The sequence below is a fragment of the Podarcis vaucheri genome, assembly GCF_965113315.1.
Source record: "Podarcis vaucheri genome assembly, chromosome: 15".
Taxonomy (NCBI): domain Eukaryota; kingdom Metazoa; phylum Chordata; class Lepidosauria; order Squamata; family Lacertidae; genus Podarcis; species Podarcis vaucheri.
In genome coordinates this window covers 35,911,813-36,033,708 of record NC_138753.1, presented here as the reverse complement: position 1 = coordinate 36,033,708, position 121,896 = coordinate 35,911,813, and the positions used below count along the sequence as shown (strand labels likewise).

General features: G+C 45.2%; 3 protein-coding genes and 1 long non-coding RNA gene across 20 annotated transcripts in view; 3 read left to right on the top strand and 1 right to left on the bottom strand.

The window, feature by feature from the left end:
* The first annotated feature begins 8,988 nt into the window (after positions 1-8,988).
* LOC309519514 (melanin-concentrating hormone receptor 1-like) lies at positions 8,989-18,687 on the top strand. Its single transcript, XM_082200589.1, has 5 exons — positions 8,989-9,506; positions 10,982-11,067; positions 11,495-12,287; positions 13,200-13,742; positions 18,196-18,687. Exons 3-5 carry the CDS (start codon positions 11,827-11,829, stop codon positions 18,413-18,415), a joined length of 1,224 nt encoding a protein of 407 aa, XP_082056715.1. The 5' UTR covers positions 8,989-9,506; positions 10,982-11,067; positions 11,495-11,826; the 3' UTR covers positions 18,416-18,687.
* Positions 18,688-22,049: 3,362 nt separating this feature from the next.
* On the top strand, positions 22,050-74,530 carry NUDCD3 (NudC domain containing 3). The gene is made up of 6 exons (XM_082200630.1): positions 22,050-22,436; positions 26,514-26,830; positions 49,253-49,385; positions 55,900-56,043; positions 66,803-66,991; positions 73,972-74,530. Exons 1-6 carry the CDS (start codon positions 22,239-22,241, stop codon positions 74,080-74,082), a joined length of 1,092 nt encoding a protein of 363 aa, XP_082056756.1. The 5' UTR covers positions 22,050-22,238; the 3' UTR covers positions 74,083-74,530.
* A 14,452-nt stretch (positions 74,531-88,982) lies between these two features.
* The window catches only part of CAMK2B (calcium/calmodulin dependent protein kinase II beta), a 201,372-nt gene continuing 168,458 nt past the window's right edge, over positions 88,983-121,896 (top strand). For all 17 annotated transcript variants that reach the window (XM_082200335.1, XM_082200334.1, XM_082200341.1 and 14 more), the window contains exon 1: positions 88,983-89,197. In XM_082200335.1, the coding sequence (XP_082056461.1) occupies positions 89,133-89,197 (65 nt within the window). In that variant the 5' untranslated portion in view covers positions 88,983-89,132. The remainder of the gene's footprint in view (positions 89,198-121,896) is intronic.
* Positions 96,606-106,431, bottom strand: LOC309519623. The gene is made up of 3 exons (XR_014213899.1): positions 105,473-106,431; positions 102,049-102,218; positions 96,606-97,795 (listed from the first exon to the last, which is right to left on the bottom strand). It is a non-coding gene; the product is annotated as an uncharacterized lncRNA (long non-coding RNA).

Below are 121,896 nucleotides of genomic sequence, written 5' to 3'. Positions count from 1 at the left end.
GTCCTTTTTCTATCCTCCTTGGCAAGCATAAAGTGCAAATTCTTACCACTGGCCACACAATTCTGTCCCTCCCTCCACCTGCTTTGCCTCCTACATCTTTAATGTGGGGAGGGGGGGAGTCAAGTCTGTGGGATCAACTTTATTACCACCCCAAAAAAAAAATTTACTAAGGACCACCAGCAGAAGCCAAGTGCAGAATAATGGCTTAGAAATGGGGCTAGACAAGGAAAGGGGCTCCTCTGAGTGCAGGGATTTGCTTTTAGTATTTATTTTTATTTGTTCAACAAGATGGCTATGCTGTTTCGTTAAAAAAACACCCAACAACTTCTAACATAAAATGGTATAAAACATTGATTGGAAATAATGAAAACAAGCTTCAAGATTATAAAATATAAGTAAAAATTAACAGCTTTTTAAAAACAAATGCACATACTCAAATTGCACATTTGGGTAAAGGTAAAGGTACCCCTGACCATTAGGTCCAGTCGTGGCCGACTGTGGGGTTGCAGCGCTCATCTCGCTTTACTGGCCGAGGGAGCCGGCGTACAGCTTCCGGGTCATGTGGCCAGCATGACTAAGCCGCTTCTGGTGAGCCAGAACAGCGCACGGAAACGCCGTTTACCTTCCTGCCGGAGTGGTACCTATTTATCTACTTGCACTTTGACATGCTTTCAAACTGCTAGGTTGGCAGGAGCAGAGACCGAACAACAGGAGCTCACCCCGTCGCGAGGATTCAAAACGCTGACCTTCTGATCAGCAAGTCCTAGGCTCTGTGGTTTAACCCACAGCGCCACCCGCGTCCCAAGTGACTAACATAAAATGGTATAAAACATTGATTGGAAATAACAATGAAAACAAGCTTCAAAATTATAAAATATAAGTAAAAATGAACAGCTTTTAAAAACAAATGTACATGCTAAAATTGCACATTTGGGTAGGCCTGCCTAAATAAAATAGGGTGGAAGCCAACTAACATTTACTCAAAGCAGACCTACTGAAATTAATGGTCCTAACGAAGACAATGTTTACTCTTTTGAGTGGATTGAGTCTGAGTAAAACTGAGTTGAATGCTATCCTATATCTATCCATTTCAATGGGATAAAACCCATAGTGTTTAGCAGGTGTCAAAAATGACAACAAAGCGGCCTGCCTAATCTCAACAGGCAAGAGTTCTAGAGGAGAAGTGTTGCCACACTGAAAGATCAAGTCCTTTCACATGAAAAGTCCTTTCACACGAAAATCCCAGTCCTTTCACATGAAAATCCATTCCTGTTTTTGATCTCAAGCTTTCTTCATTTCAGCTGCCAAACGGGGTGGGGTGGGGTGAATTGTTGCTGCTGTTAAACAATATGGAGTCAGCAGTTCTTGATAATCTACTGCAAATCCCCAGGGATTTACCAGTAGATCTGGATTGATCTTCTTTCTGGAGGACGGCTTGGTTGCCTACTGGCCAGTACTCTAAAGAAGAGCATAGCTGGTTGGCAGGTAAGGGCATTCTGATGCCTAAAGCAGAGCAGAAAATTCGAACACACATAGTCCAGGTGGTTAGTACCATTGAACATGCACAGAAGTTGCACCATCTTCTTTCGGGGCCACTGAACATAATGCACACTGCTATGCTGCCTGCCTTGTCCTCCCACAGGGGTGAAAAATCCCCCACCCAAAGAACTGAAGCAGATCTGAAAGTGAATATTTGCTATGGAGCATTTTATGCACGAATCCTTCCATGTTGGAAAAAAACTGATGGGAAATGTGGGGGTGGGGGGAGGGCAGGAAGAGAAAGGAGCTGCTGCTGCTGCTGCTGCTGTCATCCCTCAGCATCTGCTGTCTGAGGCAGCCTCCTCACTTCGCCTGATGGTAGGGCCGGCCCAGTATAGGGCAACATGTTTTTGCAGGTCCCACTTTAGTATGTTAGAAAGCTTTGGTTTTTAAAGTGATGGCTTTCCATTTTCTTAACCCAATACAACAGATTAATTATTTCCCATAATGTCCCATACTTTATGTAACCAGTCAGAAATGTGTAGCGTCTTTTTAAAATCCATGGCCCCAGCAAAACACAAAATGCATGTTTTCTGCAGCAATTAATGAAGTAATACCCAACACCTTCACAAGCTTATTCCCTGAAGGAGTTTCCCCCTGCGAGCCACATTTATCTCAGGAGGAAATGTTGCAAATGAAGCTAATTTGCATACCAGTGCTTCTTTTGCTTAATTTATTCTTTTTCTTCAGCTAACTGGAGAGAGATGAATTAGCCCTTGGGAATCCTTCTCAGGTCTTCATATGGTTTATGAGATTTTAACAGGTGTTGCTCCCATATTTTTGAGCAGATGTTTATACCCATGAGGGCTAGGAAGTTGACTGTTTTAAAAAGGAGCCCCTGTGATCTCAGAAGACACAACTTTATACTCAAAACCTGTTTCTGTGCTGCTGCCCAATGGAATATGGGAGGGGGGGCAACAGTATGTGGAGCCCGGATCAACAGTAAGGTAAAGGTAAAGGGACCCCTGACCATTAGGTCCAGTCGTGGCCGACTCTGGGGTTGCGGCACTCATCTTGCTTTATTGGCCGAAGGAGACGGTGTACAACTTCCAGGTCATGTGGCCAGCATGACTAAGTCGCTTCTAGCGAGCCAGAGCAGCACACGGAAACGCTGTTTACCTACCCGCCAGAGTGGTACCTATCTATCTACTTGCATTTTGACGTGCTTTCGAACTGCTAGGTTGGCAGGAGCAGGGACCGAGCAACGGGAGCTCACCCTGTCGTGGGGATTCGAACTGCCAATCTTTTGATCAGCAAGCCCTAGGCTCTGTGGTTTAACCCACAGCGCCACCCGCGTCCCTTGGAATCAACAGTAAGACAGGGTAAAAACCAACGATAGCCAGAGCTAACTAATCCTTTTGTCCCCACCTTCCTCCCTGCTGAATTATACAAACATTGAGACTAAGGTGGAGGAAGAGGCTACCTGAGGACAACATGAACTTGGCTGGGATGTGTACCATTTGCCCTAATGCACCAGCCTCCACTGACTTGTGTGGTCTTCTTGTTTGGTTGGAGCAATTTGTTTTGAATCATTGTCAGGGGTGCCAACTTGAATAAAATATGGGGGGGCAGGTAAGCCCCGCACAATTGATCACACGATGTGGCGCACACACATCATTTGAATTGCATTGTTCACTGACTTGGAGCAGGCATAGGCAAACACCAGATGTTTTGGGACTACAATTCCCATCATCCATGACCACTGGGCCTGTTAGCTAGGGATGATGGGAGTTGTAGTCCCAAAACATCTGGAGGGCTGAGTTAGCCTATGCTTGACTTGGAGAGAGGCCCCCAAATACAGTGGTACCTCGGGTTACATATGCTTCAGGTTACATACGCTTCAGGTTACAGACTCCGCTAACCCAGAAATATTACCTCAGGTTAAGAACTTTGCTTCAGGATGAGAACAGAAATTGTGCTCTGGCAGTGCGGCGACAGCAGGAGGCCCCATTAGCTAAAGTGGTGCTTCAGGTTAAGAACAGTTTCAGGTTAAGAACGGACCTCCAGAATGAATTAAGTACTTAACCCGAGGTACCACTATACTTTATTAGGAGAGGGTGAAGACCCCTAGGTTCCTAGGAGTTGCTTTTTCAGTGCTTCCTACTTCCCTGAGCAGTGAGCTTTCCAGGGAAAGCACTAAACCAATGCCAGTAGTCTCCATAGGCTTTGGACTTCAACTCCCATCATTCCAGCCTATTGACCATGCTAGCTGGGGCTGATAGTTGTTGTAGTCCAAAACACATAAAGTCCACCAGGTTGGTTACCCCGAGATCGAGTTGAGTAGCCTGCGTTCCTTCCACCAGGGAGGTCGAGGCAGATTTACACATGGTTCCCCGACAGTCACTTGTCCAGACTCAGACCTGCTCAGCTCGAGACCACACACAAGCCAAGCAATTTGTGAACAAGCAGACTACCCAGACATATAGCGTAGCCTCCATTATCCCAAAGAGCCACTGAAACCTAAGGCGCTTCATTAGCATTCAGCTCACAGCTCTTCCCCACTCTTTTTTTTTTTTGTCGCACAAATTCCAGCTGTCAAAATCTCCTCATTGCCATCTCTCACCTCCCCCAGCTCCACTGAGTATTAGCATTCCAAAAACTCATTCCAGAGCCGAGGAGAAGCGATTATGTACTATTGTTGTCCTTGCTCGCTTATCAAGTTGTCCAGGCTAAACTGTAGAGATTGAGCCTATTAATGCAGATCAAAGCAACCTTACTCACGTTATAAGAGGGTGTGTGGCATCTTCTGTAGCCTAGAACAGAGCTTCTCAAACTCTCTACCTACAGGGCTGAAATTTATTGAGGCCCACCAATCACAAAATGGATGTTCAGACCTGTCAAAAAAAGATGGCCGGTGGAGGCACAGATTGACATACCGTATTTTTCGCCCCATAAGACGCACCGGCCCATAAGACGCACCTAGATTTTTGGGGGGGAAATAAAGGGAAAAAATTTTATTTCCCCCCCAGGTGCGCTGCGCTACACCAGGAGCTTGGGGCGTGCTGAGCTCAGCGCGCCCCAAGCTTCTAGGTGCGCGCAAGCAGTCCGCTGCCGCCCCAAGCCTCGTGCACCCGGCAGGAGGTCCCACCGGGTGCGCGAGGCTTGCAGACACTCGCCCGAAGCAGGGGGAGCCCTCCCGAGGGCTCCCCGTGCTTCGGGCGACAGGCTGCCGCCCCAAGCCTCGCGCACCCGGTGGGACCTCCTGCCGGGTGTGCGAGGCTTGCAGACACTCGCCCCATAAGACGCACCCCGATTTCCCCTTCATTTTTGGAGGGGGAAAAGTGCGTCTTATGGGGCGAAAAATACGGTAATCAGCCATCAACTACTGACCTGGCTTTCTACTGGTGATATTCCTTGCTGCCATTATTACTGGCTGTTCCTCATCATTGCTACCTGCCACCTTCTTGCCAGGTAGACAGTAAACGAGCAAGAAAGCAGCATCACCCCCACTGTTGTCTGGGCCAGACCAGAGGCAGGTGAAACCAGCAAGCAGGTTGCAGTGGTGAAGAGAGGAAGCAGGTGCAAGAGGCTTTTGCCTGTGGGTCTCCTAATTCGTTGTGGAGCCTCAGCAGATACCCTGCCTCAGTCCTAGGATGCCCTTTGCTCCTCCAATAATAATTTGCCCTGTTACAGTGGTACCTCTAGTTACGAACTTAATTCCTTCTGGAGGTCTGTTCTTAACCTGAAACTGTTCTTAACTAGAGGCGTGCTTCCGCTAATTGGGCCTCTTGCTGCCGCTGCGCCGCCAGCAAACGATTTTCGTTCTCATCCTGGGGCAAAGTTCTCAACTCAAGGTAACTCTTCCAGGTTAGCTGAGTTTGTAACCTGAAGCGTTTGTAACCTGAGGTGTTTGTAACTTGAAGTACCACTGTACTTCCATTCCCCTGCATGCCTTAAAGGTAAAGGGACCCCTGACCATTAGGTCCAATCATGGCCAACTCTGGGTTTGCGGCGTTCATCTCGCTTTATTGGCCAAGGGAGCCGGCAAACAGCTTCTGGGTCATGTGACCAGCATGACTAAGCCACTTCTGGCGAACCAGAGCAGCGCACGAAAACGCTGTTTACCTTCCCGCTGGAGCGGTACCTATTTATCTACTTGCACTTTGACGTGCTTTCGAACTGCTAGGTGGGCAGGAGCAGGGACCGAGCAACAGGAGCTCACCCTGTCGTGGAGATTCGAACCGCCGACCTTCTGATCGGCAAAATTTTCCAGCTGCACCCAGTGAGAATGAACTGTGTACAGTTGCATAAATGTACTGTTGCCTACCATCAAACAGGGGTTTTCCCACCCTGGAACTGGAAACCAGAGAGGTCTGTATTCTTTACTGTACAATACAGGATAGAATTCCTACTGACTTCTAGACCCACTGACTCCTAGACTCCCTGAAATCAATGGACATAAAGTAGCCACATCTATTAATTTAAAGGGTCTCCTCTGAATGTGACTAGCTTTGGATACTACCCATAATGCCACCGAAAAAGCTTTGCAATGTCCCTTTAAGAAAATAAGGAGAGGGGCTTACCATTACTGGCAGACTCATTCCTCACCAGAGCAGCAGGATGGATTCCTTCATGGTCTATGATCTGAAATTTTTGGATACTTTTTACTGGCTCTGAATGTGCAGAGCTGTTGGTGCTCCGTCAAGCACAAATTACTGGCAAAAGCATTCTCTAAAAGTAGCCATTTGGCGCTGCAGGGAAAGGCAGCGGGAGAAGGACTCAGTGATGGGGCTTCATTTATGATGCCTCTGAGTGGGAAGAAGCAGATCCCAGTAGGTGTCATTAAAGCCACATGTTAGCAGCAAATCTGCTAGCATTTAATCTCTGTGCCAGCGGGTCACCTGCTGATGAGAAGGATGGAGGGGAAGGGCAGCTGTGGCATTCAGCAAGGTGGATTTGTACAAGCTGTAGCACTTATTTCCCTCCCTCGTCCTGATGGAGAGTATTATTTAATAGTTCTCGCTCCACCTTCCCTAAGGAGAATATTTGAAAACTGTTCCCTACTACATGTGATCTTGAGGCTCCCCTGCTGTTGGTCAGAATAGACCACACCAGACCAAATCGGACCAACAAGCTGATATGGTACAAGGCATCTTCCAATATCCTTATTACAGTGGTACCTCGGGTTAAGAACTTAATTCGTTCTGGAGGTCCGTTCTTAACCTGTTCTTAACCTGAGGTACCACTTTAGCTAATGGGGCCTCCCGCTGCTGCCGGGCCACCGCAGCACAATTTCTGTTCTCATCCTGAAGCAAAGTTCTTAACCCGAGGTACTATTTCTGGATTAGCGGAGCCTGTAACCTGAAGCATCTGTAACCTGAAGCATCTGTAACCTGAGGTAAAGGTAAAGGGACCCCTGACCATTAGGTCCAGTCGTGGCCAACTCTGGGGTTGCGGCGTGCATATGGCTTTATTGGCCGAGGGAGCTGGCGTACAGCTTCCTCTGGGTTAGCAGAGTCTGTAACCTGAAGTGTCTGTAACATGAAGTGTCTGTAAGCCGAGGTAAGGTAAAAGTAAAGGGACCCCTGACCATTAGGTCCAGTCGTGGCCAACTCTGGGGTTGTGGCGTGCATATCGCTTTAATATATATTTTATTCAGGATTTTCTTGTTTTACAGAAGTGTAGTGCCTCGTATTTTTTTCCCCCATGTAACATTTTTACAAATCCGTTTCATTTGTTGAGGCATTAGGGGGAGAAGAAAAGAAAAAAGAAAAGAGAGAGGGGGGTGGAGGGAGGGAGGATGGATAGGGGTGGGGTCGGGTGGCGGTGTTTCTATTATGTTTAATGTATGTAGAGTTTGGTGTCAGCGTTGCTTGTGTTGTTCACTTGTGTTCCTTTAGTGGTGAGAGAGGTTGGGGTTGGCCTAGGGTGTGATTGTTTGCTTGCGATTGGCTGTGGTGATCTTTGTTTTCATGTGTGGGTGAGGTGGGTGGGTGTTTTGGATCAGGTTAGCCATATTGATTTGTATGCTGTGATAAAGCGGAGCCATACCGGGGTGAAGGCGTCTTCTTCTGTTTGTCCCCGTGTCAGTTTCAGTTTGTTAGTTAATTTTTCTAGTAGGGCTGTTTCCCATACTATTTGGTACCATTGGTCCATGCTTACTCCTGACAGGTCTCTCCAGTGTCTGCTTATGGTGTTTCTGGCTGCTGAAAGTAGGTGGGTTATGAGTTCTTTGTGGTGTAAATGGGCATTGTTGTCTTGGAAGATGTTTAGTAGGGCCAATTCTGGGGTGATGTCTATTACTTGCATAGTTATTTTACATATTTCTTGTATGGTGCATATCGCTTTATTGGCCGAGGGAGCCGGCGTACAGCTTCCAGGTAATGTGACCAGCATGACTAAACCACTTCTGGCGAACCAGAGCAGTGCACAGAAACGCCGTTTACCTTCCCGCCAGAGCAGTACCTATTTATCTACTTGCACTTTGATGTGCTTTCGAACTGCTAGGTTGGCAGGAGCAGGGACTAAGCAACAAGAGCTCACCCCGTCGCGGGGATTCGAACCGCCGACCTTCTGATCGGCAAGCCCCAGGCTCTGTGGTTTAACCCACAGCGCCACCCGCGTCCCTGTAACCCGAGGTACCAATGTACAAATAAATTTTGCTGCTGGAGCTGCTCAGCACACCCTTTTTGTAGCACTGCATTTGGCTCTTCCACCCTCTCACCCACACAGGCAGGGGCTGAACTGTCAAACGTTTCTGACGCCCCCTTCCTACTGCGATGCCAGCAAGGCGCAGGATGAACGGATGACTCAGCCCACGTACCCTCTCTGCAGCTGCTGGGGCTTCCAATTTGCACTTTTGTCTCTGCGGTGCTCCAGCCATACCGTGCAAGTGTCTGACGGCGCCGATGGGAGAGCGAAAGCTGGCTTGTTTGTTCCACAAGCATCTGGACAGCTCTTAAAGGCCCTCTTCTTGCAGAGAAGACCCACACCCCCTGTGGCTCGGCCATCCTGGCACCTGCAGTCAGCTAGCCTGGGCCCTGGCCAAGGGAAGGAGTCCTCACCAGCCCAGCTATGCTGGCTGCCATTCACTGCCCTCCCAGCTAGGCTCCTGGATGTTTTGTTGTTTTTTATTAAGGATTTTCTTGGTGGCAGACCAAGACCCTAGTTAAAGGGGAAGGGGACGGACTGATAGGGGGCAATATGGTGGACAGGCAAAGTGGCCGGCATGTATCCTGGCCCTGAGCTGTGCTCCTTGGAGTAAAAGCTGGCTGGAAAAGTCATTGGCATTTGTTTGGAAAAGTGCATGCCCTGAGCATGTGCAGAGTGCTTTCACCTCACACCATCATCCCTCCATATATGCAGAGCTTCAGATCAGAAGAGAGAAGTTTCAGCCCAATGCGAATCCATGTCTGCTTTTTCTTTCTTCCCCCCTCCGTTTTTTTTTTTTTTTAAGGGAGGGGAATAGGCATTGGAGAGCGAGGGGCGGGTAGAAATGCCGGACGTCTCTGACGCTGGGTGAAACAGAAACCCACACGGTCCTTCCTCCGCTCGTATCTTCTCCTGCAAACTGTTGCGGAACGCAGAGAAAGGCGCGAGCGAGAGGATCCACTGATGGGCGGCGACTGCGCGCGCCAGGGAGAGAGCCGGCTTCGGAGAGAGGCGCGCCGCGCGCATCCACACGAACACGCATCTGCAGCAGCAGCAGCAGCAGCAGGAGGAGGTACACGTGGAGATCTTGACGGAAGGGTAAACGCACGAGGCACAGGGGAGGGGGGCGCGTGGGGTTACTTCTTCACCATGTCCCTCTGCTCCCGAGACAAGCTGGACTGGAACCATCTCGCTCGAAAGGAAAGCGGAGTGACACCGCTTAGGCAAGATTCGGGAGCGGAGGGAGGTAGAGCTGTAAACGGGCAGCCGGCCGCCGCGCCCCCTCCCCGCATCGGGACACCTGCGCCTCGGTTTTTTCTTTAGTGGGGTGTGAGCGTTTATGCCTCTCCCCTCCTCCATCCCATGAAGATGAACGTGTGAGTGCTTCAGTAACACGAATAATTCATTCCAATTGTCTTTTGTGCTACTGGGGACCATAGGAGCCAACGGCTGGGGCCGAGGGGGATCTTGGACCCCCCATAAAATATTTGAGGGGTCCAGCCCCCCACCCCAAAGTTGATGGGCATTGCCATTCGAATGATGTGCATGCACCGTGTCATGTGATTGATTATGGGTGGGTGATGCTTACCTGCCCCCCTCCCAAATATTTTATTCAAGTTGGCACCCCTGCTGGAAACTGAGGTAGCATCTTTTGAGGTGCATGAGAGAGACTCCCCGGGGTTTGTGTGATGTATCCAAACCCACCAGGCGGAGGACATGGAAGGAGTGGCCTTTTAACCGCAGGACCAGCAGCCGAAGTGGGAGCAGCGGTGGAGTCAGGGTCAGTCATCACAACTGGTCACATCCAGTTCCAAGAACGTGCAGGTGATTTCCCCCACTGTCAAGACTTTTTGGGGTTGGGGTAATGTGAATTTGAGGTTGAAGGAGGCCCCCCTAACCCTGTATTAGTTGTAACCTAACCAAGGGGAGACACTCTTCTGCCCACTGAGCCCCGGGCACAAAACCAGGCAGGAAATCTCCAGTTACAGGATTGTGTGTGTGTGTGTGAATGATGTATTTGGGTCCCCAGACCTGTGGTTATACCTGTAAGACAGGAGCCCATAGTAGAAGCAACCACTGAATGGACAAACCAGTCTGTTTGTTAAGCTAATGGTCCTAGCCAGCAGCCTCTTAAGAATCCTATTTACATGTCTAAATAGTTGGTCAAGAATAGATGTGTTGTCATAGAAATACGTAACTAGTGAGTGATGCTTTTTTAGAAGGAGGGGATAAGCCTTCCCCACCAACGTGGTTGGATACCAGGTCATCCTAGGGGTTGGTGATCAATAGACCAGGGGCCTGTGTTGTGTAATCTCACCTAGAGCGGGAAAGACACAGGGGCTGGCCTTGCACTCTGTGCTGAAACCAAAGCTATGGTTTTTGGTGGCGGATTCCTGAAAACCTAGTGGGGCAGCGAGAGCTGATGCTCTGAGCCCTTCCATCTTATGCTCACATTGTGTGTGTGTGTAAATAAAACCATATATCAAAAAGACACCACAGTCTCCTGTGACTTTCATTCCAAGGGAAACTTAACACAAGGTAACTGCTGGCACCCTTGAAGTCTCTCACTGTTTGGATATTGGGCTGCATGGAACACTCCTTTATCTAGAGCCGAGTCTGGTGACAAAAGCCAGCAGTGGCTACTGGCTATTATGTTTATGCCTTAACTCCACTGTTGAAGTCAGTATACCTCTGAATGCCTGTTGTTGAGATTTGCAAGCGGGGAGAATACTGTTATGCTCAGGCCCTGCTTCTGAGCTTCCCATTGGCAACTGGTTGGCCACTGGGAAGACAGAATGCTGGATTAAATGGGCCTTTAGCCTGATACAACAGGGTTCTTCTTATGTTCCAGATGTTGAAGTCCAGCTCCCATCAGCCCCAGCCAAAATGGAAAATGTTCATGGATTATAGGACCTGTGGTTCACTGACATCTGGAGGGTAAGACAGATTTTCCATTCTTGATTGTACTAAGGAACCATAAAATTTTGTTAGCTGAATCTGTGGAATCATGTGGTAATATATCCTACCACCACTACCATCACTACCACCACCAAAACAACCAACAATTTATTATTTATACCACGCCCGTATGGCTGGATTTCCCCATGTTACGTGCTTTTCATTACCTCTAATGAATGGACAGTTTATGGCTGTTGACTTTGGTAGCTGGCTGTTCTTTTAATGTAAGTGGGAAGGACACACATAGCTTGGTGGTAGAGCATCAGCCCTGTTCAGTCCCTGACTTCTCCAGGAAGGGATGGGAATATTCCAGCTGAAACTCTGGAGAGCTGCTGCCCATCAGTGTAAATGAATCATTGGTATATGGCAACTTTCTATGTTCCTAAGTCCTTCATTTGTCTTCCAGGATGTCCAAGAGGCAGCTGGAACATTTCCTCTTTAGAGTGCTCTAGATGGCACCCGAGACAAGACAAGAAGAACCATGTACAATGGAGCCAAGCTGCTGAGTCTCCTGCCAAAAGATGAACAACAGTCTTTCAAGGTTTATCCCTGTACACACCAGCATCAAACCATAGAGCTTCTACTGAGGAAGGAGGCAATTGGCATTGTTTCAGTTTGGGCTTTGAGACACAGAGTTGGCGTTCATCTCCGGCACAGAGGCCTTCTGCTCCTTTGAATGGCCATGTTGGATTTTCCTTGGCTCACCAGGACAGCTCCATCCCTTGCCCAGGGCCCATCATGGCACTTTTGCTGGACAGAGTCCGCGACCTCTCTCCTGGCCTCAACATATCTCCTGGTCTTCTTAATCCATGGATACTAAACCACTCTCAAAGGGATTGTGAGCTAGAACCAGGCTGTGGTGAGCACACGCTGGGTGCTGGCAGCAGCTTCCCGGGGCCAGCTGTCCGCTTTGTGCTGCCCGCCATTTATGCCCTTATTTGTGCTTCCGGTGTTCTGGCCAATGGGATGGTGATTTCGGTCATTCTGGGCTGCAAGCAGAAGGTGGTGTCCGACATCTACATTTTGAACCTGGCAGTAGCTGACTTACTCTTCTTGCTTGGTATGCCATTTGTCATCCACCAACTTCTGCAGGAGCAAGGCTGGGTTTTTGGAGACTTTCTTTGTTGGGCTGCGACCACCATCGACCTCAACAACCAGTTCAGTAGCGTGGGCATTGTCACTCTGCTGTGTGTAGACAGGTAGGAGCCAAGGTAGAAGAGCGGGATGAACATGGTATGCTAATTCAGAAGCAACTCAGAAGGACCATAGGTCTGTGGCAGAGTGCTTGCTTTGCAAGCTGAAAATCCCAGGTTCAGTTCCTGGCATTTCCAGTGAGAAGGATTGGACTTCAACAATCTAGTGCTTTCCAGATATTTTGGACTACAGCTCCCATCAACCCCAGCCAGCATAGTTGTTGGCTGGGGCTGATGGGAGTTGTGGTCCAAAACATCTGGAAAGCACCAGGTTGGCAAAGACTACAGTAGGAGATGGTAAATATGTTTGCCTAAAATCCTGGAAAGTCATTCACTGACACTGGGCAACCAGCTGTTTAGGCCTGATTTATGGGAAAGTTATGGCACAGGCAGTAAAGCGGAATAAATTATTGCTCGTATTAACTGTCATTTGGAGAAATCCTTGATATTTGCGGATGTTCTTGCCCTCTTAAATTATATCCCTGTGGTGTAGAGGCTAACAGATGGATCCTGCAGGGAGAAAACACTTACCACCCTCTACCCAGTAGTGTGAAGTCCTCGCTGCCCTTTCTGCATTTGAACACATGGCTTATTACTGTCAATCTCATTTATTTGTGCGTATTAAGCTATAGGTTTAAGTTAGCTTCGATAGTCTTAATGTCAGCTGGGAAGGTTTGTCTTCCCTTCTGTTAAATTTGCAGAAAAAAGGACAGCTGCTCTATTTCCCATCTGATTCTTCCGTTGCAAATGGCAATCATTTTACACAGCGCATCCCTCCTGCAATAATCACCAACAATGAGTTACCATGGTCAGTGTGCACGTTTATTGTGGATATTTGGACATACGCCTCGTCTCCTTTGTGGAATGTGCCGCCCTCTGTCTCCTGTATCCCTGACGCCAGTTCATTTCTCTTTCCAGGTACGTGGCAGTTGTGTACTCGTCCACCATCGGCCAGAAACGGACCCTGCGGTGCACAACTCTGATCAACGCTGGTGTGTGGGCTGGGAGCTTGATTCTGGCCACGCCTGCGATGCTCTATGCCCGGGTGCACTGGGACAACAAGACTGAGATCTGCCTCCTTGACTTACCAGGTCCCCACAGTGTATATTGGTATACCCTGTACCAGTCATTGCTGGCTTTCCTGCTCCCCTTGGTGGTGATCACTGTACTGTATTCATTGACTCTGCAGCACCTCTTCCGTGCCATGCGCCGGGTGCATAGGAAGCCATCTGCCCGCAGCCGGAAGGTGACCCGCATGGCCCTCACAATCATGGCTGCCTTTTTTGTCTGCTGGACTCCGTACCACGTGCTGCAGTTGGTCAACCTCAATGCCACACCCTCTGCCACCTTTTTCTACCTGTACCAGGCTACTATTTGCCTCAGCTACGCCCACAGCTGTGTCAGTCCCATCCTTGTCATTTTCTGCACCGAGTTCTTCCGCGAGAGGATGGCCCAGTCCAGGTGGGGACGAGGAACAGGAGGGGAGGTGGTGGAGGGAAAGGGCTAATTCAGTAGAGGGTGACTTCCTGTTGTGAGAAGTGATGTAAATATAGGGGTTTAGCTTTTGCTGCCCAACTCCCCATGGGTCTCCGAGTACCCTAAGTAAATGATCGGTCAGAGAAGAATGGTTGGCGGCAGGATCCAGTAGAAAGCAAGGCAGATATTTATTTTTCTGTTGCAAAAGCATTTCCTTCCCTCCTTCCAAGGAGAGAGAGACTCTGAACAGAAGTGTGCAGGAACCTTTAAGGACTTTTGACATTGCCCAACCCCCTAAGCCAAAGATCACCCCAAAATCGTCATACATACATCATAGGAGGTGGTCTACAGCAGAAATCTTGTATGCCAGGATACCTGATAAGGGTCGCTGATTGCATTACCTGGGCAGCATGGCAATTCTTTTGTGATGGCTAATACTTTAGTTCCTGAATCCAGGTCACAGGCTCACCCTATTCATACACAAATACACCTTTAAGTCAGGATTTGTAAGAGAAAAGACAACGGGGAGGCTTTCCCCATTTGCCTCCCTTCCAGCAGGGAGTATTTGAGGGGTCCCTGGGTGAGTCAAAATGGCTTCAGGATTGCACTCCTGTACAGTGGTGCCCTGCAAGACGAATGCCTCGCAAGACGGAAAACCCGCTAGACGAAAGGGTTTTCCGTTTTGGAGGTGCTTCGCAAAACGAATTTCCTATGGGCTTGCTTCGCAAGACGAAAATGTCTTGCGAGTTCCTGCGGGGTTTTTTCCTCCCCCCCTTCCCCCAAGCCGCTAAGCCGCTTATCAGCTGATCCGCTAAGCCGCTTAACAGCTGATCTGCCAAGCCGTTTATCAGCTGATCCGCTAAGCCGCTTATCAGCTGATCCGCTAAGCCGCTTATCAGCTGATCCGCTAAGCCGCTTATCAGCTGATCCGCTAAGCCGCTTATCAGCTGATCCGCTAAGCCGCTTAACAGCTGATCCGCTAAGCCACTAAGCTGCTTATCAGCTAAGCCGCTTAACAGCTGATCCGCTAAGCCGCTAATAGCGCCAATCTGCTAAGACGCTAATGGGCTTGCTTTGCAAGACGAAAAAACCGCAAGACGAAGAGACTCGCGGAACGGATTCTTTTCATCTTGCAAGGCACCACTGTACTATTTCAGACACATAGTTTATATATTTAGAGACGTGTGCATTAATGAATATATATTTGAGACCTTAAAATTCTTCTAACAGAAGGATGCTGCAAGCTTTATTTTAAGGGTGAAGCAGGGAGGGGGAATCTCAGTGCAGCCCTCAGGACTCCCTACAGGCCACTCCACCTCTCCACTTGGCACATCCCTCCCCAGTCCTGCTTTGCACTCCCCTGGAGTGCTTTTGCCCGGGCTGGAATGTATCCTTGAACTCTGACACTGCTTCTTGGCTTGTGGGGAAGGAGGATAAAGAGGGGGGTGTATGAATGGAAATGAGCTCAAGGTAAGAGATCATCATCACCATCGTCATAGTAATAATAATAATAATTTGTATACCGCCCTATCCCTGTACATCTCTTTTTTAAAATAATAATATTTATTCATTTTACAACAATTTAAACACTTACAAAAAAAACAACAAAGAAAAAACAGAACATTACAATACAAAAACACTACATAAAAATTAATAAAACAAAACAAAACAATTTAAAAACACATCAAAAAAGAAAAAACTTCCAATATCTTAGCTTTCTTTCACATATTTCCACGGCCTCCTCACACCTCCCTTTTTGTATTCCACTTCTATTAATTATTTCAGCAATTCCTTTCCATCTTCCCCTGTTTTCTATCCTATAATTATCTTAACACATTTTAACATTTTCCTTTAATACTCTATTAATCTATTTATATTTAATTCCTTATAACATTTCTACTGAAGCCATATAACTTCATTCCAACATTCTTCTAACATTCATTAATTTTACAATATTTCTATAAATAATCTTTAAACTTTTCCCAGTCTTCTTCCACCGACTCTTCTCCCTGGTCTCGGATCTTGCCAGTCTTTCCCGCCAATTCCATCTAGTCCATCAACTTCATCTGCCATTATCCAACACTTCAGTGCTTCCAAGAGACAACCATTCTCTCAGCCAGCAAAAAGCAGATGGTTCACAACAAAGTTTAGGGGTCTGACAGGGCAGGTCCACCTCCTTCTTTGGCATCTGTCAATATCTTAAATTTTATTCGAGGCTTCCTGCCCTGCCAAACAAATCCAGAAACATCCCTCTGCCACCTCCTGAGACAATCCATCCCATCCAAAACTTGCACTGTTTGGAACAAAAGCAACATCCCCGGCAACACAGCAACCCTCATCCCCACCACAACAGCTCGGCCCAACAATAGCAGCTTCAGATTTGTTCATATTTCCCAATCCCCCTTCTCTTCAACCCAACGTCCTTCACAGTTACCCTTAAATAAATTCACATTTTTGGTGGTCATACTGACCCCCAAAAGCCTCTCTTTCTCAACCGATGTTAGTCCTGTCTCCTCCTGAAGCTCTGTCAAACTTTCCTTTCCCAATTCAGGTAGGGTTTCTTTAAGTTCCATCATATCAGATGTCAACTTATGTTCATCGAGTTGCCTTTGAATGGATGTGGCTCTCTCACACTCCAGTTGTATTGTTTTACATTCAGCAGCAGGGGTTTTCTCCCTGACTTCATCCGCAGTTTGCCGTATCAAGGTAAATTCCTGTATCAATCTCTGGATGGTTTCTGTGTTGGTGTTCACCTCTTGTCCCAAATTGTCTGTTTTCCTGTGAAGCTGTTCCAGCGAATCGTTTATTTTCACTAATACGACCACTAAGGCCTCTTCTGTTGACATTTCACCTGTTTTTTCCTTTCCATCTGCCATAACACTTGAAAGATTCAAGGTCAATCCCAGAGTCTCACAATTCTTACCTTGCAGCTGGAAATCCCCCTAGCCCAGCTCTTATAAAGTAACCAATTTCAGAGACTTCCACTAGGGGGAAACAGTTTCTATTTATAATAGTCAACAATGTCCCCTTTAAACGCAACTCATACAATCCAAAGTTAGTTTCAGTTTTCAGTTATTTTTTACTCCTTTTTAGAAGCAGCCGGAGACAATAGAAACAATGTATTTCTCTTACTTTGCTATCTGCCAAGGAACGTTCTAAGTGCTGTCAATGGACATTCCAAAACGTCAGTCCTACTGGCAGCCCGTTTCCAGGGTCAGAGCGGCGGCATCTTAACTCCCCTCACTCTCTCCCGCAGGCACACTCAGTCCACAACTCCCCCCCTCCTCTCCTGCCTCCAAGGGGGGGTTTTATGCTCTTTACCGATGAAAATTTTGTCTTTTACAAAAGGCTTTCCAAGACTTCAGCCTACAGCCTCCTTGCCTCAGTCTGTTTACAAATAGGGAAGGTGGACTTCCTGTTTTGAACCTCCCCGTTTCGATGCCAAATTAGATGTTTAAAATCCGATTCTCCCGTTTCAGCTCTACTCACGGGTAATTACTTTGGAGTCAAATTGTCCACAGGAAAAAGTCAATGCTCTCCGGCAACAGCTATGCGGCTTCGCTCCGTGGAAGAAGCAGACAATTCGAAGCACCGCGCCGCTCACCCCACGTCACTCCGGATCCCCAAAACCGGGTTTCCCCACAAGTAGGGGAGGTGCAAAAGGTGCCCGCCGAATCCCACGTTCACAGGCTTCTCCCACCTGTGATTTTTACGGGTCTCCGCCTTCGCTGTGGCGGCCAGACCCAAATTTCCACGGAGCAGATTCCTCCCGATCAGAGGAAATCCGCCATTGCCGGAGGCACCAATCCGGAAGTCTATACCTGTAGATCTCAAGTTAGTTCATGGCATAAAATTACAATTAAAAAACCCCAAAACGCATCATAAAAATAAGAACAGAAACAAACCAATAATTCCCCCTACCACAACACATTCCAAAGCTCATCAGATGTCAGTCAGCTAAAGGCCGGGCTGAAGAGGAATGTTTTTGCCTGGCACCTGAAGGTGTATAATGAAGATGCCAGCCAAACCTTCCTGAGGACAGCATTCCACAAATGGGGAGCCACTGCAGAGAAGGCCCGTTCTTGTGTTGCCACCCTCCGGACCTCTTGTGGAGAGGAGGCACACAAAGACGAGCCTCAGAGTATGATCTCAGGGTCCAGGTAGGTTCATATGGAATGGGGCAGTCCTTGAGGCATTGCAGCCATTTTGTTGCTCTGCCCATTCTTGACTCTGCCTGTGGCCCTTGGAAAATTGCCCAGCAGGGAATGTGGCCCTCAGGTTGGAAAATGTTCCACACTCCTGCTGTGGAGAGTGACCTGGGCAGAAGGTCCATTGAACACAGCAGAACGTTCTCCTGAGTCAAAACACACAGGATTGCTTTATGCACATCACTTATTAAATAGATAATGCTTGAGAGATTATCTCTTTTTCTTTACAGGTATTGCAGATTGTTTACCAAGTGGAGGGCAATACGAGAAAGCCATTCCTTATCTATACCAGAAATGACGGCTACGATGTACAGTCCAGAAGCAAGCCATGCTGCGTCTCCATGCATCGCCTACCCTCCATTTGCAATAGAGATGCCTTTGTGCTCTGTAACTGAGACCACCAGATTCAGTGTAGTTGTCAATGGACATGAGGAACCTAGTGGGTTTTGAGGACCCGCTTTGATTTGGTTTAGATCTCAGCTTGAAACATTGGCACACCCTGAAGTTCTGGAAGAGGATTAAGGTGGTGATGAGGGAGAGATACAGACTGGAAGACTCCTGGTTCTGGAGGGCTGTTGTAAGACCATGGCAGCAAGCGGAAAAACTGTTAGTGACGACTAATAAGACAAGGGACATTGAACGAATTAGTGAACAATAATTCACTTTGTCTGGAAGTCAATGCGCCTGTTCTGTTTCAGTCTACAAGAACAAATTAATCGTCCTGTAAATATCATTTGTCGTAATATCCGTCCTCTAATCTATTGACTACAGGGACGCGGGTGGCGCTGTGGGCTAAAGCCTCAGCACCTAGGGCTTGCCGATCGAAAGGTCGGCGGTTCGAATCCCCGCGGCGGGGTGCGCTCCCGCTGCTCGGTCCCAGCGCCTGCCAACCTAGCAGTTCGAAAGCACCCCCGGGGGCAAGTAGATAAATAGGTACCGCTTACCAGCGGGAAGGTAAACGGCGTTCCGTGTGCGGCTCTGGCTCGCCAGAGCAGCGTTGTCACGCTGGCCACGTGACCCGGAAGTGTCTCTGGACAGCGCTGGCCCCCGGCCAATAGATGTGAGATGGGCGCACAAACCCCAGAGTCTGTCAAGACTGGCCCGTTCGGGCAGGGGTACCTTTACCTTTACCTTTAATCTATTGACTGCTCTTGCCAGGGTGTTCCCTTGAACAAAAGAGAAATCTATCAAGTTGATGGAACTTCTATACGATGGACACATTAGACCAGAGCACTTAAAAGTGCTTATTTATCAATCTTACCTGTTAGTTGGCCATGCTCAACCAACCTGATCCTAAAATCAAGTTTCTCCTATCACAATTCCTTCTGTTACCTTAGTAGTTCTCGCGTGGTCAGAGTATGAAATGAGGGCGTGCTATCTGAAATGCTTTCTCATTCACTGGTGCTAGGTTTGCAAAAAGGTTCGCAATTTGCAAACAAAATGGTAAACAGATAAGGGGCTTTATTCAATCCATACACAGAGCAGACCTTTTGCAATTAATGGCCATTACTAACTTAGGCTGATTAATTGCAATAGATCTACTCTGAGTAAAACTCAGTTGGATACAACCCAAAGATACCCTGCATCTTACATTCCAGTGACACATTAACAACTAGTGCCTGGGGATGCTTTCCCCCTCCTCTCTCCCCATTCCTTTTCCCTTGTGTGTCATGTCTTTTAAACTGTAAGCCTGCAGAGGTGTCCTAATCTTTTCTCCATCTAAATCCCTCCCCTTAGCTTCTGTTAGGACAAATCTACAATGGTGACTTACAACGTTAAGAATACATTATGAAAATGTGACACCAGAGGACGCTGTAGAGCAGTGATCTGTCGCTGATGGGAAATTGCATTGGGAGGAATATTTTTCTTAAAGTGTTGGGTTGTTTTTTAACAGCGTTAAAAGTGTAGATCCAGCCTCAGTCTCCTTTGGTAAGGAATACACACAACTATCTTTCCCATTACAGGGTTAGTAGCAGCTTGCGGGGAGGTGTTGGGGGGTAGATTGAAAAAGTAATCCAGGGACAAAGAGATAAAAATCCTCCCCTAGGTCTGATGTTCGTTAAAATCAGAGCTGCAGCTTGTCGCTGCTTTAGACAGTACAGTGGTACCTCTGGATGTGAACAGGATCTGTTCTGGACCCCATTCACATCCTGAGTAAAATGTAAGACGTGACAGCGCGTCTGCGCATGCACGGGTCGCATTTTGCCGCTTCTGCGCATGTGCATGACGTCATTTTGAGCGTCTGTGCATATGTGAGCGGTGAAACCCGGAAGTAACATGCTCCGTTACATCAGGGTTGCCGCGGAGCATAACTTGAAAACTCTCAACCTGAAGCACATCTAACCGGAGGTATGACTGTAATCGTATACATATCCACTCTGAAGATACAGGACAAAGGAAAGAAAGTAATTCCTTACAGAGCACATAATTACACTGTGGATTTCAGTCTCAGAAGAAGTAGTAATGTCCACCAACTTGGATGGCTTCAAACGAGGATTAGACAACTTCATGGACGATAAGGGTACTAGCTCCAATGGTAATGTTGTACCTTCTCTATCAGAGGCAGTATGCAGGAAGAGTGCTGGTCCTGCTTTTGTGTTGGGAAAAGCATCTTTGTCTCCAGGCACTACAGTTGTCTGCAAGGGATTTCCACACAGTAGGGTTAATGTGATAATTTTGATGATAGCAGAATGCTAAGAAGGTAGTATGGGCTCTAACACTTCAGCCTACAGGTGGATGATGTCGTTTTTTAATGCTCCCATAAAAGGGGGGGGGACCCACTCCTTGCAAAGAGGAAATTAGCACAACAGGTAAATGTCTGCTAGAAGGCAGTTAGAATATGCAAGTTTTCTATTTGCAGGTGATTAAAAAAGAAAAAGTGTGGGGGTATTAAAAAAACTGTTACAGGTCTATTATACCACCTCAGGGGGAAAGAACAGTCATGTATTCCAAACTGTGCTGGAAATGGTTTGAATGCAAGCCATCACTGATAATGATGATGATGATAACGTTACAAACAGGAAACTGGGACTTATGTTCACATGTGGTGGGGGTGTAAATATGTACAATTTTTTTTTGCGAAAGGTGATTAAGGAGATAACAGAAGTCACTGAGTTAAAGCTGATCAAAAGTCTAGAGGTAGCATTATACCAATTTATGATGGGGTGGAAGATAAACAGTCTAGGAAGGAATGGCTTACAAATTTATTGACAGCTGCACCAGTTATTATAGCTAGGAAGTGGAAGGGGCAAGGTGAATAGAAAATGGAAGAATGGTATAAAGAGGTGTGGGATATAGCTTTTAATGATAAATCAATGTGCTATTAAGGTAAGATGGGGAATATGCAGGAGAAATGATTTTGAGGCGATAAGGAAGGTGTTTGTAGAATTTGTACTGTTAAAATGGAAAGGGGTCAAACTATCGCAAGAGGTGTTGAAATTTTTGGAGGTTGGATAGTTACAATGCAATTGTCTCGGGGATGGGGTGCACGTTTTTATTCTTATTTATTTATTCTTATTACTTTGTCAAAATAAAAATAAACATTTTTTTAAAAAATAAACAACAATAATGCAACCTGACACGTCTGCTCAGAAGCAAGCCACCCAGCGGGGCTTACTCCCAGGCAAATGGGGAATATGCAGGAGAAATTATTTTGAAATCTGGAACGTGTTTGCATAATTTCTACTGTTAAAAAGGAAAGCGGGTCAAACCACCGCAAGAGGGGATGAAATTTTGGGAGGCGGGATAGTTACAATGCAATGATCTCGGGGGTGGGGTGCACTTTTTATTATTTATGATTAATACTTTGTCAAAACAATAATAAAAAAAATATTTTTTTAAAAGAAACAACAATAATTCAACCTCACACGTCTGCTCAGAAGCAAGCCACCCAACGGGGCTTACTCCCAGGTAAATGGGCAGAGCCCAATAAAGTTGCTTCCACCACGCGGAGGGATGTAGTAAATTCCTCGTCGAAGACGCTCGCCCGTTTTAAACGCCCAAGCGGAACCTTGCGGCTCCGCCGCGCCGGGAAGCTGTTCGGGGACGGACCCATTTCCGCGCCGGACCGGAAGTGCCCGCTGCCATCACGTCACCGGGTTGCCCCACCGAGTGAGGGTTGCCGTGACAGCGGCGGACTCTGCAGTCGGAGTTCCTGGGCGCTCCTTGCTTGGAGTGGGAGGCTGGTCGCCCGCTCGCCCGCTCGCTCGGCCGGCCTCGCCGTGTCCCCCGGCGCCTTTCGACTAGGCCTCTCCTCCGGCCTCGGGTGTCTTCCATGGAGCGGGCGGCCGCTATGACGGACATGTACGACCAGGCGCTGCTGGGCATCTTGCAGCATGTGGGGAACGTCCAGGACTTCCTGAACATCCTCTTCGGCTTCTTGTACCGAAAGACCGACTTCTACCGGCTCCTGGTGCAGCCGGCCGACCGGCTCGGCTTCCCTCCGGGGGTGGCCAAGTGCATGGCGCTCCGGGTGAGTCCGAGAGGCTGGGGGCTCCTCGCCCATCTCCCTTGCCCCTCGCTCAAAATGAAGAGTTATTTGTTTTTGTTTCATACGCGTCCTTATTTAGGTAGCCATTTCCGGGAGGTTTAACTCTCTCTGTCAGCAAAACAAACAAACAAAAAAAAAAGCAGCACAGTGCCTGCTGGGCATCTCTGAAGACTCCATAAAGATTTATTCTGGAATAATAATAATAATATATTTATACCCCGCCCATCTGGCTGGGTTTCCCCATCCTCTCTGGGTGGCTCCCAACAGAATACTAAAAACATGATAAAACACCAAACATTAAAAATTTCCCTTTCGATCAGTTTTATGTCTTCTAAAAGTCAGATAGTTGTTTATTTCCGTGGCTTTTGTAGGTGGAAGGGAAGCTTTAGTCCACGAAGCCGTATGCTATGGAGTTTCTTGTGGTGGGTTCTATGGGAGCGGATTGTTTTCTGTCCATATATGGGTAAGGAATTATATGGTGTTTCTTGAACAGTTACAAGGTAGGTTTGCCTTTCGAAACAACAACAAAATGCGTCCAAAGTCGCTTGGAGACAAGTGAGTATGAGGCGTAATAAAGAATAACAAATCAGACCATTTTTTAAAGCTCTGCAGTAGTCAATCTGTTGTTTATACAAATATTTGTTGCACTGTGAGATGTTTCCCCCCTGGCTTCAATGAATTTAGGGTTATCTTTTTCCACCCTCATTTTAATAATCGCAGCATCCCAGTGGGGGTACATTAGGCACAGCGTAAGAGAAGGGTGTGTGTGTGTGAGAGAGAGAGGGAGAGAGAGAAGAGAGACTGACTCAAAGTGAGCTTCATGCCTGAGTTGGGTTTCGAACCTGGAGCCTTCCCAGTCCTAGCCCAATATTAACAACTACACCGCATTCCGCAGGAGTAGCTGCGTCAGTTTGTCACAGCAAACTCAACAAACAGTTTCTAAGGTGCCACAGACACAACTCAGAATTACGCTGCTATGTTATTTTGGGCTAGAACCCACTTTCATGAATAAAGTATAATCCTTAGGTGGCAGATATATGCCTGTTTCAGTTCTATTTTCCCTCTTCACCTGGAGCAATTCCCATGATGGCTTACATAAAGCAAAACAGAATTAATTTCCTTTCTGACACATTGCCCTATGATGGCATTGTCACTCCAGTCCATTCACATTCCAATCCCAATCTTTATTAGATTGATAAGAATTAGATTGTGGTTTTTTTAATCCTCTTTTAGCTCACCTTGCTCACCCACCTTTGGCAGTTGGGTGCTTGGTTCCCTGAATGCAAAATTCTTGCTCTTTATCCGCTGTCTTAAGTGTAGAGTTAAGTGCAACCTTTTACATGCCTACTCCCATATAAGTGGGTATAAGGTTGCAGCCTTAATTAATTAAATTTATAATGTGCCAGAAATGTAAAGTGACTTTCTCTGTCATCTCCATAAACATAAATAAGACTAAAAATAATTGTAGTTTGCACCAGCTGTACTTTTTTTTTGAGGCGTATGGGTGCTCTTCTCCCTTCTCACAGTGTATATTGGTTTAAATATAGGATATCCCACATTCTTAAGGGGCTAAATCAGTGAAACAATGAGACCCAACATTCTCTTGCAAGATCTTAGTGATTCCAAAATATAATTAAGAATCCCTCTCCTTTGTGGTTTATCGGATGGTGGATATACAATGGCTTTGTATACATGACTGGAATTAAGAGGCGTCTGTGGCAAAAGTCCAACCTTTTTCTGTGAAATAAGAGACCGTTTTTAAAAAAGGATCCATTATTAAATTTGAATATATCTTAGTTAAGGTAATGACAATGCATTTGAGCGAATTATTATTTAAAGTTAATGTACCAATAAATTATTTAAGCCCGTTGACTTCATTGGGTCTGTTTTCAGGTATGACTAACATTGAAAATCACCTTTGATTTCTAGAACTGCTTATCTTTTTAGCATTAGAGCTCTAAAGAGTTCTGTAACCAAACTAGAGAAAAGTTAATTCTGAATTTTTTAAAATTTCTTACCAGAAGAGCTTTATTTTTGATAACTAGAAATAAAAGCTGTGTTAGGGCTTCTTTTACTTCCTTGTAGGAGTATGATTAGATAAAGTTTTCTTTTGTACCCAATTCTAAATTGAAAAGGTGCTTTCTTAATTTCATGTCTCTCTCACTCTTGTTACACCCACCCACACACCCCTTTACTTTTAAAAGAGAGGGAGAAGATCCCAATGGCAAGTAGTGGGACAGAAGCATTAATTAGCTGTTTTTCCTGCATTGACCCTTCCTTAGATCCCATTACTGCTGTCATGTAGCTGTTTTTCAGGCTTGTTCTGCTTCCTAGATTCCCAGGTTTTCTTGTATAAAATCTGATGAAAATGCAGCAGGCTTTGGCTTTTTTACTGCACACTACAGGTTGCAGTTTGATACTGGACTATGGTTTTGCCCACATCTTACCCATGTATCTTTTTTAAATTTCATTTGTTAATGCTGTCTCAGACAGAAGTCTGGCCTTCAGATTGATATCCACTTCAGCCTGACCTCTCCAGTCTATTCTTGGAACAGTTGACTGTTCTAGAATGGCTATTGAATTATTTTTGTCAGCTGCTTTATAAAAACTGGGCATCAGAAGCATGACTAGATTAAACACTTAGATCCAAGTGTGTTTGTGAAATAACTGACCCTGTGTGCGTGTGGCTATGAGAAGGGTGGAGATGTTTTTGTTCAATGTGTTGTTCGGATGGGGCTGAGAGTTAACATATGGCAATTAGAGAGGAAGAGGCGCCTGCTACAAGTGGAGTGCTGCATATTTATTCTGCCTCACCCTCATCCCTGTGGCAGTTTAGACGGCCCTTGTTACTCTCTTAAAATCTGCATTTTATCTTCTCTATGAAGGACTTTGCCCAGCTTAGAAATGAGATGGGCTACTAGAGGAGGGACAGAATGCTATGTTCTTTTACCTGTAACCTGCTCACTTAAGTGGACTCAGGTAACTCCTTGTTGTCTATAGTGACCAGGCAGGTGGTTGCATACAAGGCTATGAGAAAAGGTGTTGCAGGTACGTGTCATTACGTTTTAATTTTGTAGGGATAGCTAAACAGGTCTGTTATACCGAACACACACAACAAATGCTGTTGTGGCATTTTAAAGATACTACTTGTATTTTTTATCTATGGCCTTGAGTTTTTGTGGAAACCCTACAGCAGGGTCCACGAGCCTAATTGGTCCCCACCAGGCCTTCTTATTTGGTCTGCAAGGCCATTTTGGCCAAGCTATGCCCACCTCCCCTATGCCTGAGGTAAGGTGTGGGGTAGGTAGCAAGCAAAAGGGGCTTTCCAGGCACTGTTGATGAACCTGCAAAGGGTTCTGCAAGACCCAAGTATCATCTGTTGGGTCTTGTGGAGAGCTTTGCAAGGGGCTTCAGAAGACCTGACAAATATCTGGTTGGTCAATATTTTAAGGCTTTTCACAATATAGTGCTTTGCAAGGCCCTCAGCAAGGCTTTCAGGTCCCTTACAGAGTGCTTGACAAGGTTGTTGGGTATTCCAAAGAAAAGTGTGGGCTCAAAGAAAGGTCACCTGCCATCACTGTGTTGCCAGGTGAGTGCCAATGAAGGGTGAGGCTTTTTTCTTTTTCTATTATGTTTTATTGTAATTCATATTTGGTGTTAGCCGCCCTGAGCCTGGCCCTGGGTAGAGAGGGCGGGGTATAAATAAAAATTGATGATGATGATGATTATCTGGCCTGCTGACTGTGTCCAGTCCCCCACCACTGCCCTACAGCATCTCACTAGAAGTTTATGTTTAGTATAGTTCTTCTTTCTGCATAATTTCCCATTCTTCAATGATAATTAATACTGTGGGCTGATTGTCCTTCCAAAGCTTCAGCACTTGTTTTGTTAGAAATATAAATGGCTTTGTTTCTGTAGGTCATCCACGAAGCAGTCTGTTTCAAGGAGCAGTTCTGTCACTCCTCTGAAAAAAAACAAACCACCCTTTCCATCCGTCCTCTTATTGTTATCTGTAGGTTAATGGTTGGGCTGTTGCTTTGTTTGCTGTATCACTTTCAGGCTTTCAAAAACTTTGAACACCTGGCCCGCCAGGATGATGACAGAAGACAGCAAGAACTTCAGGAAAAAGTGAAGAAAAGAGAGGAGGACATGGCAGCTGCAGGAGAAAGAGTGAAGGTGGTGCCAGCTGTAGCTGAGGAGATTGAGATCAGTGCAGCAGTGGGTGATGACTCTGTATCGGAGGGTGGAAAGGCTACAGAGTCACAGGAGCCTGTGGCAGTGGAGGAGAAAGCAGATGCACAAGCCGCCAATGCAGCCGTGGCGCCACCGGAGGCTGTTGCTGCCCCCTTAGAAAGTCAGCCAGCAGAGCTGCCCAGGTGAGTGACCGCTATGGTGCTTTGACCTCGTCGAACATTTTGCTGCAGAGAAATGAACTGACAATGTATCTACCGTATTTTTTGCTCCATAAGACGCAACTGACCACAAGACACACCTAGTTTTTAGAGGGGGAATGCAAGAAAAAAAAAAATTATTTAAAGGGAGCGCTGAGCAGAACCTGTATGCATCCCAGGCTCTGCTCAGCGCTCCCTTTCACAAGCCGCACGGAGTCATTGACGGGCTGCCCTTCTCCCTCCTCGGGTAAAAGCCCGCAAGAGCCGCACACACGCTCTGTGTTGCTCTTTAAAGGGAGTGCGGCTCTTGGGGGCTTTTCCGGGAGGTGGGGGAAGGGACTGAGGGGCTATCCCAGAAGCTAGAACAGCAAGAGGGAGCACTGCCCTGAGGAGGCTTTGCATGGCTTAGCCGCGCAGCCTGCATTCGCTCCATAAGACGCACACACATTTCCCCTTACTTTTTAGGAGGGAAAAAGTGTGTCTTATAGAGTGAAAAATATGGTATAATATGGCTTAGCCTGTAGGCTTGGAACAGGTTCTATTTTCTCAAGAGGGCCACTAGGGGAACATGTTTATCTGTGAGCAAGGGGCCTCGGTGCTATTTCAATGGATGAATCTATGCAGCAGCCTTTTGGATATATACAGAAATGTGCTAACAGTTAAGCCTTCATGTGGCTGTTTCTCGCATGGTGGCATCAGCCATGGATCTGGCAGCCTCTTGCTTGGAAGAAACAGGAACATTGTCTATGCAACAGAATGCGATGGTAAATGGCAGAGGTGGTGGAATAGATGGCATTGCTCCACTCCTGAGTTGCAGAAGTTCTTCAGTGCCTCAGGTGGAGTTCTTTCCCATTACCTGGTACTTTAATAAAATGGAGAAGCCAAGACTGATCTTGAGACCATCTGCAAGGAAAGCATGTTCTCTACTATTGACCTATGGCCCTTTCTCACTTCTGAATGTAGGTGCAAGAGTCGTGCTTTTGAATGCTCTCCCACAACAAACTCACTACTGTATAGGTAGAAAACCAGCAATGCTTACAAAGGGCTGTGCTGGACTCTCCTTCCTTGATGTATTAGATTTCTTTTATCAAGGCAGGTTTTTTTCTGTATGAGTAAACATCTAAAAGATTTTTCACTGGGAGTTGAAAGTGGTGTGGCCTGTTCTCTTGTATGTGTAGACTAGGCTTAAACGAGAGGCTGCCACACAGTATGTAAATCTTGGTGAGAATACTCTATGGAATTTTTTTGATGTACACTTGCCAAACTAGTTATATCACCACAAGACGTATACTGGCCTGTGGTGGCTTTAGGGAGAAACCTTGCCTAATTTGAAAGTATTGGGGAACCTGCTGTCTATTATGTGCTTGATATTTGCATTTTCTTGCTCTTCTTGTTATATTAATGAATCAGTAGACTAATAACCGAAGATTCCCTAAACGTACAGCTTTTGGTCAATAATGTATTCATCTTGTTTAGCTAATATGCAGGTGTTTGCTGCTGAAAAGTTCAAGAATTGTGTGCAGAGATATTGCACCCAACTTTTCTTGCAGAACTGCTGTAGTTGGTATAAGCTTGCCACTGGGTGGTGTTGGGATCCACTAAATGGATAACATAGACTCCAAAGCATATTGAAGAGTTACGTGAGGTCTCTGAGGTTTCCCTCCAGACAAAATTTGCTGCTGAGAGCCTGGCTAAGCAAGATGCTATGATGTTCATTTCTAGCAACAAATGGATGGAAATTGAAATTCTGCAATAGTATTTCCAACTCTCTTTACATGAAGACAACATAATTTCCCCAAGTCTCATCACCCAGAAGTTGAAACATGTCTCTAATATACCATCTTGCAAACTGTGAATAAGATTAACATTATTAGTCTTCATCTGGTATGTAGATGAGGTGTGCTTATATCTCTGCTTCTTATTTAGTACAAAAAGTCAGTATATTTTCTCTTGTAGTTTCAGGAATATGGTGTTTTCTTTAAATGTAGGATATGTTTAGATGGTAGAAAGAAAATAATACATAGCTGTAAACTTTCCCATTTCGAGGAATCCTATTCAGAATAAGGGAATTTCCCTTTAAAAAAAAGGAAAACATTGACAGCTATGAAATAATAAGTAATAATGTGTTTGAGGGAGCAGTAATATGTGTAGGTGCATCATTTATTCCTACATTGCAGGGAGTTGGCCTAGATGACCCTGGTATAGAACTCTACAATTCTATGATTCTACTATTTATATGTGTACGAGTGGTGGTAGCTCCTGGGCTGAAGGCTGAATGCCCAAATTTCTCTCATTTTTCTAACATTTAACCAAAACAATCCCCATGTACTTTCTAGCCCTTTCTGTACAAATCAGGTTCCAGCACGATAAAATATGCATTCAGTGAAAACTGAATTAGTTTGTTAGTTGAAATGCCTTAATTACTGCCACTTTCAGTACTTGTGATGAATGTCTTTCCAGGCCAAATCAAATATACAGGTAGAGTACAAGAGCAGCTGGCTAAAAGCGTTTGGACCTTTGTTAACACCTTACACAAATGTGCACAGCCCCAGTGCAGGATGGTCATTCTGATCTCCCGAAACGTCCTTGTCTTTTTCGAAAGAGGGTGGGTTTGTAGGTTTTTCTAGAACTTAGAAGCACAGAAGTGGTGGTAAATGTGTGTGTCTCCCACTTGACTGGGAGAAAACCATAGATCACATGTTTTGGATGCAAAAGATCCCATGTTCGATCCCTGGCATCTCGAGATAGGAATGGAAGAGACTTCTGTCTGAAATGCTGAAAATCTGTCAGTCAGTCTAGACAATACTGATCTAGATAGACTTGGTACAAGTAGAATCTAAAATTTAAAACCTTTTGTGTTCACCCGTGTTCTTCCTCCTGGAAGATGGCAAGGATGAAACAAAAATCTAATCTCAAAGTATATTTTTCTCATGCAATATGCCAACAAAGTAATCATAACCTGGCAGCTATATAGAGGCCTCTCATTATCACAAGACACATACAATGTAGTCTTTCCTCCTCCTCCCTTCTGGTCTTACATTTAGATGCAGCACATCACAACTTTGAGTAGTATTGCAACAAATGCTTAATGGAAGGAGATGGGATATCATTTTTCTGATGCTCTTGCCAAAGCCTATATTGGCTTGGCTTCCATCTCTAAACGATCCTATGTAGGACATGTTGCCATCTGATCTTCATGTCTCCAACTTCAGAAAGATCAGAATAAAGAGTGCCTGTTTTATTGCCATCTGGGTAGTGTGAGGCTGTGAATTGCAACACTCTTTGTGCCCAGACATTTCCATCTGCTTTGACAAGCAGCTCTCTCCATCGTTCTCGATGTCTGAGCTCAGCTCCTTTTTTATTTTGAGTGCTGCCTTCTCACTTGGCCCTCTTTTAGATTTTACTCTGCATACATTTGCCTCACAGTATTTAAAATAGTGTCACATGTGCCACAGATCAGTCAGCCTCCTGAGTTCTGTTTACATTGTTTGACTCCTGATTCTCATTTGCGCCTTTGTTTTTAGGTAGAAGGCTGAACTCTCTTGGTTGCCTTATTTTTCTGTTGGCACAGCAGACGCTTTGGAAGTCAGACAGCTTTCTTAGTAATTTGACTTGGTGTGGAGTGGCCTGAGTGGAAGGCTCTTAAACTGAAATTGGCACTTCCATGGCATTGGGGGGGGGGAGAAGTTTTTAAAAAATCAAAAGCACAACAATACAAACTACTGGGTGATAATTGTCTGAGCAAGAGGATCCACGGTGTATTTAGCTGCATAAATTAGTCTTTTCTTCACCCCATTTATGGAACTGGGGTCTAAGTTACATCTCTCTTAAGGCCTAGTATTAGAAGAGTTGCGTCTCGTGAAGTTATTGGAAATGAGGGATGAGAAGCAAGTATAAGCTCTTTTCAGAGAAGTTTGGCACAGCATAAGCGGTTGAGGTTTCTGAAGTAGAACCAGGAGCGATGGTGGCCTTTGTAAGTTGAACCACAAGGGATGGCTTGCAAGTAGACAAGTAGAGAACTGGCTGTCCTCTCCATGGTAGGAGAAAATAGTAGGAGCTGCTATATTAAGCAAAACTGGGTTACGCTGGAACGGCAGAATCAACACACTTGTGAGATCTGTTTGTTCCCTTTCAAAAGTGTTGCTTGCCTGGAAGCTTTCTGTGACCCAGAATTGGAGCTATAAACTTAGAAACGTAAAAGTAAGATGGGCAGGATATCTTTAAAAGGCACCAACTTCTAGCACACATGCCTATTTCAGTATACCACAGGTTTGGTAAAGGCACTAGGCATTATTGCTGGAATGCGTAGTTCAGCGACATGACATTGCAGTAGCTACAGGTAGGTAGCCGTGTTGGTCTGCCATAGTCAAAACAAAATAAAAGAATTCCTTCCAGTACCACCTTAGAGACCAACTATAACAACAGTAACAAACTTAGTTGGTCTCTAAGGTGCTACTGGAAGGACTTTATGACATTGCAGGCCATTGATATGAAGAACAAAGCAAATAGATTAAGTTTGTCATTGTTGGGCTTTGCAGTGAGAGATACTTCTGCTTCAGAAGGACTCCCTTCTACCTCTTTATCATAAGTTTATAGTGGAGGTTCACGCCAGAGTATTTTCAAGCGTCTACCTAATGGCATATATCTATTTAGGTGCATATCAGGGTAGATCTCAGTAAACTATGGGTCCAACCCATGTGGCAGCTAGTTGTTGCTTTTTTCTTGTTAAGGCAACAGGTATATGCTTTGTTATGTCAGCTAAGTCCAGTAATTTTGACAACCATTCCTCCATGGTAGGTAATGATCAGTCTTTCCATCTTTGTACATATAAAAGTTTCACTGCTGTGATCATGTATTGAAATAGTGTTCCATGGTATATATATATCTCCATCCATAAATCCCAGCAGGAAGAGCTCAGCTTTCAACTGCCATGCAGTACTTGGAAGGTTCCCCAGAAAGGAATGCACTTCCGGGGCTGAAAAAGGTACCCCAGTCCTCTGCTGGTATGTTGCAATAACCAGGAAAACCAAGGTTTGTTTTTTAACCTACCTATATATTGCAGAAGAGATTGTGCTTTTAAAAAGCTTGTGTTTCTGACGGTGTTAGTTAATCATGCCCCAATCCTGGATTAGATGCAGTGAGTCAGAATGGAAAAAAATTACATGGGATAAAAAGATTCATCTATCGATCAAAGGATGATTTTGTCCATTGAAAATTTCCTTAAGTTCTTTTCAATGTGCTACTGGTCATTCCTCCTGGGACACCAGGCGTATTGGGTCTGTAGTCCCCTGCTACTTTTTGTACGCGTAAGTAGAGCAAGCTGTCTATTGCTAGGCAAATACTGATAGTGTCTGCTGAGTTTGGCTCTCTGGTAGGCTTGTCTTGTCACCTCTTAATGTGGTGTTGAGTTAGGGTGAGAGATGTATGCTCAGCTGACTGGGTAGGCTGGCAAACTATCAAGATGTGGAGCTGGCTTCTAAAAATTGAAGCTGGAAACAGTCGGAAGCCTAGATTTTTTTTAAGTTGATCAAAGCGTTATGTCTATGTTGTGGCACCATGTGATAACAAAGTCAAAAAGGACCTGCTATTTAAACTTTAATTCTTTGGCATTTTACAGCCTCTGGGTGCTAGTTCATTGAAAATCCATGCATGAATCACAAACACTAGTTTTGGAAGCATGCAGCCAATTTTAAAGTGGGTTGGGCTTTATTTTAAAACAATATGTTTTGCACATTTGCATCATTAAGCCTATATTTGCAGGTATGTTCAGTTTCCCCGATATATGACTGCTGGTCGTTGTTTCCCTGGTAATGAGGTAGAATGCTGGAATAATTTAACAGACTGTAAGCTGATGACTACAACTCTGAACGGTCTTTTATGTCAGGGGTAGCTAACCTTTGACCCTCTAGAGGTTGTATATAGAATCATAGAGTTGTAGAGCTGGAAGGGACCACAAGGGTCATCTAGTCCAACCCCCTGCAACGCAGGATTCTTTTGCCCAATGTGGGGCTCGAACACACAACCCTAAGATTGAGTGTCTCATGCTCTACCAACTGAGCTATCCCAGCTGGATTAGGTTGCTGGACCATAGTTCCCATCATCTCCAGCCAGCATGACCAGTGGTCAGGTAGATAGGAACTGTAGTCTAACCATATCTGAAGGCCCAAAGGTTAGCACTGCTTCCTGATGTGAACTTCCTGGTACGCCGGCTGAGACCCTACCTACCTGCGCCCTATATCACCAGAGTGGTACATGCTATGGTTATCTCCCACTTGGACTACTGCAATGTGCTCCATGTGGGGCTACCTTTGAAGGTGACTTGGAAACTACAACTAACCCAAAATGTAGCACGTAGACTGGTGACTGGGAGCAGCTGCTGGGACCATATAACAGTGGTCCTGAAAGACCTACTTTGGCTCCCGGTACGTTTCTGAGCACAATTCAAAGTGTTGGTGCTGACCTTTAAAGCTCTAAACGGCCTCGGCCCTGTATACCTGACGGAGTGTCTCCACTCCCATCATTCAGCCTGGACACTGAGCTACAAGGGCCTTCTGGCAGTTCTTCACTGTGAGAAGTGAAGTTACAGGGAACCAGACAGACGGCCTTTTCGGTAGTGGCACCAACCCTGTGGAACCTGTTAGAAGTTGCCCAGAGTGGCTGGGGCAGCCCAGTCAGATAGGAAGGGTATTTGTTGTTGTTTCTTTGTTTGTTGTTATTGTTGTTGTTTTGTTTCTGAACACAGAATAGTATTAGAACTAGGCGAGATCCACACTTCCTGATAGTATTCTACTTGCCAGTGGGGAAGCAGTCAAAAGTTATCCCTCCCTCCCATAGCCTGAAATGGTACAGTCTGTGATATACAGATCCAGCCTGACACTGTTGTCACAAATACAGATAATCAAACCCAAGGAAGAGAGATTATTTTCTTAGGTTCAAGGTAGATGGGGCTTACTTTTGCCATACCTTCTCCCACACCTAGAAACCAAATTTTTCAAAGGTACTTCCAGATGGAGTTATATGAATGGCGGCACGCTGAATTTGCATGCATGACAGTCCAAAGGAGGGATTGTAATACAGATCCAAAATGTTACCTGGTACCTCTTATTCCACTTACCACCACCACTTTCTGGTTTACAAGCTATCCAGATGGGGTACAAGATGGAGCCAATTGTTTGATATCATCCTGAATGTATAGCATCTTTTCTGTCCTACCCACTTGGGCCTAAGAATGTGTTTCCATTGTTTTAATGGGTCCAGTATAAGATATTGTACTCGATGCTGCTTGTTTTATTTGAATTGGCACTGGTAACTTGCATAGTTTATACATATATTTTGAAAACAAACTGTCAGGACATGATTCTAAAATGTATTTTTCATTTGTAATCAAACAGGGACCACAACCGAGTTCATCTTGGATTCCACATTGCCTCAGGCTGTGTTGGACATCCAGTAAAAAAAAAAAGTGGGCTTCAAATGGCTATAAATTAAGCTTTGGCTTCCTAAAATAGGCTGTATCTTGTGCCTGAGTGGTATGGGGCGGGTATATAAGACCCTCGGGTATAGGGCGGTATATAATTAATTATTAATTAATTAATTAATTAATACAGTGGTACCTCAGGTTACATACGCTTCAGGTTACAGACTCCACTAACCCAGAAATAGTGCTTCAGGTTAAGAACTTTGCTTCAGGATGAGAACAGAGATTGTGCTCTGGCGGCACGGCAGCAGCAGGAAGCCCCATTAGCTAAAGTGGTGCTTCAAGTGAAGAACAGTTTCAGGTTAAGTACGGACCTCCGGAACGAATTAAGTACTTAACCCGAGGTACCACTGTAATGAGGGACGTTCCTGTTGGCCAGTGAGTAAGGCTGGATTGTGCTTTTGTTCCATTGAAAAAATTAAGGCCCATAACTTTCTTTTGTACTAATGAAGCCTTACAACTTCAATCGGGTGTTGGAAATATAAATGCAGCTGCAGAGCTTGAGTGTATCATGTTTTCCATATCAATTATTTGCTTTGGGATCTGGATGCCTAACTCTGGAAATGAGGACATGAAACCCAGCTGAACCTACATTTCGCTCTCTCTTCCTGCTGTTTTGTTAACCAAGAAAAAACTCCCTTTGCTGCAGGCAAGAGGACAGCGTGTGACTTGGTTTAAATAAAACATGGTTTCTTTGCTTAAAATCATTGCTCATTAAAATGGAGAAACTTCAGTGAAACCCTCTCCAAAACAAACTCCGGTTCCCTCAGTGCGGCATTGTGGCTTTAGAAGTGGGTAATTCAGGATGTCTTGAGTTTGAAAAGGGCCCCCATTGAAATCAGTGTTAGTAAAAATAAAATAAAATTGGTTCTCCTTGGGTGAAAAGCCTTGATTCTAATTCTGATATATTGATACAGTCTTTAAAGTCTCCTTTCTGGTAGTTTGTGTATGCAAGCATTGTGGGAGCAGTGAAAGCGCTGCCCTTGGCCCAAATTTCCTAGCGATGGCGGAGTCCATCTTTCTGTCAGTGGACTTGTGGAGCTGGGGTCAGCAACCTTTTTCAGCCATGGGCCAGTCCACCGTCCCTCAGACCATGTGGTGGGCTGGACTATATTTTTTTGGGGGGAAATGAACGAATTCCCATGCCCCGCAAATAACCCAGAGATGCATTTTAAATAAAAGGACACATTCGACACATGTAAAAACACACTGATTCCTGGACCGTCCGTGGGCTGGATTGAGAAGGCGAATGGGCCACATCCAGCCCTCAGGCCTTAGGTTACCTACCCCTAAAGGCGGTGCTAAAGGCGGCATTTTAGCCACTCAGTGTCAACAAAGTTAAGTCCTTAACACAGGCCCTGCCATAAATGAAATCAGGTAGCTTTCATTCTTCTGCCACAAATCGTATGCAATTGACAAGCTCATCTATGAGCTGAAAATAATAAGTTGTGTTCTTTTGCAATGTGACGTAACTTGCTTGCTATTCTGAGAACATGATGATTCCCTGATTTGTAAAAGAATTAACAGAAAGGTTACTTTAGAAAGCCAGCACGTGTGTTGTCCTAATCCTGATCCAGCCTCGCTGGATGTATAACAGGAACCACAGGGTCCTTAAGTCAGGGCTGGGCAGCTTTGAGCCTCCAAATGTTGTTAGTTAATAGGCTGAGGAGCCTTGTGCCCCCTAGATGTTGTTGGACTACATAAAGTGCATCATTTCTGACCATTGGTCATGCTGGCTGGCGCTGATGGGAGCTGTAGTCAGGCAACAGGTTCCCCACCCTAGCCATAAGTGAACACAATGCAGCATTTGTAGCAGTGACAACCTCATGTCTTGCAGGCAGTGACCATTATAGGTACGTCCAATTGATGTGCAAACATGTGAGTCCTTTCGGTGTATGTTTGTACACCCCGTATCTTGCAGTAGCAAAAACTCATGGTCAAATAAGTTTTCTTAGCCTTGTGTCTTCCCCGGATCACCAGTAGATGGTGCTATTGTATCCTTCTCTGAGACACGTTCGCTCTATTAACCTTATTGATTTGTAACCCATGGTCCCTTTCTAAGGGGCTGTTCAGACTTCTAAAGGGGCTTTTTAGTGGCTTTTTAGCAGTGTTGAGTACTGCTGTGGCCTTGCACAAGGAAGTCTGGAGTGTCTTATTAGAATCTTGGTGCAACACCCATGTATTTATTCTCTTGAGCCAAAAGGGCTCCTAGAGCAGCTTGGAAGTCAATAAAAATCTAAACACATGGCCTTAAAATTCTAATGGGAAAAGGAATGGAGCGGGAGAAAGGAAACAAGCAAATTCAGGCACCACTTCTTAAAGTTACATTTCTTTTAACAACCAACAGGGATGGCACTAGTTTAGATACCTTGGTGGAATGCCCATTGCTAGGTGACAGTTGAGGAAGAATAAATTTCAGGGAAAATACCATATTAGTTGCTTTCCATTGCTGCTCATCTATCAATAGGAATATCTCATATGAAATGTTCCTCACTGTCCTCGGTTCATTCCTTTGCATTTCTGACCTCCTAGTTAATTACTTTGATGGGCTCTTCTTGCCGTAGGCTGCTGTCAAAGAGATGATTTAAATGCCTGACCACTGAAATAAATTCCAGTCTGTTTTGCTATGCAGGGTGCCTTTCTGTGAAATGCCAGGCTTCCTACGTGCTGGCTTTGAGAAGGCCTATGAAAGGACCTCATGCAGATTTCATGCTAGCTTGAAACTTGGTTATTTCTTAGCTGAATCATTTTGCTGTTAACTCAGGGTTCTTGCTGTGCTTTTTGGGTAACCCAGAGTAAGTGGGTACAGCATCTGGGACCCACGCCTTTCCTTTGAAAGGATACCTGCCCTGTGCAGGTCTACTGTTTTCCGTGAGAAGTACTTCCTTGTAGACTTGTTTAGGATTGCAACCTTAAATCTTGAAGATTTCTCTTTTCACTCCTGTTTGGATGAGTAGCTTTAGAGATTAAAAAAAAGTTCAAGTGCCTGGGGACAGCCTAGTGGCAGCCCAAGGTTTCTGTTTTGCCCTCCTTGAAATAGACTTCGGGCTGATTTGAGGGGCTCGTTAAGCAACAGAAAAGCAATGAAGGAACCTCTTTGGGCATGTGTGATGAGGGCTATTGCCCTGCATGCAGGTTCAACCCTTGACATATCTAACTTAAAGGAGCAGGTAGCAGATGATGGCAAATGCCTTTTCCAAACATCTTGGAGAATGTCTTCTGCCAGCTTTGGGTATAACTTTGACAAACTTCACCACGCCCCGGCTCCGCCATGCATTTTTCTGTCCTGTCCATGTATGAAATCTCCCACATGTCTAATATGGTTCCTACACTAAGCCACTGTAATAAAAACCTTTAGCGACATGCAAACTCAAAATATGTCAGGTCCCAGGTGGTTTGAGAGAGCAAAGTCATTGTTAATACTATAAAGAACCTTTCCTAAAACACAGAAATGCCTATTGGGGGCTATTCAGGATGTTTGTTTTTTGAAAGAAAAATCTGCATTAAAAATAATTAGCCAGGCATTATGTGCTAAATGCTGAATTCTGTCAACTGATAGCATTTATGCATGCCAGGTAGTTGTTTTTTACATGCGTTTGCTCAGTTTGCATGTTCCGAAAAGCATCTCTTAAGTGTTTGTAGAATCTTTTGATTCAGCTTAGTGGAGTCAGCTTAGTGGTGGACGCTGCTGCCAGAGCTAAACATGGAGCCCTGTGTTTGCAGAATCTGGAGTATTTTAGTAATGTGCAAGAAGAAATGAAGATGGAGCAGTAAAATGGCCTGCCAGGGAGCAATGTGGGAAGAACAGAACTCCGCAGGCTGACACTGCTCCAGAATGCTGAAATCACTTTACACATGTTATGTAGATCTGCAACTATTTGCATCAAATCATGAGTTTGAGAAGGCACCTTTTTTAAAAAAAAGAAGAAGAAGGTAAATGAAGATTCTCGGGAATTCCAAGTTCTGTGCCATATACACAGAATGAATGAATGAAATCACGAGGGACAGCAACTCTAGGCTTCAACTTTGAGCCTTGGTAGTCAAGAAATATTTGTGCTTGCCACAGCTGACTCCCCCCTTCTGCTGAGGAAAGGACAGTGTTTTGTTTGATGTCCTATGGTGCTCAAGTCCAGGCAACTTGGGATGAAGAAGTCCCTGCTGCCCTCCTCAGCTCTGCCCTGCTCCGAGTTTCATGCACTCAGAAAAGCAGCTAGGAATCTGACTGCTTTCCATGCATCTGCACGACTCTACATACTGTCTGGGAAAGTCATTTCTCTCCTCCAAAATCAGGAGAAGGATGCCAGTTCTCCCCAACACTGTGCTCACCAGTGGCACATCGTACCTGTGGACTCTTGGGCTGGAGGAGGAGAAAGAACGATAGATACAAATGAGCATGGCTGTTGAAAGGAGATGAACATCAGATTTGTTGGTGTTTATGTTTGGTTTAAATAAATAATTTAAAAAAAAGCTTTCACCACCACCCCCCATGACACATTGAAGCAAAAATAGAACAAGGCGGAACACATGGACCCATCATCCCCACTACCATCAGCTAAGTATGAGCAATGCTGAACCCTTTATTTAAAAGCTGACGTTTCCCAACCCTCTCCTCCTACAGTTTCAACAGTTTTGATTTTTGGGCCACTGCTGCGGTTTTCTGCTCTTATTAGGTGGCCAGCATGGCAGGTGGTTTGGATTGCCATAATCGTTCTTCCTAGGGTTGTCTTCTGGGTAGACATCCTTCTTGTCTTCTGTCTCCAGCACAGGCATGATTCATTCCCAGAAATGCATTCCCTGAATGTCTGTAAGGTGCCAACAGTAGCTCATTTCCCTAAGGCATGGATAGCCCCATGTTATTGGACCTCTGCTCCCATTATCCCTGATCATCTGCTGTACTGGCTGGGGCTGATAGGAGCTGGGGTCCCAACGTCTTCCAGAGGGCACCAAGTTGGTTATCAGTGTCCTAAAGCACCCTGGGTACTTTCTGCTTGTTCTGGAGATGCTTCTTAACAAACAAGCTTGCCACTCTGCATTTGTCCAGTTCTAGATTCCTCCCCCCAAGTATTCTGATGCTTCTTACAGTAGCTTTGCTTTGCAATTTCTGGAACCGTTGAGGCTTGTCAGCTCCCAATCTGCCACTTGCACGTTTCTGCTTTTGCTTGTGGGTCTGCAAAAACCCATGGCTTTTCATCTCTGGTCACCCATGAGTGTGACGAGAAATGAAAGTGGGTGGACCAGTAGATGTGACTCTTTTGTGCAGTAGGCTGTTCATCCAGGCAAGCAAGAGACACAATCACAATTAAGTGTGCAGCAAGAGACACAATCACAATTAAGTGTCCAGCAAGTCAAAGCCCTTGAGGAGGGTGTAGAGCAGAGCTGAGGATGGTGGGGCCTGTAGGGGGCATGACCTAGGAAGACTATTGAGGCCAGGGCCTGAGGCTTCCTACCTCTGTGCTAGAGGAATTCCACTTCTTTGAAAATGAGTCTTCAAGCTTTTTAAACTGACATTCAGATCAAGCCTGCGATGCAGTCTGGGACCCACTTCTTTGGTGAACTTGGAGATAGATACTTGCGAGTATCTTCCCTCATTGATGACCAAACCCTGATCATGGCTTAATTAATGTGTGGAACTTACAAGCCCTAAGCTGTTGGAGATTGAGGAATGAATTCTTTATTTTGTTTAGGCTGCATGTACAGAACCATAGGGACGCTGTTGGTGCTGTGGGTTAAACCACAGAGCCTAGGACTTGCTGATCAGAAGGTCGGCAGTTCGAATCCCCGCGACGGGGTGAGCTCCCGTTGCTCGGTCCCAGCTCCTGCCAACCTAGCAGTTCGAAAGCACCTCAAAGTGCAAGTAGATAAATAGGTACCGCTCCGGCGGGAAGGTAAACGCCGTTTCCGTGCGCTGCTCTGGTTCGCCAGAAGCGGCTTAGTCATGCTGGCCACATGACCCAGAAGCTGTACGCTGGCTCCCTCAGCCAATAAAGCGAGATGAGCGCCGCAACCCCAGAGTCGTTCGCGACTGGACCCAATGGTCAGGGGTCCCTTTACCTTTACATAACCATATCTGGAATTTAAAACACCAGTGGCGATCTTCTGCAGTTGTCCAGTTAGCTCTTTTTTTCCAGTTGTTTGTGGAGTGCAGTAATAAGGTAGAACTCAGCGCAGCAGTCAAGTGACATGAGCAGTGTACATATGATAAAGGCCAGATCCTAATTTTCTAAATACTGAGGCAGTTGCAAGTGGAAAACATGCTCCTTACCTCAATTACTGTCTCACTGTCCCTAAATGCTCCAAAGCTGTACAACGTGTGTCCTCTAGAAAGGAGGACCTCTTTCCTTGGCAACATTCAGCTCATATATATATATATATAATTTTCTGTTTTACATATACAAGCAAAATAAAAACATAAATATGTAATCCCATTGGACCACCCCCCATTGTGGATCTTAATTTAATGATTTCTCCCTCTGCATCTCTTTCATAACTCTATTCTTATAAATCCTTTATCATGCCATTGTTCAAATTATTACTACATGTTTTCTGTCAATCCTATCAATGTGTGTAATTGTTTACAATAGTTTTTCAAATAGATTATAAATTTTCCCCACTCCTAATTAAAGACCGCCTCTTCCTGGTTTCTAATTCCTCCTGTAAGTTTTGCCATCTCAACATAATTAATCAATTTTATCTGCTACATTTCCTTGGTTGGAGTTGTATCATCTTTCCAGTTCTGGGCTAACAGAATCCACGCAGCCGTGGTCGTTTACATGAATAGTTTCAGCTGGTCCTTCAGGATCTCTGGACCTATAATACCTAACAGAAAAGCTTCTGGTTTCTTAGGAAAAGTTGTTTTCAACATTTTTTCCAATTCATTATATACCGTTTCCCAGAAGCCCTTTATCATCTCTAACATGATCATCACATGTGGTAAAAAGTACCCTCATTCTCTTTACATTTCCAGCATGTTTTAGACTTTGATTTATACATTTTAGCTGATTAACTAGGAGTTAAATACCAACGATACATCGTTTTCATATACCACGTTTTTCCGTGTATAACATGCCCCCATGTATAAGATGCCCCCTATTTTGGGGGACTCTGAATTAAGAAAATGGGGGGAAATTGCTTAGAGCTACACAGCTCTAGACATGCCCAGAGTTACACAGCCACTGACCATCTCCTTGCCAGCATAAAGGAAGGAGGATAACACTGGGTAACAGCTGGTAATCTCTAAAGCAGGCTTCCTCAACCTTGTTTTGAGACTACAGTTCCCAGCATCCCTGACCACTGGTCCTGCTAGCTAGGGATCATGGGAGTTGTAGGCCAAAAACATCTGGAGGGCCGAGGTTGAGGCAGCCTGCTCTAAAGTGTCAGAAGGTTTCCTCTTACTACTGTCCCTTTTAAAGGAGGATAATATATTGTTGTTGTTTAGTCGTATCTGACTCTTCATGACCCCATGGACCAGAGCATGCCAGGCACTTCTGTCTTCCATTCCCTCCCACAGCTTGGTCAAACTCATGTTTGTAACTTCGAGAACACTGTCCAACCATCTCGTTCTGTCGTCCCCTTCTCCTTGTGCTCTCAGTCTTGTGCCCTCCCTTTTCCAGGGACTCTTCTCTTCTCTTCTCTTCTCTTCTCTTCTCTTCTCTTCTCTTCTCTTCTCTTCTCTTCTCATGAGGTGGCCAAAGTATTGGAGCCTCAGCTTCACGATCTGTCCTTCCAGTGATCACTCAGGGCTGATTTCCTTCAGAATGGATAGGTTTGATCTTCTTGCAGTCCATGGGACTCTCAAGAGTCTCCTCCAGCACCATAATTCAAAAGCATCCATTCTTCGGCGATAAGCCTTCTTTATGGTCCAGCTCTCACTTCCATACATCACTATTGGGGAAACCATAGCTTTAACTATACAGAGGATAATATATCCTTCCTTAAAAGGGGTCCTAGCATGTAGTTATAAAGGGAACAAATAACAGGCCACACAGTTCTCTAAGCATCTTGTCTATAGGTTACCGTAGCTGAAAGTAACAGCACTTAGCTGAGGGCCCAGATGTTTCACTCACGGGACATAAAATCAAAGTGGAATCTTAAGCTGGAGCACATGCAAGCATTTTTTCTTTGCTGGGGTGCGCAGTTGTGCCGCCCTCACTGCAGGATGTTATTTACGTAGGCTCTAAGTAGGACTGCAAAGTGCGTGTGTGTGTTGATCATGAGCCTTTTTAACGCATTGCATTTTCAGGAAATGTGCATGCCATCAAAACCTCAGTACATATTGCTTTTAGATATACTAAAGAAAACGTAAGCAAAGTTGACAGTTTAATAACCAAAAGACATGGTGATCTTTAATACTGTGGTTAAAGTAATCATACAAGAGCCAGCAAGAACCCTAAAAAATAAATGTGTCTTTACACACTTGATAATCAGCCACACTGTGGCTACATTTCACCCTCATCAATTTGTCAGCCGATTTAGTTGATTGCCAACTAAACCGAATAAAGCAGGGAACCCTAGTTGTCGACTACAGTTGGTTGAATTTGTGACTAGTCTTCCACCACTCTTGCCTTTGCAGACCTCACTGCTTCATCTCCCATAATCCTTCAGTAAAACCTGAGCTAAGACATGTCAGGGTGAACATGTCAGTTGACCAAGCCATTTCCCTACTTTAGAGAGAGAGTCTAGGCCTTTGGAAGAATATCCTCTGGAAATTAACAGAATCCATGAGCTTCTTGGTGCAAACAATGCTAATATCTTCTTTCTCCTTGCTTCCTGCAGAAACTTGAAATCATTGTAATCCAAGCCTTTGAACATGGTGGAAAATCCTAGATATAATAACGAATAAGCCAATGAGACTAAATAACTCTGAATTCTAATTTCAGAGGGACCACGCATGCCTGTCTTGTCCTCTGTGCATTAGGAAATAATATTTTAGTGCCCTCTGTGGGGTTTTATAGGTCAGAACTAGCAACTAGATACATGTCTGAAAATCAACAGAAAGGCAGGACTGGCAGATGGTGGAGAACTTATGTGGGTGCCATGTGCTCCTGATTTGTCAGGAGGCAGACTGTTGTGTTCAACACTAACTGAAGCTTCTCAAAGTCATCCAGGCTTTAAAGAGTATTAGTCCGTTTATCCTCCTGAAATCCATTACACTTACCAGGAAAGAGAGAGAGGGAGTATTGTAAATCTGATAGCTTCCCCCTGCTTCTCTGTTCTATTTGTCCTCCAGCCCTTTTGGCTCCTGTAGTCTCTAGGCATTTTAGGAAGCTGGAATCAGCCAGGTTTGTTCTATGCTGCCATAACAACTGTCTCCATGGAAATGGAGCTCCAATGAGGGAACTTTTGCAAAGTCTGTTCCAGCACCCTCCTTATCCTTGCTCCATTTCAGAACCCATTTTAAAATTAAAACAAAATGTTGCCAGCCACCAGCAGACTTTTCCGTTCAAGTCCCCCAGTTCTCCCATTTCTTTGTTTCTTTCTAAGCTGAAATTGCACTTCACGAGTCGGGCCTCATCCCTTAGCCTGGATGCCAGACAGGACGATCTTGATGTACTTCCTCTGAGCTGAGCAAGTGTGCTGGGCAAATCTATCAGACTGGATTTTACTGTTGCAAAGTAAGAGTAAGAGCTTGCATCTGCACTCTGCCCTGGGTTCCGCAGTAACATAATTCTGCAGTCACCTTCAGTTTCTTAACGGGATGGGCCCAGTTTTCATCCCTAGTGATCAGCACAAGCCACTTAAGTCGCTTGTTAGAGGGATTGATGCATGTGGATTGTCAATTAGAGGTCAATTTGATGACCTGTTTTGGTAATCCTTGCATTTTGTGAATGCCTTATGAAAGCGGATTTATGTATCACTATAACAGTAAGTCTTACGGTCCATGGGGTCTCTGCCATGGGAGCATATTCACCCAGTGCTTTTCCAGCTGCACTGGCTCCTGGTGGAGTACAGGATCAGATTTAAGGTGCTGTTTTTGACCTTTAAAGCCCTTCACGGCCTAGGACCCTCGTACCTACGGGACCTCCTCTCTCGGTATGCCCCACGGAGAGCCTCAAGGTCCATAAATAGCAACACCCTAGTGGTCCCGGGCCCTAAGCAAGTTAGATTAGCTTCAGCCAGAGCCAGGGCCTTTTCAACACTGGCTCCGGCCTGGTGGAACGCTCTGTCTCATGAGACCAGGGCCCTGCAGGATCTGATTTCTTTCCATAGGGCCTGATAGAGTTGTTCCACCTGGCCTTTGGCTTGGAGCCAATTTGATTCCCTCCCCCTCTTTCTTTTTTTCTTTTCCTTTCTCCTCCTGAGATGAGGCTACATTTTAATATTTTAATGTTTCAATATTTTAATGTTGTATTTTAATTTTGTTTTTAAGTTGTATTCATTCCAACTTGTTTTTATTATTGCTTGTTAGCCGCCCTGAGCCCGGCCTTGGCTGGGGAGGGCGGGGTATAAATAAAAATTATTATTATTATTATTATTATTATTATTATTATTATTGGACGCTGAGGGTGGAAAACTAGGGTTTCTATTAGCTTTCCTTGGGAGAAGGCAAAGACTTGGCTGCCGAAGGAACAATTGGGAGTCCTAAAGTGCGCTCCCAGTTGTTATTTGGCAAGTGAGGTTTGCTGTTGGCACTGATCATCGGTGACAGCAAGCCCCGATAGGTGCAAGTGGATCCCTGCTCCAAACAAGTTTTCCTGATAGCGCTGATGGGCTCTTACAGCAAGCCCTATTGGGTTACTGATGTCATGGTGACATTAGATGGGTGTCCCTGTTGTAGCCTATTGCTACAAGGGAGAAACTGCTGGAACGACAAAGGACAAGCTTCCCCAACCTGCCTTGCCCCACTGCCCTGCCTGGGACCCTTATAAAGAGAAAGTGCTGCTTACATTTTCCCTCTTGCTCGCTCAACATTTTTCTGGGGGGATGCTCTTTGTCTTTTTGGAAGGAACAAGAATGCATTTGGCTTTTGAAATGTTTTGTTTTGTTTTTTTTTTAATATATATTTTAATAAGGATTTTCTTGTTTTACAGAAGTGTAGTGCCTCGTATTTTTTTTTTTCATGTAACATTTTTACAAATCCGTTTCATTTGTTGAGGCATTAGGGGGAGAAGAAAAGAAAAAAGAAAGGGGGGGGGGTGGAGAGAGGGAAGATGGATAGGGGTGGGGTCGGGTGGCGGTGTTTCTATTATGTTTAATGTATGTAGAGTTTGGTGTCAGCGTTGCTTGTGTTGTTCACTTGTGTTCCTTTGGTGGTGAGAGAGGTTGGGGTTGGCCTAGGGTGTGATTGTTTGCTTGTGATTGGCTGTGGTGATCTTTGTTTTCGTGGGTGGGTGAGGTGGGTGGGTGTTTTGGATCAGGTTAGCCATATTGATTTGTATGCTGTTGATGGATTATTGTCATTGTCCTGTTGGGCTGTGTATGTGATAAAGGGGAGCCATACCGGGGTGAAGGCATCTTCTGTTTGTCCCCGTGTCAGTTTCAGTTTATTAGTTAATTTTTCTAGTAGGGCTGTTTCCCATACAATTTGGTACCATTGGTCCATGCTTACTCCTGACAGGTCTCTCCAGTGTCTGGTTATGGTGTTTCTGGCTGCTGAGAGCAGGTGGGTTATGAGTTCTTTGTGGTGTAAATGGGCATTGTTGTCTTGGAAGATGTTTAGTAGGGCCAATTCTGGGGTGATGTCTATTACTTGCTTAGTTATTTTACATATTTCTTGTATGGCTGTTGTCCAGAATAGTTGGGTTTTGGGACACTTCCACCACATGTGGAAGTATGTGCCTGTGGAGGTGCACCCTCTCCAGCGTTTTGGTGAGGTTCCTGGGTGTATTAGCGCTAGTTTCCTTGGTGTTAGGTACCACTTGTAGGTGAGTTTCAGTGTGAGTTCTTTTCTTTTCGTTGATATGGATTTAAAGGGGGGTTTAGACCACATTCTGGTCCATTGAGTGAGGTTAATCTCATAGCCTATGTCATTCTCCCATTGTTTTTTGATTGCGTCTAGGGGATTTGAAATGTTAAGGTTTTGTTTTGAATCTGTATCATTTATATTGTTTGCATTCTGAAGAAGTGTGCATGCACATGAAAGCTCATACCAAGAACAAACGTAGTTGGTCTCTAAGGTGCTACTGGACATTTTTTTATTTTTTTAAATATATTTCTACTGTGTCAGACCAACAGAGCTATCTACCTGAATTGTTTGCAGGTACATTTCTTTGTAAGCTGCCTTGGGGGCCTTTCTTGGGCTAAATAGGCAGCATATAAATACAGTGCAAAAAAAACAACCACATAATTTGAAAACTATGTTAGCCCTATCATGGAAAGTGTGAATCCAATCCAAGTAACCAAAGCAAATGGAGTGCCAAGGAAAATTTGGTCATGGCTATTGCCTGAGCATATAAATTGACTAAGCAATTCAGGATCTGAGAGGCCTCTCTTCTCCCCCCAGCCCACCACTTCATCATCTCTCCTAAACTACAAGGCTCCAAAATCTTTAGGGAAGATGATTTAACTCTGATCATTTTAGCTGCCCTTTTCAAGCTGAAATATCTTTCTTTGAGACGGGGATAACCAGAATTGTACACAGTATTCTAGCTAGGCCTGCACTGCAATGGCAAAGTGCATGATGTTATTTCTGCTCCTTTCCTAATAGTTCCTTACACTGATTCTGCCCTTTTCACTGGTGCAGCACAGTGAGTTGACATTTTTAGCGAACTTTCCACTATGACAAAGAACGTTCCTGGATATTCAGAGCCAATTACACATTGTCAGTAGAAAGGTAAAATTAGGGTGCTGTACTTCCAGCTGCCATTCTGTTGCCTAGTCACCCAGTTTGGACTCTTTTGGAGGTTTTACCGTCTGCTTGAGTTTCTACCACCCAGAATTTGATGTTTCCTGCAACTTGACTGCCCTGCTGTTCAGTCATATTATTTTAAGGGCAAGCAATGCCCAAACATTTTCCTGGCCTGCTGCAAACTTTTAATGTTTGTTCTTCTAAAGTTAGAGGATTGATTGGTGCTCTTCTTCCTTAAATACTTTAAGCTTCAAGCTCCCTGATTTATATTTATAGTCCCCCAGTTTGTCTTGTATTTCTTGTGTCGACAAGAGTTCGTTATTTTTGTAGAAGTCTGGTGGGCAGTATAGGCCTTTGGCTTGCCAAGTTTTGTGCTGTGTGATGGAATAGTGGGGGGTGAACCTGGGGAGGGGGGTTAATGGGGAGGGGGTTGTGGGGGCAGTTTGCCTATTTTTCCTTCCATGCTTTAAGAATGGACTGTGTGAACCTGTTTAGCGTTGTGGAGATGTTCCTTAGGTATACCTTTGTTTTGACCTGTGGGAGCGCTTTGGGAGGTGGGGCAGGGTGAGAGGAGAGGCTTGTTCTGTGAAAACTGAGATTGCTTCTATATCCTGGAACTGCGTGATACCAGGCCAAGGAGTGTGTGCACCTACTTTCCAGTGACTTGGAAAGGGCAGCACCGAGTGCCGGCCATTCCATTCCGATCTTCTGTCGCAATGGCTCATGTGTCACCCTGTTCAGCAAACTCAAATAGTAGAAGTAAATCCAGTTGTCATAAAAAAGTAATAAATTGTGTAAAGTTAGTGCTGCCTGCCTATTTTTTTTTCCAGAGCTCACTGTCCTCCATTGTCCTGTCCCTGTTTTTAAGCATTTGCCTCTTGTTGTTTTTCCACATTACCATGACTGACCGCAGCTGTCCTTTTGCTTAGTCTATTTTTAACCTTTTTCTTTTGTCTGGAGGCTACCCAAAGCTAGACAGAATTGAGTGGGGAGGGGGCATTTAGTGTGATTGAGTCCCATGATGTGAAATGCAAACTCTCCCCCCCACAGCCCCCCACAACATTGGCAATGCTTTGCTTTCTGGCACTGGAGGCAACAAAAGGGTGACTTGCTAGTCTTAGCTCTCTGGAGAAGCCACTTGGGCCATTTTAATACAAATGTTATTAGTGGTACAACAGCTGGCACTCCTCAGTTTAACCTAGCAGATTTGTCATCCTTATGGATTAGCATGATGGAAAATGCAAGGTAAATATTGGGGGAGGGGCTGGGGGTCGGGAGAGGAAAAGTTGTTTCATGCTGCTTTCCCTGTTATCTATTAGAGGTAAAGGCAAAAGGTAAAGGATCCCAGGACGGTTAAGTCCAGTCAGATTCAACTGTGAGGTGCGGCGATCATCTCTGCTTTCAGGCCAATGGAGCTACGTTTGTCTGCAGACAGCATTTCTAGGTCATGTGGCCAGCATGACTAAACCGCTTCTGGCACAGTGGGACACTGTGACTAGTGCCAGAGCGCATGGAAATGCTCTCTACCTCTCCGCCGCAGTGGTACCTATTTATCTACTCACAGTGGTATGCTTTCAAAATGCTAGGTTGGCAGGAGCTGGGACAGAGCAACAGGAGCTCACCCCGTCACGTGGATTCGAACTGTTGACCTTGTGATCAGCAAGCCAAGAGACCACAGCACCACCCACGCCCTATGAGAGCCAGTGTGGTGTAGTGGTTAAGAGCGGTAGTCACGTAATCTAGGTAACCGGGTTCGCGTCTCCGCTCCTCCACATGCAGCTGCTGGGTGACCTTGGGCCAGTCACACTTCTTTGAAGTCTCTCAGCCCCACTCACCTCACAGAGTGTTTGTTGTAGGGGAGGAAGGGAAAGGAGAATGTTAGCCGCTTTGAGACTCCTGAAGGGGAGTGAAAGGCGGGATATCAAAATCCAAACTCTATCGGAGTGAGAAGGATATCCTAGGGTTGATATAAAGGCATGTGGACTTGTCCACTGAGGCTCCTGGAGCTCTCCTTGGGTAGATCTGAGCACCATTTTAGGCTTTCGCTTGCAGCTTGCCCTGTTTTTGTTTGCTTGCTTTTCTTTGGTCTTTGACTCTTCTTCCGTTCATCCATTTTAATAGCCAGCTTCTTACTCTCTTCTCCCAGGAAACAGGAGCAGTTCCAGGCAAATCCTGACAGTTACAATGGAGCAGTGCGGGAGAATTACGCCTGGTCCCAGGACTACAGTGATCTGGAGATTAAAGTCCCAGTGCCCAAGCACATTCTGAAAGGCAAGCAGGTAATAAGAATGAGGAACTGGGTTGTTGGGTGGTCCACTGTGGGTGAGAGTCTCTCCCAATATCTTGCCTGCATGGGACGGAGATGCTGGTCTGGGTCAGTGCAAGCGTACTTTATGCTGTAGTTGTCTCTATCTGTCCACCAGAGGGCCACACCAAATTGCCTTTCGACTGCAGCAGAATGCAGGCATGTAGCTGAGAGGCCTGTAGAAAACAGCTGTTAGCAGGGTGCTCCTTGTTCTGCATGTTCTTCTCCATACTTAACCAAACACTTCAGAGCTCTGCTTCTGATCTATCAGCAGAACGTTTTGCACATTTTTTGCTCTCCCCCCCCCTCGCAAAAAATTCTCTGCACAGTTATGCAAAATAGACCTGTACCTAAACAAATTTAGAGATCCAAAAGAAAAGAAGGGTCCATTCCTCGGTGGTAGAACAAATGGCAACCCCTGGCATCACCAGTTAGCAGAATCCTTTGCCTGACACCCAGGAGAGCGCGACTGCCAGCTAGCATTGGCAGTAGTGTGTGGATGTTGCTGGACAGAATAGGAAAGCCCTAGTCTGCAGTTTGCAGTATTCTTAAAATTGAATGAGGGAGACCACCTTCATGACCACCTGCAGTTTTTGCACCCATAAATATTACATTTGAATTGCCTTGGGACAACTACCCAAGGTTTTTTCCCCTTTTGTTTCTGGCTTGTTCACTCAGGTTCATCCCTCCTTGAATGTGTAAAGTGAATAGAAAGTCACTGTCCTGTGGCCAGGTCCTGATTCGCTTCTTTTATCGAAGGAAAAATGGCTGCAGGATTATCATCTCCGCTGGCTGGCTGTCAGTTCCCCATAAAACCACAGTGAAAGAGCCCGACTTGATCAGCAAAGCGTACCTTTTGCATGATTATCACCTCAGTGTTGTTGATCTAAGATATCAAACCATTATTGTGTAAACAGCCTCATTGATGTTGAGATAGTTTTTCCTGGGGGATGTTATTTCCCAGGATTCCTTTTCTGCTGTGTTCCCTGGGACTCGTGCCTTGCAGAGTGTGAAGTATTTTTAACTGTTGCTTGCTGGAGAATCTTCTGATTCTGCAAGCAAAGACTGTTTGCAGGGTGCGTGCAGACAGAGACAGTATCTGCTGCTGAAGCACGTAGCAAATGCAGGCATATATTTTTTCTCCATGTGGTTTCCTTAGTCTAAGCGTGCTTCGCTATCCAACTTTCTCATTGGAAGGCAGGCCAGCAGTGGCGTAGCGTGGGGGTGCAGGGGGGACCAGCAGCACCGGGCACAACATCTGGGGGTTAGGGTTAGGGGGCGCAAATCCACGGGTTAGGGGGCGCAAATTACATCTGGGGGTTAGGGTTAGGGGGCGCAAATCCACTTGCCTCGCCCCGGGTGCTGACACTGCAGGCCAGCATCAGTAAACCTCATGTGATCAGCTTGCTGTAGAGAAGCCCAAGGTGTTTATGTTAAGCCTGATGGTTGCAGAAAAGAAAACTAACTTTCCTTCACAGGTTCATCTTTCCTCCCTGTTCATTTAGTAGTTTGTAACATTAAGGGCTCCCAGGTGGTGATGTTGGAAATTCCGCACCCTTTTAATTCTCATTCCCTCCCTCCCTCCCTCTCTCTCTCTCTCTCTCTCTCTCTCTCTCTCTGCCTCAGCACACAGGCACACACGCACGCACACACACACAATATTTTTTCCCCTGGACAGAAGAATGATGTAATTTATTTTGTCAGTCTGAGAGAGGCATATCTCTACTGCAGCCCCATTATTGAGGGGGAGGTTGAAGAGACGTACACAGACGGACTTACTGACTGAAGTGGTTAGAGTGAGGGCTTATTTTCACTTCCTGCTATCAGAGAAGCTGTTAAAAGAAGGGAGGGGAGGAGTGATATTTTGTGTGTGCGTGTGTTTTTCCATCTGGAAAAAAGGCTTGTTTTTCTTCCCCTCGGTTTATTCAGGGCAGCTGAATTGAGCACACTTAGTTTGGTACATCAGCTTCAACCTACACAGCTCTTTGTCATGTCAGAATAGCCCTGTTGTTGCAGGAGCATGAATTGACACTGACAGTACAGACCTAGGGGTAAGAGTTGATAGCACACTTAACAGTAACTGGGCAGCTCATTGAGGAAGCTCAAAATGCAATTTATTTATCATCCTTACGACAAAGCAAAATTTCAGAATGTCGGCCTAGATGTTGAAGCGTGGCGGGGGGTGCAATAAAGCACAAACTTCCCTTCCTGCTGTGAACTTGCCATGCTCATGGCTAGTTTATTTGCATTTTCCTCTGTTTAAATCCTTGCGTGGGATCAATCTGCAGTATTCTTTCTTCTCTCCCAACCTCCTGTTCTTGCATGACATTAAATACAAACACATTGGGCGTGTTCACATGGTACACTAAACCATGATTCAGTTGTATGTGCACGAGCAATAGCAAGCATCAGTCTTGTGTTCCCTTCCTTCCCCACTCCTTTGGAGTTGCCGCAAGGAGGGAATTGAAAATTTTATTTCTGCTTTTCACTGCCTATGGTTGCTCATTTATATCCAAACCTGGACAAACTGTGATTAGCGTTAACTATGGTTTAGGGAAGCAAAACCATACATCACACTGTAGTTAATGATCCTGGCTAGTTTTCTAAACCATATTTATCACAAACCACAGTTCTCAGGACCTAATGAATAAATTAGCTGAAAGCAGAAGCAAAAGTTTCCAATCTCCTTGCAGTTCAGCGGGTGGAGGATAATGGAAGGGGAGTGCATGAACTCAGTACTCATGCATATAACACTAAACTGTGGCTTAGCATTGTGTGTGAAACAAGACATCTTATTATTCGCTGAAAAACATAGGGAGGAGCCCTCCGGGGTTAGATTGATCTACACCAGGATAACGTTTCTCACAATGGCCAGCTGGATGCTTACACACTCCACTGTTTGTCCCTCATCTGGTGTCAGACTGCCTCTGAATATGTAGGCTTTATTAAGCTGTCCTTGCCAATAGCTCTTGATAGGGCCTGTCCGCTATAAATTTGCATTTAAAGCAATGCAAGCCATTGACCACGGTCATATTTTGTGGCAGAAAACTCCATAAATTACTTATGCATTATATGAAGAATGATTTTCTTTAAAGAGCCCAGAGGGACCTAGGCAGGAACGGCGAGGGTTCAGTTAGCTTGGAGAAAAGGGGGCAGCAATAAATCATAGAGAGCTTGTGGTTCTATTTTTCACCCTCAGTCCTTTTTTATTTTATTTTAATGAGCAGCCTAGCATGAGCAGTGAGTACGCTTACTGTCCCTGAAAGCCACAGTTTGATAACTGATGTAGTCACTTCATGTTATTTTCAATCTCATTTTATTTTGTGTTCCTGCATATGAATCCATCTGCCATGCAGCAACCCAGTTTCACTGAAGGAAGGCTAATCTTTGTAATCAGAAAACAGAACTAGCTTAGCACTGTTCTTTTTATTAATATACAAACCTAAATTGATTGAACATGCTTTTATTTCAATCATTGTTGGCCCTTTGATTTGGTGTTTTTAATGCTATGTTTACCTTATATAAAGTGCAACAGAACAAAAAGAACAGGGAATGGGGTTTCCTTTGTTATTTTAACCCTATCCTGTTATCTCAGTTTCTGATTTGTTCACTGAAAGCTTGAAAGTAGAAGAAAATAGTTCTCTTGCTTACAGCACACACACACACTTCTCATTTTGGGGAGAGTATTTTGTTGGCTTGTTTCTATGCTTTCAGTAGGCGTTTGTGGGCACATTTCTGCGAGAAGCAATTGAGGTTGGAAGCCAAGTCAGTGTTGGGTTTAATTTCTGAGCTCTCTAAGGCCTGTGACATTCTCTTAACTGAAGCTTCAACATCTCATTCTACATTTTGAAAATGCACTGCCTCCTGCACAGCTACAGCACATCTTCAAATGTGCCGTACTTGTGGGTTACAACTGGAGTGATAACTATAGCTGAGCCAAAATCTCAAGTTTTAATCTTTGTTCTGCTTTTTTGAAACACAATAGGGTTTGCTTCCCTCCTCCAGATGTGCATTGTGAATGGCATTCATTTGTGAGGGGGCTAGAAAGGACTATAACTGCGTTCTCCTTCCCCCTGTGTGCCTGCTCAGCACTTAATTGCCCAGCTGAAGAAATGCTGTTACAACTATTGAGCTCTGTGTGTGTCAAATCTGCACCCTTTTTTTAATCCTTTTCACTGTCAAGGTTAATTTGTTGGAACCCTGGGCTCCTCATTTTCATAGTATACATAGTCTCAGTAGTGCACGAAAAAGTGTAAATCATAGCATAATAGCATTGTGTCCTGTTTATAACACTTTTATAAGTCCACTATTGCTGTTTGTTGATAAATGAAGCAAGGAACTTTATTTTGATTGTGAAAACCTGGCCTGCAACAACAGTGTCATGCACAGCATACAAGCAAGCTGTGCAGTCTGTCCAGTCCAGTGATCAAAATTCTTTGTGACAAGCCAATCTGATGAAAAGGCTATGTTATTTGGTCCAATACAGTTGCAGGGTTGTGCATATTCTATGCATTTACAAAAGGTTTGGTCCTTACTAGGTCAGGAGAAGAACTGTGGTCACTGGAAGGTAAAGTTGGGGTTCTGCTAAACATAAGTTGGGGTTCTGATAAACAGAACTTCCTGTGGTCAGAGTGGGGCTTCATTGCTGCTTCTTCATTCTGCATAAGTAATGGTCCTCAAATATTTTCAACTGTCTTTCTGGAAGGAACTATGCTCATGACAGTGCCAATAAAGCAAAAATCGGGTCCCAAAAGCAAAGCACATTACAGTATAATGATAAATTCTGCCCTATAGCTCGTTTTCCTTTCATCATCTTTTCCTCCTCCCATTTCCCCAGGGCTTTCTTCTAAGATTATCCTCATGACTTACGTTTTGGTTTTTTGTTAGTGCTTCTTTTAATACTACATTTTCTAAAAATAGACTAAATTGTTGCAAGATAAGCAGCTCCTTCTGACATTCCTTTGCAGGCACACACAACCCTTTTTAGTATACATATTTCTTCTAAGTTCTGGATTAGTAACCTACTTTTCCATTCCTGGCTTGCTGCACAAGGTATTCATCTCTTCTAAGACTCGATAGTCTGCTCTAGACAATTATCTCTCAAAAGTGTCCCATTTTATTTTTAGTTCTTTCCATCTTTCAAATGCAGTTGCGACACAGTTACTTACTGAAGCAGTCTCCATCTCTGTTTACTTCTTACTCTGAGAAGATGAGTCACTAAAAGTTACCTAAACAATGATAGCACATGAACATTTCAAGTGAGATCCAAACTCTGAATAAAGTCTTCAAAAACATGCAAGCATATCTATTGCAAACTCCCATGCTTTTAAGGACTTTGATTTTTAGGGGGGTGGGTAGGGTTTTTTAGTTTTCAAAATGAAGACCATATATGAGAGTCAGTTTCTTTCCTCACCACACATCACCATGTTCCCAAATATAGGACTAGGAAGACCGAATATATAGCAGTACTTTATTGCCCTTCCCTCCCTTGACAAGCGGCAAGTCACCTGCCCCACATATCTTGCTGGATTTGCCATATGACAGTCACCACTGTTCATCATGACAATTGTACACAATCATGGTACTGATCATAGAACCTCTGGACCCGATGTCTATATGAGTGAAAGAAAGCTTTGCAGGCTTTCCCCCATAATTTACACTCTGTTTTGTTTGTTGTTAACTGAAGGAATTCCACTAGGATATGTTAAAGAGTTCTTTTAATGTATAGAAATTATTTTTGTCTCGATCCCTTAGAATGATCAGGGTTACTTTAGTAAGCCTCTATACCTTGGAATAATGGTGGAAATGACAGCTTAATTATAGCTTTCCTTAACTGAGAGGGTCTTCTTAGTCCTAGTCTCTCACTATGCCACCATTGTTCTTTTTAAAACAAAACCTGTGTTGTGTTTTGTCTTTTGAAGTGGCCCTGGGTCCTTTATAGTAAAAACGAAAGGCAAGATAACAAACGATAAGAGATATTTTAAGTTACTCACTGTAAACCTCTGGGACGTGGGTGGCACTGTGGTCTAAACCACAGAGCCTAGGGCTTGCTGATCAGAAGGTCAGCATTCGAATCCCCTCGATTCGAACAGGGGTGAGCTCCTGTTGCTCGGTCCCAGCTCCTGCCCACCTAGCAGTTCAAAAGCACGTCAAACTGCAAGTAGATAAATAGGTACCGCTCTGGCGGGAAAGTAAACAGCATTTCTGTGTGCTGCTCTGGTTCGCCAGAAGCGGCTTAGTCCTGCTGGCCACATGACCCGGAAGCTGTCTGTGGACAAACGCCGGCTCCCTCGACCTATAGAGCGAGATGAGCGCTGCAACCCCAGAGTCGTCCGCAACTGGACCTAACGGTCAGGGGTACTTTTACCTTTTACTGTAAACCTCACTGTTTGTCCCGCATTGTAATTCCATTCAGGTCATCTGGAAGGAGCAACAAAGGGTGAAATTACCTTTCTAATTTTCTTATCTATTGTTTTTCCTCCCTCCAGGTTTCTGTGAACATCGGTAGTAGTTCAATTTGCGTGGCTGTGGTGGAGGGAAGTGGGCCACGTGTGCTCATGGAAGGCACCCTCACTCACAAGGTCAACACAGAGAACTCTGTCTGGAGTCTGGAACCAGGAAAGTGTATCCTCGTAAGCACAACTTCTCCTTTTCACTGTGCATGTGTGTTCTCGGTACATGTCTGCTTCCCCCTTGAAAGTCTCTGAGCTTTGGTTGCTTCTGGGTTGATTTGGGAATGCCAAGAGTTCTTCTTGAAGGCTGGAACAGAGACATTGCTTCCTTAGCTCTGCTACCAAATTAGCTGCACCAGAAGATCACTCCATCCACTTTCTATTTTGCATGTGCTGTACTGCTTTTCTTGCATGGACGTCAGTACACTGATCGGGCTCCAATCTGTTTAACTTGAGGTTTGCTGTGGCTCTAACTTTAGGCTGTATGCTTCCTTCTGCTTCTTACTTCAGCCCTTATTCTGCACTTGACCTTATTGTTAGTTCCTATCTTTACTTTCATCTCCCTTTAAAGCCCATGAAGCTCATTGGGGAACCTCAGGTGGGGATCTGTGTCTGCTACCGTGAGCTACTAGAAGAAATAGTGGGGTCAAAATACAGTAAACAATAACACAAAACCTCCTGGTTTAGTGCACAGATGGTCAGAAATAGAGGAGTATCAGAACGGATGTTTTTTGTTTGCAGTATACAGAAACGTATCTCCTTGGGCTTAGGTAAACCTTGCTATGTAAGAAGCCGCACGATCCCAAATGAGACCACTGGTCTCTCTTGTTCATCATTGTCTTACACAACTCTCTAAGATTTCATATAGGAATCTTTCCAGTCCTGTCTGGAGGTGCCATTAATTGGAACTGGGATCTTCTCCATGCAAAGCTTGGTTACAAGCTTTTCCTACAAGTTTTTTAGCCCATATTTGCAACAATTGCTCTAGGCTTGTGGCTTCCACATAAAACCTGAGTCCGTGGCAGTTTCTTATATATAAAAATGCAGCAGCATCCTTGTTGGTGTTACAGAGTAAAAACAAAGACAGATCCCTGCCCTTAGGAGCTTACAATTTAAACTTGAATACATGGAAGGCTAGAAATAAAGATGCGACACCAAACAGATGAAGAACCTCCTTTCAATTCCATGTCCTTGGGCTTAGTTTCAGGAGGTGATGAGAACCAAGGGGAGAACTAGGAGGAATTTGAAGTGGGAGAGAGATGAGGGTGCCAACAAGAAGGTGTTGTGGGAGTTCCAGACATGAAGGTGGCAAGGAAGAAAGTGCTGAGTCATTTTTGGTTCAGCCTCCCTTGGGTCTGGGATTTCTTCTAAACTCTAGTGCAGTGTCTTGTTTGTGTGCTCCTAAACACCAGAGGAGGGACGTGGGAGGCGATGTGGGTTAAACCACAGAGCCTAGGACTTGCCGATCAGAAGGTCGGCAGTTCGAATCCCCAGGACGGGGTGAGCTCCCATTGCTCAGTCCCGGCTCCTGCCCCGCTAGCAGTTCGAAAACTCGTCAAAGTGCAAGCAGATAAATAGGTACCGCCCCAGCGGGAAGGTAAACGGTGTTTCCGTGTGCTGCTCTGGTTCACCAGAAGCGGCTCAGTCATGCTGGCCACATGACCCGGAAGCTGTAGGCCGGCTCCCTCGGCCAATAAAGCGAGATGAGCGCCGCAACCCCAGAGTCGGTCACGACTGGACCTAATGGTCAGGGGCCCCTTTACCTTTACCTTTAAACATCAGAGGAGAAAATGGTGGGCTTTTTGGGGGGGAGGTGTTGCAGGTATCTACTGAAATTTTTGCAAAAGAAAAAAAATGGCATGGCTCAGCTAAGTTAAGAAATTTGGGTTTAACGAGCGATAGTTGGTGCTAATGACAGGTGCTGCAGCAATCCTGATCTGCTGCTCCAAGCTCTTTTTCTTGAAGTGATAATTAGGCAATTGCTGAGGCCTTAGCCAAGTAGCACTTAATTTCACATGATGCTCAAATGAAGGTCTTTGCCCGTTATCACATTTTTGGTGTGATGGAGGCCCAAGCATTGGTCCTTGCAGGCCTTGTCCGCCTGGTATCTCTCCAGATCCATATCTAACTTTTTCTGTTCTCAGTGTGGTTTCAGGTGACTTAGATTAGTTGCAGGTCTGCACTGACATATAAGGAACATAATTTTTATGATCATTTATTCTTGTGAACTCTCATAATTCTGCAATAGCACTATTGTGAGGCAAGTTTACTGCCTACCTTTAAAGTGTTGCGTTTCATTCCACTTTTCAGATACGGATATACAGCAGTGTGGACAGTGAATTTCTCCCTAAAGGAGATGAAAGGATTTCAAGGAGTTCAAAAACTGCAGATTAGTTTGGGGAGGGGATTTCATATAATTATATTTAGCTTGCAGCAGTGCATTGGCAAGCTATCCTCCAGTGTTCAGTGATGTCATCTATTTACTATTGGTAGCTGTTCAGGCATTCTTGTAATGTGCTGGTAGTGTTGTGTTTTGCCGCCAAGTGTGTGTCTGCCCACGCGTTTAATTTGCAAATGATACCTCTAGGATGATAGGCAGTACACAGGAGTTGGCTTCAAATTTTGATTTTTTCACTTTTCTGATTGCTTGCCGGGATTGGAAATAAGAAATGTAGTAATAAAAAAAAAACACCTTTGCGAACATATGGTGTTACCATAATATCCATGTATTTTTGTGACTCCCAAAAATGTATTTGGATACCTTATGAACTGCATCCCATGATATAAAGCAGTGGCAAAATGTCAACACGGCTGAAAACATCCTAAGACCATTGCTTGTGTGGTTTAAATCAAGTGACTAATGCTTGTTAGTTCCTTCAGGGAGCTGTTGCTAATGTCAGTAAGAATTCCAGGTCCTCTAGAGAAGCGGCATCTTTTAATGCCTTAAATCCACTCAGCCTACTGCTTTTATCTTACCCTGACTCAGCTGTCATTTGATCCAGCCCTAGGACCAGCTTAGAGGACTTACCATCTTTTGCAATGATTGGTGGTTAACTTCATCATCTTTAGGTTTGATATTGCATTATCCAAAAAGATGACTGGGAGATTTCCAGTAGGAGAAGGTGTCTGTCTCATGTGATGGGAGAGTGGACAATCCAACTGGTGTTTCTCTCTCTCTCTCTCTCTCTCTCTGGGGTTCAAGAGACTCAAGATGTTAAATTCTAGAATCCATGCTCCCAAGTAGCCTTATGGATAATCAAAATACTCACATGCCTGATTTTAATTGGATCTGCTAATTAATAAGTGTGTTGGCATTTGGACCTCTTTGTATAGAGGATGACTAGTAGGAAGCAGTGGAAAAACTCCATAAAGCTGTTGAAAATTTCTTCTCTTATTGGCTTCACAATCAGTTTAGAGTTTGGGGGCCCTAGCAACATATATCATGGAACTGGTTGTCATATATGCAGTGAGGCCTTCCTTCCCTCCTTCCTTCCTTCCTTCCTCCCCCAAAGTAGACTAGGTGTTGTTTTCTGACAGAATGAAAACCTTATTAGACAGGAAGAAAGCACTGCAGACTTAAGAGGAAATTGCATTTTCAGAATTGTTTAAAGGAAGTACTGTGCTTCAAGAACCAAGACCAAGGGAGAACAAGGAACTTCTCCAAACTTCTGGTCCTGTAAATAATAATTTTGTGTGTGACCCTTCTCCATTACGCTCGTTAGTGTGTCAAAGAGTGTGACCAAAATAGATTCACAGGAGCTTTTTTTAGCAGCCAGTGCTGGGTGTTGGGCACAACACTTTTGTTTCTCCCCTTTCCAAGCTCTCGGGAAAAACCTGCTTGGTTAGAATGTATGTGAAAAACCTCTCTCCATCTTTTTAAAAAATATATATATAAATGTTTTATTCAGTCTTATTCAGTCTATTATTCTGTTGACCTAACAGAACTATACCAATGACAAAGAGCATCACAGCATATTGGTCATCGCAACCTCCTACAAGAATAAAAGTTATAAATGTCCCAATGGCTCATTTCAATAAACCACTCAACAGGTACAAATAGACTGAGCCCACCCGATGCTACAATGGCAGCACCATCTCACTTTGGGGGGAGTAACCCCAATATTAACTATAGTGTTGAAAATTTAAATGCTGCCTGATAACAGCTGAGTAAAAAATTGATTTAGGAAAAATTTAATTTGAAAACTTTCCAAATGTTCGTGCATAATATGCCACGTTTATTGTCCTCTTTTGGAAATTATCTAAAGAATACATCCTGTGCACTATATATATATTTTTCCTTTGAGAGGAGTGATTTGACAAGATTATTATGGGCAACATCTTTTGAATAAAAACCTTATGCAAGTTCATAGTATTTATAGAAGTGCATGATTTGAGAGAAGATCTGTGAGGAAGTGAGGTTGCTATCCAGATTACTTTTTCAGAATTCAAACCCATGTTATCAGAAGAATGTGCTCTAGGCTCAGTCTCTTCCCTCTCCCCTTGAGTATTCCCAATTGACCTACTCCCCTTCTCTTTAGCGTAAACTAGTCCTAATTTGCGGATGATATATAGCTTTCCAGTTTATATATAATGGCAAACTGTAGTATGCACTTCAGAAGAAAAAAAATCTCAAAGATTGCAGCAGGGCAGGGTAATCTCATGATTAAGTCAGAATTAAATTACTCATTGCTAGGTGTAAACTGATTTTAGGATGCAGAGGCTGCTGGGACAAAGGAACAATGGCTGTTCCCACATATTTTGAAAAATACAAAACCTAGCAGTTACTTTGATCTGTCTCTAGTACAATTGAGAACACACAGATCTCTGGTGAGGCAGATTGCTGACGTACAGAGAAGGCTGATAGCCTTCATATTAGAAAACCCGGAGATTAATTTTCAGTGGTGTTCTAAATGCCAAATTGGATAATGCTATATAGTGGCTGGAGGGCATGCAAATTCTGAAAGTTAGGTTTTATCTTCAGGTGATCGAAAATAACTTCTCAGTTTTAAGATCCCACTTCTAGATGACTGAAAGATGAAGTTGCTTAATTGAATTGGAACACACAAGAGGAGGAGAGGGGGGAGCATGCAAGCATAAGGCATGTTCACATAGTGCCAAACCACGGTTTGTACCGAGCCATCTTGTGCTACAGATGGGATGGTACGTTATTTGGTTGGAATGGTGACAGCACAACCCTAACTTTTTCACAATGCCGCATTGCCAACTTTTGTTTTCAACCATCCTCCTAACATTATTAGTGGTTCAGCTATTGAACATTTTCAAGTGCTCTGTTTTATGTGCGTTTTGGAACTGTTGTAAAATTTCAAGAGAAAGTAAAATCGCCTAGGGCTCCTTCAAATTACAATTAGACTCTAGGTGCGGAATTGACCTGTAAACATGCGGGCAGGAAGGGTATAAATTCATGGAGATGCAAAGGTCAAACGTGTTGTGGCAGTAACCCTTGCTTGAGTTGGACATGGTTTCCTTTATTGCATGGATTCTGGGTTTTGGAAAATAATTGCCTATGTCATTGAAATCAGTGGAAGGGTCTTCAACCCCTTTTAAAGCATTCTGAGCCAGTGTCATCACTACATTGTGTACTATTCTGAGCCAGTGTGAATTCCAAAAATGAGTTCGACTTTGTGTATGTCCTGAATCTCCTACCAATCTGTTTCATTGGGTTTCAAGTGTTGTGAGAGAGAAAGAGAGGTATAAAAGCTTCTCCCAACCCACTTTCTCCATACTATGTATAATTTCATAAACCTCGATCGTGTCCCCCGAAGGCGCTCCAAACTGTTGCTCATTTTGGTCTTCTTTTCCCGGCACTTCCAGTGGTGGCTTTCCTGTGGCCCTCCAGATTCTGCTGGGCTACAGCTTTTGTAGTCCTTAACCGTTGTCCATGCTGCGTGGTCCAGCAACAGCTGGAGGGCTACAGCTAAATCGCCCCATCTCTACAATTCTTTCAATCTGAAAGAGTATCAATCTGAACAAATAATATTACAAATGCATGCATATCCGGAAAGACATTGCAATCCTCACCATTCTATGGAGTTCCTGAAGATCTTTAAGGAGAGGTGTATGTTGCAGGTTAGAACCACAGCAATCTCAAAAACGATAGCAATTTTGGGAAGTATTTTATCGTATGTTTGGGGGTTCCTCTGAGGAAAGCAACAATTTCCCCTTGGAACGCCCTCCTTTTTGCAGCTTCAGTTCCCAAGGCAAAGAGTCCTCCCACAAGCTTCCTCAGATGGACCTTTTCACTCCCAGCGCCTTATGCAAACTTTTCTTAGAAATACCATGCTGGCGTGATTGCTTTACCGCAGATGAAGCTCTCTTCGTCTGGGCTGTTGTGGTGCATCCTGTCTCTCCACACCCCGCCGACAAACAAGTTGTTTAAGTGAATATGTGACTCGCCTCTTCGTTTCACCTTCTCCTTGCAGCATATGGAATTTATGACCTTTTTTGCTTCTCTCCCCGGCAGCCTCGCAAAGAGCAGCTTTCTCTTCCTGCCAGACTGTCTCTCCGAAGCTACTTTTTCTTTGTTGTCATGGAACAGATTCTTGCATCTCCAAGTGCACCCAGGCCATGCAGCCCCGTCAAGCTGGGGTGGCAGCTAAAAGTGTAACCCGTTTCAGCCTTGTTCCCGCCCACTCCTGTGTACTTCGGAAGAAACTTGCAGGGCTTTGGTGCAATAGCTTTCTTTTTCTTTTGCAAAGTGCCTCTCTTGGTTGGTGCAAAGCACTGCACCACCAAGAGTTAGCCGAGATTATATGAATTTCCCAGTCAGTGTACTTCAGGGACCACTCTGCTGGATCCTGCCCCAAAGGTTGCCTAATCTAACCAGATTCCTTCTCCTCTCCGGACAATAGTAGCATGCACATCAGGAAAGCATCTGATACCCAGCATGGATACTTCCCCTGAATGTGGAGGTTCTATTAGCTGCCATATCTGTCAATTGTCCTTTATGGAAAGACCATGGATCCCACAAGCCATGTGTTATGAGACGAATTGCTTTCACCTTCTGCAAATTATCTTTACTGGGTGCTCCCTAGTAGTATGAGACAAGGAGAAGTTACTTTCCACACAGCTCATATAGTGTGTGTGTGTGTGTGTATGTACGTGTGTGTGTGTGTGTGTGTGTGTGTGTGTCTCACTCACAGGATCATCACCTTGTTGTGGTGAGTGGGCTTGCATGTTCCTATGACCCCTGTGAGCAAAGCCATCGGGAGTCTCACACTCCCAGCAGATCACCCAAGGCAGTAAGGTCAAAGGGGAGGAGCTAGACAAAGAATGATCCAAGAAGTCCTCAATGACAGAACAGGTGGAAGATAACAAGCAGTATGTTACAAGGCTTTGAAGGCGGATGAAGTCTGCAGCAGATAAGAATCTACCGGTTGCCGTGATACTCATCCCATTGGAATAGAGCCTTACTGTGAAGACTGTGCGTTGGTCAGTGTGCACTGATCTACACTCATAAAACAAATTCACGCACAGGTGTCTTCCAAAAACCTATCCCAAACCCAAAACCGTGTTCTTGGAAGATAATCTTACTCGGCTACGAGTGGAAGAAGAAGAAGAAAGGGGGGGGGAGTGTAGAAACATCTTATGCCAACCTTGATCTTACCCCCACCCCACCCCCCAAACTAAATTAAATAGCACCAAAGGCTTTAACTTTTCTTCATAGAGAAGGGGATGCATCCCAATAGATTTTGGTTTAGTTGCTTTTTCCTGTACCTTTTTCCAGCTCTGTGATATTGGCCCAGATAGGAGGAGGATTATGTTACTGACTGAAGCCAAAAGCCAATTGGCTGTATCCACGCGTAGTTCAATAATAGCTGAAAAGCTTGGCCTCTTGCCACCATAACTTATGGCTATATATTATCTCTGCAAATTAATCAGGCCCTTGAATTTTTAGGCTATACAAAACTGGGCATGATGTCACTCGTAGCCAATCAAAGTGCTTGGATTGTGTCTCTGGAAGGGAGGATTAGCGATACCAATTCGGATGGGGTGCTTCCTGTCATGTTGCGTATGGTGGGTACATCGAGATAGTCCTGTGAGAGATTTTACATGCTTTGTGCTTTGTTTAGCGCTGAAATTGAAGCCGACTTGCTGGCACACAGGCGTCACTCTAGAGATGGTGATGCCTTCTCTTGCCAACCTGCCTTGCTGTTGCCCCATTGGCTATATGGATCAGATGAGGCAATAACTCAGGTGTTGAAACCACCCCAAAGCTGTGCTTGCAGAGTAATTTGGTGAAATAAAATGAAATAAAATACACCCCCCCTTAAGGGCATAGGAGGATAGCACTGTCCGCTTGGTGCGCTAAAAATGTCCTTTTGAGCACGTTTTCTCGCAGGCATGATATGCATTATATTATGATTCTATTACGATTCAGCTGAGATTCCTGCACTGCAGAGGATGTTGCTTGGAGAATGCTTTTCAGCCCCATGGAACCTCCAATGTGGGGTTCCACAGGGCTCAATTCTATCCCCCATGTTGTTTAACATCTACATGAAACCACTGAGTGGAGTTATCTGGAGGTTTGGAGGGCATTGTCAGCAGTATGCTGATGACGGTTAGCTCTATTTCTCCTTTACATCTGCAGGTGAGGCGGTGGAAGTGCTGGACCAGTGGTGTCTTGCCTCAATAACGAACTGGATGAGAGCCAACAACTGAATCTCAATCCTGATAAGACAGAGGCACTGTTAGTGGGTGGTTCCTCAGACCAGACGGCTGGGAGGTCGCCTGCTCTTGGTGGGGCTATGCTGCCCCTGAAGGAGCAGGTTCATAGTTTGGGGGTCTTCCTGGATCCTTTGCTGTCACTTGAGGCCAGGTGGCCTCAGTGGCCCAAAGTACCTTCCATCAGCTTCGGATGGTGGCCCAGCTACGCCCCTATCTGGACAGGGATAGACTAACTATTGTTGTCTATACTCTGGTAACCTCAAGGTTAGATTACTGCAATGCGTTAAACATAGGGCTGCCTCTGAAGATGGTTCAGAAACTTCAGCTGGAGCAGAATTCAGCAAGCAGGTTGCTCACCGGAGCAAGACGGTTTGAGCATATGACGCCAATTCTGGTGCAACTGCACTGGCAACCAATTAGTTTCCGGGCCCAATTCAGAGTGATGGTTTTGACCTATAAAGCCTTAAATGCCTCAGGACCACAATACCTCAAGAGCTGCCTCTTCCCATATGACCCTGAGATCATCTTCTGAGGCCCTTATTTGTGTGCTTCCTCCTCAAGAGGTCCAGAGGGTGGCAACATGAGAACGGGCCTTCTCTGCAGTGGCTCCCCGTCTGTGGAATGCTCTCCCCAGGGAAGTTCACCTGGCGCCTTCGTTGTACACCTTTACGAACCAGGCAAAAATGTTCCTTTTTAACCAGGCCTTTACCTGACCTGATCTACATCCTATATCCTTTTTAAAATGCTGGCTTTTTAGGGGGGGGGTGTTACTGGATTGTTGTTATATTTTGATTTTATGTATGTGATCCTTTATGTGAGACCTTTGGGTATAGGGCAGTATAGAAATGAAATAAAATAAAATACCCTCAGGGTGCCTTCCAACTCTGCAATTCTATGATTCATTCATTCCCTTGGAAATTCTGGATGTTCAGTACTAGCACAGTAACACACATGATGTCTATTGAAGTAAGGAATACTGCGATCCATTATAAAATGCGATAGAGGCACCATGTAATTCCGCTACCGATTCTCATGCCCACTCAGCCTTGTATTTAACAGCTTGCCTAGTAGCCAGAAGTGACCAGGAATTCCATACAGGCAAGTGGGTGGGTGGTAGAGGAGGGATTGATCTGCCAGCCCACTTGGTTGCCATGCTAACCGTAGAAGATGGTATTCCTGTTCCTCTGTGACGAGTGCAGAAGCACAGCAGACTGGCAGAGGGAGAAATGGCTTGCTCTGTTACTCCTCTGCCAGTCCGCTTGATAGAAGGCATTTTTAAATTAGCTAGTGTTTCTGTGCTGGCTTCTCCCCTTTTGCTGTGAACCTTACAGCCTAGTGCAATTTTTTGCAGGCTAGTAACTTTACCGAGCTTATACAAAGTGATGCGTAACAAGCGATGTAGGGTATGGTAATGAACTCTGTCCAAAGGCTCCAGTCTTGCGTTCTCTTAATCTGTGCGTAAAACTCACTGAATACGACCGATCATACTTCAAAGTATACATCCTTAGGATTTCACGGCACACGTCTACAACAGTTAAAACTGGAGTATGCGGAATAATTTTGAACACTTCCTCTGGCTTTCACAACGGAGCTCTTCAGTGATCACGGAGTAGTCTAATAAGCGCTAATAAAGCAGCGTAAATTTTTAACTATTATTACTCACCTTTATCCATATAAAACAGACTGTTTCTCAGCTGAGGCCCTTTGGGAAGAAATGGAATAATCTTGGTGTCACATTTGTTAGAAATGGTTGTGATAGTTTAAGCAGGGAGGAGGTCAACGTACAAAGTTTTTGGGAAATTGGTTTCCAAATGTGTGATAAATGTATCCTATTCTGGCAAAAGATGAATGATGATAATATAAGTTATTTCTTCTAGATCCTTGTTAGAATGGCAGGTGCAGCTGAATTCTGTTCTGGCACAGGGATTTGTGTCCCTGCATTTGGAGTTTTCCTCAGAACTCCGGTTATTCTTTTGGTCTGTTCCTTTAAGATCTCTAAGTAACGTAGCCATGACTCTCAGGACAGATAGCTCAGTTGGTAGAGCATGAGACTCAAAGGGTGAGATCTCAGGGTTGGGGGGTTCGAGCCCTACATTGGGCAAAAGTTTCCTGTATTGCAGAGGGTTGGGCTGGATGACCCCTGTGTTCCTTCCAAATCTACAATTCTATGATTCTGTGACATATTTCTCTAGACCAGGTCCGGCTGCTGCTGATTGTCTAGCTCTGAACTACCGCTGCTTCTGTTTTGTTCCAGATTAACCTGAGCAAAGTAGGTGAATACTGGTGGAATGCCATCTTGGAAGGAGAAGAGCGGATTGACATTGGTAAAATCAATAAAGAACGTTCAATGGCTACGGTGGATGAAGAAGAGCATGCTGTGCTGGACAGGCTATCCTTTGACTACCACCAAAAGCTGCAGGGAAAGCCACAGAGCCATGAGATGGTATGCTTCTTAATTAGGAAATTGTTTGATTTGCTGACCATGCAGTTCTTTGCTTCTCTTAATGTGCTGCATGCAGTAGGTAGACTGTTTGGATCATTGTGGTGCTTTGGTTTCTGCCATAGCTCAGGCTTCAAATCACAATGGGTAACTTTGCATAGTCCTTCAAGAAGAGGACAGTTCCCCCAGTTCCGTTGTAGGCTGTCTAAGGTAACATGGGGCTCCTCCCACAGCTTGAGGGGAAAGAATAAAAAACACAATGCCAAATTCTACTTGTGTGAGATGGTTCCTGGGAATTTCTGTGACCCAGTTCCAGAAAATCTTCCTTTATGGCAGATACAATACAGGAGCAAATATCCTAAGTAGGACTTGTATGTGGTAAGCAAAATCAATTTTGTAAATACCCACTTGCCTGATTTCTGCTTCTTTTTACTAGGGGAGTTCCAGTTAAGAACATCATCTGGGTGACTGTTTTAATAATAATAATAATAATAATAATAATAATAATAATTTATTATTTGTACCCCGCCCATCTGGCTGGGTTTCCCCAGCCACTCTGGGCGGCTTCCACAGAAACCAAAAAAACATTAAAATATCATACATTAAAAGCTTCCCTGAATAGGGCCGCCTTAAGATGTTTTCTGAATGTCAGGTAGTTTTCCATCACCTTGACATCTGATGGGAGGGCATTCCACAGGGCGGGCGCCACCACCGAAAAGGCCCTCTGCCTGGTTCCCTGTAGCTTCGCTTCTCGCAATGAGGGAACCGCCAGAAGGCCCTCGGCGCTGGACCTCAGTGTCCGGGCAGAACGATGGGGGTGGAGACGCTCCTTCAGGTATACTGGGCCGAAGCCGTTTAGGGCTTTAAAGGTCAACACCAACACTTTGAATTGTGCTCGGAAACGTACTGGGAGCCAATGTAGGTCTTTCAAGACCGGTGTTATGTGGTCTCGGCGGCCGCCCCCAGTCACCAGTCTAGCTGCCGCATTCTGGATTAGTTGTAGTTTCCGAGTCACCTTCAAAGGTAGCCCCACGTAGAGCGCATTGCAGTAGTCCAAGCGGGAGATAACTAGAGCATGCACCACTCTGGCCAGACAGTCAGCGGGCAGGTAGGGTCTCAGCCTGCGTACCAGGTGGAGTTGGTAGACAGCTGCCCTGGATACAGAATTGACCTGTGCCTCCATGGACAGCTGTGAGTCCAAAATGACTCCCAGGCTACGCACCTGGTCCTTCAGGGGCACAGTTACCCCATTCAGGACCAGGGAGTCCTCCACACCAGCCCGCCCCCTGTCCCCCAAAAACAGTACTTCTGTCTTGTCAGGATTCAACTTCAATCCATTAGCCGCCATCCATCCTCCAACCGCCTCCAGGCACTCACACAGGACCTTCACCGCCTTCACTGGTTCTGATTTGAAAGAAAGGTAGAGCTGGGTATCATCTGCATATTGATGGACACCCAGTCCAAACCCCCTGATGATCTCTCCCAGCGGCTTCATATAGATGTTAAAAAGCATGGGGGAGAGGACGGAACCCTGAGGCACCCCACAAGTGAGGGCCCAAGGGTCTGAACACTCATCCCCCACCACCACTTTCTGAACACGGCCCAGGAGAAAGGAGCGAAACCACTGTATAACAGTGCCCCCAGCTCCCAACCCCTCTAGACGGTCCAGAAGGATGTTATGGTCGATTGTATCAAAGGCCACTGAGAGATCCAGCAGAACTAGGAAACAACTCTCACCTTTGTCCCTAGCTCGCCGGAGATCATCAACCAGTGCGACCAAGGCAGTTTCAGTCCCATGATGAGGCCTGAACCCTGATTGGAAGGGATCCAAATGGTCCGCATCCTCCAGGCGTGCCTGGAGTTGTTCAGCAACCACACGCTCAATCACCTTGCCCAAGAATGGAAGATTTGAGACTGGGCGATAGTTGGCCATACTGGCCGGGTCTAAAGATGGTTTTTTAAGAAGCGGTTTAATGACCGCCTCTTTCAGCGGATCTGGGAATGTTCCCTCACAGAGGGAAGCATTCACCACCCCGCAGAGCCCATCGCCCAGCCCTTCCCGGCTAGCTTTTATAAGCCAGGATGGGCAAGGATCAAGGAGACAGGTGGTTGGTTTCACTCGTCCAAGCAGCCTGTCCACATCCTCGGGGGTAACGGATTGAAATTGATTCCATGCAACTTGACCAGACAGGGCTCTAGCACTCTCCCGCCCCAGACGTTCCGAGTTTTAACAAAATTATCTTTTCTAGGCTCATTTGCAAACCTGATTTTAATGCCACTGTTTTCAGTGCTCAAAATGGCATCTAGGTGTACAACATTTAATGTATAACCTTTCTCTGAGAGATTTGCCAGATGCATCTGTGTCTCTGGTGTGTTATGGCATTAGCCAAATGATTATTGCTGTAATCTTCCGAGTGCAGGGCTAATGGCAGTAAAACTCCACTTTCCGCTCTTTGGTTGTGAGCAATATGGAAAGCATCCAGATCGGCGCAAAAGCAGCTCTGTGTTTTTACTCCTTTGATTTGTCATCTGTATGATAATACCAGAGTGTACCAAATGTCACTCCTAAATGCTGTGCTCTAAACAGGTCATTCGATCTCAGCATGACTTGGAATGTGGAAGGCAGCCTGAGAATATATGGGTAAAAATTGTAGGGAACAACCTTACCGTGGGTGTCTGCTGAGGACCTGGATGATACCTTTCTAGAGCAGATTACCAAACATTCAAAAAGAAGAGATATAGTAGTCATAGGAGACTTCAACTACCCCAATAGCTTTGGCATTTCAATTGATGTCGTCACGTATGATGTTCTGTGGTTGAGATTCCTGCCTTGCAGGGGGTTGGACTAGATGACCCTCGGAGTCCCTTTCAACTCCACAGTTCTATAATTCTATGTTTCTATTATTTATTTTGCTTTATATTTGTACATGCAAAAAGATACACTGTTGTATTTATAAGATTACTTATAACCTTCTTTTCAGTTCGGTGAATTCAAAAAATTGGACTCAGAGATATTATAATATCAGATCATGTGCATTAAAGCACATAATATCAAATAATGTGCATTAAAAATACAGACTAAATCAGCTGTGTTATTTTAACAGCAAAGAGAATAATTCCAGCCAAACTTGACTCTCATCACACTTGAAATGTAAAAGCCTGCTGAAAAAGAAAGTTTTAATAGTCCCTCTAAATGAGCTAGGCTATTGAGTCTTGTGAATATCCAACGAATATTAATTCCATAAATGCAGAATGACAATGGGGAATGCTATATTAATTGTCAATATTGATCTATTGTCCAAGGAGGCACCATTTGCAGCAATCATCCATTATGCTAAACTCAGTGATTAGGGAGGTCTTTGCAAGAATAGGGTCTTCCCAATACACATATGTATGTTGTTGCATAATGAGCTATTCGTTGTTGTTGATTATGATATTTTTATTATTCTTCACTACTTAAGAAGCATCTCAGTGTGATCTCACAATCTAGAGTGAGCATCCAAAGCCTTATCCATGTTTGTATGCTTAAATTGGCATACTATTTTCTGTGCCCTCTGTTTCATGAGGCTCAAGGCAGCTTGCAGCAAATATAAAATACAAAATGTCATAACATCAAAATGTCCAGCATCAAACAATTTGAAAATAAAAATTCGATAAAAATTTCCACTAAAACCTTCAGCATATTTCTGTCTTGAGGATTTACTGAGAAGAAACAGTTCCACAAATCACAAAATCTGTCTTAAGTTGGAAAACAATGTCTGGCTTTTAAAACTGTCACTCCTTCCCCTAAGACTCCCCGTCTGAGTTTTAAGTTCTGTAAGGATGTTGGGATGTGATGGGAAATCATGCCTGGAATCTGTCAGAAGAGTGCTTCTAATTTGTCCACGTTCATTTCTGGAATCGTAAAATTTTCAACTAAAAACAGAAAAGGAAGCCCCCAGCAGAGAACTTGCCCACAAAAAGTTATTGAAATGTGCTTTTGCCTTTCTTATTTGGAGGTAGGCAGAAAATAGATTGGGACCCACTGCAGTCTGGATCAGCAAGGGTTTCTGACTCTGAATGGCAAATAAAATTGTATTTTTAAAAGGCCTCAGTGTTCATTGCCTGTAAAATGAGTATTAATTGGTTGTCTTTGAAATGGGCTTTGTTACAGCTCTGTTGGCCAATTTAAGATTTCTGCATTAACATTTCTGATCTGTTGTAACTCTGGTGTAGATTTGTACTCTCATATATGCAGGCTATTTCATTGTATGGCTCATGGGGTGCGGTATGTTGCTGTTTCCGAAGCAAGTTAGTGTTCCAAATCTGGTACTTCTCTCTGCTCCTATTTTTGCACCTCTTTCTGGTTGGTGACCCTCAGAATTCTATGGGGGGGGGGAATATTGTAAGCCTGAACTCTGCCAACCTTGGTGTAGCATGGTTCATTCTTCAGTAAGTCTGTGTTGCTTATAAGGAATCTGTCTAATAATAACAATTAAAAAAGAATAATAATTAAATAATTATGTTTATCCCGCCCTCCCTGGCCAAAGCTGGGCTCAGAGCGGCTAACATCATATAAATCAGACAATTTGCATAATACAATCTACACTATGCAAATAAAGTAACATTCAACTGTCATTAAAATAATATGGAATATTAAATATGGCAAATCAAAATGGAGGATTTTGCAACACTGAACAAGATATCTTTGATTTCTACTGAGCGCGACTGTTGGTCAGTCTCTAGCTTACTGACTGGCGTTGGGTCTCCAGAGGTTCAGGCAGATGTCTCTCTCCATCCCTACCTGTAGGTGTTGGGGATTGAAGATGGCACCTTCTGCATGCAAAGCAAATGCTCTTCCACAAATATTTTCAAAAAAAGTTTATAATATTTCTAAAGCATTTTTAGGATTTAAGATTTTGTTGTTCAATGGCTTGATAGACATTATCAACAGGTTACCAACAGTTTTGGAGCTAAATAAATAAATAAATTTTATTTATGCCCCGCCCTCCCCAGCCAAGACCAGGCTCAGGGCGGCTAACAGCCAATAATAAAAACAAGCTGATTAAAATACAATTTGAAAAAAGATTAAAATACAATATTAAAACATTAGGATGCAGCCTCTTCACAGGAGGAGAAAGGAAAAAGAAAGAGGAGGAGAGGATCAAACTGATTCTAAGCCAAAGGGCAGGTGGAACAACTCTGTCTTACAGGCCCTGCGGAAAGAAATCAGATCCCGCAGGGCCCTGGTCTCATGAGACAGAGTGTTCCACCAGGCCGGAGCCAGTGTTGAAAAGGCCCTGGCTCTGGTTGAAGCTAATCTAACTTCCTTAGGGACCGGGACCTCTAGGGTGTTGCTATTTATGGACCTTGAGGCTCTCCGTGGGGCATACCGGGAGAGGCGGTCCCGTAGGTACGAGGGTCCTAGGCCATGAAGGGCTTTAAAGGTCAAAACCAGCACCTTAAATCTGACCCTGTACTCCTCCGGGAGCCAGTGCAGCTTGAAAAGCACTGGGTGAATATGCTCCCATGGCAGAGACCCCGTGAGGAGCTTCGCTGCAGTATTCTGCACCCGCTGGAGTTTCTGGGACAGCTTCAAGGGCAGCCCCGCGTAGAGCGAATTACAGTAGTCAAGCCTGGAGGTGACCGTCGCATGGATCACTGTGGCCAGGTCAGGGCGGGAAAGGTAAGGGACCAACTGCTTGATTCGGCGAAGGTGGAAAAATGTTGCCTTGGCTGTTGCTGTAACCTGTGCCTCTATGGAAAGGGAGGCGTCAAGGATTACACCCAAACTCTTAACGGAAGGCAATGGCACTAATTGGGCCCCCGCAAGAGAAGGGAGTTGGTCCCTCATCACCATACCATCCTGACCCAGCCAGAGGACCTCTGTCTTCGAAGGATTTAGTTTCAATTTAGTTTCAAATGGGTTAACTGTCATTTTGAACTATGAAATTAGATAGATTTAGAACAGGGGTCTGCAACCTGTGGCTCCGGAGCCGCACGTGGCTCTTTTACAGCTTTGCCGCGGCTCCGGGGCGGATACTAGCGAGGGGAGGAGGCGCATTGTGCGCCCCGACACTCCCCACTGTGGCGGGCGCTGTACTGGCTGTGACGTCGCATGGGGGTGGTGCGTGCGTTAGTCACGCACCGTCCCAACGTCACCTTCCCGCCTGCTGTCAGATCAGAGGGCAGCGGCGCGCATGCTTTAAATGTCACAATGGTTTTGTGGCTCCCAGGTTTTGTTTTTTCTTCGGGAACGGGTCCAAGTGGCTCTTTTTGTCTTAAAGGTTGCAGACCCCTGATTTAGAACATACTGTATTGGCCTGAATATAAGCCGCAGACCGAATATAAGCTGAACCTTTAAAATTGATTGGGGGGCGTGGCGTTGCATACTGTAAGGTCGCTAATATAAGCTGCACTTTAACTTTTCACAGTTGGAATTGGGGGGGGGTGAGGCTTCTATTCAGGCCAATACGGTAAATGCCAAGGCTTTTATCTGTGTAGATATCTCTTTGGCTTTTTCCCTGGAACACCTGAGCAAAAGGATTCCTAGCACAGTTGTGTGGTGGCAATCAAAGATTACTTAATGGTGGAACACCAGAGTTAGCCTGCAGGTACAGAACCGAGAAGAAAATAAATTAAAACAGAAATAAAATATTTAAGGGATTTTAAGTAAGCAGAAGCCCAGTTTCCCCAAGCTTATATCCCTGTTCCTGTTTGGAATCTTGGCTATGCTGCGACATGGGCCTCTGACCCATCTGCAGAGCAAGGAACCATCTCTCCTGCCTTTGCTAACAAATGGTGCTGCAATGAAATTTAAGGAAGAGCAGCTGGCAGCTATACCGTGCCATTCTTGGTTTCACTGAACAATTTGATAATACTGTACCTGGCTGCGGTCAGTGGACTGTATTCAGCTGATCCATTGACCGGCAAGTCAGGATTAATCAAGTTGGTGGGTTTCTGTATATTGCATGACCGTAACATGACTCTTGTCTTAATTTCAGAAAGTCCACGAGATGCTCAAGAAGGGCTGGGATTCTGAAGGCTCCCCGTTCCGAGGCCAGAAGTTTGATCCCTCCATGTTCAACATCTCTCCTGGGGCAGTGCACTTTTGATGATGGCACCGAGGATGGGAGAATTGCCTACCCGCCGGGGAGAGTAGGATGAAACTGATGCCACTGCCACACTCCTCCCCTCCTGCCAGCGATGTCAATCAGCCCCTTTGTCCCTGCCTTGTTACCTGGGCTTGTTTGCAAAACGACAAAGGACTTCAAAATAGCCAGAATGTGGGTTTGCTTTTGGGGAGGGGGGAGAGGGGAGTGCAATGTTGAGCGAGTCCTTCCCTCCAGCACCAGGTTGGTGCATTTAATATGTATGTGGGGGAAGCCTAGCAAAAAAGCAGCCTTACGTACTGTGTCACCACGGCAACCAGCAGCTGCTGGTAGCATTTCCTCTCCTCTCTTGTTAATGGATTGCTTTGGGGAGGGGGGTTGATTGAAGGCAGTATTTCCCCCCCCAAAAAAAACCCTCTTTTTCAGAAATACATGCAGTTTGGCCAAATGATGGCGAGATTCTCTCCTGTTTCTTTGAAGCTGTCTTCTGTCCCTGGTTCCATCTTTCAGGAAACCCAATCTCCTAATGGCACCAGGCAGCAATCTGCAATCAGTGTCATTTTAGCAGCATCTTAATTGCTAGGCTTGGTCCTTGAGGCCCTGGCAGTGGGAGGTAAATGTTGCAGGCTCAGACTAATAGCTGAAAAGGAGCCAGAACAGAAGGTGACACTTGATAGCTGTATCTTTACTGTAGATCTCTGGTGGTCTGTGACGCTTTGGCATTGAATTTGAAAAATAAGGGTGGGGGGGAAGAGACAGACTTCTCCTGATTGCAGTGACTGGATGACTTGGTGCTCAGAGAGCGGCAGATCTCTGTGAGTCTCAGTCTGTTCTTAGTTTTATCCAAAAGTGTTTGATATTAAGCTTCAGAGTATAGACATTAGTTTATCTCCCTCCCTCCTCTCTTAGGGCCAAACTAGCTGATACAGCAAGTGTGGGATTGTATTTAATTATCTGACTTTTTTCAAAACAACAACAACAACAGATCTTTTTATGGAAAATCGGGACCACAGGGTGGGGTTTAACCTTCCCCTGTGTACTGCAGTCCCGCCCCCCCCCCGCTCTTTTCATCAGAAAATATATATGCTATGGTTGCCAATGTAGCTTTCCTTTTAGGTGGGGGCAGTGGGGTGGGGTGGGTTTGATGGGACGATAGCATTGGAAGAAAGGGTTAAATTTACCTGACAGCTCATGACTGCAGATAGCGATGGCTTGGCCCACCTCAGCAGGTTATCTGAATCTATGCGCACATTTAGTACAGTAGTGGCTCTTCCCCTGAATTCTGCTTCAGAGGAGGCAGGGTGTGCCATTTGAATTTAAGAATCTTCTTTCTGCTTATTGTCATATAGCTGGCAACCTGTTACAGGGGGTAGTGAGAAATACATTTGAGAAAGAGAAAAGTCATGGCTCTTGAAGTTGTCCTATTGTCCTGGCAATATCCATACCTTTAAAAAAATTGTTATAAGACCCATAGAGAAAGCAGCCGTTCCAGATCTAATAATATTATGTGCATGTCTGCCATTAAAAATTGGCAAGAAAGTCAAAGCTTCAAGAACGACATCACCTGTCAAAATGTAAAACACATTTTAGGTTTGTTCATAGTTGCGTAGTGGGCCATATAAAGGCGTAAGTGTTATCTCCACTATTTTACACTTAAGAAGGGAAGTAAACGATAAAATATATAGTACAGTGAGACATTCTTGGTGCTTGTGATACCCAATATAGAATTACAATATGCAAAATTCAGCTGAGCCCACCGGTATATCAGCTTTTAGGTGCGAGATGTAGGGCACATACCAGACCAAGCTCTTGGCTTCTGAATAAGCAAATCTGACAATCCTCACAACTTCAGACAAGTCAAAAGAGAAAACTGGATAACTAGTCTCCAGTACAAGATTTCAGATGAATTCTCGGCTCACCATAGACAACTTTAAAGAAAGCTTGACCATGAGAGACCAATAGGGAAGGTGGCTGTTCCAGATATGGTAGGAATATGTTTGACCGCTGTTTTTTAAAAATCCCCACATCACAAAACGGTCCCTGAAGCTGGCAGATTTTCAGCTGTAGTGTGGTGGATGCAGCAGAAATCCCAGTCACACATGCCCAAGGAGTTTTCTGGACTCGTTTTCGCAAGGGGCCTATGCTTGTTTCTGAAGACATCAGTTGCCATTTGAAGCAGAAGATCATGTCTGGTGTTAGTCCTACTCAGAATAGGCCCATTGAATTTAATGAATGGGGCTAACTTAGGCTCATTAATTTCAACAGGTCTCCTCTGAGTAAAACTTACGTTGGCTGCAACCCAGTTTTGTTTCTTTCTTGAATGACTTGATCCATGACAAAGGGAATGACAAAGAACTTGCGATGTCTATGTTGGCTGTAGATGTAGAAAGAGAGGCTAGGTGATTTTTTTGGGATTTTTGCAGGTAGCTTATATGTCATTCATATATGACTTTCATTGTAGGCATAAAAGTAAGTGGAGAGAAAAGCACACAGCTTCCTGACCAGTCCCTGACAGTAGGATGGTTGTTACTCACTTGCAACATGAATGTCACCGCACCTTTTGTCTTCTGAATGGGCATTTCACAATAGTACGTTTCCCAAACACTTTGTGGACCTACTACCTGCAGTGTATCATTATTCTACTGTTTAGGAAGGCAAGTGGGTGGTGAAAGAATGTCCCCACTGATCAACACGTTCCCCCTTCCTTTTTTAAAAAATAATTTATTCTATCTAAAGCACCTAAAACCAACTAGGCAACAGTCTTAAGTTTTTTGCCTAATGCACAGTGGGTTTGTATGATTTATGGTCAATATTTGTGGGTGTCCACCACCTTGAGTTTTGTGGTTCCAATGGGCTTGACTAGGACTAGCATTCCCAAGACTCTGCTGACAAATCTCAAAGGGATGGGTTTCTTCAGGACTTGTACATCCCCTCAGCCCAGCCCCTGCCCAGCTGGGTCTGTCCACTCCAACCTTCTGACCTCCTGTTGGGCTTCCTAATGGTGAAAATAGTCTCAGACTGCATGACCTGGATTAGTTTTTTGGGTTATTGGGTTTTTTTTGCAAGCATGAACAGTGGGTATTAAAACTGTGCTGGATTCTTTTTAAAAAATGACCGAAACCTTCCTTGGAATATCTGTTGTACTACTCCTACGAGTGGGGAAACAGATGTGCCTTGAAATGTCAAAGACAGTGACTACTTGATTTTGATTTTTCTGTCCTACAGGTATTTGGGGAAAGCTAGCATCTTGCCATTTTACAGATTTATGTTCAAAGAGTTGACTGTCCTTGCTCAGACAAAATGCCTTCTTCTAAAAGAAGAAAAGTGAGATGTCCTCACCTAAGCACTGGGGACTGGCCTCTTTCCACAAAATGGGACAGATGGAGAAATGTCGCTTGCTTTCAGTGCCTCGTCTCTCAATCAATCCTTGTGATGAGCCAGTCGATTAAGCCTTAAAGTTCCATGATCAGGGCTCCCTCATAGGCCAGCTTTGTCCAAATAGAAGACAGTTCCCAACACTATTTTCTTCCTAGCAGAGACATTTCTACCCAACTAGTCTCCAGCCTATGCCTTCTGGCAGCCTGGCTTTCTTTCTGTTCCAACTGAGTTCTGAAGCTGCAACATTGCCATGACACTGAGCAGGGTATGTCTGGGACAAGTCAGCACACTTTGTGACCCTTCAGGCCCTCTTCAAGGTCCTGAAAGACACCCACTTCTGTCAGACTGTAGAAACAAAGTAGGGTGAGAAGGGAGCATTGTTGAGGACTTGATAGGTCTGAAAATGCATGACTTGGTGGATCTCAAGTGACCCAAGCTTGGTCTAAGTTTACTCATGGTCAATTTTTACTTCCCACCTATCTCTTCCTACTCCCACCTGGAAATGGGTTCTCTCTGGCAGCTGCTGACAACACTCCCTTCATTTTGGTTGTCTACAAGCTACAGTTTGCATATGATGCTAGCGTCTTTGCTGAACTGAGGGACAGTGCTCTTGACCTGGCATCGGCTCTTTCTTGTAGCACACACTCTTTACCTGCTTGCAATAAAGAACGCGATGTCAAAGCATATGCATGTACGTGCGTTAATCCTTATGCAAAGGAACCTCTTCCATAATTCGTGCTTCCGTCTCTCTGTTGGTTTGGTTTAGTGTTCCTGCTGTGGCGCTGAGAAAAATCAACATTAGATCTTTTCACCAGTGGGCCAGCATTTGTTAAACTTACGTAGGTTGTCGTGTTTAAAGAGGTCTTTCAGAGTTCTTCACACTGCTGAAAGAATAACCAAGGCAGCTGAATTCATCTCTTTCTCTTATGTACACCAAGGCAGCTGAATTCATCTCTCTTATGTACACCCCAATTCTCTTTTGTAACTAGAGGTCCCACCGAGAAAGATGGAACATACGAAGCTGCCTTACATCACTAAACCATGGCTGCTTCAAGCCCAGCTTTACCTACTGGGACTGGCTGGGTTTCTCCAGGATCGAAGGGAAGGGTCTTTTCCATCACTAGATCACTGAGCTTCTGTGAACTGCAGGTCGTGGGGGTTGAATCTGGAACCTGCATACAAGCCATGTGCTCAACCACTTAGCTATGGGAGAAGCAACTGACATTGCAAGTCAGTGTCAGCCTGGGGCAGCAGCTCAGTATGTGTCCTCTCCATTCAGCCTTGCCTAGTCCCAATGATAAAATAAGCATGGAAATATGAAGTGGTTTTTTAGGTACACGCTGTTCTGCCGTTTCCTTTTTACACGTGCTCCCTGGGTTGGCAATCCCAGGCAATCTCAGTGTAGCCTTTGCGTTGCTTCTTGCCTACTGGAGCTGCCCGCTCAATGAGAGGCAGCTGCATGCACTTCCTTCATACACACAGTGTAGTTTTGTGAACAAGTTTCTATGAAGGTAAAAGGTAAAGGGACCCCTGACCATTAGGTCCAGTCGTTACTGACTCTGGGGTTGCAGCGCTCACCTCGCTTTATTGGCCGAGGGAGCCGCTATACAGCTTCCAGGTCATGTGGCCAGCATGACTTTTAAAAAAATATATATATAATATTTATTGAGTTTCCAAAAATTTAAACACTACAAACAAAAAAGAAAAAAAGAAAAAACAAATGAAAAACAACACAATACAATACAAAAACACTACAAAACACATGACATGTTAGTGTCATGTGGCCAGCATGACTAAGCCGTTTCTGGCGAATCAGAGCAGCACACGGAAACACCGTTTACCTTCCCGCCAGAGTGGTACCTATTTATCTACTTGCACTTTGAACTTTCGAACTGCTAGGTGGGCAGGATCTATGAAGGTGAGTTGTGGCAAATACCCAAGCAGCTGATGTGCTATGAAGAACTTGGAGAAGGCAAACTGTCCCAATGGCAAAGCCATGATCAGGTTATAATGGTAATTTAAGCTTCAGTTTGCTGGGCTGGCAACTAATTGTTTAACAGCGGTCACTGGTGTACCTGAACAACCAAAGGGGTTGTGCTCACTGCCATCAAAGGTCCTCACCCTTGCGGCCTTCTGCTGCTCATTCCCGTTTTGTCTCTGATATATCGCCAGAGGCAGCATTTAATAAAGGAGGGGGTCCTTGCAATCCCACACTTCTCCCCATTTAGGACCATTAGAAGCAGGAAGAGCGCTTGCTGAAACACTTCAGATTCCAACAAGTGTTCAGGGAATTCACTCTCTCCTCCCAAACCTGGAAATGGAGCCATTGCCATTTTTCTGGTGGCTCTGGTGTGAAGCTTGTGGTGGTTTGATTAAGTCTCAAGGCTGCAAGTTGCTATCCCTACTTCCTTCAAAGTGCTTTATTATCACAGTGCATTGCCCTTGATCACCTTAGAAGGTAGCTACAGTAAGCTAATTTATATGCCATTAAACTGCAAAGTCCTTTTCAAGGCTTATGTCCTTCCTGCAGGTGGCAGGAAGTCACCTGCTTAATAAACAATTGCTAGTTGTCTTCCCTACCCCGACATTTTAATGTTGGGGCTCTCTAAAACAATTAAACCCATTGCCAATCCTTTCAGATAGATATTAAGCATTTTGGGGGAAGCTGCTTTTGAGATACCTAGAATCTGTGTCTCCCTGGGATTGCAAAAGGAAGGGCATTCAAGATCCAGCCATTAGCCAAAGGAGCCAAGAGCCACAAGCCACTGGCTGTAACTCATGCAAGAATACCAGAAAGGGAAAGGGGAATCTGACGCCCCAAATGGAATAAAAATGTCTGTGTAGGCCTTTTCCTCTTCATTCTGGTCTTGAAGAATCTCCCCCTCCCTTTCCCTTCCATTCAACTCCTCCTGTGTGTATCTTTGATTTGTGAGCCTGATGCAGGGGGCTATAGCAGAAGAGAATAATTGTCTGGAAAGCAAGCTAAAAATGTAGTAAATTTACGGCAATTTTTTTTGTCAAGGTTGTGATAGATTTCTTGATCGCATTAGCCGTGGCCCATCGACACAAAGGCAACAAAGCCAATCAATTACCCCCCACTTCTATTACACAACGGATTGGCACTATCAAAACAGCAACAAAATGAGCAGCAAATGTGCCGGTAAATAAAGACTTTGGAACATTATTCCAGGATCACTTTTCAGGGTGGTTCTAATCTATATGTGAATAGCATTCCTACTATTGCAACTAACTGGATATTAATGGCAGATATGTAGATGGATGTGTTACAGTCAAGTTGGCTTTATTGCTGTGATTCTCCACCAAGCCTTGGCCAAAGTGCTGAGAACTCTGTTAATGATCCCTAGCTTTGTACAATGCTCCGACTAGGGCAAAATGTGTATTATTAGAGTTTGGAAACGGCACTTCTTGTAGCTCTTTAAACAAGAGTGTCTCCAGTATGAAGGCAGACTTGGCTACGGGAAGCAGGCAAATAAGGAGTCCCAGGTGATTTAAGGCCTAGCTTATATAACCACTCATATTAGTTTTGACCCCTGATTTGCCCATGTCTAAGGGGAGGTTGGAATGAATCAGAAAGAGAAGCTGCAGCTGTTGACAAGAAAAGGGGTTCTGCATTCTGCTTTCCAACCTGGGCGAAGTGATTTCTCCAAATAGTAACAAGTATTTGGTTTTTTGCTTCTCCCACTTTTGTATTTTGTTTCTGCCCCCTTTTGCCTGTAACCCCATGCACCACTGACATGCAGATCCTGAAAAGCCTCGGGCGGAAAAAGACCCCCACTCCACCCCATTCTGCAGTAAAGCTGTCCATTCTGTTTGCCAGGAGAAACAGAAGGCCCTCCATGCATGAAACCAGGGGCAAGTAGTGATTATAATGACACAGAGAGCTGCGATAGCTCTGTTGGTACAGCATGAGACTCTTAACCTCAGGTTTGTGTGTTCGAGACCCACTTTGGCCAAAAGATTCCTGCATTACAGGGGGTTGGACTAGATCACCCTTGTCGTCTCTTTCAACTCTCCAATTCTCTGAGTCTGTACCAAGAAGAAGGGATGCAGGTGGCGCTGTGGTCTAAACCACTGAGCCTCTTGGGCTTGCCATTCAGAAGGTTGGTGGTTCAAATCCGCACAACGGGGTGAGCTCCTGTTGCTCTGTCCCAGCTCCTGCCTACCTAGCAGTTGGAAAGCACACCAGTGCAAGTAGATAGAAAGGTACCGCTGTAGCGGGGAGGTAAATGGTGTTTCCGTGCGCTCTTGTTTCCGTCAGTGTGTTCTGTTGCACCAGAAGCGGTTTATTCATGCTGGCCACATGACCCGGAAAGCTGTCTGTGGACAAACGCCAGCTCCCTCGGCCTGAAAGTGAGATGAGTGCCGCAACCCCATAGTCACCTTTAACTGGACTTAACCGTCCAGCGGTCCTTTACCTTTTTACCTTTGAAAAAGAAGAAAGAGGTGCTATCTTAAGGCAGTGATAGGGAACAGCCCTCCAGATAGTGTTGGACTAGAGAAGGTTGGCTGCCTCTGGTGAGAGTTGAATGGTAACTGGCTATCTGTCTCTGTTTTAAGAAATCAGAACTTCTAAAACTCAGGAGCATGAATGTGCCCTTCCCCACTGTTTCCCCCCTCGATAGCAATACTTCATTAAATACTTTTTTTTTGCAGCACCAGTGTTCAAAAGCTTGAGAACAATAATCTAGAAACACCAAACTACAATAGACTCCTAAAACACCAAATACTAAAAATCAAGCTATTCACAATTTCACTTCACACAAAACCTACAGGCTATGGGAAGGGCTGCAACTCAGCAGCAGAACACCTGTTTTGCCTGCAAAATGTCAATTCCGGACATAGAATTGTAGGGTTGGAAGGGACTCCAAGAGTCATCGAATCCGACCCCCTGAAATATCAGCAAACCTATCAAATGGAACATCAGTAATGGGGCTGGAAGGCCGCCTCTCTGTCCAAGAACCCAGAGCCTCAAAGAATATACTGAGCTAGATGACCCAATAAACCACTTGCTTCTTTCTAGGGAGCTCCATAGTGTTGGTGCCACCAGCAAAGGTCCTGTGCTCAGCTCGCCATTGACCTAGCTTCCTGGAAGGGCAGATTCTGAAACAAAGCTTGCTCTCCGTGGAGAGGGAGCAGGATATGGAAGAAGGTGCTCCTTTAGGTCGCTGGACAAGGTTTGTGCTGGAAACAAACAAAAAAAGCAATTCTTTTTGAGTTGATGCCACAGAAGTGTACATCTGCTGAGCAAAGGCAAGAAAAGCAGAACAGACTGTGCCTTCTGAAACCCAAGCATTTGAACATTTGAACAAGATTCTCCTCTTTATTTGTGAGGTGGGATAAGGAAGCAAAGTCCCCTTGACCGACTTGAGTGAGAATGAAATGTTGGCACAGATTTCTCCCCTCTCTCTTGGGAAGGATTTGGGGGACGGGATGATTTCTCGGGTCAAAGCTGTGCTGCTGCTGCAGCCTTCCTCTGGTAATACCCAGCTGCACTTTTACCTCCCAGAAACCAAGCGATGATGATCGTTCGTTTCTGGTTAGTTAGAACAAAAATATCTGTCAGCAACATGCAGCCCCCACAAACGCCCACGGTGCCCATGGCAACAGCAGCACCAGGCAGCCATGGGCAGGGATGCTGCGGAGGGGGGGGCGGGCTGCGTTTGCTCCGGCATGGAAGGTGCCATCGTCTCCTGTTCGGAGAGATTCTGGGTTTCTGTGGGCTCCATTTTTCACCACCTGCCTTGTGCTGCTCAGCCAAGGTTCAGGATGATGGGCTCAAGCGACTGATGTTCTTCTGACAGCTTGACTGAACGCAGCGACATTAAAACTCACAACTGAATGGCCTCCTTGCCTCTCAGACAGTGTCACCTTTGAGCACTGAACAAGGGGCTCCATCAGCAGGAATCAGACCCCAGGACCTTTCGCCTTTCTGCCTCATTGCACAATTTCTTTCCTAGCTTCCTCACTGTAACTGGCACTGGGAAAATACATGTCTAACAACAACAACAACATTTTTTCCAAACCTTTAATACATATTTAATTACCACCATTCTTTCTAAAACCTATGAACTTTCCCTCCATCCCCCCATGGTTTCCCAGTTTCCCCATATCATTCCTAACACCCCTCTTCAATCTAAATTGTTTTTCACCACTGTTCATAGTTCGAATCCTACTTACCGTATCTGGCTATTATGTCTTAAAGTATTCTACAAAAGGGTTCCATTGCTCCCTTAACACTGACTCCTCCTGGTTTCTGATTTTTGTTGTCAGACTTACCAACTGCACATATTCTGTCACTTAGTTCTGCCACTCTTCCTTAGTTCATATTTCTTTGTCTTCTCCTTTTGCGCATGTATTACTGTTGCCACTGTTTTCGTTTATAGAAATAGATTGAGCAACTTATTGGGAATATCCATGATTCCTAAAAGCAAAGCCTCTGTTCTTGTTTTTGTTAATGTCAGCTTAAACATCTCCAGTTCATCATAGATCACCTCCCAGAATCCTTTGGCCTTTTTGCATGTCCACCACATGTGGAAAATTGTACCTTCCATCTGTGGACACTTCCAACATGCATTCAAACCATTTTTATATATCCTGGCAGATTTACTTGAGGGGAAAGTATCTAAAGATGATCTACAGATAGTATCTGAGAAAATACATGTCATATTCTTCCATCAGCAGCATTATAACCAAAGAAATCAATGGTTTGCTGAGTAGCTTGCAATTTATATCTATCTATCTAACTAACTGGATGCAGGTGGCACTGTGGGTTAAACCACAGAGCCTAGGACTTGCCGATCAGAAGGTCGGTGGTTCGAATCCCTGCGACGGGGTGAGCTCCCGTTGCTCGGTCCCTGCTCCTGCCAACCTAGCAGTTCAAAAGCACGTCAAAGTCTTGTTTAGTCATTTAGTCGTGTCTGACTCTTTGTGACCCCCTGCACCAGAGCACGCCAGGCACTCCTGTCTTCCACTGCCTACCGCAGTTTGGTCAGACTCAGAACACTGTCCAACCATCTCGTCCTCTGTCGTCCCCTTCTCCTTGTGCCCTCAAGCTTTCCCAACATCAGGGTCTTTTCCAGGGAGTCTTCTCTTCTCAGGAGGTGGCCAAAGTATTGGAGCCTCAGGCTTCATGATCTGGCACGTCAAAGTGCAAGTAGATAAATAGGTACCACTCCAGCGGGAAGGTAAACGGCGTTTCCGTGTGCTGCTCTGGTTCGCCAGAAGCAGCTTAGTCATGCTGGCCACATGACCCGGAAGCTGTACGCCGGCTCCCTTGGCCAATAAAGCGAGATGAGCGCCGCAACCCCAGAGTTGGTCACGACTGGACCTAATGGTCAGGGGTCCCTTTACCTATCTAACTAACTGCCTTTCATCTGAAGATCTCGGGACGGTTCACAAAATAATCATTGGATTGCTTTGGGTAAACCTACCAAAATTAATGGACCTAAGCTTGTCATGGGCCTACTCTGAGACCACACCTGCTCTACACATTAAAAGCAGTATCATACCCACTGAAAACATTCATGGCTTCTCCCAAAGAGTCCTGGGAACTGTAGTTTGCTAAGGTGCTGAGAGTTGTTAGGAGACCCTCTATTCCCCTCACAGAGCTATAGTCCTCAGAGTGGTATAACCATCAACCCCTCTTCACAGGGAACTCTGGGAACTGTAGCTCCTATCATCTCTCAGCTCCCTTATCAAACTACAGTTCCCAATATTATTTTTTTGGGGGGGATCCATAGCTATTACAGTAATTAAGGTGGTGTAATTAAGTAGATGTGGCCTGACTATGACCAACACTGGAAACAATGCAATGTTCCTGGCATCGCAAAGAAACCTACCTCGGCTTGTTTAAAGTGTGTGAATCAACTTGGTTGTGTTAATTGTCCAGAACTGCTGGATGTGTAGGCACTATTGGGGAGCTCACCTGTGCAGTGTGAACACATAGAATTATAGGGTTGGAAGGGACCCACGGGTCATCTAGTCCAACCCCATAGAATGCAGGAATCACAGCTGAAGCATCCATGAAAGATGCCCGTGGAAAGTTGCCCTCCTCCACTCAGACTGTTCCTCTATCTAGTCCGGTAGCTTTCACACCACTTGCTACCTGATCCTTTTAACTGGAGATGCCAGTATTGAGCCTGGGACCTTCTGCTGTTTATTGCTCCCAAACAAACTTAAATGCATTTGAGTATCCCAAAATTGGCTTGCAATGTAGCTGTGTGTGCTGCTCTGGAGCTATAGACTCCCAGTCACATACCATGTTAATGAAGCCCTGACAAAAGAACCAGAGTCTATTTTTTTCCTTCTGAAGGTCAGCTTAAATGTGCATCTTGGCATATAGATCAACATGTATATCTTATGAAGATTTGTGTCACAGGTCTTCTGAGTCTTTTAAATACCTAGCAATGCCCACCGCTTTCAGAAATTCAAGGAATGTCGCTGGGTTCTGCGATGCATTAGCTGAGAAAGGTAACAGCGTCACTAAAAGCAAACAGCCCCAGAAATGTGCTCCGGCGGGCAAATGTGGCCTGTAAACCAAAGCATGGCCACAGATTGCATTTCTGCCTTTCATGGTACCAGCATTTTTTCTTAACTATTCAAGTCATCCTCCCTCTGTTTTCCAGCAAAGATCTATGGAACCCTTGGGTTCCGTGAACAGTCCAAAGGGCTGCGGTTTTGTACGCCTCCACCCTCAGGCACTTTGCTCCTCTCTCCAGTGTTCGCCAGGCACTGCTATTCCAAAAGTGGGAGTAAAGGTAAAGGGACCCCTGACCACTAATATGCAGGCTAGTTTAGTTGCATCCTGGAACCTTAAATCCTTCAAAGCTGGATGTTCAGAACCAGTCTATATCGAAGTAACTATTAAATAAATTGCTAAGCATCAGTTCTTGTGTGTGTGTGTTTTGGGGGGGAGACACAAAGGGAGGGGGATTCTGCAGAATATCACAACATGTTTCGGGATTTAATAATAAATGATTGATTGATTGAAAAACCACTGCTCTGTATGAATTAAACCCAGTCCCAGCTCTGCAGCAGTTCAAACCCTAAATGCATTTTTCATCTAGCAAATACTGCACAGACCTTCCTCTTATAATGGCAACAGAAGCAATGAGAGTGGGTTTTCCCCCCTACCACTGCCACCACCCACATGCTTCTCGTAGCATCTCGATGTAGTAAAGAAGAAAAACAAATCATAGGTCAAGGAGGCTACCTATTGTGTAATAGCTGTTTGGTGATGGATTTGAATGCTGGAATTGAAGTTGGAAGGGACCCTGAGGGTCATCTAGCCCAACCCCCTGCAATGCAGGAATCTCGGTCCCCCATCCAATTTGAAACCACACCAGGCACTGCTTAGCATTGCAAATAACTAGCAATTTTATTGCTGCACCACTAGGAGGATAAGTAAATGGCAAACTGTAATATGCATGTCTGCATACATTACTGTGGTCTACGTTCCCCAACCTTTTCAGAACAAGGGCCCAGCTTTAGCGGAAAGATGCATCTGGGAACCCACTTTTTAAATTTAGCACCATATATTTTGTACAGGGGTTGCCGTTGCGACCCGCCTTTGGATAGGTTACAACCCACCAGCAGGCCCTGACCCACCAGCTGAAGACCAGTCTTGTAGGTGATCTTTGGCTATTATTCTATGATGTTACTTGTAAGGAAGCCCTGCTAGATCAGGCCAGCGGCCTAACTGGTCCACGATCCTGTTTCCATAGCAGCAACTGGAACTGCAGCGCCAGGAAGAGCAAATCCAGCCATCATCCCTGTAATGACGCCTGTAAAGCCATAGGCGGATTCCCATCTATAAAGGAGTGGTTATTACAGTCTCCAATGCACCGGCACCGGCAGAGGCTCTAACTTGCAGGCAGGAAATGGTCTTTGGATCCGTGGAGCCTCCATCTGAAGGGTGTTTAAGAGAGCAAGACTGTCAGGGGTGCAGAACCTCTAGATCTCCAGGTATCCATTGATATTAATCTGTATACCACCTTTTATCCAAGCAGCTCCCTCTCACCATTTTATCCTCACAAACCAACCCTGTGATAGGTCAGGCCCACAGATGGTAAGTAGCCCAAGATCACCCAGTAGGCCTTCATGGCAGAATGGGGATTTGAAACCTGGTCTCCAAGGGCATAGTCTAATATTCTAACCACTACACCACGCTGGCTGTTGTGCTACAACTCCCATCATTTTTTGAGCATTGGCTAAGCTACCTGGGGCTGATGGGAGTCCAACCATCCCTGGAGTGCTGAAGGCTTCCTATCTGTGATGTTATATTCGCAGTGGAACTCCAATGGACGCGCACAGAGAGAGCTGTCTCGGAACTGGACCCGGGGAACATGAGAACGGAGCAAAAACATGGTCTGTGGTGCCCTAACTGCAAACCTGGGCTGTGACTGCAAAGTGCAAACCTTAGCGCACTTACTGGGCAGTAAGTCCCCCTGAGCAAAGTGGGCCTTAAAAGGTAAAGGGACCCCTGACCATTATGTCCAGTCGTGGCCGACTCTGGGGTTGCGGCGCTCATCTCACTTTACTGGCCGAGGGAGCCGGCATACAGCTTCCAGGTTATGTGGCCAGCATGACTAAGCCGCTTCTGGCGAAACTAGAGCAGTGCACGGAAACGCTGTTTACCTTCCCTCCGGAGCGGTACCAATTTATCTACTTGCACTCTGACGTGCTTTTGAACTGCTAGGTTGGCAGGAGCAGGGACTGAGCAACAGGAGCTCACCCCGTCACGGGGATTCGAACCGCCGACCTTCTGATCGGCAAGCCCTAGGCTCTGTTGTTTAAGCCACAGCGCCACCCGCGTCCCAATAACAGTGGGCCTTACTTTTGAGTAAAGATGCTTAGGATCGCGCCGTAAAAGTAGGTATCCCTCGGTTTGCCCGAAGATGATGAATTGCGCTTCTCACACGCGCGCACCCTCCAAGTTATCTTCCCAACAGCCCTGCCAAGTAGGCTGCCAACCAGAGAAGTGGGTGGGCGCGTAACTGCAGAGGACAAGGGAGTGGTTCTGATTGGGCTGCGCGGGAGCGAGGCTGGTAGAACTCGGGGCGGGCGGCGCACGTGGGGAACGGCCCCTCCGTTGCGCGCGGAAGTTCCCCGAGTCAGGTGCGGGCGGACAGGGCTTGGGGAGAAAGAGGGAACCCGCGAGGTCCGAGCGAGCCGCTTCCTCGAGCTGCGGGCGATCCCGACCCCCCCCTCCACCTGCGCCGCCCCGTCGAGGCTGAGCAGCGCGCTCCGCTTGGGCGGCGCCGGGGAAAGGGGCTGCAGCGATCCCCCCTCCTCCGCCCGGGGGCGGCTGGTGCGCGGTAGGGTGGATCGCCCTCCCCCGAGGCTGCCGCTTGCCGGCGGCCCTCCCCTGGCAGCTCTCCCGGGCTCTGCCTAGTGCCGGGCTCGCTGTTCGCCGAGGAGCTTCGCTCGCGTTGCAGGAGCCGCCTTCTGCCGCACGCAGCGGGCTGGGCGTCTCTCCCTCTCTCGCTCACCCCCGATCTGAAGCGGCGTCGCCCCCCCTCCTTCCTTCCTCCTCCTCCTCCTCCCCGCCTGCCAGCCAAGCTCGCGCCCCCGCCCCTCCTCCCCCCCGCTGCCAGCCGGAGCCGAAGCCGGAGCGGAGCCCGGGCGGCTCATTGCGGAGCGAAGCTGCAGCCGCGATGGCCACGACCGTGACCTGCACCCGCTTCACCGACGAGTATCAGCTGTACGAGGAAATTGGCAAGTAAGGAGCCGGCGCCGCGCCTCGCACGGGCACGGGATGGGCGGGAGAGGAGACGCGCAGGGGCGATCCCCCCCCAGCACCCTTCCCCCCACCCTAAAGCAAAGACGGATCCCCCCCCCTACTCTCCTCTCGCCGCTTCGGGGTTCGCGTCGGGGCCTGGACGGCTAACCGGCTGCCTGCCCCACGGCTTGCAGTCTGGGAGGCCCGGCCGGGGGCTGGCTAGGGAGAGGTGGGCCTGGTAGCGGCGGGGCGGCGGCAGCCCCTTCCCCAGCGTGGCTCGTCGGGGGTGGGGGGGATCTACCGAGGGGGGGTCCTGGAGAGAGTGAGGGGCTCGCCCGCGCTGCGCAGCCGTGACGCACGCTGCGGAGCCCCACCAGGCAACAATCTGATGCGTGGGGGCAGGCGATCCCTCTCCAACCCGCGATCATTTTTTTTGGGGGGGGGAGGGAGCGCCTTTTTCTCGGTCCCGACGCCGCCCTGCCGCTTCCCTCCGTCGGAGATTGATTTCCCGGCGGCGCCGAGGAAGGCGAGGGGTGGCTGCGGAGGGTTGCGCCTTCACTGCAGTGGCGGCGGTGCTGCTGCTGGGCTCTCCAGCCGGGAGAACCGCTTGCTCGCCGGGCTCCCGCGGGCGCGCAGCGAAAGCACGTGGCGGGGCGGGTAGCCCCCGGGGGAGAAAGGGAAAGGATCGCTACGGCGATCGGATGTTCTTTGGCAGCGGGTCGGGCAGTTGGCTGTGCGGGGTGGGGAGGGGGAAACACGCGGGGGGCTCCCCCTCGCCGGGAGGTGCGCTCTCTCCGCCCGCGCGCTTACGAGTGCGTGGGCTGCGGAGTGGGGACGTGGGGCGGGGGGGGAGTGGGAGCTGGCTGGCTGGCGAGCTGGTTGCCTGGCTCCACGCTGGGGAGCGGGGGTGGCTGGCAGCGCGTCTGCCTGGCGAGGAAAAACCGAGGGGAGGGCGGAGAGGAAGAAGCGGGGTTTCTCTTTGCTGGGGGGGGGGGCGGGCGACACCTGAAAGGCGAGGGGGAGGAAATGGCGATTGGACGAGCGGAGAAGAAATAATGCGTGGATCGGGGTTGGGGGGGTGGGAGTAGTAGTTGCCTCTTGCTCAGATCGGGCCAGGGCCTTGGAGCGGGTGTATTGCGTAAGAGTGGGGAGGGGTGGGGAGCCCTGTCGCCCATTGGTGCAGTCTTACCTTCCTCCTTTTAAAGGAGAGGTGCCGCCGGCGTAAATCAGCCCGCTCTACTCTCCTTGCGTGGGATCGCTCACTAGTGGGGGGACTCTGCACATGCTCGGGGGCACTCTCCAGCCTGCCCAGATGTCTCTTGGGAAGAGGAGTCCTGGCGGAATGGGCTAACGGGAAGCTTGGCGTTGAAACAGCCAGGGCTCGGCCACCCGGCTCCAGGGATGGTGGCATCTCTGCAGCGGGAAAAGCCAGCCTATTGCTGGGCTGTGAGACAAGTCAGTATTCCAGGCATCCTTTGCTAGGTGTTGCAAGCTTTCTCCAGCAGTCTGGCTGCTGGCCAGGCCGGCTGAGCTTTGTGTGTGTGCTTGGCATTCTGCACAGTTTCGAAGCTTGGGTTTCCTCTTTGCCTGCTGCTCCTGAACGGGCTCCATGCCCTATAATAAGATGTTGCAAGGAGTGAGCCTTGCAGAGAGTGTCCGGCCATGAACAGCTCCAGATATGATAAAAGTGGGAGCTGGGAAGAAGATAGAGTCCTTCAAAATAGCCCTTCTGGACAAAACCAAAGGCTTCCTGTTGTCTACAGTGGCCTGTCAGATGTCTCTTTAGGGACCCACAAACTGGATGTGAGGGCAGTTGCTTTTTTGCTGCTGTTCTTCCTAATCAACTGGTATTCAGAGCCATGTTGCATCTGAACTTGGAGGTAGCATATAGTCAGCTGAACTAGCAATCTCAATGTATTTGCCTAATCCCAATTTAAAACCAGTGGCAATCACAACACATTGTGGCTGCAATATTATCCACTATGTAAAGAAGTACTCCCTTTTGCCTGTTCTTAGGGGTGGTAGGGACTGTCAATTTCGGTTCTCACAGCTTCTCTTCTCCAGCCTTTGGTTCATCACATGTCTGCTGCAGCAATTCATGAATTTTCTTTCTAAAAATCCTCTTGAAAATTCTTAAGCATTTTAGTGTAAATTTCTCCTAATAAATGCATTTTAAAAAATACTAATTTCCATTTTGTTGATTAACAGATCTTTCTAATATGCATTTTTGGTATGCTATTTTCACTAATATATTCATTCTTATGCACACTTTTACCTAATCTATGTGCATTTTTGTAAACATTTGTTGGATGGAGCATTGCAAAAGTAGGATAAGCGCAGATTTCGAGGGATGGCTATGTTTCGGTTCTCATATTGTTTCAGAAAACGTGGCTTTGATAATTTTGGCTTTAAATGTGAACTGAATCTTAGGTTCTCCCGCACCTGCCTCTCCGGAATCATCAGCCAATCAGTTTCATGGGATTACTCCCCTGGTCCTGGTATTCTGACCATCCCCCCTCCTTAGTCACACTAAAGCATCTTGTTGAATGGACACTAATTGGTGAACATAGGCATGCAGCTCAGTAATATGTTGAGCAGCTCTTGGACATGCCAATACTAATTTAGGATTGCCATCTTTTGAACTGACCTCTGTGACTGTGCCTAAAGAGTAATTTGGTCTTCAGGAATTAGAGGGTGAAGTTTTATTTTTTTTAAAAAAATGGTACCAGCAGATTAAACTGCTGTTAGAGGATGCAGGAGCAGATCAGGCTATTTTTTCCTGCAATCCTAGATCAAAAGTACTGGGGAAAACCAGAAAAGGGAGCATCTGCATTTACTAAATGTTCTGTTCTTAAAGTGCTACTAGACCTGCTTTTCATGCCAGGGCTCAGACCTGGGACACCTGAGTCAATAATTAAGGTGAGAGGGCTGTTAAGTGTGTTATGCCCATTGAGTAACAGTTGTCAGCCCCCCACAACCCAGTTTGGTAATAGAAGGACTCTTTGAGATCAGTGGGTCTGAGTTGCAGGCACGTGCAAACTCCCATAGCTCAGAGCACACGTGTATTTGAGGAAGTGTCATAGGTTAGCATGGGCTTGCATTCAGAAGGTCCCATATTTTATCCCTGGCATCTCCATGGAGGACTTGTCTGAAATCCTGGAGAGCCTCTGTCAGTCAGTGTAGACAACACTGAAGAAGATAGGCCGATCCTCTGAAGTTACTGTAAGGCGGATTCCTTGCTCTGTACTTAATGCATCTCATTTTGCAACGGTGAATTAAGAGGCTCTCAAATGTGAAAGGCCATATTCCCTAGGCCCGCCTTCCTGGTACACATGGCTGCCAGCAGGCTGCTGTTCTTCCTAGAAACTGAGGGGGGAATTGTGATTCTGGACACAGCCCAAATCTGCCTTTCTTTTAGCATCTTTGGGATGCGGCTCCTTCCTTCCTTCTTCCTCCCAGTTGATGTCTGCATTAATAAATCTTATTCTGGGCTCCCACAGCTATGAGTGATGTGGGACCCAAAGGTGACACTTTTATAGAGGGCGGGATTGTCTTAGGGAAATCGAACGGACTTAGGTGGGTGGCTTCACAATTTCAGTAGCATCAGCAGAAGTTTTAAGACTTAAGGGTAATTAGGCCGCATCCTCTTAATTCAAGAATTGGATTCTGTTCAGGATCGACAGACGAAGCCTGTATCTGTCCATTTTCTGAAATACTCTCCCATTCAACACTTGTACTCTGCTGCCAGCTCCCTAGAGACATCTTAGTCTGTTACAGGAAACCCATAAAGCGTTCTCTGGCATTTTAGGCTATTAGATATATTACGGCATAAGCTCTGATGGACTGGAGCCCACTTCATAAGATGCCTATTACCAACTTCCTCTTTGTAAGAGCATTGGTGATTTTGTGGTTTTGGTCTTCCCCGTCTCCTATATCAGTCTCTTACCCTGCTTGATTATTTTGCCATAATTATCTTTGACTATTAGACTGTGGGTTGTTGTTATTTTTGTCCGCAATAGTAGTGCTGTTAGCTATATCTGTTATTGAGTGTAGAATCCCAGGTGGATTTCTCCAGAACTCTGCGCTTTCATCAGAAAAAGAAAAAAACCCGTTTCCAGATCTGGAAGAACTTTAATGTGACGGGTGGAGGGAAAGGCCTGTGATTTGCATTAATCTCACAAGCCGTGATATGGGATGGCAGTATCAACTATATCCTGTAGTCTTCAGTGCTTGGAATTTCTCCCTCAGAGAAACAACCTTGCTGGCATCCGTCATTCAGGAGTTCACCATTTAACATTCAGAACCTTTTCACCTAGGATAATATTCACTGCTCCTGGCCTCTGGGAGCTAGATTAATTTCCTCTCTACTAACCACTGAAGAATAGAGACTCCTGCAGTCCCAGAGCTATTTCATAAATAACTTGGCTCTTTGGTCTTCTGCTCCAGGCTTCTGCGACCCCATCTTAACTATTTGCGGCATGTGTTTTCTGTTGTAGTTTGCTGAATGTGTGCAAGCGCAAGGGAGGGAGAGAATTGGGGAGTAAGAAAATGAAAAAGTTGGCCACACCAGAAGCATGGCGACAAAGAATTGGCTCCTGTCAGATACGGCCTAGATCAGGCTTCCTCAAACTTGGCCCTCCAGATGTTTTGAGACTACAATTCCCATCATCCCTGACCACTGGTCTTGCTAGCCAGGGATCATGGGAATTGTAGGCCAAAAACATCTGGAGGGCCGAGTTTGAGGAAGCCTGGCCTAGATGGTGTCTGCCAGATGTTGCTGGAGGACTACAACAGCCAAAGGCCAGAGATTATGGGAGTTGTAGTCTGGCAGCCATTGATTAAGGAGGGCAAGGCTTCTTACTTAGGTGTCAGAAGCCCCCCAGGCAGCACTCCTGCAGGTGCGCCACCACCATCAGTGCTGATTTCAGGCAAGATCAGATCCATTTGGGGTAGATTTCACCCCAAAGTGGCACAATCTTGCCTGAAATTGGCACCGCCTGGCAGAGCGCACGGCGGTGGCAGAGCAGGTGGTGTTGGCAGCAGCAGATGTGGTGGCAGGAGGAGCAGCAGCAGGGCAGGGCGGCACTTCATGTTTAGCCTCAGGTGGCAAAATGGGCTGTGCCACCCCTGCCTAACCCCTCCCCTTAGGGTCACCAGGTCACAGTGCTGCGGTATTTATTTATTCTTGGGGTTTTCACACCAATTTCCCGCTGCAGGTGGCTTACAAAGTTTTTAAAAATGAATCGGACAAAATATCATACAAATCCAATACAATAAGACGGCAGCAGTGCAGATCAATACAGCAGGGAGACGCGAATGAGGAAGCACATCAAACGCTCGCCTCAACAGAAAAGTCTTTATTTGGTGACAAAATACCAGCAATGACAGGCCAAAGTTAATCTGTCTAGGAGGCGATTTCTATAGCTTGGATGCCACCATAGAGAAAGCCTTTTTTCTTGACCCAGAGCCAATGACAGGCACAGCAGCCAACTACTTCTGTCCCCATCCTCCCCCCTCCCCCTTTTGAGTTCTCCAGGGAGCAACACTGAGATTAGCTGGAGAGGTTGTAAGGCTGGCCTAGAGCAGACTGAGGTTGGTGGGACACTCAAATGCAGTAGCCTCCACTGAGTAATATAGTACGAGAGGACAGCTCCCTGCCCCAAGGAGCCTGCTGTTTAAATTCTAAAGCAGGGAAAACAGAGAAAGGGGAATGAAGATAAGGAGAGCTGTCCTGGATCAGTCCAAAGGCCCAAACAGTCCAGGATTCTGTTCCTACAGTAGCCAACCTTTGGAAAGCCTACAACCAGGATCTGAATGCTGAAGCACCCTCCTGCGCAAGTTCCCTTCCAAGTCACTGGTTTTCAGAGGCATATTGCCTTGTACTGAACTTAGTACAGCCATCATGCCTAGTAGCTATTGATATCCTCTAAGTGGAGGCAGGAGTGAAGGGGAGAGATTATTTCACATGTTTTTATTTTACATATACAGTGGAACCTCGTGTTCCGTTCCGTTCTCCTTGCGAACGCTGCAGGTTACGAGCTCCGCTAACCCAGAAGTAGATGCTCCCGGTTGTGAACTTTGCCCCGGGATGTGAGTGGAAGTCGTGTACTGGCAGTGCGGCAGCAGCGGGAGGCGTCATTAGCGAAAGCACGCCTCAGGTTATGAACGGTTTCGGCTTAAGAACAGACCTCTGGAATGAATTACGTTCATAACCGGAGGTACCACTGTATTTAGAGTTAGTTATAGTAGTTCATGTGAGCATGGTCTCCAAACTTGCCTTCCTTTAGCTTCCTTTTAACCAGCCTCTGTGACACACCTTTCTCCAGAGTATACATCCCTTCCTAAGCATGCATGCTGTGTAATTTCTTCAGAGTCTCCTCTCTGGTTAAGCCTATTCTTGATTCAGCTCCCTGTCTCCGCTGGCCTTTGCCTTAAGCTCCCTGCTCTACCTCCTTCCCTTCTTTCCGATGCCTCTTTTCTCAGTCTGTTCCGTTCTCTGCTCCTTCTTTGGGGCAACTTGCCTCTCCTTTTGGGCAACTTGCCTTTTCAACGTCTTTCCTCAGCCTGCCCCCTCTGCTCAACTGTGTGGAGTTTTGATTCCACCCGAACTGACAGCTTTCTCTGCCCTCACAGAAATTGGACTGCAACTGGCAACTCTCTGGTGCCACCACAGCAGTTTGTCCAACCTTTAAGGAGCAACCTTGGTGTGGTCCACATACATGTTGCCTATGACTTTTAAGTGTGATCTGCTTTTATAATAACATAAGAGCCTGCTGAATGAAGCCAATGGCTTCATTAGTGCCCATCTCTGCCTCCTGTGGCAGCGAGTTCCATAGTTTATGAGTACAGTGGTACCTCGGGTTAAGTACTTAATTTGTTCTGGAGGTCCGTTTAACCTGAAAGTGTTCTTAACCTGAAGCACCACTTTAGCTAATGGGGCCTCCTGCTGCCGCCACGCCACCAGAGCCCGATTTCTGTTCTTATCCTGAAGCAAAGTTCTTAACCTGAAGCACTATTTCTGGGTTAGTGGAGTCTGTAACCTGTATGTAACCCAAGGTACCACTGTACTTTCTTTTCTCTGTCATGAATCTTCCAACATTCAGCTTCATTGGATGTCCACAAGTTTTAGTAGTTGTTAGAGAGGGGGGAAATTTTCTCTATCCACATTCGGCATGCCGCGTAAACTTCTATTGCATCGCCTCTTGCTTATTTTAGAGAAAAGTTGCAAATGCTGTAACATTTCCATATAGGGAGGTTGCTCCACCCCTTCATCATTTGGGTCGTCCTTCTTCGAACCCTTTCCAGCTCTATGTTTGCTTAAAGGCTGTGATTAATAATAATAATAATAATAATAATAATAATAATAAATAATAATAATGATAATAATTTATTATTTATACCCCGCCCATCTGGCTGGGTTTCCCCAGCCACTCTGGGCAGCTTCCAACAAAATATTAAAATACAGTAGTCCGTTAAACATTAAAAGCTTCCCTAAACAGGGCTGCCTTCAGATGTCTTCTAAAAGTCTGGTAGTTGTTCTTCTCTTTGACATCTGGTGGGAGGGTGTTCCACAGGGCGGGTGCCACTACCGAGAAGGCCCTCTGCCTGGTTCCCTGTAACTTGGCTTCTCGCAGTGAGGGAACAGCCAGAAGGCCCTTGGCGCTGGACCTCAGTGTCCTGACAGAACGAAGGGGGTGGAGACACTCCTTCAGGTATACTGGACCGAGGCCTTCCTCCTCCTCCAGCTGGCAGCCCCATTGCTGACATGAAATAGCAATCCCCATCCCAAGCAATGGGAGAGCCACTTCTTCCCCTGGTCCAGTTCCACACACCATGTCCGCTTCTGTCTGAAGGAAGGAAGGACGTATGGGGTGGGGAGAATTATGGGATTCATCTCCACAGAAGCATTCCCAAGAAGAGCCAGATTGCCCAATGTGCAGAGCAGGCACCGGCCTATGGCCCCTGCAACAACGGATCACCATAAATATTCTTGTTTTTGCCTAATAAAATTGGATTAATAATATTGCTGGTTGGTAAAATCAAAGACGTATCACAGCATACCTGCACATTCGGAGTTTCCCCCGGCACCGCTGGGCTGCTGCTGGTGGGCTGGAGCCTTCAGCTTTTCTCCCAAACCATGGCCCACAACTTCCAGCACTGTTACAAGGCACATTGAAAAATATTGGCTTTGCTTCCAATATAATACGTATAGAAATTATGTCCAGGCAACACACAGTGTTTAAAAGCAGGGGGAGAGGCATGCATGTGTCTATAAGCATCAGCCCTGACCTTCCCCACTCAGCATGGGAAGGTTGGGTTGCAGAACATGATGGAGGCAGAAGAACCTGATGGCTGAGCCACTGTCAGGCTCTGTGCCTCTGTTTACCAGCTGTAGACCTCAGGATCACACCAGGAAGAGCACCTCTGCATTCGGGTCCTGCTCGCTGTCAGAAGAGGACTGGTCTGGCCTGGTCCAGGAGACTGTTCTTATATTTGGGGACTAGAGAACAAAATATCAATTGGTTACTACTTTATCCTGAGCAGGGAGGGTGGGGTGGGGAGATTTTCTAGAGTACCCTAGACATCCTTTTCTCATGTCTGTTCAAAAAAAAAAAAAAGCAATTTGAATACGCGTGGCAGGTCTGTTCATCTCTATATATCCCATGTTATGCAAGCTACCTCATGGCATATTTTCTTTTTTTTTTGCAGTTAGATTTTTATTCAGTTTTTCATTTACTTATATTGGTTACAACATAATTACATATTTACACTTTTTGAGCCTCCACCAGCACCTCCCACAATCATCCATTGTTCTTATTTCCTCGCATTTTCCTATATAGTATTGCTAGTTTACCATTAGTTTACACCTCTCTATTTCTATCTTGCAATATTCCTTACCGTATTACAAAGTCTCTTTGAACCCCACTAGCGTTGTTTGTTGATCACTTATAGTTTCCAGATATGCCGCAAACTTCCCCCAGTCCTCGATGAATTTTTGATCTTTTTGATATCTTATTCTTCCAGTCAATTTGTCTAATTCCGCGTAATCTATAAGTTTCATCCTCCAGTCGCTCAGAGTCGGCATTTCCTCCTGTCTCCACCTCTGGGCCATCAGTATTCTTGCCGCTGTCACAGCATATTGGAACAATTTATAGTCCCGTCTTTTTATCTCTCTTCCTGTTATACCTAGTAGGAAGGACTCTGGCTTCTTAACAAACGAATATTTAAAGATCTTTTTCAATTCACAATAAATCGATTCCCAGAAACCCCTCACCTTCCTACAATCCCACCACATATGAAAGAGAGATCCCTCTTTTTCTTTGCATTTCCAGCACTTGTTACATATCTTATATACCTCATGGCATATTTTCAGATATGTTACAGTACATCTCACTCCTCCACATATAAACACAATGATGGGATGCATTAAATTTGGCTGCCTTAAGAGCAATGTCTGGAATAACAAGTGATATAGGTTCCTAATATATGCAAAAATCAGAAAGAATGCAGATTACGGAGGTCTGCATTAGCGAAGTTTTCATGGGAAGGACTGGAAGAATATTAAATTCATGGTATATTCCGTTTAAAGCAGTGGCAGGGGCAGGTTACAAATCAGGGCATTCAGAAAACCTGGCCATGTTGTATGTTTTGATGTTACAAGGGGGGGGGGGTCCAGCCTGGGACATGCCTCCCTGATATGATTTGTGCTACCTCTCCCCCTGCCTTCATTCAGATCCCTTTTCCACATGGCATTTCGTTTATCCTCGAGTCTAGTGGCTTGAATTGAGAGGTAGTGTGGTATAATGGAGAAAGCACTGGACTAGGAGTGGGGAGACCCGGATTCTAATCCTGACTCTGTCATGGCGGCAGTCAGTCTGTTTTAAGACTTAACTTGCCTTACATGGTATTTTGTGGGAATAAAGCAGGGAGCTCCTTGGATAAAAGGCGGAGTACCATCATGATAAATAATAATCTTCCACCTGTGTAATTCTGTTAGATGCTCTGCACACTGGTGCATTATTTATATTGTTACAGGGAATATGGAGGAGCAGGGGGTTGTGAAAGCTGCAGGAATGTGGCGTTTCTGCAGGGAGTGGAGCAGAGCAGCACAGGAGACTAAGGCGTTTTTGCAGAAGCAATTTACAGAGGCTGATCAATGAACAGTTGGGATCTCCACAACACATATTTAATGCGGGTGGCGCTGTGGGTTAAACCACAGAGTCTAGGACTTGCCGATCAGAAGGTCGGCGGTTCGAATCCCCATGATGGGGTGAGCTCCCGTTGCTCGGTCCCTGCTCCTGCCAACCCAGCAGTTTGAAAGCACGAAGTGCAAGTAGATAAATAGGTACCGCTCTGGCGAGAAGGTAAACGGCGTTTCCGTGCACTGCTCTGATTCGCCAGAAGCGGCTTAGTCATGCTGGCCATATGACCCGGAGGCTGCATGCCGGTTCCCTCAGCCAATAAAGTGTGATGCGCGCCGCAACCCCAGAGTCGTCCGCGACTGGACCTAATGGTCAGGGGTCCCTTTAACTTTTTACTTTCTGCAAAGAATCCTGAGAACTGTAGTTTTCCTCTCACAAATCTATAGTTCCCTGCACCCTTAACAAATGACAGTTCCCAAGATTATATGGAGGAAGTAATGGGCTTTAAGTGTGTGGTGTGGACTTTGTATATGCCCAGGGTTCAAAGAGTCTTTGGGTAGAGGTTTTAAAGATGATGAGAGCAAGGAAGATATTCAGAAATCTTATGTGTAGGGATATTTTAGCTGTGCGATTCCTTCCTCAAGGACACTTTTATGTCACCTACTTCGCTAAGTTCCAGGTGACAAGTCAAGATGTTTTAAATTCTCTTGGTGTTTTTATTCTGTCTGTTGTTATATGGTTGTTTCATTGCTGTTTTGGTGCTTTTGTTGTTGTTATTGCTAGAGGCGTTTGTTGAAATGTCTAACTTCTTGTTTGAATTGCTGTTTATTATCAGAATTTATATTCTGTGTTTCCATAAAATAGTCAAGTCTCCCTCCCCAAAAAACTGTACTGAATAATGCAAAAAACAACAACACCTCAATTGCTTTGACCCAGTAAAATTAAATAGGGTAAAAAGGAGAAGCAGCATAAAACCAGATATGTCTACAACACCTTGCTGTGATAGAATAGCAGCAATGGGGCCAGACAGACCACCATGGGGAGCTTGTTCCAATTTTTGGAAGCTGGGTAGGGGGAAATCTACGATAATTCTGCTAGTGCGGAAAATCAAAGCAGGCAGTTCCAAATTTCTATTTCTGTTCTCCATAGGTTTTAATATGGAGTCATAAATAGCAGCTATGTATTGGGGTGTGGGTGTAGCTAAGTTAACTGTGGCCTCTTTAGGTTTTAATTTTTTTATTATTACCTGTTATATTTTTAAACATGCTTTTATGGATCTGGATTTGTATGCTTTAAGCCACTTTGTGGAGGACGTCCTCAAAAAGCAGGTAATAAACCCACCAATAAATAAATTATATACCGTATTTTTCGCTGTATAAGACGCACCAGACCACAAGACACACCTAGTTTTTGGAGGAGGAAAACAAGAAAAAAATATATTCTGAATCTCAGAAGCCAGAACAGCAAGAGGGATCGCTGCGCAGTGAAAGCAGCACTCCCTCTTGCTGTTCTGGCTTCTGGGATAGCCGTGCAGCCTGCATTTGCTCCATAAGACGCACAAACATTTCCCCTTACTTTTTAGGAGGGAAAAAGTGAGTCTTATAGAGCAAAAAATACGGTATATTTTTCTACAGACTTAGTGGTTCTTGACATATTCTGGCTCTGTAGCACTTATGGCTTTAGAAGTCAAAATTGACACCTTGAATTGAACCTGGAAGCAAATTGGCAAGCAGGGTAGCAGGTAGAAGCTGCTTGCTGGGTGAGCAGAGCCACTCTGCTAGCTCCCCAGCAGGTGGGTTGCTGTTGCTTACTGGGAGAAGTGGCAGGTGCGGAAGGTGGCATGGTGCAAATGCACTGGCAGGAGTACTGGATTGGCTCCGCTGGTGCTTTTGCACCTTGCTGACTGCCTTGCCCTATCCCCTTTCCCTCCCAGTGAGCAACACTGATCTACCTTCCAGCAAGCTACCCTAGTGACTCTGCTCCACCTGGCAAGCTGCTTTTGGCAGCAGGTACAGAGCCTTTGTCTATAATCTTTGAGAACTCTTGGAGAACAAGTGAGGTCCCTGTGGACTGGAAGCGGGAAAAGGTCCCCTTCTTCAAAAAGGGGAAAGAAGAGGACACAGGCAGCTACCAACTGTTCAGCTTATTACTAGGGAAGGTCCTTGAACACATCATTAAACAGTTTGTTTGTGAGCTCTTAGAAAAGGTTACTGTGATTACTAAAATCCTGCATGTGTTTCTCAGAAACAAGTCATGTCAGACTATTCTTTTATGTATATATATAGAGAGAGAGAAAGAATTATAAGTTTGGAAGATCAGAGGAATACTGTGGATATAATGTATCTTAATTTCAGTAAGGCTTTTGACAGAGTCACCCATTACAGTGGTACCTTGGGTTACATATGCTTCAGGTTACATACACTTCAGGTTACAGACTCTGCTAACCCAGAAATAGTACCTGGGTTAAGAACTTTGCTTCAGGATGAGAACAGAAATCGTGCGGTGGCAGCGGGAGGCCCCATTAGCTAAAGTTGTGCTTCAGGTTAAGAACAGTTTCAGGTTAAGTACGGACCTTTGGAACGAATTAAGTACTTAATCCGAGGTACCACTGTATATTCTTGCAGAGAAGCTGGTAAAATGTGGACTAGGCAATGTTACTGTTAGGTGGATTTATAGCTTGTTGAATAACCGAACCGAAAGAGTGCTCACCAGTGGTTCCTCATCATGGGAAAAAGTGAAAAGGGGCGTGCCACAGGGTTCCATCCTGGGCCTGCTATTGTTCAGAATCTTTATAAATGACTTCATCTTGCTCTGTAGTCCCAATAATCTTGATAAGATTGTTGTATTTTTCACAATCAGTTCCCGGCACTCTTTATTATCTGCAGTGAAAATAATTTCAGCCAGCTCGCAGTGACACAGGCTAATTCCTGAAACAGCTCAGTTTCTGGGATATGAAAGTCTTCCCCTGTTCTAGGCTGTAATTCTAATACCACTTCCCTGGGAGGGAAGCTCCATTGAATTCAATGGGACTTCCTTCTGAGTAGATGCGGTTAGAATTGCAGTCTTAGCTACTAGTTGGTATACACTAGTTAGCTGTTATGAAAATAGTAAAGCAGGTTTTTAGAAAATAAAATAAAAAATTCAGTACATGGTTCCATACCAAATGTATGGGCTTCAGGGGATTGAAAAGTGATGATGCTTCTCTACTGCTGCAGCGAAAGATTTATTGATTGTTCAGAAATCAGTGATAGCACTGGGGGTGGACTCTGGGTGGGGAGGGTGGCCATCTCCCCCCCCCTTTTTCTGTTAGGTTGTGTATGCATGGAAAGTTCTTCTAGGAATGGTAATGGATGTCTGTGCAAGATACAAGCACCATTCAAGCCAGTGGTCCAAATGCCAGGCATGAATGCACTGAAATGAATAATTTTGCTTAAAAACGTTATGATGGCCTCATGAAACAGGTACTATATATTTCTTGGAATTAGCTCATTCAGTTCTGGTCATAATACCTCATGGAAGATGTAAAAACCAGCGATTAGTTAAGAGCGGAATAGGAATGATTAAGAAGTCCAGAAAGAGACTGGAATAGCCTGCTAAGAGGAAGCAGGGCAAAAATAAGGAGACAGGAGAAAAATGGGGAAAGATGCTAGTTTCTATCTTAATACGTGAACAGATGGAAGCTGACGCTAAAGGAATCACACCTTTCATCCCCATTTTTAACAGTGAAAGTAATTAACCATTAAAGCCTTCTTTGAAGAATGCAATACATTCACAGTTTTTGAAATCTCATTGAGACAAAGTTTGCGGTTTTAAGCACACTTCTTAGGAAGCAAGTTCCATTGAACTCCATAAGGCTGAATATTTGCTTTATTTTACCTGCTGATTCAGTCTCTGGCATTTCCAGTTGAAAGGATCCCAGGTAGCAGCAGGTGATAAGAAAGACCCTTTGGTTAAGCGACCGGAGAGCTGTTGCCATTTAGAGTAGACCAGGGGTCTGCAACCTTTAAGACAAAAAGAGCCACTTGGACCCGTTTCCGAAGAAAAAACAACAACTGGGAGCCTCAAAACCATTGTGACATTTAAAGCAAATATATCTCCGGAGCCACGATCTGACAGCGGGCGGGAAGGTGACGTCGGGACGGTGCGTGACTAACGCACGCACTGCCCCCGTGCGACGTCACAGCCAGTACAGTGCCCGCCACAGTGGGGAGTGTCGGGGCGCACAATGCGCCTCATCCCCTCGCTAGTACCCACCCCGGAGCCGCAGCAAAGATGTAAAAGAGCCACATGCGGCTCCAGGGTTGCAGACCCCTGGAGTAGACAGTACTGAGTTGGGTGGACCAATAGTCTGACCAGGTATAACACATTTTCTGTTCTATAAACAGGTTTTCTGGCTTCCATCTCCTTTCATACATGAATTACTCCACCTCTGACTGTGTTCACTGTTGCATCCAACCATAATAAAAAAAAACTTAAAATGTTCCTAACCTACCCCAGAGTGGCTGGGGAAACCCAGCCAGATGGGCGGGGTATGTATAAGTTAAATTAATTTAAAAATTACAACCACCACCACCACCTTAGAGGTCAGTGACAGCAAAGCCAACCAAATAGAGGTGGAATTTATGTAGAAGGGAAGAGGGAGTACATTTTCCATGGCCACTTACACTCAAATTAAAAAACACTTTTTGCCTTGGATTTAGGCAATGTGAATGCAATTGTGGCAGTTGAAATAGTTGTTATTGTTATTTATTTATTTGTAATAGATTTCAATCAGTGGTCTCATGTTTAATAAGGGATGCAAAATAGTGTTACTGGTTCACTACCTATTTGAAATACTTCGGAGTGGAAGGAAGTAGGTGTATCTTCTTGTGTAGGAAGAATTACTCTTATGGTTTGAAAAAAAATGCTTTTGCTTGCTGGTACAGAGATCTAGATCCAGCCTTGGGGCAGCAGATTCCCAAGGGTGGACCACTGAGCAGCATTTCTTTCCCCCATTCATTTAGTACATTGTTGAATCTAATCCATAAAATGATGTGTGTGTGTGTTTAGGTGCCTCTGTAAGTGAGAGAAAGGGGGGTTATTAATTCTAATAAAAGAATGTAATCTTGTGGATGGGCACGTTACAGATTTTTCACTGGTTAGTTCTGTACTTGGACTCTGCAGTGTAAATTGCCAATGAGCTTCTGAAGGAACATCAAAGTAAGCTTCACTGAACTCAGCAGGATTTACTCCTGTGTAGACATGCAGAGGATTGCTCTTCATGTTCTATAGGCTGCAGTCCTATTTCTGCTTATGTGGGAGTCAGTGATGCAGTTAGGTAATTTTAGTTTCTGGGCTTAACCGAGCCTCTCGCTTCTCTTAGATGGTAAGACTGACTCCAGATTTGGGTGAGCCTTTGGGCAACAGAATACAGGCAACTCCTCATTTACACGGGGATACTTTCTGAGGCACTATGTGTTTAAGTGATAGTGCGTATATTTGGAACACCATTGAAAAAACCTGAAAACACTGTCTAAATCTCTGGAAACCCTTAAAAAAAAACCCAAATCCACAAAACTCCAACACAACCAATCTCTACAAACCTCCTTTCTCAAATTCTTAACTCTACAGCAAAGGCTTGTGGGATTGCTAGACACTGTTTCCATGCCATTTTTGCTATTTCTGAGCTCTATTAGGGCCACTTCCAGGTTTGTGCTGATGTGTGCGTGCAGTCACACTAGGGTTGCCACCTTTGTTCTGGCAAAATGCAGGCAGGGCAAATGGGGGTGTGTGATCCCCCCCAAATCTGGTGCTGAAGTTACTTCAAAGCGATCCATTACAATCCATTGCAGCCTAACAGGACGGTCCCTCTGGAATATGTCACACATACGTGCACACACATGCACATACATGTGTACATTTCTCTCCCTTTGGCTACCCAGGGTTTAAATACATGACCTTTCATAGACCCTTTCAAGCATATGCATTTGGAGAGGATCCCTAGCTTGGCAGAGACAGAGAAAAAACTGAAATATAGGACAAAACTGTATCAATATAGGATACAGCATTTTGCATTGAAATATGGGAAAATCCAGTATTACACGTGGCAATTCTATGTCACATGTGCCTTGAATGCGCATAAATGGCGAGTTACCTGTCTCTTTGTGTCCTCTTGGGCAGGACCCTTCAGTGACATCCGCTTTCCTTTTCTTTTTTTTGCTCATTCATTTTGGAACCTGTTTCAAGCAGGATGATAAAAACACCATACAGCAAATCAGCGAATTGAAGACCCATGTCTACATGTGCTGAATCAAGGTCCCCAAACCTTGAAGGTATTTAGTGTTGGAGCCTTCTTCCTGAGCTTGCAGAAGATGGTGTGTGCCACTAGCAAGAAGACTCTGCTTCTAGTGGACATGTGCCGAATCTCATATATTGGTGGGTTGCAGAGCAGGACCTCTCATGTTGAGCACAGTGTATAAAGAGCTACAGCTTTCTAACAGGGTCAGCAAACTTTTTCAGCAGGGGGGCGGTCAATTGTCCCTCAGACCTTGTGTTGGGCCGAACTATATTCTGAAGAAAAAAAAAGTACAAATTTCTATGCCCCACAAATAACCCAGAGATACATTTTAAATAAAAGCACACATTCTGCTCATGCAAAAACACCAGGCGGGCCCCACAAATAACCCAGAGATGTATTTTAAATAAAATGACACATTCTACTCATGTAAAAACACGCTGATTCCCGGACCGTCCGTGGGCTGGATTTAGAAGGCGATTGGGCTGGATCTGGCCCCTGGGCCTGAGTTTGCCTACCCATGCCTTATTCTAGCAGCAGTAGTCCTTAGTGGTAATTGTGGTGGCGCACTCTTACCTCTGATGGTATGGTGCATTTTGGATAATGTTAATGAAATATTACTACATGTTCAATATAGCTGTACCTGTGCTGCTCCAAGCTGTACCTTCTGTTCAATTAATATGACATCTAAAGGAGCCCTATCTTCTTCTCATATGAGGCCTTATCTGACTTTTGGTTGACTGCAACCTTGAAGTCCACCACCGAATGTGGATGTCGAAGTTGAATTTTGGCCTCAAAATTAAAAAAAGTGAATGTCAAATTTGAATTTTTGCCTTGGAATTAAATTTTTTTTTTCTTTGGATGCGTGTGTCACTGGGTAAAGGAGAAAGTTGGCTGTCAAGGGCTGTGAAATGCCGAGAGTCAGCTATTTGGTACACTCAAAATATCAAATTAATCATGTAACTCTGAATGAGAGAACTGGAGCGATCCCTTTCCCCCTGGATAAGTAGCTCCCTGAGAAGAAATGGAAAGTGTGAGGGGAAACTTGGATTGGGGGATGTACAGAGCAGGATCCGGGCAAGGAGACCTGAAGGGAGAGGACAGGAACCACCAGAGGCCTATTCAGTTACCCACCCAGCAGCAGAAATTTCCTGTGGCAGCTAAACGTGGATGGAGCAGCTTGGGAATCCCAGTCCCCTGACTGACTTCAGCAGGCCTGAGGCGAGAAGCTACTCTACAGGCCGGACTGAAAAGGCCTGAAGAAACCACGGAGGCCTAAGCGCCAGTTTGCACTGACAAAAGCTCCATTCATGATTTCAGTTCGTCACACAATTACCACAGTGTAGAATCGCTTAGAGGTATTTGTTTGTTTGTTTGTTTGTTTGACTTGTTAGCTGTTTATTAATTACGCAGAGGTCCCCAAGCAACTTACAACAAATTCTTTTTGGGGGGAAAGGGCCATAAATGCATGATACCATCTTCAAATTCACACACAGCCCCTGCTGTCTGTCTATTTATCTGTCTGTCTATCTATCTATCTATCTATCTATCTATCTATCTATCTATCATCTATCTATCATCTATCTGTTGGGATGCTGCTTTATCACAGCCATCTCTAAGCAGTGTACAGGAGACCCAATACAACAAGACTAAAAATGAACTAAAACTAGAAAACCAGCATTCAATTAAAAAGCTTGCTGGAGTGTGTGTGTGTGTGTGTGTGTGCGTGCATATATATATATATATATATATATGCGCGCGTGTGCATAAATGCACATACCACACCCCCCCACAATTGTTACAGGAAACTTTGGCAGCACACAAACAATAAATAAAATGACATTTATTTAAAACCTTGATAGCAAAAACAATTCCATATATGAAAATAATTAAAAGCAGTTCCGCATATCCTAACAGTAGAAGACAACTTCATATGAAAAACAATTCTAAATCCAGTACAGATACAGGCTGTGATTATTATTATTATTATTATTAATTATACAGACTTTGTTGATTAAGAGGTATGCAAATCTCATCAAAGCATGAAAGTAAAGGGGGGGCTGCACTTGATCATGTCCCTGTTCTTTGGCCCCTCCGCATGTTGGAGAGGCTCTTCACAACACTATCAGGGCTTTTAGGTTGTGCAAGGACTTTACATCACCCTACTTCAGACCTTCCCCCTCCAATGTGTCAGGGTCAGGGCTTTCAGGGGACACAATGATGGGATCAGGGCAGTGTTAGAAATTAGCCTGGTGCCAGGCGCGTTTTGCTACTGTTGCAGGTCCAACTGCAACCACGTGGAGATCTCTGGATGCTAGGTTGGCAACTGACATCTCCATCTGGCTGGCCTCTCCAGCTTTCTTAAGCAGGTAAGCAAAAGAGCTTACCGGTATTTTTTACATGTATATCCCACCATTTTCTCCAAGGAGTTCACCTCCCCTCCTCAATTAATCCCTACAACGACCCTTTGAGGTAGGGTAAGAGGCTGTGACTGACCCAACGTCACCCAGTGAGCTTCATGTGAGTGGGGATTTGAACCCTGATCTCCCATGGACCTAGTCTGACACACTAACCACTACACCACACTAGCTTACTAGATTACTTCTCTATGGGGCAGCTATATAAATTAAGCAGGTAAATAAATATGGGGAAAGCAACATGTCATTGGGAGAAGGATCTGAAATATTTTCCCTGAAGCTTGAATATGTTTTATTCTGGATTGTTTTATTTTATGTTTTAATCGTTCTAAACCGCTTTGAGTTTTTTCCTTAAAAATATAAAGCGGTACAGAAATGAAATCATGCGGTATGGAAATGAAAAGAACAATAAATCCCACTGTTAAAAAAAAAAAAGGCGCCTAGACATTTTGTTGTGGCTACAGCAACCTAGGATTAAGATGCCATTTGGCGATTCACTTATATATCAGTTTCTAACACTGGGATCAGGGAGCAGTGTTCTTCCCCCTCATTGTGTGAGTAAGAATCTCTAAATAAGGCTAATAACTGGCACAGGAACCCTGAGCCATTTTAACCAGGTCTGGGTGAGAGCTTAAAAGGTAGTTGTTTCAATGGACTAGGAACCATTTCTTTGACACTTTTTTTAATCTCACCTTTTCTCCAATGAGTTTAGTGTACTTCTGTTCTCTCCTTCTGTCTTCACAGGCTGAGTGGAAAAGTGTCTCGCTCAAGGTAACCCAGTGAGCTTTGACTGAGTAGGGATTTGAATCAGGACTCCAGTCCTTGTCCCAACAGTCTGACCATTAACCCGCTCTGGCTGTGTAGTAACGTCCATTTAATCCTACTAATTTTACTACTACTTTTTTATTTCCTGCTCCTTCTCCTTCTCATTTGCTTGAATAAATTTAATTCCTTTAGCTCTGCATAATTTTTAGGTGGAGTTTTAGATCTGAAAGTCTCCAGGTTTGGAGGTTTTCTGCTCTTAGCTTGCAGACATTCTGGTTTCATAGAGACCGAGAGAACCCTTGTTCTGGAGCCACTGAAACTATTTTCACATACAGTACTGTGTCCCATCTGTGAACCCAAGGAGGCCAATCTGCTGCCATCTTTGTAGACTTTTCAAGACTAGACTTTTCTGTTTGCCCAGGACTTTTAAATAATTCAGGTAATCTGAGCCTCTGGGTTGTATTCCAACCCAACTCTGCTAGTCCAACTCCGATGAGACCCATTAAAGTAAATGAATATGCCTAGCCTAGCTTCATTAATTTTAATGGGTCTACTTTGAGTAGAACTTAGTTTGATGCAACCTTCTGTTTTTTTTAATTTGTTTTTGATTTTGGGGGTATGGAGGTTTTTTTTTATATAAAGGTAATTCCCCTCTCTTTAATGCTTCAATGTTTTCCTTTGTAATTAAATTGTTGTTGGTTTCTTTAGCTTCCTGTAAGCCCCCAGCTAACTTTACATTTATGAAGTAGTATTCAAATGTCTCATGGAAAAAAATAAAGTCTCATAGTTCCCTCCAGCAGTAGGGTTAGTGGAAAACATGGAGCTACAAAAATGACAAAATATAAAATCCTCATCACCCATTCAAAAAACGTTAATGCCAACAAATTCCACAGAGAGAGAAAAACATGGGAGCAATATTTTTTCCAGCTTTAAGTGAAAAAACCAGTGGCTGTAAAAGTCTAGCAACTAAGAAGATGAGTTATAAATCGGGAAGGATCATATGTCATCTCTGCCATGAACTTAGGCAAACCTTTCTTTCACAACCGCCTATCACCCCCACCTCCATCTGCAATATGAATATAATAATACTGACTCAGCTTATAGGGTTGTTGTAAGAATTACACCTAGTGAATGCATGTAAAGCACTTTGAACTCTTGTAAGTGCTATACAAGTGTTAAGTATTACTGTTATTACAAGATTCCTAACCAAGAACACACTGTGATCCAGAATACTCAAAGGAGATCCCTGAACAATTTAGAAGTCCCTTCTTCCTTGCAGTCGCAAGTCTAATTTTCAACAGTACTTTGTTTAGCTACCTACCTTGAGCTCAGGCGTTCTTTCAAGCCTTTTGGTAGGTCTGTTCTCATTCCAGACCCCACTTTGGCTGCAGTGCCCTTGCAGCAATGCCCATTGGACCTGCTGGCAGGTGCCAGCCTTCCTCTAATGCTGTGTCGTTCCAGCTCCATGGCAGATGGCTCTTCTAGTAATCCTCCCTTTGGATTTCCTTTGCCTCTCTCTGAAAGAGGGCAGCTGCTGAGCAGAATGACTCTCCCCTGGAAACGGGTATCTCTCAATTTTCTTTCTTTTGTAACAGTTGGAGCTTCTACCCGTTAGTCCCTGGCAAGTACTGAAACTGGCTCTTTTAAATTAGGAATTAAGTCTCTGATAATCATTGAAAATGTTTGTTCTCCCCTTGACTTTATTAATGCTTCTGCATTCAGAAAGAGGACTGTCGTTTGAGAAGTGAAGAGCAAAGGACCCCAGAATGGCCTGTTCTGTAAGAAACATTCTAGATGTCCTACCAGGTAGTTAGGGAATATTGACTTTGGCCAGAATATTTACATAGCTGCAGAGCAGCGTTCACAAGCCTGGTGTCCCTTTGGCCCCATCCAGCAGGGGGAGTTGTAGTCCAAAACATTTGAAGGGTGCCACATTGGCGAAGGCTTTTGTGAAGAAAATACAGTGGTGCCTCGCAAGACGAAAAGAATTCGTTCCGCGAGTCTTTTCGTCTTGCAATGTTTTTCGTCTTGCGAAGCACGGTCCGTCGCAACTGCGCCTCTTCAAGCGGCTTTAAAAAAGAAATCTGAAGAAGTGTGCATGCACACGAAAGCTCATACCAAGAACTAACTTAGTTGGTCTTTAAGGTCCTACTGGAAGGAATTTTTTTATTTTTTTAAAAAAAGCGCAAGACGTTTTCGTCTTGCGAAGCAAGCCCATAGGGAAATTCGTCTAGCGAAGCAACGCAAAACCGAAAAACCCTTTCGTCTAGCGAGTTTTTCGTCTTGCGAGGCATTCGTCTTGCGGGGCACCACTGTAAAGGGGAAGGGAATGTAAAGGCACTTGAGGACTGAGATAGATTTACAATCACTCCAGGATGATGCAGTTCTCTGGGATAAGCAGCTGCTGCTGCTGCACACTGACATGAATTCTGCATTCAAAACACCTTACTTTGGAATCCACTGCTGCAGTCTCTAAAGCTGGATATTTGAAATGCAAGCTGGGCTTTCCCCCATCAACATTCAAATGCTGTGCTCATTTTGAGGTGGGTAACTGACTTTTAAATCAGTGGGAAGAATGGAGAGGCATTCTAAATATGACATATAAAAAGGCAATTTCCAAGGTGCCATCAGTGCCCAGAATGGGGTTATGTGGGCAGGCTGTGTTCTCAGTGGCTCCCCCTGAGTTCTGTAGGATAAAGTAGAAAATGCCATAATTTGGGACATGTAGGGTAGGGCAAGGCAAAACCTGTACCAGATAGTGGGTTCACCCTGTCAGGATGAAGATATAGCCTCCTTTACTTTCTCCTGCATAAGTGAATGGCTACCATGTCATTCCTACAGAGACAAGTAAAGGGAGATAAAATAGCATTGGGTTCAACTTCGTAAGGCATCCTAGCACAGGGTAGGGGCAAGAGTGACTCTGTGGTGAGTGAAATGTGCCTTGTAAGCAAATAACACAAATGTGCATCCTCCCTTCCACGTGCCTGCTATATTCAGGCCCTCTCTTCCACACACTTTCCATAATTATTAGCATTTTGACAGTGTTCGTTTCTATTGGGTTGCAACAGGAGCAGTATTCTTTCCAGTTCTTTCCCATCCTGCCCCCGCCTTACTGGTAATTGGGATATATCTGGGTGACTGAGGTGGTGCTGACTTCTACCGTATCTGAATTTCAGTGCAAATCCTGTTTTAGTATAGGCATTTTGTTATAGTGATGAAATAACTGCATTATTTGGGTTGATACTGGATCATACAGGGCATCTTTTTGTTTTTCTTTATATTAATTGTGCTCTATTTTATTTATTTATTTTTTAAAATGATATTTATTAAAGTTTCAAAGAAAAGATTACATAAGTAAAAGGAGAAAAAAAGAAAAAGAAATAAAAAAGGAAAAAATACAAAATACAGAAAAAGATAAAAAAACACTTAAAAAGCACATCAATCTTTCCATGCCTTACATTTCATTTCCTTACTTCTCTGACCTCCTCACACCTCCCTTTTTTGTATTCCAGTTCTGTTAGTTAATTCAGCAATTCCTTTCCCTCTTTGTTTTTATCTTAATCCTTTAATATATTGTAACTTTAAATTTTCACCTGTTAACAATCCATTTTTACATACACCTTTATAACATAACTGCTAAAACCACTTAACTTCATTCTGACATCATTCTAACATTCATTAATTTTGCAGTATTTCTGTAAATAGTCTTTAAATTTCTTCCAATCTTCTTCCACCGACTCTTCTCCCTGGTCTCGGATTCTGCCAGTCATTTCCGCCAGTTCCATATAGTCCATCACCTTCATCTGCCATTCTTCCAGAGTGGGTAATTGTGCTCTATTTTAGACTTTCTTAAATATATTTAACCTGTCCAAAGCTTCTAGGATTGTGCACACTAAAAATCTATAGGACTGAACAAGCTAATGCACAATGCAATGTGCTTTGTTGAGTTAGGAGTCTCTTCCTTTGTTTAGATGCCATTTATTGTTGAAAATTATATAATCATCATAAATAATGGGTTTCAAATAGTACATCTGAGTGTTCAAAGTATTTCATATACTAGATATTCTCTGACAAAATTAAACTTAATTTTTAAAATGTGGGATTAGGTCAGATTTTGACATTTTGCTGGATTTGGCCTAAATTTTGTGTTTGGATGAGTTACAAAATGCACCAGCAGGAAGCAATGGGAAGCATATATTTTGTCAGGTTGTAAAATATATTGGACAATTCAGCCTCATGACAGTGGCATAGCATGGGGAGGGGGGTCCATGGCGATTGGCCCAGGTGCCAAATTCTGAGAGGGTCAGCCGGGTGCCTCCATGACAGGCTCCCTCACTGAGGCTGTGTGGCTGAGCTCCTGCCTTCCAGAGGGAGGCAAGACCCTCTGGGACTGGGCCTTCGGGGCTGGGGCAGCTCCTCCTCCTCCCCATGACAGGTGAATGGACTGCCATGCGCCTCCCTCCCCCAGGTGGAACTCCTTCTGGCCAGAGCCCGAACTGATCCTGGCCCATGCTGGTCCTTCCCTGGAGCCTTCCTCCTGGCATGTGTTCTTGGGCGAGGCACACATTCAGCAGCAGGAGCGCTGAGTCTCCTGCTCGCCCAGGACCTGCCAGTACACGCCCTCAGCCTGGCCTCTCACATGAGCCCCACACGCTGTGCGGCAGAGGTGTCCAGAGAAGGGCTGCACCTTTGCTCTCTGCCACCCTCCTCCTATGCCTGCCACAGCTGGGGCTCTAGGAGGGTGAACAAGCTGCAGATAATATACTTGCGAAAGGAACAAACTCTCTGAGCTAGTGGTTGGCTGTATTTCTTTGGGCCACGTATGTGCAGGATCCACATCATCAGGAGAAGTTTGCTGATGGGTTTCTGGGAGGTATAGTTCATAATTATTTGTTGTTTTAGCTTGGCTTCCCTCTCCCTTCTCCCCTGCCTCTCTCTCTCCCCTCCTGATACAAGTGAAGGTGCTGGTTCATGCTGTCATTTCAGCAATCAACGTGAGTGGCTGTGTCATAAGTTTTTCAAAGTATTTCCTCGGAAAGCAACATCGGAAAGTGAGTGGCCAGTGGCATTGATCGGAGGAAAGCGAAAGGAGGGCAGGGCTGTTATAGCACCACTGCCTTTGCTATTGCCACTTCTCTCTTCTTCCCCCAACTTCCCATCCCCAATGGCAAGGCAACAACACACACTAACAAGCACACAGCTGGGAGATAGTGAGGGTGCGGGAAACGGGGGTGAGAGTGGAATGGAAAGACCCAAGAGAAAGTGAGCGCAAAAGAGAAAGTGAAATATCATTTTCTCTCCCTCCCTCCTCCGTTTGACAACAGACGCATGTGTGCATACTCCTAGCCACAACTCCTTCTGCTTCTGCCTCCAGGGAGTGCTAACAGTCCATGGCTTAGGGGTGCAACACGCAATAATGGCCCCAGGTGCTGGCAACCCACGCTATGTCACTGTCTCATGATGGAAGTGGAATGACTGGCTTACATATTTGTTGGGATGGGACATGTCTATCCGGTTCAAGGGTACAAGGTTTGCTGTGGGTAAGATGGTAAGTTAGTAGTAGGCAGTGATAAGGAAAAATCCTGGGGTGCAGATTTACTTCACTGCCCAGCTCGTTGGGGTGCCACTCCCTGCGGGTCTCTCTGGTCAGCAAAAGGAGTCTTCAGCCAAGTTAAAGAAGCAAAACAGCGGTCCCAAGACCTGATCTTTATTTGTTGCAACAAGGTTCAAACACACACAGAGTTGGAACCCCGAGCATGGGGTTGTGTGAACTTTTAGATCCTCTCCCCGTTTCATATAATACATTTTCAACAGCATCATTGATAAATCACAAATATGTCACAAAGGTGTGTTTGGCATGTAGAAACATGAGCCCATCACCTACCCCTGTCAATCACCCCACCCCAGTTCCCAACACCTTTATCTACCCTTTTCTGCAAAGAACAATAATATTTACACATCCCCCTAGCTGCAAGGCTTTCATGCGCTTCTCCTTTGAAAATATCAGGATTCAATCCACTATCCCAATGGATTTCTGTCTGGGGTATGTGCTGCCCTTGATGGTTGAATTTTGGTGATTATTTGTGAACTTTCTACAGTTTTCTATATTGGATTGTCAGAGGAATACATGGTATTCGCTTATTTGTACAATTTTATAGACTGCTTTTCTGAGCTACTTTGCTGTTGTGTATGTATGGTGCTTGTGTAAACGGTCATTGTCTTGGCCTTAGTTTGAGGCCGTGGTGGGGACTTGGGATTTTTGGGAAGTCATTTACCTGCCCCTCCGCCCCCATTCCTGGTTTTAACAGCAGCTTTGGTCATAGTCACATAGGTCCAGGCAGGTCAGAGTGAGATCAGGAAGGGAAGTGAAATTAAAATTCTGCCTTTGAGTGACAGACTTCTTTGCTGTATGTCCACTGTGTATGAACACAGTGGTGTTTGAAGGAAATACAAGTTTCTGTAAATGACAGCTGGACATGGGACTCCTATCAATGCTGGAGGGGCTGCGGCATGTGTCTACTGTGCATCTTAAGAAGGGTGTCTGCCCTTCCAACAGGTTGCAGCTGTGTAAAGTGTGAATTGCCCTTCACTACATGGACTAAGAGGGATACTGGCCTGTGAGTCTAGATATTTGCTTACAGCTGGATTCAAATAGTTTTATCACTCTGCATGGACCTCTAGCAGGATCTGTGTGGCATTATATAGTACTGCACATGCATCTGTGGAGCCATAAGGGGATCCAGGCAGCATAAGTTCTGTTGCAGGATTAGGTTTTACATGCATGCCCAAAGCAGATGCTATAGTCCATAGATGAACCACTGCAATGGGCTGGGCTGCAAACCAAGCTGTTGGCAGTGGGTTGCAGAGCTTGAAGATGTGGCTATTGGGTATCATTTGACTCTCTATAAAGTGTCGCCCTGAGTGGCTTTGGTTCATTAGCATGACTTGAGTGGGAATATAAAACATGCACATGTTTAAAGGCCTTGTCGGTTTCAACATGCATTCCCCGGCACACTGGTCCAGATCAGGATCAGGTTGTAAGGGTTCTGCGTCCTTTTGATTGTTGAGGTAAACCTGCAGGAGGGGGAAAAGACCAACAAATGGGGTCTGCAGGTCTAGAGTAGAAATTGGTTTTCTTCTCCTGTTTCTCCATCTTTCTATTTAATATGAAAAATATTTGAGACTGGGCGGAGGGGGGGATAAAAAAGAATGAGTTGCATGAAATATTTTAATCACATTCTTCCTCTATAAACATAAGTTTCCTTTGTGTATAACAATGTCAGGACTAATGTGTTTTAAAATTTTCACTTTTGAACTAAAAAAATTAAAATATTCAGTATTTTCCAAATGCCTATTTGAAAAATAAAAGAATGAAAATACTGTATTCTTGCCTATCCTTTAAAATGTTCTAGAAACAGAATGTCCCTGGATACACAGAAATCATTTTGTGACTCTATGAACCATCTGTAAAATATGGTCACATCATAGTAGCAGTGCCCTAAAATTGTGGTAAGGGAAAGTGTTTGCTGAGACTCTGATTCTGTGGCAATAAGAAAAGTGAAAACATTAATGTTTCTATTGCCTAACACAGGGGTCAGCAACCTTTTTCAGCAACCATCCCTCAGACCATGTGGTGGGCTGGACTATATTTTTTTGGGGGGAAATGAACGAATTCCTATGCCCCACAAATAACCCAGAGATGCATTTTAAATAAAAGCACACATTCTACTCATGTAAAAACACCAGGCAGGCCCCACAAATAACCCAGAGATGCATTTTACATAAAAGGACACATGTAAAAACATGCTGATTCCTGGACCGTCCGCAAGCCAGATTGAGAAGGCAATTGGGCCTCCCACATCTGGCCCCCAGGCCTTAGGTTGCCTACCCCTGGCCTAACACATTGCACTGTAAAGGGTTTTGCAAATACTCCTTTTATCATTTATTCATGCAAAGAACTTTGTGAGATAGGTTTAGCTGAGGAATTCTTCTGACGTGTTGAAGGCCACTCAGTAAAGATTCTGTATTGGTAGGGATTTCAGCCTCTCCCACTCTCAACCTATTGCTGCATCCATTGTCTTGCAGATAAGTTACAGACTCTGATGTGCCCTCCTTTAGAATAGTGATCTGTTGATCATTTCCTAGCTCTCCAAATGCCCCTCTAATCCTGTGCTATGATCCCCTTAGGCCAGGGGTCCTCAACCTTTAAGACAAAAAGAGCCACTTGGACCCGTTTCCGAAGGGAAAAAAACTGGGAGCCGCAAAACCATTGCGACATTTAAAACAAATATATCTCCGGAGCCGCGATCTGACAGCGGGCGGGAAGGTGACGTCGGGACGGTGCGTGACTAACGCACGCACCGCCCCCATGCGACGTCACAGCCAGTACAGCGCCCGCCACAGTGGGGAGAGTCGGGGCGCACAATGCGCCTCCTCCCCTCGCTAGTATCCGCCCCGGAGCCGCGGCAAAGGTGTAAAAGAGCCACATGTGGCTCCGGAGCCGCGGGTTGCAGACCCCTGCCTTAGGCTGCTCTTCATGCTTTCCTTGTGTTGTATCTCTCCTGTCTCCACAATGCATTCTCTTTAAGGCAAGGCAGGAAGAGAGACCCTGAGGACTTCCCGTATTGCATTATAGCAAATCACAAATTGTATACCTTGCAGTCTCCCTAACTTCAGTGTAGCCGCTTTAATATTTTACCTAACAAATCAGCAATTTGTGATGCAGCCAAAGAAAGCCAAGTGGGCAAAAACCAAGACTGGCTTTAAGCAGGAGACTTCTGGGTGCCACATACATGGCATATTGCCTGCTGCAGTATGTATGCTTCTTTCAAGTCTAATTTCTGTGGATGGAGAGGCCAGGGAGGGGACTCTGTGGGTACCAGAGAAAGCCTCTGTGAGTTCCTGTATACCAGTGGGTGCTATGTCTTGTCCCTTAGCTTAGGGTTGCCCTATTTCAAACAGTGAAAACCTGGACAGTTGTTGAGGTTTTCTGGCAGGTTTGCAAAAAATGTAGTTTTGAGCTATTTTTAAGAAAAATAGCGAAAAACAACACTGCTGACACATACACCTGGATTTTCCTGGACATTTTAGCAATCTCTGCTTGGACACTGCTTCCGACTGCAGTATTTTGGCTATGTCTGGGAAATTCTGCAATTATGGCAACCCTACATTCTTGGTTTGCGGGCTTCGCATTGACTTCTGTTAACAAAATGTTTTGACATCGAACACAGCTCATCCCAGGAGCCTAATTTTGACCAGAAGGGAGGGGTAGTTGCTTCCTTTGCCTTTTGTTTGCATTCTCTAGGCACCTTCTGGCACAGGTTATGGCCCAACTGGCAGCTTCTGAGCTCTGTAGTGTTTCCCTCTCCTGTGTTCTCTGGCAATGCTGCCACGTTGAAGCTACTGTGAGCTCAACCTACAATTCCTAGATTGCAGTTAGTTTCAGAAACCAGGTGAGGGCTTGTGCATATGCCACCCAAAAGTGTGTGTGTCCCCTCCTTGTTATCCTCTTCATTTAATCCATGCTCTATGTCCTCCTCCCTTTATTCTCCTGCTCACGGCTGCTTTGTCCCTTGATCCTGCCCTGCAATAATCATCCCCATTATCAATCCTGGACACCCATTGTTTCCATGCCAACGGCCTGCGATGTCACAGAATCATGGCTTCCCCATGTTCTCTTGAAGGAGAAGCTTTAGCTGAGAGGGAGAAAGCTGCCCTTCTGCATCATTTTTGTAGTCCCTCTTACCTGAGGGATTTCTTCAAAAGTGGGGGAATACTGGCTTATCAGCAGTCTGCCCCCCTCTCTCACTTCTCAGTTCATTACAGCAAGAAGAGCAGGCTGGATAGGAAAAGGGTTTCCTGCCTCTTTAACCAGAGCCACTGGGAGATCAATCTCCTGTAGATATTTATGACACAGGGCCCACTACAAAACATGGAACAGTTGACTTTAAATCCCTGTTCATGATTTTGGCTTGGGATGTGTTCTACAAGTTCTGTAAATCACTCTGCTCATTTTAATTTGAGTTCAGTCCATTGGTCCACCTAGCTCAATGTTGCCTACAATGACTGACAGCAGTTTAGGGTTTTAGATGAGGGTCTTTTCCAGCCCTAGCTGAAGATAGCAGGATTTAAACCTGGTAACTTTTGCATGCAGGGTACATGCTTCACCAATGAGCTCTGGCCTTTAGGGCTCAGCATGCTGTGGGGTGTTGCTGAATGTGTACAAATTCAGTCTTCTTCCATTTATCTGGGATGAGAGGACAGGCTTTACAAATCAGTAGTCCAGGTACTCTTTTGCACACTGTTCCTAATCTGTTCAGGGTCAAGGTGGAACAAGTTCTCCAAATGAATCATTATGTGATGTTGACTTAGGGTTTCCCCAGTGTACTTTCTTTCCTAGAGACATCCATGATCTGTCAATGGCAGCGGCATTCACTGGGCCATAAGTGTGCCAACCAGCAATTCCTGTTGTTATACTCAGGATGGTTTACTTGAGTTGTGTGCTGCGGGTTGCCCTGGGTCAGGGAGGTTAATAGCGTAAGGCAGTATTAGACCTGCAGTCCTCTAGACTGGTGTTAGGCTGGGTGTTGCTGCACTTCTGCACATCTGGCTCATGGGGTTGAAATTGGTGAACATTCTGACCCTGTCTTTTAGAATATCCATTTCCTTGCAAGAGTTATGAGCAGGACTAAGGATACTGTCAGCTAAAAAGGGTTAGAAGTCTGTGCTGAATTCTACCATCTGTATAAATTAGGAACTTCTGCATATCTTTTTCTTACTTTGGATTTTGGTACTGCTCATCATGAGGAGGAAGAAAGAGATGTGGGGACACCAAATCATTGCTGTCCAACCTGAAGACTATTCCAGTTACTTTTGAACTTGTTCTTTCAGCTTCTGAGATGTCATGAAAAACTGCCAACACTTGTGTGTGTTCAAGTCTGTATGTGTTTGTGTGTGTACTTGTGTATACACACACAACTGATATTATTTTGGATGTGCATCTCACTCTTCTGCTTTTGTCTGCAGAAATGTTTCACATTCCTGTTTGTAAGAGTTGGGGGGGCTTTGGAAAGACAGTGTGAAATCACTCAGGGCAACTTTTTGGCTACAGTTTTGATTGTCCTGTTGTCCATGCGCATGTGTGCCTTTCTGTTTGTTTACCAAAGAGACTAAGGGCATGACTTCTGGGGGTAGGGAGCATAGCTCAGTGACATTTTTGTACAGAATGTCTCCGGTTCAATCCCTAGTATCTTCACTTAAAATGATATTGGATAGCGGGTGATGTGAAATATCCTTCTCTGGTTGAGACCTTAGAGAACCACTGCCAGTTAGAGTAGGCAGCCCTGGTCTAGATGAATCCATGGTCAGACCTGGAATTAAGGAAGTTTCTTATGCTCATTGGACGCAAAGCTACTTCTTGTGTTCCTGGCTCAATGCTATGGCCCACAAGTGGGAACATGGGAAGTATCAATGAAAAAGAAAGGTACCTTTTTCATCTGAACCCCAGACATCCTTATGATGAAAGCAGCTTTGCAAAATATACACCCTTAGCTGGTTGTACCCTCATCTGTGCTGACCTTTAGGGGACTAGGGTGAGCTGACTTCACTTTTCAGGAGTAGGGTGGAATAGGAGATGCAGGATCAGTGTGTGTAATCTGCTAAATCAGAGGTAGGTGGAAATGTCCTCATTCTCTGGGATTTATATATCCAGCATGATGAGCGAATGTAGACGGTACCATTAACTAGCCACTATGCCATGTTGTGATTGTTGGATTTAGCTGGCTTCCAAAATTGCTGCTGGCCATTTAAACTGAGCAGTGATGCTCCCAGTGTATTCTCATTCTCTCTCTCTCTCTGGCATTTTGCCTCTTAACATGGGAATGTTTGGGGAAAGGAAGCAGACCAGCTGCTTAATCATTGGAGTGGGTCTGCACTATAAGGAATCTGATATGTGAGATGCACAGTTCCCTCCCCCTATGCATGAACTACACTATGGCAGGAGTTGAGCGTGCAATCCTTATGCTGCGGATGAGTGCTTTGATCACAGGTGCATTCACCTGCCCTGTGTCAGGTGCACTGTGGAACGTTGGCTTGTCCTTTGCCACATTGTTTGTCTTCAAATGGGTACATTAACTGCCAAATGGCTTGTCACACAACATTGCCAATATAGCCATAAGTGCAGAAACCTTGTGTCTCTTCTAACTGCCTGGTCAAAACATGTCTTTTGGTGGAAACTGACAGATGGTTATTGTTGCTTTTTGTAGGTGCTTTCCACCATACCCCTTTTTTGCTTTTTGCTTTGTTTCCTGCTGCTACCTTGTTTGATTACTCTTTTTTATGTTCTTGATTTTAATCATATGGAGGTTCAGTTTCTGGCATTTCCGGGTAGGACTGGGAAAGACCCCTCTTAAAACCCTGGAGAGATGTTGCTAGTCAGTGTAAAAATGCTAAGCTAGATGGACCGGAGGTCTGACTTCATATAAGGCAGCTTCCTATGTTCCTAATTGTTATCCACTTTGGTTTATTTGAGGGAAAGATGGTGTGTTCTTTTTTATTTTTTTAAAATGCTTTTAATGGAAGGGTGGATAAGGGGTTGCAGTAATGGGGACTGTGCCAGATTGATAACAATGGTGAGGCTCCACAAATGGAAGTGGAGTGAAAGGAGAATGACCAGCTCGAGAGAAAGCGACCATTGAAATTCTGAGTGCAGAGAAGGCAGCTGTTCTGGGAGAGCCTTAACCATCCAGGAATCTAAGGGCAGCAGGGCAGGTCGGATTACTTGGCAGGCAGAGGCTGTGTATACTTTATTATTAGAATGCAGTGGCAAAAAACCGAAATGCAAGGTTAGGCCAATTCAGCTGCCAAAAAAGCAGAAACAAAAAAAAAAAAAAAATACTCCACATATAATGGAGCACATCCTGCTGCCCTCTGTGGCTAATGCAGTACACTTAAACACATTATGCAAAGTGTTCCATAAATTAGTCATTAATTGGACACCATACTGAATGTTCACAAATGGTTAAAGTAAACTATTCTGTTTTCACTTCACCTTCCACAAAATATTGATTTATTGGATTTTAGCTGAGTTAAGGGTACCTTCTT

Excerpts from the sequence above, each read along its gene's own strand:
- LOC309519514 (XM_082200589.1), top strand. The coding sequence starts at position 11,827 with ATGGCACTTTTGCTGGACAGAGTCCGCGACCTCTCTCCTGGCCTCAAC. Across the intron at positions 12,288-13,199 it reads ACTCTGCTGTGTGTAGACAG|GTACGTGGCAGTTGTGTACT; the intron begins GTAGGAGCCAAG and ends TTCTCTTTCCAG. Across the intron at positions 13,743-18,195 it reads GAGAGGATGGCCCAGTCCAG|GTATTGCAGATTGTTTACCA; the intron begins GTGGGGACGAGG and ends TTTTCTTTACAG.
- NUDCD3 (XM_082200630.1), top strand. The coding sequence starts at position 22,239 with ATGGAGCGGGCGGCCGCTATGACGGACATGTACGACCAGGCGCTGCTG. Across the intron at positions 22,437-26,513 it reads CCAAGTGCATGGCGCTCCGG|GCTTTCAAAAACTTTGAACA; the intron begins GTGAGTCCGAGA and ends TATCACTTTCAG. Across the intron at positions 66,992-73,971 it reads AGCCACAGAGCCATGAGATG|AAAGTCCACGAGATGCTCAA; the intron begins GTATGCTTCTTA and ends TCTTAATTTCAG.